The following is a 144,179-nucleotide window of genomic DNA, read 5'->3' on the forward strand; positions in this document are numbered from 1 at the left end:
TACATGTTTTCAAGGAAAGTCTGCATGGTGTAGTGGTTAAGATCATGAGCTACGAAGCCATGCTACTTGGTTTTCAACCTTGTTACAAGTCATAAGACCTTGGGAAGTTAACCTAATATCTCTGTGTGCTTTTGTATTCTCATCTGCAAAGTAGGAATAATAATCTGAAACGCTATCTCCTAGAATCTTCATGAAGATTTACCAAGTTAATACATGTAATGCACTTTAGAATAACACTGGTAAATCACAAGTGCCTAATAAGAATTAGTTCTTATTTTACACTCTGCTCAAGTTTCATTTAAATGTAATGGGACAGGGTTGTAGCTTGGCCATAGGAATGAAATGCAAAGATTATCATGAAGAGGGAGGTCAAGAACATATCCAGGAATGAGACTGTAATGACCAATTTAGGACAAGTAACTCCTTTAGGCAGGAAGACATCCCTGCCATGAGCTGTGAGGCTGAGGAGCTGTGTACCTGGTAGAAGCCATCAAGCTGGGTGGGGATCAAAGTGTCTCTCTTGGTGGTGAAGCAGCTTGCTTCTCGCAGTCTTTTTTGTAAGTATGGTCAAGTTGTAGGAAAAATTCTATCATAAAAAAAGCATTTCATGTCCACTGAGTTATTTTTCCTATTAAGAATATTTGTGAGCAACTTGGTATTCTAAACTATACTATGGCTTTAATTTTTCTTATATGTATATAAATTTTTACAAGACATAGTGATAATGTGGGGTAGTTTTAACAGAGGATTTAAATATCAGTGATATAAAAAGGCACTTCTCTTAATAATAGAGACATATATTCTTTTAGTGGACTTCAGGACTTTTACTTTCTTGGAAAGCAGAGACTTGCACATTTAACTAGGTATAAAGTTAACAATGTTAGACAAGGAGAACAATTATTACTAAAGTAAAACATAATGAGGCTAATAACGATAGTAGGCACATCATAACAAACATTCACTTGTGAGGAAAAATGATTAATCAGGCACTGGAAGTAATGATTTATAAAGGTAATTATGGATGGTCTGGGAATAAGTGTTTTGGGATAAGCATATTTTGTTTGATTCATGTCTGTCAGTCTTTCTCACTTCATGTGTGTCTTTGAGAACCACCTTAGTGCAACATAGGTGAGGGTCAGAGTAACCAAGAAGGGTTATAGTTTTCCAGTAGAAGACAAAAATATAATACCAACCTTCCCTCCATGCATTGTCAAAATTCCTCCTGTTTAAGGATCTCAGAATCCTTTAGTTAGCTACGAGGATCTGTTGACTTTATCAGAGTACTGTAACATGAAACCTTGCAAAGTGAAGCAATACGATTTTAAAAAAAAAAAATCTTCCTTATGTGGCTAGTTCCCAAGTATTTTTATAGCAGTACAGCTATAAACACTTGAAAATTGAAAAGTAATTTTTATTTTGCATTTATTTATTTATTTAACTAAAGTTTATTGGGGTGACAATGGTAGTAAAGTTACATAGGTTTCAAGTGTACAATTCTGTATTACATCATCTATATATCACGTTGTGTGTTCACCACCCAGAGTCTGTTCTCCATCATGGTGTATTTGATCCCGTTTACCCTCATCTACCACCCTCTTCCCCCCTTATATTTTCCCTGTATTAAACTATTCTATAGCTGGGTTCTTATTGTAGGTTACCTCAATGTTAGTTAAGATGGTCAGAATTTACATTATCCTTACATTTTTTTCTAGAGATTTTATTTTCCAGCAGAAAGCCAAATTGGATGTTCTTTCATAACCGTGGTTTAATAATGAATGCAAACAAAAATACTGTATTCTCAATATAATTTTTCTACTTTTCTGCTGATTAACAGTCTGGCCTTAGTATCTCAGTTTCTGCTTATAAATTGGTTTAAGGATATCATACTTAACTCACAAAGTTGCTAGAAGGATACAATCCTATGGTAGATACCAATAACTTAGCAGTAGAAGTGTTTGTTAAATGCTTGGCGTTCTTATTATTAGCAATACAATGTTTTACATTCTTATTAGTAGTTTGTTATCATCAGTTATAGAATATTGTGGTTAACATTCTGTAAAGATCAGAGGATATTCAAATTTTATTACATGCTTGGTGAAAAATTAAAGAACACATTGTTTTGGTGTTACCATAGTTTTGGAGGGGGGCGTGTCCTATGCCTTAAACTAATAATCATCTTCCCTATCACCTTCTATGGGTACATACCCCGTTTCCCTGAAAATAAGACCTAGCCAGACAATGAGCTCTAATGCGTCTTTTGGAGCAAAATTAATATAAGACCGGGTTTTATGTAATATAATATTATATTGTATAAGAGCGGGTCTTATATAAGACCCGGTCTTGTTATAGTAAAATAAGATCGGGGTTTTATAGTAATTTTGCTCCAAGAGACGCATTAGAGCTCATTGTCTGGCTAGGTTTTATTTTCGGGGAAACATGGTAGAAGTAATTTCCTTACTACAGTTGAGGGTAAGGAATTGCTCCCAAAACTGATCATAGAAAATTCATTTATTCTTTCTTGTAATCAGGGTGAAGTTGCATTATGCCCCAAACTTTGTTATGTTAGGTTGATTCTGGTTTTGAATTGTATGAAATGACTACATTTCTCATTATTCTGCTTGAAAAATGTAATTCAAATTTTGTAGGAATGAGACTCCACAGTGAATCCCCACAGTAAGGAAAATGGCCCGCTTATTTTTAAATGGAAATCCCCAATTGTCACACCACATCAATCATGGGACTTATAATCTGACTTCTATTGAGCGGGAATGTTCTTTAAAGGGCAGGTCTCCTGATGAAGAATTTTAGCTTAGTGCGTTATGCAGCAAAAATGCCTAAATCCAGAGCACTGTTTTGGTGTTGGCAGAAATAGCTGCTCTTCTAATAGCAGAGGGGAGGAAAGAATGGAAGATTTTTAAGCTCTAAGTCTTTTGCCTAAGCACATTTCCCAATGTTTCTGCCTGTATCTCATTAAAAACTTGGACAAAGAAGTGGGGGGCAGGGATAGAACCACAATTATCTACTTTCATAGGTGTATACTGGAGTCCTGCAGGCACAATTTATTTGACCTACATTTTAAAAATTTGGGAAACGCCTTATTATAAAAAATTTCAGATTTCTGTCTTAAGAAACTGGAACCTCTGGCCACAGTGGTCCTGTATTCATACAGGGGAAAAGCAGGCTGGAGCTGAAAATCGGCTGCTCTCTTTATACATGCTCTCCCAGATAACTAATTTGCCATCCCTTACCCTCTGGGACGGCTCTTACATCCTTGTTCATTTTGTCTGCTTCACACCGCAGGCATCCAGATTCCCGCGGTTTAGGAAATGGACGCAACTTTTTTTTAAGGGTAAATCTCTTTGTTAAGAGGTGAGGGGGAGAACCCAATGGCTGGTTTGCTCCTAACAGTCCTAAATCTCCCATTTTTCAGAATGGCCTAAAGCAGGGACCCATGTGTGGAAGTTTGGACCTTGTAATCTCAGCTCTACCACAAGCCAGCTGTGTGACCTTGCACAAGTCCATTAAGCTCTCTTGATCAAAGGCAATGAATGGTCTGTAAACGGACCTGCTCTGAATACCTCACAGGGCTGAAGCACAGCATATAACAGATTTTGAAAGTACTCCTAGTCTATAAACCGCAAAACGTTTCCCAGCACAAGCGTCTGTTAGAGTACGACACCGTGGCTTTAGAAGTTGGTTACTGGAATCCGTGCGGCTCCCACCTCCCACGCGCAGGGTGGGCGAGCGGAAGAGGATTCTCAAGGGAGAAAGTCTGGAAAACGGGCTTACAGATGCAGCAAGAAGTTCCTTTGCGGGGATGAAGTTGTTGGCGGCATTTTTTAGCCCCCAGAGTGACATACAAACTCCTAGCAGAGATGACAGACACCGCCGGATGGCCAGCGCGGGAACCAGTTCCTGGGCCACCTCCCTGCTCACAACCAGGGCTCCACAGGCCTGGCCTGAACCCTCCCGACTAGGACCCCAGACCCAGAACCCTGGGCCTCTCCCTCGTTTTCAACCCCCACAATCACTCCCCCAGCCCCCTCCACGTGACAAGGGCCGGAACCGTCACTTCCGGCGGCGCGGGCAGCGCGCCTGCGCCGGGCGCCCAGCCTCAGTGAACGGTTGGCGACGGCGCCGCGCCGCCAACGGCCGCGAGTCGCGGGCGGCGCGGGTCCGGCTCGGGTGGCGGAGGCGCCGCGGGCTGCGGTGCTGAGGGTGTGCGGCCCGAGAGGTCCAGCCCACTGCCCGGAGGGCCGATCGCCCCGCCTCCTTCCCCATCTTCCTCCCGCGTGCCCTCCTCCCGCGCTCGCGCACCCGGCGCTGGGGAGGCGGGGGCGACGGGGCAGTGGCGGAGGCGGCGGCGTCGCTCCGCACTCGGGCCCGCCCCCTCGTGCCCCGCCCCGTCCCCGCCCTCCCCACCGCCCTCTGCGGGAGCCGGGCAGCTGCAGCGGAGCCGCGGAGCGGGCGGCAGGGCCGGGGCAGTGCGCTGTGGGCGCGCGGAATGTGAGGCCTCGGCGGGCCGCAGCGCGCACGGACGCTCGGACCGGCGAGGGGCTACGACCCCTCGCGGACGCCCAGCCGCGCGTCGGGCCGGGGACTCGTCCTCTCGTTTGCCCTTGTGCGTGCCCCGCGCCCTCCAGCGCGCCGGCGGGACCATGAAGAAGTTCTCTCGAATGCCCAAGTCCGAGGGCGGCGGCGGCGGAGCGGCGGGTGGCGGGGCCGGCGGAGTCGGGCCGGCTCTGGCTCGGTAGCTCGTCCGTGGGGGTCCGGGTGTTCGCGGTCGGCCGCTACCAGGTCACTCTGGAGGAATCGCTGGCCGAAGGTACGGGCGCCCGGGAGGCTGGCAGTCAGGTGAGGGAGGGCTGGGGTGTGGCGGTCGCTTCTCCCGGTCCTCACCCCGCTTCTCTCCTCGTTCTCTCGTTTTATTTCTTCCCTCTTTTGCTTCTACTCGGACAGCGAGGGCTCTGAGAGAAGCTTGGGCTTTCTCTCTTAAGCCGGCTTTCTCGCCGCTAGCAGCTCTGACCGGTGCACAGCGCTGTATTACGAGTTTAAGTCATTTTCAGTCCTTGAAGCGAGGAGATAAATGGAAAACGTTCTCACGAGTGATGTGGGGTTATGATTGGTCCAGTGACTCATTAGAGGTTCACATCGAGCAGGATTGAGACTCTGCTCTGCCAGCTGTGGCTCAGGCGGGTGTTATGCGTTGGCCTCTTCTTCCGAGTCTCCATCCGCGCTGCAGGGCGCAGGACCTTGTAGCCCCTGGTGTTGAACCTGGTTTTGCTCCTGCCTCAGTATCAGTAGAAAACAGTGTATTTCTGTGTGTGCACGTGTAGCAGGTTATGATTTGCCCCCAATTTACTTAGGTGGCTTTGGGGTTGCAGGTAAACTTGAAGGCCATTTATCTTCGTTATTCGAATCTCTCCTATCAGACAAGGTGCTATTCATCCCCTTTCATTGTGTCTCGTTGGTAGTACTTTAAAAGGTGATGTGGAAAGCAGGTTCACTTTCACTTACGAAGTTTTGTGTTCGGTCCTTTATTATGTTTACCAGGCGAAGTCAGCCGTTGCAAGTAGGCATACACAAAAGTTTACTCCCTTAAAAAAAAAGATTCTCCACTTCAGTTTTTTATTTCTTGTATAATTGGCTTGTAGAAAATACTTTTCTCTGATTTATTACATACTTCATTGATCTCTGAGTTTTTAAGCGCAGAATATTACAATAAATACTTTCAAAAATTCATAAGATAATTTTTTAAAAGTGGGCCTTTTAAGTTCCAAGGTGAATAGAAGACATTGAAGAGAGTAGTTTTGGTTACTGAAAGATGTTGAAGAAGTGGTTTTGAAGACAGTGGGCTGAGATTCCACTTGTGTTTTTTGAAATACCGTAAAACAGTAGTAAATTAGTGCAAGAAAAAAATCTGAAGGCTTTTGTCTATAAAATATTCTAAAGAGAAAGACATCTTGAATTAATTAAGGATGGATGTCATTGTTTTGCAAGCCATTGCCCCTAATAATGAGCCTAGCTGAACCTTGGAGAGGTGGAAGGAGGATCCTTAGCTGCTCAAAACAATGAATATATGGTGATTGGTCTTGATAGATGGATTTACTATGATGTAAAATGTCCTACCTCTGTATTATAGATAAATTTCAAGTATTGTTTTAGATTGAGTTGTAGATTTTCAGAAGACATGGCTATTAACACTCATGTTGTATTTCTGTCTTTAAATTGTTGTAGTAACTGAAGTGTGGCTTGAGTAATATTGCACTCACTTCATTTTACTAAATCACAGATGGGTATTTTATTTAATAGAAAGAAAACATTGACATTTCATCAAACTAGACTGAATTTGTAGCTTCGATCACTGCTCTAAGCATATCCTGTCATTGTCCTAAGTAAGTCATTTTCAATAAAAATAAGTAATCCTAGAAAATAAAAATTTTAAAAATGGGAGTGGTCACTCAACTACTACAAAACTAAAAAAAAATTTTTTTTTTTTAAACACTAATGCTGCTACTGTTAGAGTGTTCCACTGATTTTTGCCATACATTTGCCCTTTCTCTTGGATAAATCTGTGATAAGTGCTAGGATGAAGCAGGGTTGAAGAAACCTTTTGGAAGATGGAACTTCCTCTACCCAACACCCCACCTCCTGTGACTAGGCTTTGGCTTTCCTTGGAGGGGACGCTGAGTCCTGGGCTTCTTCCTTGTGTATTTCTTCTCTCTTCAGGATACACACAACTGAAATAATGTTCATTTTACTTTTTGATTCTGACAATTTGTTCTTATTTCAGATGCTTAATATCCTCTCCTTATCAAGTAATACTACGTTTACACAAGATGTTTAGGCAAAAGTCTGGTTCACATTCAAGAATGATCATTAAATAATTGACAGATACATTTGCTGGATTATAAGATTAGGGCAAGTGCTTCTGAAAAGGCATGAGAATTGAAGAGTACCTGAATTGGGGAGAGATACACTATTGAGAGGGAAAACGGCTGGAAGCAAAGAGAGACCTAAAAACAAACTGGGTAGATTTTACATTTTTTGCTTTAAGTCAGTGTTGTTTAAACAGGGGCCAAGACCCTGTAGATGCTGGGCGCTGAGGTGTTTTTGCTACATTATTGTGAACATAGGATGATTGTTCAGAATAACCTCTGCAGTGTCTTCGAGTCTTCATAAAGTCTAGTGCATGCATGTGTGCGATCTCTCTCTCTCTCTCTCTCTCTCTCTCTCGTGTAGGTATGTATTTTATTGTCATTATTCTCAGTAGTTATGTTCTATAAAGTCACCATGAACAGTGATTTCATGACTACTGAACCATTGCTCCCAAGGGAAATACAGGGTGAGGGTACTGTAAGCCTCTGTTCACAACATTTTTTGTCAGCCAGTCAATATACAACCTTGTTTTGTGTTTTGTTTAAGGTGTTTAAAGACACCTTATTTAATATATATTGTTGATTCATTAACATTGAATTCATGGCCAACTCATGCCTAAATGAAGGTAATCTAATACATGTATTTTTCTCTCTAAGTGGCATCACAGCCTTCTTGCACTTAGAAACACTAGACAACACTTTGGCACTATGCTTGGGGGCCATTTAAAAAATAAAATTTCCAATAAAAAGCACAAAAATGAGAAAAACATGACGCTAAATAGACCTTGAAAAGGGCGCTCGTTTATAGTAGGAGAGCTGAAACCAGAAGGCACAGCCTCAACTTCTTGACTCCAGCTGGCCTACTCAAAGTTTTCACCACTATGAGCACGTGTGCAAATGACTGTGAAAGTGCTATTGTATTGATTTGTGGGTATTGATTTAGAGGATACAAATAAATTTTAGCAAGTAAGCTAATTTAGAAATATGGAATCCCCAAATAATGAGGAAAAACTAGTATTTATATGTGTATATACTGTATATACATGATTACATATTACATATTTAATTAAAAAATAAACATGCTCAGGGGTATGTATACTTATGTTGTATATTATAACTAAACTGTTGGAGTAGTTTCCTCTCTGAAATACTATATCCTTTGTATCATATGAGTTATTTCTTTCTAGTTAAATACATACATGTTTGAAAATGCTGACATCTTGTACCTTTTTAGGTCCTGTTCCAAGTTTAGAGGACTGATACCATAGTGGGGCATTTTCATGGTTTTTCTTCAGAACAGTTTCGTTTCAGGAGTGCATGCTAACAAAATTCTACTTTGGGCTGTAGAAATGGATTAGAGACATACGTAAATTTTAGCTTGAAAGTGTCAAATTGCACATGTAATTCAATGTAACCTTCCAAGTTTTTATTAAAACAAGACTGGCTTTCTGATCACATGCCTCCATAGGCCTTCAGTGCTAGTCAGAGGAATTTAATATTGCTTGATAACGGGAAGAAGTTGGTTCTCAAGTAGGGGACATTTTTTCCTAAATATCTTTGGTACAAAGTAGATTTAATTTGGTATTTTAGAGACTGGGACTCTGTCCATAATATTAATAGTTGAGATAATCTAATCACGAGGTAATGAGGGCTGGATGGGAATGGTCATTTTGCATATGATTGATTGAGGGGATAAGATTTTCTAACAGGAGCATGGGGGTGGGTGGCACTGTCAGTAATTGGAGGCCAGGAATTTACTATGGAGTTCTATAAAAGTAGCTCAGTAGCTCTGTCAGAGTTAACTTGCTTAGATTAGTGTGAGTGAATTTAGGCTAAGTTTTAATCAGTTCTCATTGTTAATTTTAGAGGGAAGTAGTAAAGGACATCTGATTTTGCAATATAAATCAGTAGGAAAATGATGGATTTAAGCATGATATCTCATTTGCAGAAAAGAATCGTGGTTAGCCAGTAACAACTTGTAAGTTCAAGTTCCCGAGAGAGGACAGAGAGAGCAGAATAAGGGGAGAACTTAACAAAAATATCGACAGCTGTTACTATTCTATAGTGGTTTGTTAAGTGCCTTTTAGTGCCATGCTCTGTATTAGGTGCTACTTATACAGTGGGAAACAAAACAGATATTTCTTTGGCTTTATGGAAATTACTTAATGTGGAAGATAATGTTAAACAGAAAAATCATCAAGTTAATGTAGTTAACAATTTTGGTGATTATATGAGAAGAACACAGGGTTTTATGAGAGAAAAACGGATTCAATTTATGTTAGAGGATAAAGGAGGTCTTTTAAAAATATTTTGGCAGAAATATGAAGTATAAGAAAAGTTAGGTAAAGGCAGAGGTTTGAAGGCAGGGGTGGTGTGAGTATTTCATGAAGAGAAAAGTCCCTATGTGGGAAAGAGTTTCCAGGAACTGAAATATGCCCAGAGCTGGGGGACCATGTAAATGACTCACATGGAAGAAGGACCCAAGATGGTGTTGGAGAGGTGCTCAGGATCCGGGTCTTTGTATGCCATGTTGAGGGTTATATTTTATCAAAAGTGCAGTAGGAAGCTACTGAACGGTGACATGCTGTGATTTGTAGTTTTACAAGATCATGGTGATTGCTATGTAGAGATTGGTTGAGACGTAGACCAATGAGCTGGGTAGGCAGTGGGGATGGAGAGGAATGTTACAGTGCTCGGATGGGAAGATGTGGTGGATTGAATGGGGGATGTTACAGGAAGTGCGCACAGTGACTTGCTTATGCAACTCTTGGATGGAGGTACCATTTGCTGAGATGGTAAAAAGTAGAGAAGGAACAGTTTTGGGGGGTTGGGAGGATATCCAGTAGTTTTGGACATGCTTAGTTATCTGGGAGGTAATGTCAAATGGGAAGTTGAGTGTGTATGGTCTGGTACTTGGCAAAGGTGTCTGGGTTTACAGACAGATACTTCTGATTAGTGAGCATTTATTGACTGTTACTTAAGCCCCAGGAGAGGATGGATGTAGGGAGTGAATGAAGAATGAGAAGGGGATGGCTCTCACTGAAGTACTCCTGTAGAACATTGGTCTTAAACATTAATTCATCAGAATCATTTGGAGGGCTTGGTAAACCACAGATTGCTGAGCCTGACCACCGATGTTTGATTTTTTTTTTTGTCTGGGTGGGGCCCATAATTTGCATTTCTACCAACTTCCTCCCTGATGCTGCTGGTCCAGGAACCACACATTGAGAACTAGTGGTTTAGAGGAGGTAAAGAAGTCTAAAAGCTGCTGCCAGAGAGGTCTGAGGAATCCCAGGAGAATCGGATGCCTTGAAACTTGAGAGTATTTCTTCAAGAAGGGGAGGGAGTCAACAGGTTTGTATTGCTGAAGAAGTTATTTTGCTTGATCACGTTTTTTTTTCTGCCAGGGATTTACGATTATCCATACTCAGCCCTTAACCTACCTTTTAAATTTTTCCTCTGGTTATTTCTTAACAATACTCTGCTCCAGCCACCATGTGCCCCACTTCCTGTTGTTCCCTGACTGAATCTTGTAATTGCCTATCACTCTGCCTTTGCCTGTGTAATCCTAGCTCCTAACTGCTGGTTATGGTCGCTCCCTTCATGTGGACATTTGTAGCTATTTGCTTTTTCCCCCTTATTACATTTGATCTTTTGTCTTGAGATACCATCTTGTAAGCACTTGGAAATACTAAGGTGGTTAATTATTGTTCCTGATTCACTTCGACTAGCAGATAGTAAAATTCTTGAGGCTAGAAGGACCCTGTACTAGTTGCTGGTGTATCACACAGATTGCCTTTGCCATATTACGGACATTCAAATATTTTCAAAGGAAATTATTATTAGTTTTTAAACCAGATGGAGTTCTTCAATAGAATTTAAGATCTAATTTTCAAATTGTAAAGCATTAATGGTGGGCTCTTTAGTTCTTGCCCCATCAAAGATCTGCTTAAGCTAGGGGACCCTGAATTTTCTGTTATACTTTAGTGAAGACAAAAGTTGTTTAGGTAAAGTGTCATTTCAACCAGCCTCCTTGAAATAGCAAAGAAAGAAAAACCTGGATGCCCTCTTACTCTATTGAGATTATATTTTTCTTTCTTTAGCAAAAGTGTCTATATTAAAAGAAGAGAAATATTATTACATACAATTATGAAATTGTTTTATATTCTGCAGTTGATTTTGAGAGCCTTTTGAATGGTGAGCTTTTTGAAGGCAGGGTCTTATTTATGTCTGTAACTTCAGTTTTTGCCCAGAAACTTTTTCAGTTGTTGAATTAAACTCACAGGAAACATTGTTTCTTTTTCTATAACATGGAGTTAATTTCCCTTATGAAGATTAAAAGGTAATGGGTGATAATAACAAGATAATGTGTGACAATACCTAACAGTGCATGCTAAATCTCTCAATAAGTATGGGTCAATTTTAGGTTCAGATTTGGTTATAAGCTTTCAATGAAATCTGATTCTGGAATCATAGTAACTTGCTTTTATATTAGGTAATACATTTATCCTGAATTAAGTATCACATTTATATTGTAAAAAATCTGAATCATTTTACTGTATCTAATAGGCTCCCATGTATAATGTGCACCCACATATTTGGCCAAAACTTTCAGGGAAAAAAATCTTTCATTTAATTTTTTAATTCAAATTTTTATTTTTTTTTACATTTAGGTACTTATTTTCTGAGTATAGAAGAATTTTAGTATTTATTTTTTAACATACAGTACAAGAATTTTATGTAACAATAATTACAAAACATAAGAACAGATACAATGTACAAGAAATTTTATGTACGGTAACAAATTTACAATATTTACGCATCACAGAGGCCAAGAACTCTTCATTGTTGCACATTTGTTGTATGTTCAACAAAACTGATTATCGTATTCCAGGGTATTACCTTCCATACAGATGTCGTTATTGATTTCTAGAGTTAAGACTTTTAACTCATAAGCATAAAGAAAACAATTAAAAACATTTATATAGATAAAGGCACATCCTTATTTTTCCCTCACAAATTTGAGCAAAAAAGGATGCGTTATAAACTGCAAAATATGGTAATTAGATAACTTATATGGCATACAGCCATATATAATTTTTAAGTTTCAATCAGCTTTGTAGAATTTTGACTTTTATAGCAGCACATGCTTTCACAATAAAATGAAAGATATTTGCAGCAAAGGACATTACAGAGAATCTACATTGTTCTCTTTTGGGTTGTTTATGTTATTATTGTGGGGATAGCTTTAAAATGTAATTTTGATCGTCCACTGCTATATTTTTATCCTACATGTGGCAGATGTATTCAAGGACAAGTTTAGTAACACTAAAACAATTCCCAATTTTGAATATTTCAGAAAATAAGAAGAAATATATATCTCTCCAATAAAGGTGCTAAATTGCACTAACATCAAATTACTTTTAGCTGTAGTGAACTTTGTGTGGTTAATACTGACATTTTTGTGCTGAGCAGATTGGAAAGGTTGTTTTTGGTTATTTTCAAAATTATGGAAATAATTTAATATTTGTTAGTATCTTTTTTCCCTCCCTCCCTACCGCTCTCCCTCGCTCCTTTCCTTCCTTCCTTGGCTTAGGTGTATTTTATTGGTTTTGTTAGTATCTTTCCATCATGGGGGCCACAGAAGGGAGCACTTGGAAAGGTCCTTGATGTTGTTAATATTAAATAACATACTAGAAGGTAGAGCTGATGTCGGTCCTTGCATTGATTTTGGGTCTTCTTGTTTAATGTTCTTTACTAATCTTGTACATTATTTTGGTTCTTTTTCACCTTTGCTCCCATTTTTTTTTTTTTTTAAATCAAAACTTTGAGAAGAAGCAAAACACATTTGGTAGCTATCAAAATGATTAAAACCTTGACTGGAATTCAGAAATGAAGAGCCTTGAATGGCAGTTTTAAAGATGCAGAAGGTTTCATCTGTAAAGGGTTGAGACTGCTTATTCCTTGGTTTTATCCTGCATCCATCTGGTAAACTCATCTACCCACAAGACTACTACTATTTTTAGAGGACTGAGTTGGGAAGTTGAGTGGTTAATGACTGAGCTGTTTTAAATAGTTGGGCACTTAGTTAATTTGGAGATTGCCTGTGTGTATAATCTTTACAAATGAGATCAGTCAGCACATTTCTGCTAGCAGTTCCCCTTCTCTCTGTAGGAAAAGTGGTTGTTGGGCCTTTCCACAGAGAGATTTTGTTTTTGGAATGTTTGGTTTGTCCTGGTTTTGTAGAATTCTAGTAATACTAAGGGCATAGTTTGGAATGTAACATTTAGGGAGTCATATTGCAGTGAATATTGTTTTAAAATATGAAACAGTTTTCACTACTAGTTTGCCTATTTTAATGTTTTATTAAATCTTTGAAATGGTACCTTCTTGGAGGGAACTTTTTAAAAGAAAAGGCAAAACTTGTTAGGCCAGCTGCTGATCCTACTCCCTGCCACTAACTTACATTGTGACATTTTGACCTTAGTTTCCTCAAGAAAAAAATGACTGTAACTTCCTTTCCCATTTTAGTGTTTCTGTTTCTATGTATGAAACTGATTCTCACTATTCCTTCTGATGAGAGAGGAGCACAGGGAAGGAGGGATGAAGATGAACAGTTTTAGGATTGAGACCATAATGACTGTGTTTGATTATCATGCATTTGAGTTCTTTGGGAAGCTTCCCTATAGATTAGCACTTTATTTTTTTTGTACCAGAGTATAAAATTAGTTCTTAATCACTGGGAAAAAGTCTTTTCTAAGAGTTTACTTATGTGGTAACTCTTTGAGATAAGGGGATGGGTACTCAAATAAAATTGTGTGCTATTTTAGAGTACTATTTAGTTTCAAAGGGTACGCCATCTTTATTGCTTCTTTTGCCACAATAATTTGTGTTTGCCAAATGACTCATTTGTAACATACGTAATTTGGAGGGTATCTGTAAGTAAAGACACTTTCTTGTTTTTCAAGTTTGTATTTGGAAATAATATATGAAGAAGAGTTATAGCAATATTTTCTCTTGAGTGAGTTTATGGATAGAAAGTTTACTCATAATATGTGTGAAGAATTAGTTACTTTTTGTTTCCAGTGTTACACACTCTAGATTGGATCTTGAACACCTCTCAGCTTATGTTCTCATGTGGACTGTTCTCCTGTTAGGCGTTTTACTCACCAAATCAACTTTTGTATTCCTTCCAGTTACTCTTTCTGAAATGGACTTGTGATATGTCACCCTCTTATTTGCCTATCCAAGTGAAGCACAAACTCATTTTCTGGACTTCAGGGCCCTCTGAAGTGTGACCCCAGCCCACCTCTCCAGCCTTAATTTCATACTCTAACCCTACATGTATATTGCTGCTCATGTACTTGGTATTTTCTGCACTTCTCTCACGTTTTCTCATTCCTGTTTTTCACTTTATGTTGTTACATTTGCTAGAATACAAACACCTGCCACCCCTTTTGTGTTGAAATTGGGTCTTGCAGAATATATTTAAAATATATAAAAGTTACTTTCTTGCAGTCTTCATTTTTTCCATGAAACCCTGTTAACAACCAAATGAGTGTAATTATGCCTTCCTTTGATGTCTTGGGTAGCAACTGTTGCTCATATTGCACTTATTTTACACAGCTTTGTTCTATTCCAGTAAAATGTGCAATAAAAAGTTTCCCCTACTGCAAGATTAAAGCTCCTTCAAGGTCTGGCATATACTCATCTTTTATTTTTTGAAGTGCTGTATTCGTGATAGGTATTCAGTACATTTGTAAGAGATTGAGTTTTGAATTGAAAAGTAGTCAAGAGATCCTGTAAAAATTTGCTATGAAACAACTGGATTCAACTATATTTGACATTTCCAACTGTTTAGTTGATATTTAGGAACAGGTTGGCCCTGTTTTTCAAGTTTAGTTTAGTTTATAGAAACTAGGCTTCCGGTCAAGGTGGTGGAGTAGGTAAATGCTGTGCTTGCATCCCCTCACGACCACATCAAAATTACAACTAAACTACCAAACAACCATCATTAACAACTTCCCTGAAGACTAGCTGACCAGAAGTCCTGTAACTAAGGACATACAGAAGAAGTCACATCGAGACTGGTAGGATAGACGGAGAAGCAAAAGGGGCTGGTCCCGCACCCATGTGTGGCGGTTAAAATGGGGAGGGCTGTCTCGGCTGCAGAGATCCTTTCAGAGGAGTGAGGGGTCCCAGCCCCATGCCAGGCTCCCCAGCCCAGGATTCCAGTGCCAGAGAGAGAAGTCCCCGTAACTTCTGGCTGTGAAACCAGCAGAGATAGTGGCTGAGTGAGACTGAGGACTAGTGGAGTCCCAGGAGTCCTCTTAAAGGAGGCCTCTTAAAGGGCTTGTGTACAGACTTACTTGCTGACGGACTCACTTGCTCTGAGCACCAAAGTTGGGGAAGTAGCTTGAAAGGTGCCAGGGACATAATGGGGAGGAACTGAATTGTCTGTCTCAGGGAGAGGGTTGGAGGTGCACCTCTGTTCGGGCAGGTGCCATTTTGTTCCTTTGTTGAGCTCTCCCCCCACCCAGTCTGCACCTGCAGGCACAGGTGGGCACCAAGTCTGAGTCTCCATCAACCTGGCTAACACTGCTCACCCCACCCTGGTGATTCCCTGAGACTCCGCCTCACCGAACTTTTGGGCTCATCCGAGCTGCTTTCAGCGACTTTTCCATACAAAAGGCCTGTCTCAGCTTATGCTTTGGAATTTCCTAAAATCTCCCAAAAGTTCACTAACCCCAAACAAGCAACGGTGGGCCTCAGCATATCCCGTACCTCTTGCTAAGCGGCCCTGAAGTCCGGCACTAGTAAAAGCTAACTTCATTTCGCAGCTTAGCCTCTCCTAAGTGCCTATAAGCCCAGCACAAGTGGCAGCCATTTGCAGAGCACTCTGTAGCTCATAACAGGTGGCCTTGGGCTGGGCACAGGCAGCAGCTGACCTTGGCCTGCACCAGAGCACCTCCCAAGAGGACTCAGAACCAGTACCTCTGGTGGCCAGTTTCAGACCCCACCAGAGCACCACCCAACCACCTCCACAAATGACATATCCGAAGGGCGATTTGGCAGGCACCAGAGGCCGCTAAAGTAAATCCTGCCCTGTGGGGTCATTCCCTGCACAACAGCTCCACTGTAGACACTGCCAGTCCTCATAGTCAATCAGCCTGAGGGGCAATCCCCCTTGACATACCAATAGCAGTCAAGCCTCAACAACAGGAGGACACACACAACCCATACATGGGCCACACCTGGAGTACTGGCTCAGGGAGGCTGCACCACTTGGTCCCACAGGACACCTACTGCATAAGGCCACTCTACCAAGACTGGGAGACATAGGAGCTCTACCTAGAAATAAATACAGGGTGTCAGCCAAAATGAGACAAAGCAGCATGTCCCAAATAAAAGAACAGTAAAAGAACTAAACAAAATGGAGAGAAGCAATCTACCACATGCAGAGTTCAAAACATAAGTTATATGGTTGCTAGATGATCTTAGGGGAAGAACAGATGAATTTAGTGAGAACTTTAACAAAGAGGTGCGAAACGTAAAAGTAGAGATAGAAGATACGAAAAAAGAACCAGTCAGAAATGAATGCAGTAACAAATAATACATTAAAGGGAACCAGCGGTAGTTACCCTGTTTCCCTGAAAATAAGACCTAGCCGGACAATCAACTCTAATGTGTCTTTTGGAGCAAAAATTAATATAAGACCCGGTATTATATCACATACCTGGTCTTTTTAAAAATAAGACTGGGTCTCATGTTAATTTTTGCTCCAAAAGATGCATTAGAGCTGATTGTCCGGCTAGGTCTTACTTTCAGGGAAACACGGTAAGATGAAGCAGAGGATAGAATCGGATTTGGAAGACAAGGTAGCAGAAAAATTTCCTAACGTGGTGAAGGAAATAGACATATGAGTTCAGGAAGCACAGAGAGTTCCAAACAAGATGAACCCAAAGAAACCCACACCAACACACATCATAATTAAAATACCCAATTTTAAAGACAAAGAGAGAATCTTAAAAGCAGCAAGAGAAAAGCAGTTAGTTAAAAGAGGACTCCCATAAGACTGTCAGCTAATTTCTCAATAGAAACATTACAGACCAGAAGGTATTAGCCAAAATATTCAAAGCGGTGAAAAGGAAGGGCCTATAAACTATACTCTATCCAGGAAGGCTATCATTTAGAATTGAAGGAGAGAGAAAGAGCTTCCTAGACAAGAAAACGATAAAGGAGTTCATCATCATCAAATTAGTATTACATGTTAAAGGAAATTCTTTCAAAAGAAGGGGCAAAACAAACAAAGATCAACAATATGAATAATAAAATGGCAATAACTATGTACCTATCAAAAATCGCTTTAAATATAAATGGATTAAATGCTCCCATCAAAAGACATAGGGTAGCAGAATGGATAAGAAGACAAGTCCCATGCATATGCTGTCTATAAGAGACCCACTTCTGATAGAAAGACACACAGACTGAAAGTAAAGGGATGGATTCCCTGAAAGTAAAGGGAAAAGATATTTCATGCAAATGGTGGGAAAAAAAAAGCTAGGGTAGCAATTCTTTCTTCAGACAACACAGACTTTAACATAAAGGTTATTTAGTAGGCAAAGAAGGACTCAGCAATTGCACCTCTGGTATTTATCCAAAAAACCCAAAACACTAATTCAAAAAGACATATACACCCCTATGTTCATTGCGGCATTATGTATACTAGTAGCCAAGATATTGAAGCAACCTTAGTGTCCATAGATAAACAAATGGATACACATGTGGTACATATATACAATGGAATATTACCCAGCCATAAAAAAGATCGAAATCTTCCCATTTGCGACAACATGGATGGACTTAGAAGGTATTATACTGAGTGAAACAAGTCAGTCAGCAAAAGGCAACTACAATATGATTTCATTTATATGCGGAATGTAAAAAAAATCAAAATAGAAGCAAACTCTATAGATACAGAGAACATGTCGACGGTTGTCAGATGGGGAGGATTGTGGGAATGGGTGAAAAAGGGGAAAGGACTGAGATGTGTAAATTACCAGTTATAAAAACGGTCATGGGGATGTACAGTGCGGCATAGGGAATATATTCAGTAATGTAATAACTATGTATGGTGTCACATGGCTTACTAGATTTATCGGAATCATCACTTCATAAGTTGTATAAATGTCTAATCACTATGCTGTACACCTGAAACCATTACAATATTGTATGTCAACTTATTGAAAAGTAAAATATATATATATTAAAAAATAGAAACTAAATACAGAGATAGAGATATTTGATGATAATGTAGGTGCATTATATTTACATGGTTGAAAAAAATACTAGAAATTATTTTTTGGCTCCTAGCCTGTTTTATTGCTGTTATGATTACAGAGATAGTAAATCTTTGTTTTGTGGGTACTGCATTGCTTGTCTTATTAGGTATGATTCTCAAAAATATTCTAGCCTGCGTTCCCTTGACCCCTGTCATGTTTAAAGAAAGTCCTGCTGTGGAACAGAGAGCAAGCTGAACAGGTGTCAACTGTGTGCTCTGAGTACCTAATTTTCAGAAAGTAACAATATTGCACATGGTCAACTTGCCATGGCTTTGTCTTGAGTAGCTGATGTAATAGTACCAAGTCTTAATGGGACAGCTGGTATCTGAGAGAATGCAAGATTAAGAAGAAGGAGATCTCATCTTCTTAATGTTCTGTGGGAAGGAAACACATGACCATTACTTTGCGGAACCCTTCCAACCAGTCTCTATAATATTGGAAGTGCTTATTTTCTAGGTAGTGAGACACTGGATTTTCTTTGAGATTAGGAAATTTGTAAACCTGGCGTAACATCAGAGGGTAGCAAACTAAGTCTTTGTGTAGTTTTGTTAATAATTAATCATTATCAACCTAAACATTCTTCTTTTCCTTCTTTGGTTTCCTGGAAGAGAGGTTTCCAATACACCACTTTCCCTGCCCAAATGCTGTGTTTACTTATTTTTCTTAATTTTTTTGTGGTTGCATCATTGTTAGGGCTGGCTGGAGCTTCTTACATACATAAGTATTCTCCTTTGAATGAGATTGTCAGTAGTTAGTCCAGATTTTTACTATTCATTCTGGAATCGTTAAGGTATTAATTAGTACTAATTAATTAATACATGTAGTACAGTAAAATATTTTACTTTAGTGAATATTGTCAGGACTGTTTTTCCAGGGAATGGGATTCTGCATCGCTGGCCATGACCCACTTCTTCATTCTCTGGCCTGCATAGCAGAATCTCTCCTGAATGTTAATGATCTATTCTTTGTATACCCCACCTCCCCCCAAAAAAGCTACTCACTCATGATCAGTAGGACTTACATTTTGAGTTATTTTTCCAGAAGTAGGATGTGTATATGCTCAGCTGTGCATAGGCTTTTAATAAGTGATCAATAACTGAAGCTGGTAAGATAGTTAATTGGTGATATATGCAGTAATGTAGATCTAAAGAGGTGTTCTTGTTTACTAACTAGCCCAGTTCAAATCCTAGTGAATAGTTAACTGGATTGTTAAATCTTTGTTAAGTTTTCATCTTTTAGAAAAGTTCTAAGGATCTCAGTCCAAATTGAGATACACACACACACACACACACACACACACACACACACCCCCCCCCCCCCCCCCCCCCCCCCCCCAGTGAAGCTAGCTGTTAGAGGTTTTGTTTTTCAGGTCATTGAAGTGGGTGGGGACTTAAATGTTGCAAATCCATCAATTTTTTTTAAAGTGTGTTTGTATATGGCATTTTGCTGTATGGCACCATGTCATAAGGAATGTTGGAATAGAATTTGCAAGGTGATGTATGAATCTATGGTGTCCAAAGTTGGATGTAACTAATTTAATGTCCCATGCATTTCTAGCGTGAAAAACTTCTGTTTACAGATTCAAGGTTCAAATTTGCTCTCACCTTAGAGAGGTGACCATCTGTCTTAATAAAGGATACATGTATTTTAAAAAGTTATGATGGGCTATTACTGATGTTGTGAGGTCAATACTATTGCTGTTTGTTGTTTAGAAGACTAAATATAGGGATGGGAGTGGTGGGTGGTGTATAACAATCTGAATTAAGAGTAAGACCATCTCAGCTTCCTTCAAAAAATATCCTAAATATTGTATTAATTGGAGTTGGTATTGTTGGAATAACAGTCTTTATATTAAAATGCTAGTGTGTCATTAAGTCTCCCATAAATGTAGCAATTTTCTAATTTTAGTTTCTTCATTTAACTATGAGAAAGTAGTGTGAGGGATGAATCCAAAGTCACGCTGTTAGTGTTGGTTGTGGAGGGCAGGATTTAGGTCCCATCTAGCGCTCTTTCCACCAATGGCTCCTGTGCACGTACAGACCTTTGATTGGAGTAGAGACTTCAAGCAAGGTTAAGGGACTAGGGGACTTCAATGTTGTGGAGGCAGCTGGAGTATTAATGGGTGCCTGAGAAGTTTGAGGTGGAAGGAGTATTCCTAAACAGTTATGAGGTAAAGCTTTCCTACTTTACTCTTTCCTAAGGCCATCAAATCAGTGTTACAGTTGTTTAAAATGTCAGGATTAACATTAAAAAATTTAAAATTGCAGTTTCCCCCAAATTAGTCTGTTGTCTCCGTCTAGAAAGGTCCAGTTCCAAATGAAATAATGTATTTGTGAACTGTAAAGTTAGTAACATAAAATAGAATTACTTTAGCTTCTTCCGTTGACTCTAGTGTAGAGATATCTGGGACCTCCTGTAGGGTGGAAGGAAAGTGAAAGGAAGAGAAACAGCTGAGTTCTTACTCCCACTTCCTTCTCTTCCTAGTTCCAGGTTATGAGAACTTTAAGGCCTGGAGTCTGATATGCTGTAATATCAAATCCCTTTTTCCATTTAATTTAACTAATTTGTGCTATGTTTATTCAAAATTAAAAGAAGAAACAAGGTTCTTTCAAATTTTTATTAGAACATAACAAATGAATTTGACTTTAACCTGGAATAATAAACTTCTGAGTCTTTGCAATGAAATAAATTCCTATGGCATCTTAAAAGAATTTTCTTAAAAATGACCTTATATGAGACTTCTAGGATACATGTGGCACATTTTTGTACACATGCTAGTAAAAAGTTAGATAGAATGGTGCTTGATCTATGATTTAAAAATATTAAAAGAGATAATTTCTTAGTATTTTTATCAAATGATGGAATTATTACTATCATTATCAAGAAGCATTTATTTCACCTGTATTTTTCTAAGTAGAGAGCTTTTTACAGAAATTGAGATGTTATTGACGTATTAATTTCTGATTTACAGCGTAATGATTCGATTTGATATTTGTATATATTATTAAATGATCACCACAGTAAGTCTAGTTATATCCATCACCACCCATGGTTACAGTTTTTTTTCTTGTGATGAGAACTTTTAAGATCTAGTCTCTTAGCAACTTTCAAAGACATAATACAGTCTTATTAACTGTAGTCACCGTGCTTGCTGTATACTACGTCCCCTGGAATTAGAGCTGTTTTGTAAGTGAAAGTGTAACCCTCACCACCAATCTACCTCTAATATCTGTCTCTCCTTTACTTCCAATTTTAGAGGCTATGCCCCTGATTATCTTGTTCGCATTCCTTTCTCTCAATTTATCTGATTTTTCTTCTATTTTCTATTTGTTCCTCAATACTTAACTGTATCTGATTCCTGCTCAGCATATAATCCTATTTATTTCTCTTAAAAGATAAAACAAAAGCAAAAAAAGAAAGTTCTGTGATCTTCTGTGTCTCTTTCCTTTTATTATTAGTTGACTTCTCAAAGAATAGGCTTCAATAATGATTCTCAAAGTGTGGGCCTCATGGGGAACGGTTCCCAAGACCTGTTGAGGGGCTCTATCAGGTCAATATTATTTTCACAATACTACTCAGACGTATTTGCCTTTTACACTATACTGGCATTTACACTGATGGTTCAAAAGCAGTCATTCAAACTGCTAGTATGTTAACACAAATCAAGACAGTTGGCACCAAACTCTATTAGTAGTTATTGTATTTGTTCTTTACTGTCATGTGCACTTTTTATTTTTTTAAAGCCAGTTTCCTTTAAGAATGTCCTTGATGAAGCAGTAAAAAGTCTTGTTATCAAGTTTGGCCCTTGAGTATATGTCTTTTTATTTTTATTTTTTGATTGTGGAAATATATGCATAACAATATTTACCAGTTTAACTTTTTAAATTTGTAGTTCAGTGGCATAAGTACATTCACATTGTTATGTAACCATCATCAGTATGCATCTCCAGATGCATAGTTTTTGTCTTCCCAACTTGAAACTCTGTACCCGTTAACCACTAACTCCCCAGTCCTCTCCCCAGCCGTCGGTAACCACTGTTCTACTTTCCGTCTCTGTAAATTTGACTATTCTAAGTACTTCGTATAAGTGGACTCATACAATATTAGTCCTTATGTGTCTGGCTTATTTCACTTAGCATGTCTTCAAGGTTTGTCCATGTAGTAGCATGTATCAGAATTTTCTTTTTAAGTCTGAATATTGTATGTAATATTGTATGTAAATGGAATACACAAATTCCATTTGTGTATATATCACAGTTTGTTTATTCCTCTTTAGTGGACACATTTGGGTTCCCAACTTTTGGCTATTGTGAATAATGCTGCTATGAACACGAGTGTACGAATATCTGCTCAAGTCCCTGCTTTCATTTCTTTTTGGTATATACCCAGAAGTGGGATTGCTGGATTATATGATACTTGTATGTTTAATTTATTGAAGAATTTTCATACTGTTTTTCATAGTTGCACTATTTTAAATTCTCACCAGTGATGTACAAGGTTCCAATTTCTCTACGTCCTCACCATCACTTGCTGTTTTCTTTTTTCCTTAAATTTTATAATAACCATCCTAATGGGTTTGAAGTGATTTATCATTATAGTTTTGATTGGCATTTTCCTAAAGATAAATGATGTTAAATATCTTTTCATATGCTTGTTATTGGCCATTTGTAAGTGCACATCTTTTGACTATGAAGAAATGGGAAGTATACATAAGACACTTGCTGCATAATGATTATGGTAGTATAATTGAGGAAAAGCACTTAGGCGAGTGTTTGAATTGTGTCCTGAAATAGCTGTTTTTTTCATGGAACATTTTTATTTGAAAGAGTGACTGACAAACTATGATTATTCATTTAGATCTGGGTATTTGACAGAGATTTTCTCAAATAATGAGGTGAGCCTGTCACTTCAAGGAAAACAACTGACAGGTGTTATTAATGATAGAATATGAGCTTTCAAAAGAAGATTAGAATTTTGGAAAACTTCTATCTACCATTCATTGTCAACTTGACAGCTTCTCATTACTTGAAGTTTTTTCTGAGGAGATAGGTGATAATATTAACAAATATGATTTTTAAAAATTGTGTAGTTGAAGATATCTTTAACGCAGTGGACTGTCATTTTCCAAATGCATGATGTTACAGATGCAAAGTACAAGGTTGACCATTGGATTTTAATGTAACAGTGCCAAAAATTCAGTGATGTGGTTTTAGAAACCGTATTACAACTAACCTTTAAGAAACTACTAATTGCCATGTTTTGCTGTAATAGAGAAGAATATCCATAGTTATCTGAAAAGACTATTAAAATATTCTTCATCTTTCCCTCTACATATTATGTGTAAGGCTAGGTTTTCCTCCTATGCTTTATTCAGCCAGAATAACGTGTCACAGGAGATTTACTGCAGAGCAGGTATGAGAATCCAGCAGTCTTCTATTAAGAGATTTGCAAAAATGTAAAACATTGCCATTCTCTCTTTATTTTTGTTTTGAGAAATAAAAGCTGTTGTTTATAAAGATGTTATTTATATCGACATGTAATGTGTTTATTATTTTAAATGAATTAATGAAGATTTAAAGTTCTTAATTTCTAATATGGTAAATATGGATTGATATAACTCACATAATCAAAAGCTTTCTGGGGTTTTTAATAATTTTTAAGACAGTACAGGGATCCTGAGCCCAAATGGCTTGAGAATAGCTGAGTGTGCACTGTGTAGTCCAGCAAACTGTCTACTGCAGTAGCCACTGGCCACATGTGGCTACTACTTAAAATATACTTGGGATTTCAAAGCCTTGACATGAAAAAAATAATGTAAAAGATCTCATTAATATTTTCATATGCTGATTACATGTTGAAATAATAGCATTTTGGATATATTGGGTTAATGTATTACTAAAATTTACTGTTTTTAATCTTCTGAATGTAGCTACTATACTGGAAAATGTAAAATTACATGAGTATGTGGCTCACAGTATATTGCACATATATTGGACAGTACTGGTCTGTAGTGTACAGTTTATTGTGCGGACCTACACTTTGCAGTTGGGATTGTTCACCTGGGGTTCATAGATATTTTATGTGTGTTTTTCTTAGGAAAGGGCTTATGACTTTTTAGCATATTTTCAAAGGGACACGTGAACAAAGAAGAGTTAGGAACTGCTGTAGAATGCATAGACCACCCACCTGAGTTGCTGCTTGTAGTTCCTTGGGCTTGGATCTGAGGAATCCCTTTCTCAGTCAGTTAGGCGGGGCAAAACCAGTGGCGCTCCTTGCAGCTTTATTTACGGTGGCCAAGACATGGAAACAACCGAAATGTCCTTCGATAGATGAATGGATAAAGAAGTTGTGGTATATATACACAATGGAATACTGTTCATCTAGTAAGAAAAGATGAAATAGGACCATTTGTGACAACATGGATGGATCTTGAGAATATGATGCTAAGCGAAATAAGTCAGACAGAAAAAGCAGAGAACCATATGATTTCACTGATATGTGGTTTATAAACTGAAAACAACAAAAGTACAAGACAAACAAATGAGAAACAAAATCTCATAGACACAGCAATAGATTATGGTTACCAGAGGGTAAGGGGGTAGGGGAGTGGTAGATGAGGGTAAAGGGGATCAAATATATGGTGATGGAAGGAGAACTGACTCTGGGTGGTGAACACACAATGGGATTTATAGATGATGTAATAAAGAATTGTACATCTGAAATCTATGTAACTTTAACAATTGTCACCCCAATAAACTTTCAAAAAAAAAAACAACTGATGGTGCTGGTGGTGTGGTGAGATGCGTCCTTGGACTTCTCAAGTTGGAACCCTGAATGAATGTTTCCACAGAAAGGTTTTTATAGAGAGGTAGGTAGTAGGTGTAACGGTTCTAATAGTCCTGCAGGTTGACCTGGGAACCCGATTATATCACATGCAGGATTATTTCTGTGGGAAAATACTCTGAATGCCAAAGATTAGACTTAAAAGCTGTCAGAACACAGTCCACTACTGAATCGGGGCTTTCATACACTTCATGCTGGGAACCTGATCAAATGAGTGAATTTTTTAATTTGAGTATTCACAGAGGTTGAAAATAAAATATTAAGCATGGGTTAAAGTGATAATAAATTCCAAAGATGAAGTTACGGATACTTGCTTTCTATTTATCCCTAATCATTAAGTGGGATTATATAAATAAACCACTGAATTGAGGGGTATGTGAATTAAGTGGTTGCATGTTTACTTTGAGTCAGGTCTGCCATGCTGTTTGGGTTATAGATTCTTGGCTTATGTTGTCAGTTCTCATCAAGAAAGGCTTTTAAAACAATGAAATTTCAGGGCCTGATTAAGTGAAGAGAGTGCTGGATTGAGGGTATTCCAAACATAATTATTTGGTTACAGCCCTTCTTACTTCGCATATTGCCCACAGGGTTCATCACAATGTGCCATAGTAACTTATTTTTGTCTCTCCCGAAATAGAACTGTAAACTCACATACTGCGTCTTACTTAAAATGTGTTTCAGAGGCTAGAACAGCCACTTATTTGTTGACTAAAAGAACATAGGAGGAGCCTCCATCTGATGGTTAGTTAATTAGTTTGGGTGAGATGCATGAGCATGGTAATTGGGTTCAGAGAGCATTCGAGGCAGCCTGAGAAAGCAGGTGACGGGATGTAGAGTTACAGAGGACAAGACGTTGTTGAGGGGAACTTGGAAAAGTTGAAGGTGTAGGTCTTTGTACTTAACAGTTGTAAGGCCATGCAGTCCAAGGAGAGGTTAGCATGATGCTGAAGTTGGGAAGAAAAGACAAATTTAACAGCAGTATATAAAATCTGCTAAAAATTGGCTAAATTGGCTAAAATCTGATGCTTTTGAAACCCAATAGATATTCTGGTGAGAAGGAAATTGTGAAATGGGTGAGAGATGATTGAGACTTAATACCCAGGCTTTGGGTTTAGGAATGGAGAAGTTTTGAGATGTAAGAAAGGGGGGAGAAAAGTAGTATTAGTCGACAACTAAGTTTATGTGTAGTCATTTGCAGTTCTGCCAAAAAACTACTACCAAAAACATTGATTCTAAAATCGGACTTCACTGCAGGAGGGAAAATGGGGAAGGGAAGAGACTGAAAATAAAGGAAAGTCAAAAACAGTGATTTTATTCCAGTCTTATGGATGGGATTTGTGATGAGGGGTCCCAGGGCCTGGGATAGAGCAGGGATGTTCAGGGGAATACGTGTGCCTCTGGACTTGAATAGCTGCTTTGTTTCACCTGTAGTATTGTTTTCAAACATAATTTTGGGAAGTCTTATTCTTTAACACACTGCTTCTCAAGCTGTAATAAGTATATGAATCTTACCTGGGGATTTATTAAAATAATTTCGGATTGAGTACATGTGGGTGGGATCTGAGGTTCTGCATTACCAGCAGGCTTCCAGGTGACGCCAGTGCTGCTGTTTCCACAGGTCACACTCACCTTTAGTCAGTTTCCAAGGATGGAGAGAAAAAAATACCCCAAAAAGTGATCAAAGTAGTTCAGGATGAATATCTGCTTACTCGTTAATGATCTTCAGATCCATCATTCATAGATAGCAGAGCTAATGCAAGGGTTCTTAAACTCCATCTGGGGTGCTTATTGAATAGACTTTTGGACTTAAATCCCAGAGATTTAATCCTAAATTTGGAGAATGGTACAGAAAACTGCAGGTTTAATAAGCACTCTGTAATTCTGCAGTGTTTGGATTTTGGTTGCATTACATGAAAACTATATTAACCTGGGATTGGCGGAGTTAGGGGAGGGATTAGCATATTGACAGTATTGAGTATTTCTTTCCAGGAACATAGCATGTCTTTCCGTTTCATTCAAATCTTTTATGTTTCTCTGAAGTTTTTATTCATTTGGGTCCTGCAACTTTATAAACTTAGTCCCATGTGTTTTATATTATATTGTAACTGGATTGACCTTTCCAGTAATGCAAAAAAAAAAAAAAATTTTTTTTGTTTATCATGACTTTGGGAGAAGATAATTTGCCTTTAATTAGGAATATATTCTTATTACCTTCTCACTTAAGGTTGAGGAATCAAAAGATAAAAAGACATAGATGATATCTGGGAAGGGCTTGCAATCTGGTGTTTTTAAATAACTACTTTCTCCAAATGCAGTAAGTCAGGTTAGTGGAGAACAACATTGAAGTCATGAATGTGAGAATTACAAGAAATCTTGTAAGATTTTGGTAGAAAGAAACAAAAGAAAAGAGGACATAGTATCTGCTGGGTGTCTGTGAGAAACTGAACTGTTTCAAAGGTTCCTTTATTACCTGACTCTTTAAAGTCTAAGGGGACAGTCTATAAAGTATTTTTCAGGTTATGGGAATAATTTTAGAAACATTGTTAACATATAGAGCCACATCGAAGGAGGAAAAAACTTTTTTTCCTTTTTTTTTGTTTTCTTTCTATTTAATTCCTGTGAATTATTTTACTCTGAAAACAATTTGTTCGTGAAGAAGTTATCATATTTTGATAGAGACTTGTAATTGTCTAGGGAACTTTCTCCTGAATTGCTAAATTTAATGTGTTCAACAGTTCTTAAGTAGACAGGGCAATAGCACCATTCCCGTTTTGTTATGGAGAAGGAATTTGAGGCCAACAGGGTCAGGTACCCTGAGAAGCCAGTTAACGCGGACAATTTCAGGAAGGGGATATAGAGGACCGGAATTTGGAAAAAGTTCTCTTTGTTGCATATTCCAATAAAAGTAATAAAAAAACCCATTTTTTTGGATTGTGTATTTCTTTGAGACTCTAATGAAAGTTATATAAACCATTTCCTCAGGAAAATGTACACATACACACATACTGCAGAAGATTTCTGACTGCATAAACATATACTTTGCCCTTAGACTCCATGACTTTCTGTGATCTTTACAATTAAAAAATGATATTCAAGGATGTGGATTTTAGTAACTTAGTAGTGACTCTAAGTACTTATACATGGAAACGTTGGGAAATGAAAGCGTGTAGAGAATTTATGTTTTTCACCTATATACAAATACTTGTTTCAATGGAGGAGATTCTGGTGCTGATTCAAATGTGTGTGTGTGTGTGTGTGTGTGTGTGTGTAGAGTTTTCTGTAGTTCTCAATATGATTTGCTTTTCTATCAGAAGTATATAAATGTTTGTAAGGCTGTGTCTCGTCTAATCTCTGAGTATCAGAAGAGGTTAACCAAATTCTTCTCTCCTATGCGCTGTGGTCATACCAGTAATGTCCCAAATATGTTACAGTTGTGCCCAGGCGATTCCCCCCTCAGTGCTCAAAGTGGCCTCGTGCTTGGACAATTCAGGCTGAAAGCAGACGCCATCATTAACCAGGGGGCTGGCCAAATAGTTGGATATCCTCAGTTGGATAATAATACTGAATGGTTTTCTATTAGTAGGCTAAACTATTTAGTCAATGGAATATGAAGCCCAGGAACGGTGGAGGTTGGTGAGAAGGATATGCTCTACTCTGCCTGACAGGCCTAATTCATCAAAATGGACTCGAGCTGTCTTTGAAAAGGAGGAATTACACAAGCTATTCTTTCCATTTGAGTCTTATTTGTGTTTAGTAACATCAAGATAAACCGATTTGAAACACTGTAAAGTGTGCTGTGCTTAGGCTTACACAGAATGTTTAAATATGTATCTGTTTTCTGAGCCAAGGTTTTGGTATCAGGCCTTGAAGTAATAGATACTGGTTTTCTGCTGATACTTTGGCTCTGTGCTGGGATTTTTCTCAGTAGTCCTCTCCTCCCCCTTCTGAAGTAATTACAGAAGGCGCTGTGTTTACTTGGCACACTTGAGATTGTTATACAAAGTGCATGCATAAGCATGGACATGTTAGGGCCAGTACAGTGATAAAGGATAGTGCCAGGAGGAGCTGACGTATCCCACTCAGTACACTGTATCTTCGGTGACTTAAAAAAAGGTTTATTTTACTTGGATTGATTGGATGGTGTAGAATTTCCATGCTTCCTAACTTCCTTATGTACATTTAGTAGTACAATTTTTAGTGGTTTTTGTTTGCTAATCACAGGTTGTTGTGTATGATTTTAATTCTACTTTAATGAACTAAACACCGGAATGTAGTAATGGGTGCAAGTTGTTTAGTTTCAAGTTAGTTAAATTTCCATGTGTTCTAAAACATGGAGTTTGCTTTCTCTGATAATTTCATGTTAATATTTTAAATGGCTTGAACTACAGATACCTTCAAAACTTTAAAATAGAGCTGATTTTATTTAATAAAAATGTAATTTGTATTATAAATATCTGAAATAAAAAATGCGAACAACTCATTTGTTAATGAACTTTAGATTGACTTCCCTTGCTTAAGAGTATATAAGAAATATCTAAATGTAATGCATATTAAAAGTATAAACAAGTTTTTGGAGGTTGAATATATTTTAAAAGCTTAGTAAACCTTTCAGTGTATTTCAAAATAGTTTCTAATAATGAATTTTCTTTTAATGTTTTATTTAATAGCAGTTGTCCAAAATATTTTAAGATGGAGTTAGAACATTCCATAGTGCTCGTTGAGCAGTTATTTCTTTGCCTAGTGTTGGTGTTTTACCCGTCCTTTATTCCCCCACACTCTCTCTATGTGATGGATCGATTTACAAACACAAATTCCCCAAATCTCTTCAATCCAGGCTTCCTTGCCTCTTTTGTAGACATATCAAACTATTAAAATATACTTCAAAACTTTTAAAAATCTGAACTTACCAAATCAATGACTTATCTGTTGTGGTTGAAAGAGGAGCCACACACAGTCACTCAAATGAGAAACTAGAGATTCATTTGTCATCTCTTTCCTATGAATAACTTTATTCCCTGGACTATTGAAGTAGGTACCGTGTTTCTCCAAAAATAAGACCTAGCCAGACCATCAGTTCTAATGCGTCTTGGAGCAAAAATTAATATAGGACCCGGTGCTATATTATATTATATTATAGTATATTACATTATATTATATTAAAATAAGACCTGGTCTTATATTAATTTTTGCTCCAAAAGATGCATTAGAGCTGATGGTCCGGCTAGGTCTTATTTTCGGGGAAACATGGTAGGGGCGTGTGTGTGTGTGTGTGTGTGTGTGTGTGTCAGTCACAAGTAATAAAGAAATAACTTTGTTATAATCCAACAGTATAGATGAAGCAAAAGTTCTTCACCCGTACCTACTCCCACTCTCTTATTTTAATGGTCCTCATGTATCCTTTTGAGACCTTTTTTTTTCCGTACAAAATACCTTTCTGTCTCCAGCTTTTGCCCTTGACTCCTTCAATCTCTTTAAACAATGTTTGCTAATTATTTTTTTTGGGGGGGAAAGGGGAACAGGACTTTATTGGAGAACAGTGTGTACTTCCAGGACTTTTTTCCAAGTCAAGTTGTTGTCCTTTCAGTCTTAGTTGTGGAGGGCGCAGCTCAGCCCCAGGTCCAGTTGCCCTTGCTAGTTGCAGGGGGCACTGCCCACCATCCCTTGCAGGAGTTGAGGAATCGAACTGGCAACCTTGTGGTTGAGAGGACGCGCTCCAACCAACTGAGCCATCCGGGAGGCAGCTCAGTTCAAGGTGCCGTGTTCAATCTTAGTTGCAGGGGGCGCTGCCCACCATCCCTTGCGGAACTCTAGGAGTTGAATCTGCAACCTGGTGGTTGAGAGCCCACTGGCCCATGTGGGAATCGAACCCGCAGCCTTCAGAGTTAGGAGCACGGAGCTCTAACTGCCTGAGCCAACCGGGCCGGCCCCCTTAATTATTTTTCATTTTAATTCTTTTCTTGCTTTGTTTGGACTGATGAAGGTTCTCATTCCTTCATTTCATTTTTTCCCTCCTATTAATTGGAAGTTATATTATTCCCTGTACTTTCAGTGGTTGTTTAACACAAGAATAAAGTTAATATCTATATGCCTCACAAATACTACAAGAAGCGTAGAATGCTCTACCTGCTATCACCATCATTCTCTTCTGATTTATGGTGATATTGTCTAGGATTTTGTATCTGCACTTTTGTTTGAGCCATAGATTAGACATTATGTTATTGTTTTACAAGTCAGTGTTTAATAGCGATTATCTTTGTTCAATTCATCATTCTTTCTCATATGTCAGACCTTTCATCTAGGCTCAGTTTTCTTCATTCTGACACCTTCCTTTCAAGTTCCTTTAGTGAAGGTCGTTTTGTTAGTCTGAAAAATCTTTATTTCATCCTCATTCTAGAGAGAGTTTTTCTTGATAGAGGATTCTAGGCAGATAGTTAATATGTTTCCATATTTTGAAGGTATTTCACTGCCTTCTTTTTACTGTTGAGAAGTTGGTAATCACTATAATTGCCTTTGTGGGTAATTTGCTCTTTCTCACTGGTGGCTTTGACGTCTTCTCTTTGGTGCTGTACTCTTTCACTGTGATGGTATAAATGTGGTTTTTCTCTTATTTTAGAATTCTTGGGTTTTCTGAATTTGGTGATTGGTGTTTTTCATTGGTTCTGGAGAATTCTCAACCATATCTATGCTAATAATCCCCCTTCCCAGTTCTCTTAGGTGAGAAATGTATATTGGATCTTCACACTGTATATTCCAAGTCTCGTAATCTCTCTTATTTTCCATCTTTAACCCTTTGTCCAACATTTTGGTATATATATCAGCATTCTGCTGCATTAAGATACGTGTATATTTTTCAGTTGTCTCTTCCTTCAGGTGTTCTTCAGTTGCTGTTTACCTTTTCAGTTATATTTTTCATATTAGAAATTCAATTTGTATTGCCAAAATGCTTGGCCTTTTTTGGGGGGGTGGTTCTTGTCAATTTTGATGACCTCTTAATTGCTTTTTATACTCTAATTTTCCTCTTTTGTTTCTTTAATTATGTGGAGCATTGTTGTCTTATATTCTGTGTTTGGTAATTTTAGTATATTTTAGTCTTTTCAAGTCTCATTGTGTAGTTGGTTGTTTGACTTTTGTTCTTGGTGGTTGGTTTCTTGAATACTCAGTGGTTTCCTTCCTTTTTAAATTTTTTGTTTATTCTGTGCTCACAATCCATAGAATCTCACTGGTTGGAGGTCTTGAGTGTATGAGGTGTGATCAAACAATATGGTGAATGTTTAAATAAAAAAAATTTATTACAGTAAAAGACACATTGCCATTAATCCCCCTCAAAGTACTCCTCCTCACTTCCAACACACTTACCCATCATTCTTTCCACTTTTTGAAGCAGTTCTGGAAGCCCTCTTTCATGAGTGTCTTTAGTTGCACTGTCGTGGCTGCCTCGATGTCCTGAATCATTTTGACTTTGGGGAAGAGCCAGAAGTCACATGGTGCCAGCTCTGGTGAATAAGGTGGATGAGGACACATCGTAATGTTTTTATTTGACAGAAATTGCCGTATACCAGAAGTGATATGTGACGCAGAGCATTGTCACGATGGAGGATGATTTATGGCTCACTTTAAAACACATCTTCTCTCAACCATAGCTCACATCCGACTGACTACACTGAACAAGTTGAAACTTGGCACACAGTGTTTGACGTGGCACTTCCCGTATTGAAGATCCCTGCCTTTCCTATTGGATGGCACTCGGCAGCAGCATTCACCATATTTGTTGATCACAACGGAAAGCCTTTGTGCCACACATCGCTTCTGGTATGGCAATTTCTGTCAAATAAAAACATTACAGGGTGTCCTCATCCACCTTATGCACTGGATCTGGCACCATGTGACTGCTGGCTCTACCTGAAAGTCAAAATGACCATGAATGGTAAATATTTTGAATCAATTCAGGGCATCGAGTCAGCCACGACAGCACAGCCAAAGACATTCACGAAAGAGGACTTCTAGAACTGCTTCAGAAAGTGGCAAGAACGATGGGATAAGTATGTTAGAAGCGAGAGGGAGTATTTTTAGGGAGATTAATAGCAATGTATCTTTTACTGTAATACATTTTTTTTTATTTAAACATTCACCATGTTTTGTGATCACACCTCGTATCTACCATACTCTTGGGTATACCAACCTGGGGCTACCTACTTTAAATTGTTGCCTTAAAATTTTCTTTTGGTCACACAGGTAGTTGCATTCCAAATCTTTGAGAATTAGGATCATGCTTAGAAAGTCTCAGGAGGCTTTCCCACTTCCTTCAGAGCCCAGGCCAAGGAATGTATCTTTTTGGTGTCATATGCAGGTGTATTGGTTTCTATTTCACACTGGGGGTGAAGTGTTTTGTGGGTCCAGGCTTTATGTGGTGGTCCCATTATGACCGTCCACCCTTCTGCAGTGTTGGCCTTTGGTTCTAGTGCAGTTTGTAAATTCATACTTCTTGTTTCTGGATGTAAGGAATTTTCTAGATCTGCCTCCTTCATTATTTTATCCAGCATTTTAAGGATTACTGAACCAGGAAGCTTTCTTTTTTTTCTTCCTGAATCTGTAGTCTGTCATGTTGCTAGAAACAGAAATTGTAATTTGAATTTTAGCATGATCAAATTTATTAGTTTCATCTTTTTGAGTTGTATTTTCTTATATCTAATGTAAGAAATTCTTTCCTACTTCAAAGTCATACATACATTTTCCTATTTTGTTTTAAAAGTTTTAATGTTTAATTTTTTTCATATTTATATCTTTAGACCGTCAGAGTTATGTTTAATGTCTTATGGGGTAAAGATCAAATTCCCTCATTCACCTCAGTTGTTCAAGCAAAATGTAATTGACTAATCTTTTTCCCAATGATGTGTAATGTCTCTGATGTCATTTATCAGTTTCTATAGTTCTCATATATAAATGTTTCTGAGTTTGCTCAAGTGGTCCTTTGTTTATCTCTATGCCATCACCATATAATCTTACTAGAGTTTATATGGATAATTGGTAAAGTGGCTAACCCTACTACATTTTATTCTTAATTCTTTGCACTTCTTTGTGTATCTTAGAATCAGTGTATCCAATTCTGTGGCGTCCAGCGCAACACAGGCAGTGAGCGAACGAGAAGGGGCGGCGAAGGGTTAAGAAAGTAAGATGCAGAAATCAAGAAAGTTATGAAACAGGGGCCAAGGGTCTCACAGCCTCAAAGGACTGAGAGCCCTGAATGGGGCCGTCCTGTGGCTTTTATTGATGCTCACACATGAAAGCAACATTGTTTTCTCCAAGGGCTATGAATCTCACACATTATACTAAGAAACTGATTTAACTAATTACCCCTGCCTGCAAGCAGCTGAACCTTTATGCTTAAACCTACTGAAATGGATAGATGGAGAACTGATGTTATCACACCATTGAATCTCTTCCCAAGCAGGTTGTGGGAAGGAATGCGGCCACAAAGGCATAAGCTCTCCTTAACGGGGGGAAGGTGGGGGTCAATGCCCACCTCTGTCAACCCTGTGGGTTCTCCTGCTGGTCCCCATTCGACTGTGCCTGGCTTGAATTGTCCCCCCACCCACCACCGGGCCAAAACAGGGAGACATAAGGTGTAAGCACAAAGGTGAAGTAAAGTCCCTGAAAGGATTAGTCTTACAGACTCTCTTCAGGGGCAGGTACGAGGGGACAGAGGGGTAGGCTGCTGCGTGGCAACACAATTCCATGAAAAACTACTAGGATTTTTATTTGAATTGCACTGAATTTATCAAATACTGTGTGAGAAATTCAAACTATATTATGGAGCCTACTTTTTCCATTAAACAAAAACAAACTCCACTTGTTTAATTTGTCTTTTATTAAAATTTTGTAATTTCCCTCCAAAAGCCCTTATGTATCTTCTATTGATTCATAAGGTGCTTTTATTTATTTTTTTATTGCTGTCATAAATGGTATTTTTCTTTTTTTCTCATTTTTCTCTTGATTGCTCTTGTATACCATGTTTCCCCGAAAATAAGACCTAGCCAGACAATCAGCTCTAATGCATCTCTTGGAGCAAAATATAAGACCTGGTTTTATTTAACTATAATATAAGACTGGGTATGATATAATATAATATAATACCCGGTCTTATTTTACTATAACATAAGACCGGGTCTTCATAATATAATATAATATAATATGATATAATAATGTAATAATATAATACCAGGTCTTATATTAATTTTTGCTCCAAAAGATGCATTAGAGCTGATTGTCCCGCTAGGTCTTATTTTCGGGGAAACACGGTAGGAATGTAATTACTAGAGAGTTACTTTCTAATGCAAATATTATGACTATAAACCTTTAATTAAAATCTTTCTATGGTTTCCTCATGTCCTACAGGACAAAGTTCAAACATCTTAGCACTGATCTTTCATGATTAGAACTCTATCTGACTTAACTATGCCTTATCTATTATTTCGTATTTTGGGACCTGTGCTTCAGCTATATGGAACTAGATGTTATTCCTTGGACATATTCTGATTTTTAAAATAAGAGCTTTATTAAGATTTAATTTGTTTTTCATAGGATTCAATTTAAAGTGTACAATTTAGTGATTTTTAGTATATTTAGTATATTGAACCACCACCAAGTCTAGAACATTTTCATGAACCCCCCCAAAAAGCCCTGCACTCATTAGTAGTCACTTCCCATTCCTCCTTTCTTGCCCCAAACCGTTGGAATCAGTAATCTGTTTCTTTCTCTTTTTGGATTTGCCTGTTCTGGGCATTTCATATAAATGGAATCGTATGATTATTTGACCTTTGTGTCTCGTTTTTTACATTTGGCATGTTTTCAAGTTTCATCCATGTTTTAACATGTATCCATATGTCATTGAATATGAATGAATCATATTCCATTATATGATTCCACATTTTGTTTATCCATTCATCAGTTGATTGACATGGATTTTCCCCCACTTTTTGGCTATTATGTATAATGCTATTATGAACATTTGTGTACGGATTTTTGTGTGAATCTTTTCAGTTCTTCTGGGAATATTTTTAGGAATAGAATTCCTGTCTATGACTTTTTGAGGAACTGCCAAAGTTTTCCCCAGTGGCTGCACCATTTTATATTCTCACCAGCAATTTCTGAGGGTTTCTAGTTGTCCACATCCTTGGCAACACGTTGACTATCTTTTTGATCACAGCGAGACTCTTGGGTATGAAGAGGTATCTCATGGTTTTGATTTGTATTTCCCTAGTGACTAATAATATTGAGCATCTTTTAATGTACTTATTGGTCATTTGTGTAACTCTTTGGAGAAATTTTTATTAAAATCTTTTGCCCTTTAAAAAGTTGGATAGTTTCTACTGTTCAATGGTATGAGTTCTTTTTGGGTTCTGGATACTAGATGTTTATCAGATAAAGGATTTGTGACTGTCTTCTCCCATTCATGGTATTGTCTTTTCACTTTCTTAATAATGTTCTTTGAAGCACAAACTTTCTGAATTTTGATGAATTCCAGTTTTTTTGGGTCACTTGGCTTTTGGTGTCAAGTCTATAAATCATTGCCTAATCCAGAGTCACAAAGATTTATACCTATGCTTTCTTCTAAGAATTGTATAATTTTAGCTTTTATGTTTAGGTCTTCATCCATTTTTAGTTAATTTTTGCATATGGTGTGAGGTAGAGGTCCAACTTCACTGATTTACATGTGAATATCCATATGTCCTGCACCATTTGTTGAAAAGACTGTTCATTCCTCATTGAATGGTGGTGTCATTCTTGTTGGAAATCAGTTGTCCATAGACGTATGGGCCTGTTTCTAGACTCTCAGTTCTTTTCCATTGATCTATGTCTGTCCACGTGCCAGTACCACACTGTCTTCATTGCTGTAGCTTTGCAGGTAGTTTCAAAATTGGGACGTGTAAGTTCTCTAACTTTGTTCTTTTTATGATTTTGGATTCCTTACATAGTAATATAAATTTTAGAAAGAGGATATAGTATTACAATTTTAATACAGTTTTTCCTTTCTTAAAATGTGTATGCATTTTTTTGGCACCCTCTTTATTTTTTTAGGCATGGTTTTCATAAGTTCTTTGAATATATTTCTAATAGATGATTTAATGTTTTTGTCTGTTATGTCCAACAATTGTGTTTCCTCAGAGACTTTTTCTCGACTGCTTCCCCCCCCCCCCATATAGGCCAGAATTTCCTATTTCTTTTCATGGCTCATAATTTTTTGTTGAAAACTGGCCTTTTTAAATAATGTGGCAACTCTGGGAATCAGATGTCTCCATCCTCCAGTATTTGTTTTTGTTGTTAATTTAGTGACTTTCCTGGACTGATTCTGTAAAGTCTGATTTTTTTTTTTTTTTTTTCCTGAGTTGCCACCGAAATCTCTGCTCAGGTAGGTTAGTGGTCAGCTAATAATAGCACAGGTTTTCCCTTAAACACTGGTAACCAATAAACCTTTCAGCTTTTGCTGAGGGGCTTTGTGTTTGTGTTGGCATGAATTCAGTGTTCTTTACAGCGCTGCTGTAGTCTTCACTTCCTTTTGTGCAGAGCCTCAGTATCAGCCGGAGGTGAGAGGCTGGGGTCTTCTCAGATGTCCCTTGAGCCCGCATAATGCCCTATAAGTATGCGTAGCCTTCTAGATTCCCAGGAATGTGTCAGCTTTTCAAAGCCCCCTACAGACATCTCATTTCCAATTTTTCTATGAAATTTTCTTGGTCAGCCTCTTATTATCCCCAACTTGTGTCACTGCCTTAAGACAGCTGCAGTGTTATACAACTGCTGCTGATGGTTTTCAACCAACTCTGTAGTAGTAGAGCTTTTGCACAGTGTGAGTTCAGAGTTAGGTCAAAGACAAAGTCTGACCATGAAGCTTTTCAGGGGAGTTGCCTGACAGGTGATGAGCCTTGGGCTCTTTGGTGAGTCCAAGTTTGTTTTGTTACCTCCAGTATTTGCTACGCTAGTAGTTTTTGCAGTTAGTGGTTATGAGCTGTGTCTTTTCAAGACCTGTTGGGCTGGGAGAGACTGATGGGAATAGGACGAGTTAAAATGTCAAAATGTCACGAATTTCACTCTTTTTACTGAGATTCAGTCATTTTTCTTGAATATGAGCTCCTCGCATTGTTGTAAGCTTTTGGGTAATTCCCTGAGTTGTGAAAAAATTGGTTTTGGCAGTTTTTCCTGGTGTTCCCATTGCTTTTATGGAAGAACAGATTTTTAGAGGTCATTAATTTTCTATTTTGGAAGTGCCGCCTTGCCCCCAATATTTTTACACCTGTTTCCCCCATGCTTTTTACTTAACCACTTTGAAAACTACAATACATTCTTGTAAGATTCAGCTCATATATTACTTCTTTAGTGATACCTTTTCTGATTTTCCTCCACATGCTACAACTTCTTTTTGTTTCCATGTGCCTTGAACATAACTTTTTTAGTCCATTTGTTATGATATAATTTATTTGTTTATCCATATCTCCTACTAGGTTGTGGGACATTTGAGACTACTTTTATCTCTAGCTGAGCGTTAAATAATCCCGGGAGATTATCTGTAGTTGTCAACATAATTTTACAAATGAGACTGAGTCCTCAAGGGAGTTAAGACAGTATATACTTGACTAAGTTTTTAGAGGCAGGTGGGTTTGTAAAAAGCACTTTCTACTAATTGTGCAGTACATAATCATTATGCCATTTAATTATTAATTTTATATATAATTGTAAATCTATGGTTATATGTGTTGCTAGATATTTGCAAGTGAAAAGAAATCTATCTTATTACAATTTCATATATACCTATATAATAAGATCAAGAGATTACAGATGCAAGGCTAGTTAATTTTAAACGTAGTAGGAACTTCTCCCTTTCTGAATTTTATAAAAATAGTTATAAAAATTGGTACGTAGGTGTGTAAAAGATAATGAATTTGATGTTCTGGTAAATATACAAATAAATGAGGGTTGTTTTACCAAGTAGTATCTATCAAGAAGCTCTCTTTTTGTCCATTGATAAAGACATTAATACTTATAACACGTTTTAGAAGTCATTTAAGGAATTTTAGATCCATTTTAAAAAATACACAGATTAATTTACTGATCTGTTATGTATGGCTTCCATACTTTTCCCCAAAAAAACTTTGAAACCCACCAAAAACTTTATCTCCCTTCATTTAGTTGACTTGGTTAGAGACAACTTATAACTGTTTTTGAAATTTTGTCTAGTCTCAAAAAATGGGAAATTTCCTACATTATAGTTATTGGAAGGATGGGTTCTGAAGTCTGTTTCAAACAGAATTGTTAGAGAATTGTGTTAAATTATGACAGTGATGTGGAAAATCAGTGCCAGTAACTTTGGTGACTATTCATATTTGAGTCTCTGGTTATATAATATCCATATATGCAATTATATTATTTGTTTACTACAAACTGGGTCCTAAAATGATGTTAAGTATTTAGGACATTGTCTATATGGTATTAGCTTACTTTGTCTTACTGTTTTGTTACCTAGTACCTAAAACCTAAGGGGATCGTAATGCTAATCATTGATTTTTGTTAGTAAACCCCGAGCTTGGAAACGTTTTTATGTGCAGTCATGAGCTGTTTATAGCCATGGGGATACATCTTGAGAAATGTGGCATTAGGTAATTTTGTAGTTGTGTGAATATCATAGATTGTACTTACACAAATCTGGATTTTGTAGCCTACTACTCACCTAGGCTCTATGGTACAGCCTATTGTTCTTAGGCTGCGAGCCTGTACAGCGTGTTATTGTACAAAACGACACGAGAATAAATCAAACGCAAAAGAATGATGCTATCAAGGGACATGGTAAACACAAGATGTGTGGGCTGCTGCAGGCGTAACATGGCATACCGTTTTACAGCAAACTTTTTTTATAAATACAGAGAGGACACTTTAAAATAACAATAACAAGTATAGCATAGTAAATATATAAACCAGTACAATAATCATTTATTATCATTATCAAGTATTATGTACTGTACAAAATTGTATGTGCTATGCTTTTTTTTTGATTTTCAAATTTTTTTTTTAAGTTTCAGGTGTGCAAAATAATGTAATAGTTAGACATTTATCATTTATATCCCGCACACAGTGATAACCCCCCTTCCCCCATCTGCCACCCCTCTGACGTCACACACAGCCATAACGTTTCCACTGTCTCTAGTTCTAATGCTGTACTCCACTTCTTGTAACTATATATGTATATATAAAATTGTAGTTGACATTCTTTATTGTTCAGCTTCAGCTTCAGGTGTACAGTGCAGTGATCAGGCATCTACATCTTCCCTGAGGTGGCCTCCCTAACGGGACAAGTGTCCATCGGATACCCTACAAAGTCTTTACAACATTACTGATTACATTCCCCTAATTGACTTTCGTATCCCTGTGGCCATCTTGTGGTTACTGACTGTGCTTTCTAATCCCCTCACCTTCCCTCTTATCCCCACCCCCTCCCATCTAGCACCCCTCAGTTTTTCCTCTGTGTCTCTGAGACTGTTTCTGATTAGTTCATTTATTCTTTTCTTTAGATTCCACACGTAAGTGAGATCATATGGTATTTGCCTCTCTCTGTCTGTGCTGTACTTTTATGTGAATGTCAGCGCAGTAGGTTTGTTACACCAGCGTCACCACAAATGTGGGTGTTGTGTTGCACTGTGATGTTACGACGGCTACAGTGTCACGAGGTGATTGATAGGACTTTTTCAGCTCCATTATCATCTTACGGAACCACCATTATATATGAGTATGAGGTCCGTTGTTGACCGAAACATGATTATGTGGTGCATGACTGTGCAGAGTTCTCAGTTCATGAGACATACATAACATTTGCGTGCCTATGGAAATAAGCTTACAAATGATGGCGAGCTTCCAGGGCCTGTTTAGGACTCTCTTAACTGCAAACAGAAGGAACCCATCTCAAATGAGTTTACCAAAAATGGAATTTCATTGGCTGAACATCAGAAACTTGGTGTCTTAAATTCAGCTGTACCTGAAGCCAGCTGAGGTTATTTTGTGTCTTGTTTAGTATGTGTTTATAGTTATATTAACATTTTGTGGATGCATTTTTACTGCACGCAAAGTGCTATCCTATGTGATGTTATTTAATAATTTTTATGTTGCTGGCAAAATAGGTTTACACATCTTCACTAATAATTTCCTTATGGTAGAATTCTATAAATAAAATTGAGACAAAGAATATGGAAAATTTTAAGGTATACAATGTATATATGGTATACAATCTTGATATATGCTTATGGTGGAAAAATTTTACTAATTGCCACATCTTCCAAGAGTGTATGAAAAGATGATTGATTCTAGAACATCTTTGCTAACAAACATAATGATGCTTTACTATTAAATAATGATTTTCTTTTGTGGAAAAGGTTTTTTTAGGATGTAAGAACACAACTGTTCCCTTCCTTGTGTCTATAAATGATAGATGATAAAAGATAACATATAAATGAGAATACCTCTTAAATGTATGTCCCTTGCTTTGATCTCTGTACCTTACACTTAGAAATCACATTGCCAATTCCATATTTCCAACTGGTTGTCTAATAGACATGTCTAACATGACATGTGCCCAGCTGTGCTCTTGCTCTTTTACCCCAAACCTTCCCTGTTGTCTGTCAAGAACTGTTAAGAGTTTGAGATTTTCCCCCTACTTGTAAGTTGACAAGGTAGCCTGCCCTTGTCTCATGGATGCTGGCAGAAGAGATGACGCAAAGGGTTTTATTACAGCCAATAGCTGTACCCGAGTGTCAGCATGGGCTCCAGTTCCCAGCGCTTTAGTTCCCACAGGGCTGTGTGAAAGGGCCCAGTGATACCTGCACATGCCTGCGGGAGAGGAGCCCTGAGCTTAGGGTACCAGAATCTTTTATAATGGGCAGCAAGTCAGCCCCAGGGATGGGGACTGGGCAGGGGGAAGGGGGTAAACTTCTGGTTAGTTTTGTCCTAGCACCTAACACCTTGAAAAGTGCTTGATACCTGTGAGCAGTTAATATATATTGTTGAATGAATGAATGAATGAATGAAACATGGCAAAGAGGTGAAATTCTATTTTCAGAATTTGTAGTGTATATTGGAAGTACTATAGTCAACACCAAGGGGAAATGATGAATTAGTGATTAATTGCTTTTTATTTACAGGAGATCAACGTAGAAATTGTAGTTTATCAATTAGAACTACTTCCAGTAGAACCGGTTTATCACTGTTAAGTCATTCAGATGTTTGAGTGCCAGGTGACGTGGTTGACATTGATGACGCTCTGATAAGTGAGGTGCACGTGGTCTCTGTCTTAGGGACCGTACAGCCCACTTGCGGAGAGAGGCCCTGAAGAAGTATAACGAGTGTAAATATTGTGGTGGAGAAATTTTTTGAAGTTCCTGTTGTAGGGGCTGCAAACTCGAATGCCCGCAGAGGCCAGGCAGGTAAAGGAGTGAAGTGAGCCGGCGAGTGCACTGCAGCAGTGGCGAGGACGGAGCTGTGATGCCCTGTGCAGAGGGGACAGCAGCTGACTGCCTCTGATTAATGTCGCATAGAATGAGTACCCACTGTTTCCTGAGTTCCAAGTTTTTCAAGAGAAACCAAAAAATCTAGATTGTCACCTGAAGTGTACTACAATCTTCTAAGGTGCTGTGCTGCCCAGATCAAATACAGCTTTGACCTACAGGCCCCTTCTCTGTAAAGAACACTGCCTGTGGAGTCAAGTTCTGTGGAGAAGAAAACTCTGGGTGTGGAAGGGCATTGTTCTCTCTTGATTACCCTATTTTCCTTTTGTTCCTCCTAAATGATAATGTTGTTCCCGGATCCTTTCGTTTGTGATTTATATGCCTCGATTTTTCTTCTGGCATAACTAGCAAGGACAGGTGTGGATATAAAAATCATTAGAACATGATATTTATAGGAGGAAAAATAAGATACCTGATTCCATCTTATCAGCTTTGTGGTATTGGACCAGCTGCTTATCTTCTTTCTCAGTTCTTGGTTTATTCCTCATTTACAGAATGGGAATAACAGTTAAATTACCTCATGGTGTTACGAGAGTTAAATAAATAAATAAATTCTTGGAAATGCTTTGTATGTTGTCAATGCTGTATGCATGTTGTGCTCTTTTCTCCGCTTTCTAGCTCCTCTTCCTCCCATTCCCTGCCCAATCAGATGGACCTGACTCTTCCATTGCACTGTACTAGCTAGCACTTCCTGATATAATAACTTTGGCACAAATTTAAGTTAGTAACCCTCTTTAGGGATACTTCTACTTTTAAAAGAAACTCCTGGAGTCATTGCCTTACCCTAAGGTTGTGAAACTCAGATGTACCACAGGCCGGTGGTCATTAGGTAGGCAAATCTTTCCTCTGGTTCAAATCCCACTGCCAAATAAATGCGTGTTCCACTTATCTTGAAGGCAGTTTTCAAAAGACATTATTTTCTTTGGCAGTGGTTGAAATCAGAAGTTGCTGACAGCTTGGTATTTCCTCTCTCTTGTTGATTTGCGTGATGTCTGATGATATATACAATACAGAAAAACCACGTGTAATTTTATCCACTCCCTTCTTCCATTCCCTAGGAAAACAAACTTGATAGTAGTAAACAATGCTAAAGCCCAGTCGTTCCTAAACAGGAAGTGCTTGTGTGTGTGGGGCGGTTGGAACTGGAGGTATCCAGGATACCATAAACATTTTCCGTGGCAGAGACTTACGGTGCCTCTGGGGAAGTTGTGAGTGGATAACCAGTAGCAGTGTCTCGTAAAATAGTAATTCTCAGTGGTGGTGGCCAGGCAGAGAGGAATTACCTGAGGAAAAGCGTCCTGTGCATCTCTTGTTCTTTTTTTCCAACTTTAATATGAAAAATTTCAAAATATACAGACAACTTGAAAGAGTAGTACAGTGAATAACCACATGCTCCTCATGTAGATTCAACTACTAATATTTTACCATATTTTTCTGTGTGTGTTTTTTGAAACACATGGGTAATTTTGCAAAAGGACTATGCATTAGAAGAATTATTGTTCATTTCCTTAGGTGGGACAGAGGTACTGTGGTTATATAGGATAATATATCCATTTTGAGAATGTGCATGTGCTTTAAGTACCCATTAAGTATCAATGAGTAAAATAACGTGGTATCTACCACTGTTTTCAAACAGTTCACCACTAACAAAAACATATTTTGTAATTTCTTTCAAAATTGAGTTTAATCAAGGATTACATGTGCGTAGTGCATTTTATTTTAATGTCTTTTAAAGTCTACAATAACTCTAACCCCCTCATTTTTTCACTCCACATGTGGAACAGTGTACAAGACAATCACCCAAGCATCAATATCTCAGACTTCGTCTGATTGTTCTTTGTGTTACTATTTTCCTTCTAGCCCCTGTTTTCTAAACTGTAGGGTAGGCCTTAAAATTTATTAGGTTAAAGGTTTTTAGCAGAGGTACTTCATAGGTGATGGTGTTTGTTTCATATTGCATCACATTAGGAAAGCGCATAATGGCAATATTAATGCCAATATTAGCCATGCCAAGATTTCTTCCTTGTAAAGAAATGCCCCAGTTATATTGCTTAACGCCTAGTGGAAGAGGCACATTGATAAACAGGATTAGGTATGGATAGGAAGCTGCAAGAGTTTTAAAGAAGTGCTTTGCAGACCTGTAAGGAAGTCTACTTATATGAACAAACAAATATTTTTTAAATACTTGTTAATTCAATATTGCATGTCTCCAAATTATCTGGTACTGACTCTGAGGCCCTTTTTGATCATTGCAGATCCATTCTGAATTATGGTTAGATTTAAAGTTTCTTAATTGTTGGTTGGGCATACTTCTCTTTCTAAGCAGAAGATAAAATACATCTGTAACTACTACTACTAGATAAGTAGTTGCCTTCCAGCAACAGTTCTCTGACACCAACTGGGTGTCCGGCAGTTCAATTCAATAATTCTGACACAACTCAGAGTAGTTTAAAGTAGTGCTTTGTTAGTACTACTAATTTGTTAATATTTGCATATGAAATTAATGCTAAGTGAGCTTCTTGGAAAGAACTGCCCTGCAGTTCTTACTTAAAGTACCTTTCCCAAACATCTTTTTCCTCTCTTGGTTAATTTGATTTCTCCTACATTATATACGTAGAAATCCAAATCTACAAGAAGGTAGTTTGTGAAGTTTTCTTCTAACTACAGTTGGAGGATTTGGCAAATCTGAAATGAATCTAGACTGATTCAGGAGTGTCCTAAGAGCTCTTTCCCCCTATTATTTATCCCCAGTTAACTTCTCGTTTGACTGCTTTGACTTATAACATTGCTCTGGATGCTGCTTTATAAGGGCTATCAAATTGATAAAAATAGTACACTATTTTTTGTTTTAAACCATAATTAAACTACAAATATCCTATAACAAGATGTACTTTTAAAACTCCAGGAGGAAATCTTTGTTTAGATGTGTGAGCAGTAATTTTTCTTTAGAATACCTCGCTATGTATTTCAGATATGGAACTTTGTCAGGTGCAGTTAACAGATTGTCCAAATAACTGTGGCATAAATTCTAGGAGGACATTTATCATCTACGTAAGCGTTCTGGAAGGAGGTGGTTCCAGAGTTGTCTCATTCAGTATTCTAAGTCAGTGTTCTAGGTTATTTTCTCTCTCATTCTTTTTTCCCATCATGGCCACAGATGGCTGCCATTGGTCTAAACATCATATTCTTTATACAATGAAATCCAAAAGTTAGAAGGATGAGCAGGACCTTCTTCTCAAATCTCTCTTTTTTTTTGGGTGGAAAATCTTTCTCTGCAAGCCCCACCAGACTTTCCCTTATGTTCCATTACCCAAAACTGGTTACATACCTAATCTTAAGTCAGTTACTGACAAGAAGAAATGGGATTCCCATTATCACCTTAGAACAATATTGGTTCGTCCCTTGGAACTGGAGGAGGGATCCATCCAGTTGATCCCATTGATGTCTCATATTAAATAACATCTGTGTTTTGTCATCACAGAAGAGGCAGAGGCTCCTGGGTAGGCAATCACTAGTATATGCCAAACTATAGTAATATAGTTATTTTAGACATTTTCCAAATACTACATAAGAGTTATTACTATGCAAAATAAAATTTTGGCATTTTAACCTTAAGACAGAAGCATATTCATTTGAGAAGCATGTTATCCTCTATGCAACTTCCATGATTGGCGTAGGCAAACCAATGTCATGGCTTTTAATCTAATATACAGAGGGTGCCCCAAAAATGTATACACATTTTAAGAAAGGAATAAACTATTAAAATCATGTATGTACATTTTTTGGAACCCCTGGTATTAGTTGCTTACTGTTCTTGTGTTTGTCTTGGGTACAGTCAGTTTATTTTCCTCTGAGATTAAGCTCCTCTTTTAAATGACATGATTTTGGCAGTAGTTTCTGATTCTTTTTAATAACCTGGTACTTGTTCTTCTAGGTGGATTCTCCACAGTTTTCCTGGTGCGGACCCATGGTGGAATCCGCCATGCATTGAAGCGAATGTATGTCAATAACTTGCCAGACCTCAACATTTGTAAAAGGGAAATTACAATTATGGTAAGTGAAAGAGTAATTCCATTTAAAAAATTGGTGTGTTTTCTTTGGGTTTTGCACTATACCATTAACCAACTTTTAAGGAAGCTGCTTATTAGTTTATGCACATGAGTAAAACTTTTGAAGATCATTAAATTAACTTGGAAAATTAGCTGGGAATTTGTAGTACGTTTCTTAACAGCCAATGCTTAGGGCTAAATATAGGCAACTGCTACCTGTCCTCTTTCTTCCCTTCCCTACTGTAGTTCAAGGGGCAAGCTACTCTGCTTTTTATTTTAAAATACATTTTAATTATGGATAATTTTGAGGATAGAACAATTTAGAGAATTGTGTAATAAACACCCGTTTGCTCACCACCCAGCTGAAGAATGGAAACCGTACAGAGACAGTTGAATCCTTCAGTGTATGCCACCCCAAACATATCCATGTCCTGTTCTCACCCAAAAAGGAACCACTGTTCTGAATTTGGTGTTTACCATTCCCATAGGTTTTCAGTACATTCACTATATGTGTTTGTATTCACAGACAATTAGTTTTTGCTTTTTGTTTTTAAAATCATGCTATAACGTTGTTTGGTTTTTTTGATGCACTCTGCAATATATAAGGTATCCTTCAGCAAGAGAAAACATTTTTTTAAATATAAGGAAAAGTGAAAAGTATTTTAATAGGATATTGAAGAAAAGTTCAGTAACTCAGTTAACTAGTCTAAACAGTAAAAAAAACAAAATTACAAAAACAAAAATTTCCTTTTTTTTCTCGGGTTTATTATTCTAAATACTCTGGATGGCTTCTTTTTCTGCTGCTCTTCCTGTTCTTTCCCCCTTTTCTTCTGTTCTCTTCTTCTTCCTCAGCCACTGTTTACCAAGTGCTAATGTGTATAATTTTTTTTAATTCAAGTGAAATTATCATAATATAAAATTAACAATTTTAAGGTAAACCAGTTCATTGACATTGTACATTCACAATGTCGTGCAACCACCACCTTGATCTAGTTCTAAAACCTTTTTTGTCACTCCAAGAGGAAATCCCCTGCCCCTTAAGCAGTTGTTCCCCATCTCCCCATGTTTCAGCCACTGGCAGCCACCTGTCTGTGTGATGTCTCTATGGATTTATCTGTTCTGAATATTTCATCTAAATGGAGTCATGCACTATGTGATCTTTTGTGTCTGGCTTCTTTCAGTTAGCATGTGTTTGAGAATTCCACATTGTAGCATGTATCAGTACTTCATTCTTTTTTATGGCTATTAAATAATATTCTATTTTTTGTATGTGTGTATATATGTGTATCATGGTTTATCTGTTCATTTGTTGTTGGACTTGAAAGAAAACATTGATGGACATTGGGCCGTTTCCCCCTTTTGGCTGGATATGTGTGTGTGTGTATTTGTTTGAGTACCTGTTTTCAGTTCTTTTGGGTATATATCTGGGAGTGATATTGCTGCGTTACATATGGTCATTCTGTGTTTAACTTTTTTTAAGAACCACTAAACTGTTTTCCACAGCAGTTGAACCATTTTATGTTCATACCAGCAGTGTAATGTTCCTGTTTTTCTTTTTTTAATTTAAAAAATTTTTCAATTACAGTTGACATTCAATATTAGTTTCAGTTGTACAACGTAGTGGTTAGACATTTATATATGGATGTTTCAGTTTTTCCACATCCTTGTAAATACTTGTTATTAATGTCAGTCCTACTTAACCAACAGCTAAGAGGGATTTCTTATTTGTATCAACACATAGTTTGATGTCTTTTGTTTGAAAACAGCCACATTTATATAATCTGATTTATCTGAATTCTGCTTTTACTTGTCCTTATTCTTTAGCTAGTCTAGAGTTGATTATGCTTTGAGACTTGCTTTTTTAAAGGTAAGGCTATGAGCCAAAAGAGTGAAAAGATTTACCCCAAGATAATGGGGGAATCTTAGACTAAGTTCTCTAATTTGCGCCCAGATATGATAATATTGTGCCATAATTCTTCCTTTCAATAGAATATGTATAATTTTGAGACCTAAAAGTATAGTTGCCAGCAACAGTAGCAACACTCAAATCCTATGCTTTTGTACAAGATATTTTAGGGAGATTAGCTCTTTAGAGCAGTGGTCTTCCAACTTCTTTTTGATGACCCTTCCTGCATCATGTATATTTATTTATGAATTATTCACATGTGTGCTGCCATTAGCCAGTATCTCAGATTGCATCACACATTTAAAACTAGGTTTATTATTAATGATAGTGGATTTAAATTGATTTAAAATAGTATTCTTGGTAATTGTTTTGCAATTTCCAGAGTGCGTTAATCATATCATGATTATTTTTAACCTCAATATATTCTGATGGGTGTCTTATATTAGGAGCCAAAATGGTCAGATTTGCCATTTTCTTCTTATTTCCGTGTACTTGTACTTTTCGTGTTATCTTTATGGTTTCTTTACAGAAATCTCTTTTAGCCTCTTGTTCATTTTTTAGGTTATTTAGTTAAAAATACATACATTCAGAAATCCACTTAATTAACATTACATTACATTAACTGCAATATGTTGCATGCAAAACAATTAAATAAGAATGCAAGTGTTCATAAATACTAGAACATAATTTTTTTTTTTTTTTTTTGATAAAAGTAAGAATACATAAAACTTCTGATTTTTTATTTTGAGTCCGTAAGGACTAGCTTGCACACTCATTTTTGGAGACTGTTACTTTTGAGTGAGCCATCTTTTTTCTTGACTGAATTTAAAAATAAGTATTCACTGAATATTTGCCTGTCAGAAATTGACAGTTACATGTAAATACTATTCCATTGGGACCGTAGAAACCTTTTTGATATATGTCAGATTCCATACTGATGCTTAATTCTTACTTCTGGAAATTCTCTAAATACATTAATGTAGACTTCAAACCCTTGTTAATGATAGAGCTTTAAAATGTATGTTTTTAGATTCTTAAAAGTTTGTGTTTTTTTTTCCTCAGAAAGAGCTGTCTGGTCACAAAAATATCGTGGGTTATTTGGACTGTGCTATTAATTCAGTTAGTGATAATGTATGGGAAGTGCTTATCTTAATGGAATATTGTCGAGGTAAGTGTTTTTCTGTGTTTGTTTTATACCAAAAAAAAAAGGCTTTAAAATGGGTTACTAGGTAGGTGTCTTGATTTCTCCCAGGGCATCTGTCACCTTATTCTAGACACTTTTTGCAATCTTAGCTTTAATTATCTGTCTAATTAAGGAATACTGTTAAAAATATTTAAAACCTAGTCATAGTTGCTACAGTAATGATATGAGCAAGTAAATGGACAAAGAAAAATGCTGTTGGGTTTAAAACAGGAAATCTAAGCAAGAAAAGAGCAGTTACACTTCATGTGCTCCTTATACATTACTTTTATAATCCAAACAAGAAGAGCTTAATGTATCAGTATTAGTGTTAAAAGATTTTTTCCAGCACTCTACTATGTTATCTTTCAACATATTAAATATAATTAATTTAGAGGATGTAGTTTGAACTATAATTTTTATAAACTTGTATCATTTGGTATTTTGGGGGTCTTTTGCGAATATCAGAAGATAGAAGAAACACGTTTAATTTGGACCTAATGTAGTATTTTTAGACAAATAATTACTTATATAGTATGTAATAATAATAATAATAATGATAATAACTTTTAAAAAATCCCTGAAATTTTTTTTTTTACTTTCATGTATGAAGGGAGCAATTAATCCATTTCCTGCAAACTTGCTCTGTTTTTTTATTTTTAGTGTTTTAAACCAGACTATATCTGGTAATTGGGCTCTAGAAAGTCCTGGTTTATATTTAGATTCTCTTAAGACAGTTGTGATTGTTAATTATAGCAGGAAGTCGTCTCATTTCCTGAATGTTGGAGGACGAGGATGATGGTAGTGGTGATGGCGAAACTATGTTCTCATTTCCTCCAGTCTTGTGAGGAGGGAAGGACAGGGGAAAAGGAAGTTAATTAATATTATAATATCTACTGTGATGCGTATTTGTAACTTATTCCCATATGTAATATAAAGAGTTAGATTGTTTATTTATGCCTCATCTTTTCTACTGGAAAGCATTGTGATGATCTCTTTAAGGAGAAGATACTGATTTTCTCTACCTCAGTTTCCCGAATTCTAGCATTTATGGTGCTGATTCTTAGCTGGATTATAGTTGATTAATAGCCCTTGGCTACTTGTAACTTTTTAACGATAATTGAATTGGACATAATTATAACCCAGGATGAGTTTAATTAATTGTCATCCAGAAGACATTTTAAAAGGGGAACCAAATGAATTTCCAATTTTAGGGGACAAATTGTTTGTTTGCGGAAGACATTCTTTTGCTTTTTAAAAATTAATTTTTTAAAAATCTGGTTTGAATCAGCAAGTTTTGTGTCACATGAAAAGTTTGTTTTTATCAAAATTATGAATAATTGGACTATATTTTTAAAAGTCCAATAGCAGATCTGTTAAGCTATGACTAAGTCAATATCCTCCTGCGCCATCCCTCTCCTTGGAGGCATTCACTTTAAAATTCTTGAGATGTTTTTCTTCTCATATTTACTTCCATATTTCTCGACTGCATTATGTAGAGGAGAATCTGTAGTTTCAGTGAAATTCTTCGAATGTGAAAGAAAAGGAACTTAGAAAATCTGGGGAAGTATGTGTGATTCTGGGCTTTTGAAAGTTTGCTAGTGCTGATTTTCTGTTTTTGATTGTATCTCCAAGAAGAAAATGAGGATTTTACTGTCAGTGTTGAGGATTTTGCTGTCAGTGTAATATATTCTCAGTTTTTAGATTAAATTAATAATCAGTGTTTAAATTATTTTGTTTGCCATTAAATTGTGACATGTAATTATCTGTAATTGCATTTTCTTTTTTATGCTTTTCATTTTTCCTAGAATTAATAATTATCCCAATTTTCATTTGCCTGATTTCCTTCATGCATATTAGTATTTTAGCCCCGCATTCCCCAATGGAAGTGTAAATCATTATGCAGTATGTTTAAACATTTTAATATTTGTGTCAGTTTCATCTCCCCCCCTTAGAAATATCCTTTCAGGAGACCAGTTCAGCTTATTGTGAACAGCATTTTGCTATTGTTCTGGGATTTCCCTTTGCCTGTCAGACTCCCCTATGCTCAGGCACTTGCCTTTGGGAGAGTACAGTTTTCAGTAGCTTTCTGATAATGGATTTATGGAAGGAAATGTTTTTGAAATCTTACATATATAAAAATATTTTGTTAATTTGGCTGGATAAAGATTTGTCGGTTAGATATAATTTTTATCTACAATTTTGAAGGCATAAGTTCATTTTTTTCCTGGTGTTAATTATGGAGAAGTTGGATGCATTGTGATTCCTCGGTTTTCTGATGTGACCTGTTTTTTCCATGGATACTTTTCGACACTTTTCTCTTTCATTTTCTCCGTTCTCTGTTTTTTTGGACTTCTCATTTTTAGGATATTAGTATTCCTAGATTGATCAGTTCTCTGATTTTCTTTCTTTTGTTTTTCTTCTCTTTTTATTCTACTTGTGTTGGGAACATTTCTTCAATGTACCTGTTAGCTTCTCTATAGGTTTTGTATTTTTCTGCCATATTGCTTTTAATTTCCAAGAACTCTTTTGTTTTCTCAGTGTTGTTCTTTGTTAAAATACACCTTACTTTTGTTTTAGGTGCATATCTTTTGTTGTCTGCAGATATTAATTACAGCTTTTAAAAAGATTTTTCTTCTATTGCTTGTGTTTATGATTTTTCTGAATTTTTTTCTTTTTGTTATTATATCTTCTCTGTTATATTAGGAGTTTTCTTTAAATGTTTAAATGTTTTATCAGATAAGCTTACCATATTTACTACAGATCAGAATGTACCCTCTGAGAGGGCAATTATATCTTAAGAAAAGGAATCCAGAGGGTCTGACTAGAGCATGCTCAGTTCCCTTTCTCAGATGACTCAATAAGTTCCTTTTTCTCTCATGGGGGTGGAGTGAGTTGGAAGGATAGAAAATGGGCAAATAAATGCTCTCCCCTTACTTCCTCTATAAAAGCTAATTGTACTCGTATTACTAAAATTGTTTAAGAATGAAGGTACATTAGTGAAGAATCAATGTGAGGTATATAGTTAATGTACACTGGTTTTGATTATATAGAGATAAAACTGTATAGAAAGTAGAAGAATGTATTAAATAGCTGATAATGCCCCCCATGGTTTCAAGTATCAAGTGTTTACAATCCTTTTTTGTCAAATGTTAGATCTCTGCAGATTCATGGTGTTAGATCTCTGCAGATTAAGGTGACTACCTTAATTTGCTAATGTTCTGATGTACAGGTTAAAGAAAGATTGTCGGCTTTAGGTACCAAACTTTCAGAAATCAGAGTTGGTATTTTGAGTATATTTCTATTTTATGAAAAGAGCTTTTATTTCTAGGAGGTGTTCTACAGAAATTCCCATGGATAATAATATATTTGTTACTTTTGCTTAATAACAAAACATTCCAAAACTCAGTAGCATAAAACAAGTTACTTATTATTGCTTGTGTTATCAGTGGGCCAGCTGTTCTAGACTGAGCTTGGTAGGGTGACATGACTCCTTTTGTCAGGGCTTGATCACATGCCAGTGGGTTTGCTGGGACTTGTCTCACATATTCCTCACCCTCTGTCTGGCACTAGCAAGCTATCCTGGGGAGGTTTTCCTCATGGAGATGGTGGAAATACAAGGGGGCAAGTGGAGGCTGTGAGGGCCCTTAACGCCTCGGCTTGGGACTGGTACTTCTGCCTTACTGTGTTGTATAATGAGAGAGACAGAGATTGGTGGGTGACTGACTACCGTAAGAGGTTAGGAAAATGTGACTTTTTTATTTTAGTGATGAAATTGGGCAGAGTATAAAAGCTTTTGTTTAGGAAATGATACCTATTTGAAAAATACAGAAAGATTTGAGAGCTGTTTGTATCTTGTTTTAAAAGACCTTCAGTGTGCAGTGCTTGATTTTTGAATCTCATTTTTCATTAGAATAATCTTATTATAATTTTCAGAAGAGTTTGATTTTGAATAATGAAATCTTATTTATGTCTACATTTGAAATGCAGCTCAAATACAGCTTTTAGCTTTTTAGGGGGTGCGGGGAACACTTGGATTTTGTGATTCAAGGTTTCCAGCCCAAAGATGTCTGAATGGAAAAAGGAGGACTAACATTTGTTTAAAATTCATTCTACTTATTCCAGCATTGAGCGTTTAGAAGAGGTGGAATGAGTTGAAGGTTTTTATTTCTTTAGCTATGAAATGGTTATTTCAAGAATGTGAATGAACACCAAGAAAACATTTTTCATCCTGTTTAATTTTTGGTTAAATCAAGTCAGGTTGTCTGACAAGAGGATGAAGGAAATGGCTGCCTGGTCAGGTGCCTCACTCTTAGGAGGTGCCCTGAACAAATTACAACCAAATATACCTGAGTTTTCTCAAAGTTAGAGAATGATAGGTAAAAGTTAATGTTGTTTCTTCTTGAACATTCTACGGAAAAAGCAGCCATTTCAGAAAATACATGAGAATGCTGTTTAGACAGTAATAATAAATGGATCAGGTGTGTATGCACCTTCTTACAGATTACAAAGTAGCCAACATTCATTTATCCAACCTTGTTAAAGGAAAGTTTCAAATTAGCATAAATTTACCTTTTTTAATTCCCAAACTTGATTTTTAGCGAATGCTTTCTGAATGAATCACATATTTACTTGTGTTCTTAAAATATAATAATAGTTAACTTCTTAAGAATTAAGAATTGTCATTAGTAGACTGTCAATTATTGTAATGTATTGTAATATAATCCTCTCAGGGCTCAAGTGTGGCTATTATATGGTTTTAGTAAGTTGCTCTGCCCATTATCTCTTACCTGATTTAGAGCGTTAGCCTCTTAATCCAGCTCTCTGTTTCTGCTCTTGTGATTCCGTTATCCCGCAATCCAGGCGCTCCTTTAAAAAATCAGATCAGGAAGAATCCTTAGTTCTTAAGTTAAGATCTAAAATATTGCTGACTGCTGTCTGCTATGTCAGCCTCATCTTACCTTACTCCCTTCTCTGCTTCCTGGACCATAGCCACACTGGCTTTAAGTTATTCAAAATCATTAAGCTCTTCCCCAAACCGGAGGCCTTTGTACATGCCACTCATTATTGCTAGCATGCTCTTGTCCCAAGTCTCTGCCTGGTTAATTCTTCCCTATCCTTCGTTCTCAACATAAATCTCATTTCCTTAAACAGGCTTTATCTGATAGCCTCTCCTCCCTATCCACCTCACCAGTTTAAATTTGTTTCTCTCATATTATTCTTATTGTATATAATTATGATGCGTATTTATTTGTGTGATTGTTTCGTGTTTATCTCTACCTTTAGACTATAAATTGCACGGTAATAGAAACTTTATTTTTGTTTCCCATTGTTTACTTAAAAATTAGTACTGCGTGGAATAACTTTTTTCAAATCTGTGATGCTGTCCAATTATAAGGTACACCTTGATTTCAGAGATGAAAACTTTTAAAACATGGCCAATCGTATTAGCAGGACATCATCTATTTAAGATGTTCTTATCTTAGAGATGTGAAATGTGAAAAAAATGTATTTCATTGAATAAATACATTACGGTATACTAAGCATCCTTATATGAGAATTATGAAAAAGCCAATTCCCCAGTACCCAAGACCATAAAGGCATTTCTTTATTTCATTGATAGGCTGCATTTCTTAAAAATATGTCCTCTCAAAATTACTTTTTTGGTTAGCTGGGCAGGTAGTGAATCAGATGAATAAGAAGCTGCAGACAGGTTTTACGGAACCAGAAGTGTTACAGATATTCTGTGATACCTGTGAAGCTGTTGCAAGGTTGCATCAGTGTAAGACTCCAATAATTCACCGGGATCTGAAGGTATGAACTTTAGAATACTTACGGATTAACACATTTTAAACTTTCAAGTTAAAGTATTCTTAAACTGTCTTCATTTAAACCAGTTTTTATTACCAGCTCTGGGATTGGTCTCTGTCCCCTGTTACATTTCCTGAGGCCATCGAAAGACTGACTGTAGAATTTGGTGGTGATTGTATTTAAGGTCACTTGATCTTACCTATTGTGGGCTGTGACCTCTTGTATATGGTACCCACTTGTTACATTGGAAAAAGTCCCCAAAGGGGATTGAACATTCCTAGTATCATATTGCTAGAGATATCAGTACATATATCTTGTAGAACCACAGGTGTCTTCTTTGATACCCACAAGCACTGAAAATACAAAAATTCCTCTTCCTGAAATTCTTTATGCCCAGATGTTCCATGGCTAACTTTTACCCCCTTCAAGTTTGCTAAGATTTATCTTGTCAGTGAGTTCTATCTTGCATAACCTTACTTATAATTACAACCTAAAATTCCTGCTCTCCACCTGCTCTACCTTTTATTATCACTTGTCACCTTCTAAGATACTGTATAGTTTGCTTATATATTATGCCTGAATTGTTTATTTTCTGTGCTCTCTCATGAGAATGTAAGCTCCATGTGGGCAGGGATTTTTCTCTTTTGTAGTGATTTATCCAAGCATTTAGAGTGGTGCCTGGCACGTAGCTGGATCTCAATAATTAATATTTAACAAATGGATGAATCCCAATTCTGACTGATTATACAAAATTTATGAAAGGTGATAATAAAATGCTCTTAAGATACAAGAGAATAGAAGCTGTCACTTGAAATACAGGTTGTTAACCATGAAAACATCATCTAGGGAAACCTATGGTAAAAGGATATAAGTTCAGCCAAGATTGAAATGCATGATTACAGACCTCTGTCCCTTAATTTGGATAACCAGTATAGTTCATTTCAGTTCTTTTGAATATGCAACTTTTGCATTTTCCCTAATAATTTGGTATGACTTTTTTACATTATTCAAAATTATTAAAGCTCATTAACTTTTTTCATATAGATATTTTCAGCTGAGTCTTCTTGATTTAAAACCAGAAAAGACGTAGAACAGCATAGTGTTTTACAGGCCATATTTCATATGATTAGTTGTTTTTACATATATAAATTTTTGGAAACCTACATTTTTTTAAGTAGATTTGTTGAACAAATCTTTATTGTGTGCACATCTGTTAACAAGTAAACTAAAATGAAATACAGAACAAAAATTATAATGAAAAAGTAATGGGAGTATTTTGATTGAGGGAGAGAAATTGAATTACTTATCTAAGACTATCATAAAAATAAAAAATATTGTGGGGAAAGGTAATAAAAATAGTATCATTTATTGAGTGCTTACCTTATTCCAGTCACCATCCTAAGCACTCTACATGTTTTAATTCATTTAAGTTTTACAACAATCTCATGTTATAAAAGCTATAACATACATAAAACCTATAGATATTCTCTGCCCCATTTTAAAAATATGAAAACTAAAGCACAGAATGGTTAAGCAAATTGTCCAAGGATACACAGGCTACTAGTGAGTAGCAAATTTGGGCTGTGAACCCACACTCTCTTGTTCTAGAAACTGTGTATGTAATGTGTTTATTTAAGTTACTACAACTCTGATCTCCAAATTAAGGCATAAAGTCGAGTCTTCATTTTTCAGTGTAGTATGTGAGATAAAAATGGTATTTGGAATCAATCAGAGGTCAGTGCTTTTTGTTACTGCTTATCTATAGATAAGCTGAAGGGTCAGAAATGGAGAAAAATGGAGGTAAAGTATAGACTCTGACTGTCACTGGTTCTTCTCTTTCATTGAAGCAGTTTTTGAGAGGATTTAGGGTTTCTTGGCTCCTGCAAAAATATCCTGGGATGGGAGAAGCACTTCTCTTTTCTGAAGAGAAGCAGTAGACATAGTATATTTTTGGTCTGATTTATTTGTCTTTTCTCATAATTTGAGGTTACACACACACACACACTATATATATATAATATATATATATATATAAATATATATATTATATATATATATTTATAAATATATATATATATAAATAAAACAAACCCTTCAATGTTTATTGTGTAAAATCATGGTTGTAAAAATATAATTTTCATTTTGAAAATACTAATTATTGATTTTCTTTTCTTAAGGTAGAAAATATTTTGTTGAATGATGGTGGAAACTATGTACTTTGTGACTTTGGCAGTGCCACTAATAAGTTTCTTAATCCTCAAAAAGATGGAGTTAATATAGTAGAAGAAGAAATTAAAAAGTAAGTTTCTATTTGTATTGTGTTTTGTGTCATGGGAATTTTAGTTAACTTCGGTCTGTGAGCAGCTCTGCTCGTACAAATTTTAGATATTCCATTTATAGATTTCTTCAAAATTTTTCTATGCCATAGACATTGACTAATTTATGCCTGATGTAGCTCAATTATGAAAACATCTTACTGTGGATACAAGGTTTTCATCTACTTTGTAAACTACTTTATCAAGAAAGTTGTTAAATAAGCTATAGTAATTAGTGGAAGTATTAAAGGGAGTTTTAAGTGATTGTTGAGTTCAGTTAAACATCTTTGGTTTTACTAATACTGAAGATTTGTTGTTAGGAAAAAAATAAATTAGTTGAGGACATTTAAGCTTTTATTTCTTATTTACTATTTTGTTTTGTTTTAAAGATTTTATTGGGGAAGGGGAACAGGACTTTATTGGGGAACAGTGTGTACTTCCAGGACTTTTTTCCAAGTCAAGTTGTTGTCCTTTCAATCTTAGTTGTGGAGGGTGCCGTTCAGCTTCAAGTTGTCCTTTCAGTCTTAGTTGTGGAGGGCACAGCTCAGCTCCAGTTGCCCGTTGCTAGTTGCAGGGGGCGCAGCCCACCATCCCTTGTGGGAGTAGAACAGGCAACCTTGTGGTTGAGAGGACGCGCTCCCACCAACTGAGCCATGCGGGAGGCAGCTCAGCTCAAGGTGCCGTGTTCAATCTTAGTTGCAGGGGGCGGAGCCCACCATCCCTTGCAGGACTCAAGGAATTGAACTGGCAGCCTTGTGGTTGAGAGCCCACTGGCCCATGTGGGAATCGAACCGGCAGCCTTCGGAGTTAGGAGCATGGAGCTCTAACCGCCTGAGCCACCGGGCCGGCCCCTTATTTACTATTAATGAGATTGACTCTGTAAGTCATTGAAAACTATGGGGTAAACATGTAACTTTGTAATAGTGTATTGGAAAGCTCTCTGGTAGAAAAATAAGTCACACTGTTTTATGTTTTCTTATTCTTGTACTTTTTATGGTTGCTAGACTACCATACAGATGTCTCCCTGTTTTGCTTTCTAGTTTTAGAATATGGAACTGTTTGTAAATCTTAGATCACCTTAATAAAATAATAGACTGCAAAAAGATCTGTCAGAATAGGAATTTTAAGTAGTTACCTTTCTTAAGTTGCCCTCCTCACTTCTTCATAAATTTTCAATTGTTTAAGACTATCTAGGAGCTAATATTTGAATTGCAATATATGTTTTGAAATAGCTCAAGTAGAGCTGATATTAGTCTGGCCCATTTATATAACACTATGGATTTCTAGACTCCGTATTTCTACTCAGAAAACTTAGCCTGTGAAGATAGTTAGATTTCACGAAAACATACTTCTTAGTAAACATGTAAATGTCCTGAAGAACTCAAGAACAATAAACTATTGGATTGGATTCTTGGGAATATAATTTTTAAAAGACTAGATTGTGGTATATAATGGCTGCTATAGGATTCTGTTCAAGCATCTCTGACTTACTGGAAGTTTTATTTCTTGCTGTTGAGATCTGAAGTGTAGTTACGGTTCAGTAGAATTTTGTATCAGTGATAAATGCAAATTATGAGGGGTTCTTTGCCCTGTGGCTCAGTTGAGGAGTTAATGAACTAACCGTTTATTCAGTAAACAGGTATTTATTTAGGGCCTACAATGTAGTGGACACTGTTTTTGGAGCTTAGTGTAGCAGTGAACAAAAGTCTTGCCCTCATGCAGTTCAGGTACTGGTTTCTTAGGTTGCTGCTCTGTAGTAGTATCATTCAGTATGTCCCATCCATCAGGGTAATGAGGAAAAGTAGGAGGGTTTAAGATACTTCCTGTAATATAAAATGTATAAACACTCAATATGAATTTTAAATTATGCCGTAATATGGGAAGTCCTTTCATAATTCTGATCATCTCTGCCATGAAATTGAGCACTACTTCATTAAAGTATTCTGTTCATAATGTATTTGGCGTTTCTATATTGGTGAATTTTCACAGTATTTTGTAATTCAAAATAGCTTATGAAGACAGTCAGTATTAGAAGTGTATTTAATTAGTGTAGTTAGAATTATGTAGTTACAATTATTTTTAAAACAAGTTACAAAAATAAACCTAAAGGAGATTGACTACCATGTACAAAGGAAATATGTTAGAGTCCATAAAAACAAACTGCTCAATAAACATATAAGTTAATTTTTTGAGAGAATGGAAGTTTTAAATAGACTAAAATATTTTGACAAGGATATTTTTATAGTCAAAGTATATTATTTCCAATAAGAAATTCAAGGAAAACTATATTTCTAATATATTGTCTTTAAGATTTTTCTATTAAAGAAAATTAAGTTTTTTGTCATCAGAGATGGCTATTGCTCTTGTTGAATAAAAATGTGTATATATGCTTTGTTTAATCCTTGGTGTACTTTTAATGAGCTTTTAAAAATAGTACTTTTTTAATGATATTGAACGGAAAAGTTTTTTTTATAGTATTTTATGTAGAAACAATGAAGTATCTGTCATTTTTTTTTTATATCTCCACTCCATTTCACTTATTTACTGCCAGGTATACAACTCTGTCATACAGAGCTCCTGAAATGATCAACCTTTATGGAGGGAAACCCATCACCACCAAGGCTGATATCTGGGTAAGACCAAGAAAGGTTGACATTTTCTCTAACCAAATTGAAAAAAAATTGATTTCAGTTGATTATATTACCTCGGCCTCCCAAAAGGCATTTCCTAATAAGTAGAAGAGTAGTGTAGAGTAGAGCTGCTTATTCAGGAGATGAAAAATATTAGAACATTTTTATCTTCTTAATCCTGAGATGGAAAGCTTAGGTATAAAAATAAATAAACGACTTCTATATGATGTAACTTTTTACCACAGTATTTTTTAGAGTTTAGATTATATATGAGTATTAACATTTTTTTTTTAATAAAGTAGAATTTTCATTGATCACTATGGAAAAGCTGGATGTAACACTGATAATTTTCTGGAGGTATTGTAGGATCTTTTTAATGGAAATTTGCATAAGTAAAACTTTTTTCTAATTATAAACATGCCATTGACTAACTTGTATATATTGAAGTTCTTTATCATTTAGCATATATATCTGGATTGAATTTTTGAGATAGATCGTGTTTCTCTATAGTTGAACTTTGTGTTAGAGTGTCAATACCTCTAAGAACTTATTTCATAAGTATTAATAGAATGTTTTGGCTATGTTTAATAAACTATTAGGAAAGTCAATTTTAAATGTGAATTCATTTAAATCCAACCAGTATTTAGCTGTATCTACCACTAGCAATCATATTAGGGATGGAGGGAAAAAAAAACCCTTTGGGAATACTTCTAGAGTTTACAAGAAAAGCCATGTTTATTTTGTTTTTTAAACATAACGTTCAGAAAGTAGTCGAGCTTAATGTGTGAAACCCAAACCCTGGTTCTCTTTTCTTGGCCTCTTCCTGTAGGGGTTGGGATACCCAAATAAATACTCTTGCAAGGTAATGAAAAATAATATCTTTGATATCTTTTCATCTGTCTATATAATATACACTTTTCCACAAAACAGTGGTTCTTAAATCTCATAGTGGTTGAATTTTTTAATCATGTACATAATTGAATCAAACCATGAATAAGCTTGATTTAATTTGATATTGCTTATAGACCACCATCTTGTGTAACTCAAATTCAGTTTGCTTTTCTCAGCATTAACGTTTTACTCATTAAGTGGCTAAAGTATAACGTAGAAAGCAATTGGATCTCAATTGATAAAATAAAGGTATTAGGAGGCGTGATTGTGGAAGTCTTTTCTGGCCTAATTTTGTAACTGCTGTTGAAATCCGTATCACCTAAAAGAGTATTTCAACAGCAGAGGAAACAACAGATGTCACAGCTCAATTACCGTTTTGAAATCATCAAGGGTTGACTAAAAAAAAAAAAAAATTATTCTAAGCACACAATTGTTACCCAGTATCTTAATAAAAAGGAGAGGGGAGACATTTTTTTTATCATTCATTTTTCATCAGATTTATCACACATCAGTATGTGTGCCAAGCAGTATAGTAAGTTGTCAGTGATAACTTTAAAATTTATACCATTTGTAGATTACTATATGGGGTAGTGTTTCTGTAAAGGATAACTGGGTATAGCTGTGGGATTATACATAGATACTCAAAGATAGAAAAGAAGCAAGAAAAATAATCAGAAATCAGAATCTGTGTTTATATGCATGACAGAGATACAACTTTATAATTTCCATGATGTCATTTTTATGCTTAGCTTAGGTGAAACAAGTATGCTGTAACATTTCAGGTATCAATTCCAGAATATGTAGTAAAATATATTAATTCATATTGGTGAGGAATCATATTTCTGATCTAATTTCAGGACAATACTGATTCAGAGAGTTATGATACTGAGGTTATCATAATACTGAGGTTAAAGTATTCATTTAGCTTTGTATTTGGGGAAATTTTTTTTTTGCCAGGGAGTTTCCATTGTAGGTTATTTTTATCCTGAGATCTAGGATGCTGATTTTATTAAGCATTAGAAAATTCAGTGAGGGATGCTTCATGTTAATGAGGAAAAGGGAAGATGATTGCCTTCAAAATCAGGTCATTTGTTTCCTCCTGTTTTTGAACAATTCTCATTGTATCAAATGGATAAAGAGGGAAATACCTTTGGGATGAAAAAATTAGGACACTTCATTATGTTCATACATGTGAAGAAGAGTATTTTAGATTTATGTTTTTTAAGTATACTGACATTGCTGTCTAAAATTGTTATATGGGAACTCCCACAACGTTTAGTCTAACACAAGACACATTACTAAAGGTTTAATTGACAAGATAAAATGGGCTAAAATGCAGATCTCTTTTGCCTAGACTGTCATCTGGGTAGGAAAAAGGTTTAATTTAATGTAGAGATTACACCATTAATAGTATTTCTTTAGTGTTGTTAAGGGAGCTTTATGTTCAGTTTGCTGCCTGCATGCTAAAAATAGTTTCCTTACAGAGCAAAGCATCATAAGTTTTTGTTTTTTTTACATTGTTTTAATTAAAATTTATTGGGGTGACAATGGTTAGTAAAGTACGTAGGTTTCAGGTGTACAATTCTATAATACATCATCTATAAATCCCATTGTGTGTTCACCACCCAGAGTCAGTTCTCCTTCCATCACCGTATAGTTGATCCCCTTTACCCTCATCTACCACTCCTCTCCCCTCTTACCCTCTGGTAAGCATCATAAGTTTTTTTAAGCCACATTGAACTAGTTATTTCTATTCAGAATCTTTACAATTTTGTTAGTCATATAATAAGTAACCCAGTAATAACTTGGAAAGAATATATTGAAATTCCTACAGCCTTTAAATTTTTTTCATTGGAAGACTGTTATAATATTGAAAATAACAAATAACTGAACTCACACAACTGTTTCTGTATATTGTGATCTTTATAGTATTTATAAAACTTAGTATATTTGTTAGTTACATTTGCTAAGTTGATATGTGGAGAAAATGCAATACGGGAAAGCCAATTGCTAATTTTTAGAAATGTGGTAAGACCACATTTCAGTATTGCTGATATAATTGTGTACTATTGGATAATTTTATACAATCTGTTTAGAAACAGAAATGCCTGTGATACTATTAAGGCTTTTAGGTGACACTTCTTGTGACAAGATAATGATTTCTTGAGCTAAAAATCACATTTTATTACTGCTTCTCAGGTTTGAGCTATTAGTTTAGCTAGCAAATGTGTTTTAGGGTGTTCTGTCTTCATTGTTAGTTTGCAAGTAGATTTATTGGTGCTGTGATGTCTATTAAGCTATACAAGTGAAACAGACAGAGCCTTTCCTTTTTTGAATTTTAATATAATTACCCAGGCAACAAACATTAATATAATAGAGAACAAAATCATAGGATTCTATACAGGAATAGAGAACTAATTTTTATTATATGAAATAATGGCACATGCTTAGTGAATAACCAATACAAATGTATTAATGGTTGTCTGATGAATTTAGCTGTGCTGGCTAATTCATATTTGGAATCCCAGGATTTTAAACCATGTTTTATAGTGAATTTTTAAAAATTGCTGCTAGAAGGAGCTTTGTGCTTGCTTGCTTTGCTGGTTATATGCTAGTTATATACTAAATATATGTTTTTCTTGTGGAAGAAATAAAAGCATAATTTTTTTCCCAAAAGGGACCAACCACTTCTAATTGTAGTTATTCATGATCTAGAGTTACATGATACCATGTTTCCCCGAAAATAAGACGTAGCTGGACCATCAGCTCTAATGCGTCTTTTGGAGCAAAAATTAATATGAGACCCGGTCTGATTATATTATATTATATTGTATTATATTATGCCCAGTCTTACATTATATTAAAATAAGACTGCGTCTTATTAATTTTTGTTCCAAAAGATGCATTAGAGCTGACGGTCCAGCTATGTCTTATTTTCAGGGAAACATGGAGGCATTAATTCAGCCAAGTTGCCACGTGTGATAGAAAAATATGGAAGTGATACAGTTAAATGTCTTCTCAAAAATTAAGCACATTAATTTGTTGAAGCAGTAATTTTAAAAAAGATTGATTCAGTATAGAAGCATTAGGCTTTTTTCAAATTTTTAATAATGTATTTAGGTTTTGGTTTCCTGCTATTTTTATATCTTGTGGTTAAGTTGATTACTTGAGCTCTGACGATATTCATGCTTCTTTGTTTTGCAGGCACTGGGCTGTTTACTATATAAGCTTTGTTTCTTCACTCTTCCTTTTGGTGAGAGTCAGGTTGCTATTTGTGATGGCAGCTTCACCATCCCAGACAACTCTCGTTACTCCCACAACATACATTGCTTAATAAGTAAGTACTTGGAAAATTTATGAGAAAGTTGTAAGATACTGTACTTAGAGCGCACTATTTACGAGTGTATCCTATTACCTAAATCTAGTCTTTTAATTTCATTTATTATAAGTCTATGAAGCTATAGTAAACAAAAACATTAAAAAGAGATGTTTGTACACTCTTATGGGAATGAAAGCAGCCTAATTCCTGATTAGTACATGGATATTTTTAAGCCCCTAGATAAGCTTTTGTAGAACACACAGATTATGTAATTAAGGAAACTGGAATTTCTGGAAAAACTTACAGCATAACATTTTTCAGCTTTGATCTTTTGAAATCCAAATATCCTGATCTGTTGCTTCTTTGGATAAAAGTTATGCTAATTTTAACTTGTAGCTTATTTGGCCACCGTTTTTAATATCTATTTTTTATTGATTATAAAATGGTTATCGGAAAGCAACCTAAGTATAGTATCAGAATGGGTAGGCCTGTGGGCCCTTGATTCCAAAAGAATACCTGACTTTTCTATCCAGCCTTCTCTAAGATTTTTTTCTTCTTTTGGATACTGGAATTTAATTTTTTATATATGTACATGGTAAAATTTCTGGATAAGATGATTTGGGGGAGGGCGAGGACCATCAGATACTAAAATATATTAAGAAGATGCAGTATTTAAACACACCTGTTAGCACTGTTTTAATTAAAGTGTTTCTAGTATTCTTCTCCATTTTCTGCATTTTAAGTGTTCAACTCAGTGGAGAAAAATAGATGGGAATACAAAAATTTGTTAGCAATTTGTAGACAAAAAAAATCAGGCTGGATCTCTACCTTAAACTTTATGCTAAAATTTTTGATAAATCAGACTTGAATGTAAGAATAAAACAAATGTACTTGAAAATAGGTGTGAACTTATTTATAACACTGGAATGGATAAGCTATAAGCTAGGCATTAAATCTCAGGAATTAGGAAAAAAAAATCAATCCATTAACATATAAAATTTAGCCATTAAAACTCCTCCCAAACTCATGAACCCCAGCATAAAGTTAAAATGATCGATTCGAAAAAAAAATTTTTGTTACACATTTGACAAATGGCTAACTCTTGTAATTTACGAGGCTCGTGTAAATCAAAAAGAAAAGGGAGGCATTCCAAAAGAAAGAAGGTCCAAAAAAAAAAAGGAGCATGAAAGGATACCTAGCGTCATTTTGCAAAATTATCTTGTAAAGAACAATCTTTTTATTTCTATAACGTGGATTTGTTCACACTGTTAGAAATTGGAGAATTATGTCAGTTGAACACAAAAATTACGTTGCTTCATGTGGGCTATTTTTCCTGGGCAAGGGGGACCAGAGCATCGGGAGGGAGGAGGTGGTGTTTAACTTACAGGGCGAAGGAAATAGCCTGAGCTTGGCTCCTGAACTTCCAGTATGAACACTTTGAGCTCTTACTGGAGAACAATAAGTATGAGTGCTTGTACCTGGGGTTTTCTTCCCACAGAGATTTGCCTCTCAGTTTTGTGTGACTCTCTACTAATGGTGGCCCCCTGAATAGCAGCTTCTCTGGCCCAGAGTTCTACTTTTATCTTGTTGATTGAGCACCTCCCAGCCTTATTTTGATGTGTTTTTATATCCTTGTGGCAACCTCCAGCCAAGTTAAGTTACCTGCCTGGGCAGTCCAAGTTACCTTCCAGGTACCAATTAATGTTTTTGTCAATGCTCTGGTGACAAATTCGTATAGTTTTTCAATGGTCGGTTCCAAATCTAGTTTTCCCATTAGCCTTGTTATTTTTAGCCTGCCATTTTGCAGAATGTGAATTTTACAAAGAGCAAACATATCCTTAGAGTACATTTGAATAAGTATTAGACCCCTAACGCACCCGATCTTATCCAGTTGCTTTCCTCCTTCATTGTCCAAAAATTAGGACATCAAAATCATGAACTCTGATTAATTGGAATGCTCAAAGAATGGATGGAGGAATTTACTTTGGATGTTGCATGTTCTGGCTAATTGAAGTTTAAATCTTTTATTGAAGCCCTTGTTGTAAGTCCTTGTAACTGGGACACTGTTTCATTGCTAAGTAATAAACTTTTAATCACAGTTGAACTGAGGATTTCTTTGGGGATCTTGCAATGTCTTAGAAACTCTGAATATTCTCATTGGACAATACTATATGAGAGACTGGACAATACATACCCTGATTCATGATTTAGTTTGCTTAAAGTAGTAAGATCTTATTTTCTTACATTACGTTTTTTTCCCTTCTCTGTGTATGCGTATGTGTGTTTATGTGTGTGTAATGGCAAGGTTGAGAAGCTGAACACCTACTGATAATTTTAGGATCTAATTGGGCTCTAGTTAATTGATGCTTTATTGTGCCACATATGCTTCCTTTATTTGTCAATAAATGTACAGATTTTAGTTTTTTCGATGTTAGTATAAATTTGATCATTTATCATTGTTTTCGAACTTATTTCAGAGATCAAGGCAGAAATTTTAAAAAATACTGAAATAAAAGTATTGAAGTAAATGTTGGTATTTTATCTCTTGTCAAAGGGTTTTTATGGACTTTACTTTTTAAATATTGTCTTCAGTAGTAAAAGCTTAACAAAGAGAGATTTTTTTGAAACCACGTCATAATTATTGATAATGTGTAATTTTTTTAGAAAATATTTAGATTGTTTGCAATTCTGTTATTTATATTTTTCACATGTGACCTTACATGTTTTTCACCATATTATTTAGGTTTCTCTGTCTGCTTTTGTAATATGTAATTAGTGATTTACATTTTTTTGAAATAAATCCTATATTCAGAAGACCGGAATTGCCTAGCTATGCTCATAGTTTTTGCAAGTGAAACTTTTTATTGCCATTTGTCTATCTATGCAGTATAGTTGATCCCACATAAGATAAAGTATTAAAAAGACGTATATCTTTTTAGTTTTCACAGTTTTACTAATTTTAGTTGCATTTCTTTTATATGATTAGGATATTTGAAAATGAAATAGCCATGCCTAATCTTTGTTAAACTGTACAGTTTGTGGTTACATAAGTATTAAATATACTTTTGTTCATCACTATTTGGTCAAGGGTAATTATTATTACCTACTGTCCATAAACCTCTTTAACTATTTTCATTATACTTCGCTGCAGACTTTTCTTCTTAAAAGTAGCTGAGTCAATTATTTAGAATTTTTCTCCTTAGCTCCTGTAAACTTTTCCAATAGACAAGTAATAGAGATGGATTGGGGGGTGAGAAGAGAAGCACTTTCCATTCATGAACCTAAGAGTTGAAAAGGACTTAGAACATTTGGAGGAGAATGAGAAGCAAAACTAACAGGATTACCAAATAGTTATGACGAGTGAACAGAAGGCTGGTTGCCTCACCTTTGTTTTAGCTTCTGTTAAGGTTGTTAAGGAAGTACCTGGTGGAAATGAAGATCAAGACCTCTGGAGCCAAAGCACCTGGCCTTCCATCTTCTCTGTCACTTATTTGGTATGAAATATTGGGCACCTCCATTTATTTCCATCTCATTTCTAAAATGAGCATATTAAAAGTACCTACCTCTTAAGGTTATTGTGAAAATTGAATTATAAAAAGTGCTTCTTAGCATGTGGAAGTACTCAGTAAGAGATGGCCTTTAATGTTGTCATCATTACTGTTGTGATAACTACCACTACCACAAGTACTGATATCTACTGTAATTCTTCCTGAGCTAACCTGATTTCTGATTTTCTGGGTAAGGACCAGGGCATCTGCTGTCAGATAACTCATTAGGATGTACCTTCCCTGCAGATACTTCTTTGGATGCTTTGAAGCAGAACTTGGTTTTGCAGGTTTAATGATGCATCTACAAAGGCTTAATCATAAGTTATCCTACATTACAGAATATACTGTTAAATGTAACTATTTTTCTCAGCCCTTTGGGCAGTGATGTAGTGAATCATAATGAAGAGCAGGGAAAGCTTTGTTTTCTCTAGTTTTTGCGTCTGCTCACTTATGGTTGCGTTATGGTTCTGTATCTTAGCTCTTACTCTTTTAGCAGCTATCTATCAGGTTTAAATTTATTTATTTTTCAAATTGAAATATAATTGACATAGTATATTAGTTCCAGGTATACAACAAATGATTTGATGTATTATGTATATATTGTGAAATGATCACCACAATAAGTCTAACATCCTTCATCTCCTGTAGTTACACATTTTTTTCCTTATGAGGAGACCATTTGAGATCTACTCTCTTAGCAACGTTCAAATATACAATATGGTATTGTTAACTATAGTCACCATACTATACATTATATCACCAGGACTTAATTTATTTTATAACTGGAAGTTTGTACCTTCAATTAGAGTGGGTGTTACTCTTTTCAGGTAACTCTTCAGGTTACTCTTTTCTTCCAGTTTACTTACAAGTGGAAGTCTGTGGCAGAGAAAAAGTGTCTTTTTTGGAAGGAAAAAAATTAAATTTTATGCAGGAACATTCTTTTGAGACTTGTACCCAAAAGTATTTTCCTATTAAATTTACTGAGCTGTTAGATTAAAGATGCTGGTTTAACTTTTACTTCTTAGGCCCAGGCATGGATCCATTGTTTTACGTGACTGAATGGGAATTCCTTTATTTGATTTTTGGTTTGAGTCCTTTATTAAATCATGATTTAATTTGGCCACTGCTATAGCAGCAATAGCAGCTCTTTCACATGCTTTTTTTGTTGGAATATGCATGGATGTTGTACTTTCCTATGTAAAATGAGTACAAACATAATTAATTCAGCTGCCTCACATAAGTGTTTTTTAATCAGATATGTCCTATACATCAGTTGGAACTATTGTGGTTTAATCATACACCAACTTGAATGCTGAGACTATTTTGTGTTCTCAGGTTGTATTAGTGGTGTTTGTGTCACTAGAAAGACTCACCTAATTAAGAGTAGCAGAGAAATACCCTTTCATATCTATGTGGATAACTTTTTTAAAAGTGATTTTATATTCGCAGTTGAATCAGGGATGGTGAGACTGGTCCCAGGATGGTTCACATGATCATTTTAAGCTGAGTAAACAAGGGTGTATTCTAGCTTCTCTGCTTTTATTTTTATTTTTTTAACTTAATGTCTTAGATGAACTGGACAGATAGATGTATTCCTTAATTCACTCCTTCCCCTCAAGAGCGTATTTTTGTAGATGATACAGTTTTATTGCCATGAAGTAGGAGTTAATAAAATACTAGAATTGAGGTTTAATTATTGTGAAAATGGCTTTGGATCAACTACTTAAAAACTGAAGTTGTCATTCTTGGTAGATGTGCCTCAGTGTTTAGCTGGCTTAAAGCTGATACCTTTACCCTTCAGATTCTATCATTCAGCAGTCTAGGAGCATGTTTTGCCACCCATTCTTTTGGACAGTTTGAGAAATCATATTGTTTAACTTAAATGCTTAAAGATGCCTTACTGAGTTTATTTCCTTTTTCTTTTTTAATGACTGATAATATCCAGTATAAAAATATTCAGAGATAAAAATGTAGTCATATTCTTTCTACCCGTGGGTTTCAGCCTCTTCATACTTTGAATTTAGAGCCAAATCAGAGATGGGTTACAGGAGCTCATCAGATAAAACTGTCAACTGATAAAGTAGATTGCAAAATGAAATTTAGATCTGATGCCAGATAGATCTGTTATTCTGTATTCAGTCCCCAAATTTACTCACATCTTGTCATAGGTAGTACTGAAATACCTTAGACTTCTTCCAGAGAAGTAAGCCACTTGCAAAACATGGTTTCACAGAGAACATACATGTCCTAAGAATAAACTGTCCTGAAAGAAAGAGTAGTAGAGATGGACGTGGGCATATGTAGGGGCCTGTTTCTTTCTTCTTCTTCTTTTTTTCCTCTAGTCTAACAATTGAACAAATAGGTGTCTTTCCCTTAGAGGGGAATGAGTTATGTTATAGTAATAGAGAGAGATCACAGCACATTGGTTTTCAAACTGTTCGACTGAGATACACAGTAATAAATACATTTTAATTATCACCTGGTATACACACACACACACACACACAAACATATGTGCACATGAACAACTTTCATGACATTGCTTATGCTTACCACATTAATGCACTCAAACATATTCTGTTTTACTTTATTAAAACCAGTGCTAGTCATGACCTTTTAAACTGATTTTATGTCACATAAATGGGATCCATACAGTTAGACAAACTAAACTGGCTCTTGCAGATGTATTCCCACATGGAAACATGAGCCAGGGGAGTTAAGAGTTCCTTTTGTTTGCTTATAAAGTGATATCATTTCTACCCACAGCCTGGCTACCTAATCATTAGAGGATGTCATGCTATCTTAACTTGAGAGGTGGAATTACCTATACAGATATTGGATGGAGAACATAAAATCTCAAATGTATTTATTTCCCCTCAGTGCTTCTCATCTACTATGAAAGAAGAGAAATACACGTAGGATTGCCTGAAGGGTCATTCTGTTCCTCTCTAGATGCTTAAAAAGCTTTTCCTCCTAGATTAAGCCAGTCCAGAGAAGTGTATTCTCATACTGTACAGTTCTCTACCCCTATAGAATACCTTCTACTGAACTGCATTTAGGTGTTATGTCACTGGTCCACATAGAAGGAGTGTATAAGACATTACCCTATGTTACTCAATGCAATTCTTTTTTTCATTGCAATTCTTTAAGGGTAGTATCCACACAGTGTGAGCCATCTTTAGAAAGACTCAAAGGAGAACTTACTCTTTATTTTTGGTATCAGGTGCGGTGCTTTTTCATAGCACCTGGTTTATTTTTGTATTAGACATAGTGATTCACGTAATGGATCATGTTGCCCTAATTGTGTCAACAGCTAGAAAGCAGAGAGCTAAATTTGCAGCCTACATATATAAGACCAAATCATACACAATTTCTTTACTGATATCATCATCTTGGGGTTTTTTTTTGGCCTCTCAGCCAAAAAAATTTTTTCCATAAGTCCTAATGTTCTCATATATTTAAAAAATTTTATAGTTTGTATGCTACTTCAAGTCCTTTATAGGAATGAATATTTGTAATTAGCTACTGCTGAAATTAGGTTTTAAAAGACAAATAAACTGAATTGTTAGAATAGAAAAATAGAAGTTTGTGAATTTGATAAGTTTCTTGATTTGTTTGGTTTAAAAAAATTATTTGAGTAAGCATTTATTGTTAAAAATCTATTTAAATTTATCCCCATATCATGGACAAATGTTACTTTTAAAACATTTAATAACTGTTGGTATTAAGATAAAACATGATTTTGGAGGATAAAATAAACCTTGTAGATTACTCAAATCTTTTGTGGAATGAGGTTGAATATAAGGTAATAAATATTAGAATTACATTTCCATCTAACAATGGTAATAAAATAATAAATTCTGTAAGTTGTATGTTATCCTTTTTAAGTGCATAAAATCATGTTACATACAGAATACTTTAAAAACTGAGTTTACAATTTCCTAAATAAATTTCTGCTAAGTTTATTCTATCACTTGCCAAGCACTGTGTTTTTAACCAAAATAAGTTTATCACGCTGTTGGAGATATATTGTACATTGTTTAACAGTTACTTACATTTGAAAAGAGGATTTAATTAATTTTGATTTATAATTTTAATTTAGCCATTTATATACGTTGATTTCTATAGTTTTATTAGCAAATTTCAGGATATTGTCTAATGCTGTAAACCTTACCTTCCAAATAGGTTTCAAAATGATTTGAACATTATAAGAACTTAGAGTTAATGAATGAATCAGTGAGAACATGGAAATATCTTAACAAAATATGAATTTTTCAATTACAGAATTGAGTATAAATGTCGGCCTTTTTCTGAAATTGTAAATTAACAAATCACCCAAGAAATAGGCAAATGGTATTGGTCATTGAGGTTAGGAAAAAGGTCAGGCATTTCAAGTAGTGTTGTAAGGTTGGTGTGAAATCTGTTCATCATAGAGCCGTAAAACTCAGCTCATACTTCTGAACATGATATGTATAAATACAGAACTGTGGTGAATACTGTTAGCATTAGTATGGGAAGAAAGCGTGTTTTTGGAAAACTAGACTGTTAACCCTGTACGACTTTTATTAAATAGATTATAATGCACACAATTTAGTCTTTTCTCAGTGATTCAGGATCACTTAAAAAGTAGAAGTATTAGATAATAACGAAATTAAGGACCCCTATTATGTATGGCCCTGGAACTTTCATGAATAATTCCCCAGTGTTCACTGAATTCATTTTTTGTTTTGTGTTACTTTCTCAGAAGAATAATTATATTTGTTAAACATCCTTCTGGTACAGAGCTGTTCTGTGACAGGTTTGTCTTTAGCTTGGCATAATGCTTTAAGTTCATGTATAAGTAATGATTTCTATATTTTCTATAAACATTAACAAAATTTGTTAGAATCATCACTGATCTTAGAATGGAAATATATATAATGCTTTGAATGTGCCCTTAAAAAGCGTCTGTGTTCAGTGAAACTCAACGTTTTGATCTATTCTTGCAGGGTTCATGCTTGAACCAGATCCAGAGCGTAGACCTGATATATTTCAAGTGTCCTATTTTGCATTTAAATTTGCCAAAAAGGATTGTCCAGTCTCCAATATTAATGTAAGTAGTTTTTAAAGTGGGATGCGATTTTAAAATCCATTTTAAACACACACACATACACACTTTTCAGAGTTATTTGTTTCATGACAAGTAGTCTAATAGTGTGTTTGTGATTAGTGTTTTTGATATAAAACAACAGCTGCCAAATTGTATACTGAAGTGCTCTGGGGAGCTACAGTAGACTTGGGGGCAGTACATGATATTTTATATATTTGAGAGAAACACAGTGACATCTGTCTGATACAGCACAAACAACACATTGTTTGGGCCAACCTATTAAAAAAAAGAAGACTTATATTTTTTGGGGGGGGGGCAGGATCTAGGAGTGTCATGAAAAATTACTGAGACACTAAGCACTCTGTACACTGAGAAAGTTTGGTTACGTTTCGTGTAAAGAGCATTGGCATTGTAAATGGAGAGACCTGGACTCAATTATGTCTTTATCAGTGACTAATTTTATATACAGTCATCCCTCAGTATCACCTAGGGATTGGTTCCAGGATGCCCCCAGATACCAAAATCTGCGGATGCTCAAGTCCATTATATAAGTGGCGTGGTATTGTCATATAACCTGTGTGATCTTCCCGTATACTTTAAATCATCTCTAGATTACATACACTCAGTCATACAATGTAAAAAGTTTTTATATTGTTTAGGAAATAATAACATGAAAAAAAAGTCTGTACATGCTCAGTACAGATACAACCATCAAAGGCCTAACTACACTGTACACATCAGCAACAACATAACATTTTTTTCCCCCGAATATTTTCGATCTGAGGTTCATTCAGTCCGCGGATGTGGAACTCACGGATATGGAGGGCCGACTGTATTTTGGGACGTTTCTGAATATTTGTTTGTTTTTCTGTAAAACAGGGATAGTAATTATGAGGACTTCAAATAATGTAAAACCGAGTGCCTAGTCTACGGAAAGTGCCGAGCCGGTAATAGCTAGTATCACTCAAAGGCTTTGAATTCTATTCAGTGTCTGTCTACACGCTGTACTTAGTCACATCAGAGTCACCGGGTATGGCGTGTCTCTGCTAATTTTGATAAAGGTCCAGAATCATCGCTGATTTTAAGCCGTTCTCAACTTCCTAAAGATCACTCTGGCCTCACTCGCTCTTACAGATTTTCCTTTGAATGTAGTGCAATCCACGCCTCTAAAAAAAAGAAGGATTCTGGTACCACGTTTTTGTGTTTTTTGAAGACCTACTATGTCTGTGTAATACATTCCTTGTTGAAGCGGAAAGTTACATGGTTCTAACATTCTAGTAATGAAAGTGGCCTTATTTGACATTTGGCTGGAGATTCTCAGCTTTTCATTCAGCCAGCATTTATTGAGTACCTGCTGTAAGCCAAACATTATATAGAGCATATACAAATGCGTAAATAATACCTCTGTTCTTGTTTTCTAGACTTTACCAGCGGTGTTATGAAAATTATTTGCAATATGTAGAAACAACACTTTTTCCATATGCTTGGTGTTTGCTGCTTTTTCTAAAGTGTGAAAAAGTCATTGACTACAAGTATTAATATAATCTTTCTTTTTTAGCCAAGATTGGTGTGTTTGTAAAGTGGATATAATGATGATGTTCTGTTCATTTTTGAAGGGTTTCTGTAGCACATGAATATGAAAGTGACATTTGTGTAACATGCATATGTTTGTAGATTAGATCTGGCAAATATGTGTGAACAATTTTTAGGTATCTGAGGTGAAAGTAATATATGAGTGTCTCACAGACAGTACTTTTAAAGTTTAAGCATATACCATAGCATTTAAATAAAGTTTTCTGCAATACAGTAAAAACTAAAATGACAAGTTTTATTTTTTTCTGCCCAGAATTCTTCTATTCCTTCAGCTCTTCCTGAACCGATGACTGCTAGTGAAGCAGCTTCTAGGAAAAGCCAAATAAAAGCCAGGTAGGCAAAGCTATGGTGAAATTTGAAAAGGGATTTTTAAAAAGGGAGCTCGTTCTCATTTTTCATCCTAGCACATGTAATTAATTAAATATCATCTACATCCCACAAAAAATGTTGTGTTCCTTCTTGCATATGGTGTAGAGTTTAAATAGCAAGTACAAAATAAGCATTTTTATATTAGAGAAAAGGTTTGATACCAGTCACACTTGAACTGCTCACTCTCAGCAATAAAGAAGTGATTATGTAACTGATGATGTTACATTGGGTCATTTTGGGGGCGTGTTGTCATTACTCATCACATGACAAATCTAATTTATGAAATGTTATGTTTTGAGTTTATAGCCAGTGTGATTTTTTTTTAATTTAAGGCAAGAAAAAATAGCTCTTATAGACAACTATTAAGCACATTTCTAAATTCATAAACTATTTCATGTTTTCTAATACATATTTACAATGTATAAATGTGTATTACTATGTATAACTTATAATACTTTTAAGGCGGGTAAAGAAATATGTTTTAAATCATTTTTCATAGTTATTTACTGCATTAATAAGTTTAATTATGTAGGTTAAGACCTGAAGCTGATTAATGATTGAATTAATGATTAATTATTTTTCTTATGCTTTTTTTGAGTTTATTAGTTAATAAGCAGGACTATATTTTAGATAATCATATTATATATTATTATGTAACATCAGGTATAATGTTAAATTTAGTGAGATTTCTTGGTCACGACTTTTTTGTATTGTGTTTTACCTATACGAATTATTTTATTTGACATAAAAGATATTTGTCATGTACCAGTTATATGCAAGATATAGATACTGGAAATGCAAACAAAAAGAATCAGTGTTTATTCCCAAGGAGTTCACATTCTAATGAAGATAGACAAGTAGAGAATTCCAACCTGACAGATAGATATCAGGCAACTCAGAGTGGAGGAAGGAAAAGACCTGGAGCAGAGAAGACAGGAGCATAGAAAGAATCCTTTCCCTGGGCGTGGGGTGATGAGCTGTTGCTTGAAGGATAATAGTCCATCACCGGGAATGGTGGGAGTGACATTACAGCAGGCAGGCACTTCAGGCAAGAAGAATGGCCTTTGTAAAACTGCAAGGCTGCAGCACAGGGGACACATGGGAGAGGTGGGAAGTGAAGCTGAAGAAGTAGGTAAGTAAATCAGGAGCAACTTTGTTTATGTGTCAAGCTGAGAAATTTGGCCTTTGGCCTTTAGGCCAGTGAATTTGCAACCTTGCGGTCAGTGTTCAGTTCTATATGGGACCTAGTTGTAACGTGTTATCAATATATTATTTATAAATTGTTAAAATACCATTTGGGAATGACTTAGTTTTTAAGAACATATGGCACCACTCTGAAAATATTGTATTCATTCACTGGAATTTCAAAATATTTTTGAGTAAGAGATGAAAGAGTGAAATTACATCTAACTTGCAGGAATCCAGCCTGACAAACTGTGTGTCCTATCTGTGACCTACCTGTAGTTGGCAACTGTTGTAGAGTTGAGTGGTAATTATGAAGTATTGTAGAATTGTCAGCTGAATTTTATTGTAACTTGTGTTTTTCTAATAATTATTTTGTCAATGAATAAATCTTTAACAAAGTAGATAGATTTTAAAAAACGTGAGTCAGCTGAATAAAAATAATGATGCTTTGTTTTCACCATGACACAAGTTATAGCTATACAGTTATAAGCAAGTGAAATAGTTAACACAGCTGAAATTCAGTACTATTCATAGTATGTTAAAATCTATACATTACATATCTTAAAAAAAAAAATTCATTGGTCAATAATACCGGGGGTGCCAAAACAAATATACAAGTGGACACTTTGGTCAACGTTGCTCAAGCAGTAGTTCGCCATAATCAGAAGTGTCTGGACACTGATGGTAACCACTTTGAGCACCTCTTCTAATTGCAGAAGTCAAACATGACTTGTATTTATCTTTTGTGATCGGTATATATTGAGTATTACAATTTTAATACAGTTTTCCTTTCTTAAAATGTGTACACATTTTTTTGGCACCCTCTGTATAAATTAGGATTTCCAAGTGGGAATTCCCACCCATTCTCAGGAATTTTTTTCGCTTTCCCATTCCCGAATCCCAAGGAAAGTTGGTCGGGAAATCGGGAAAATCGGCTCCTTGAACCCAGGAGGTTGGTAGTATCGGCCGTCACTTTGTGGAAACGATTCATCGTGGAGAACAGAAAACAGGATTCGGGAACAGGAAAGTGAAAAAAATTCCTGAGAATGGGCGAGAATTCCCACCTGGAAACCTTAGTATAAATACTATATTGATAGTGTCAGTAAAGAACTTGAAAAAAATTTAAATGTATATAAAACCTAATAAAAAAATAAGTCTTTTTTCCATTAAAAGGCGTATTTCCATGGGGATGGTGGGAAGTGAGAAATCTTTAAATACCTATTATCATTATTGGCATGTTTTAAAGCTTTTATGAATATTATCCATCTGCCCTGCCTTCAATCTGTGACATTGTTTGCTTTACTTCTTAAAAGCCCTATTCCGCCCCTAAAAATCTGCATCTGCTCGTGAGACTGTTAAACACATGAAACGTATGTGACATATCTGAAAGGTGGAGCGGTTGAGAGTCACTGTACTGGCAGATGGAAACACTGAAGGATTTTAAGAGAAGAGAGAGTGTCTGCATTTTAGGAAGATTGCTCAGGTGGTAGGAGAAAAGAAAAGAAGGGAAGCAGAGAGAACAGTTGTGTGTCTCTGTTGTACAGTGCAGACGAGGCCGTGCAGCAACGTGATACTAGTAATTATTCAGCCTTTCATTTCAGTCAAGTTTGTATCTTCACTTTGCCTAATCTGTCCAGGCATTTTCTTCCCATTTCTTCATACAGAATGTTCAGTTTCTTTTCACTGTCTAATGAAAGCATATTTATTTTTCGTCTCCAGTTCCTACCTGAAACTTTCTCTGGCCAGTTTAGGGTAAAGGTAGAATTAATTATTCATTCATGAACCTTGGCAGTACTTGCTTGGCACTGATTATTTTTATTGTGTTAAATTTTATTATATTTTCATGAACACATGCCATACCTCTGTAGGTATACTGTAAATTCTTTGAAGACAAGGTATTGATTGTGCTGTGTTTGCTGGCTATCAGTAATTGTATATTAGATATTGATACATTGGTAAAATGAATTAGGAAACACTAGACTAATCAAAGTCTGCAGAACTTCAATATGCTTTTCAGAGATTTATTATACTTGTGTGTTGTGAATCTCTATGGAGCGATTTAGAATAGGATCGAGACAGGGTGAGAGACCTGGCCTATACTGCCCACTTAAGAAAGAATGGATAGACAAATAGAAAGATAGTATACAATATTTCCTCCGAGTTTCTTGAATGTAGGGAGTACAACGTTGGTTTTAGTGCCACATCCATAGTTTGAATTCAGTAAATATTTCACTATCATTAAAATGAGATCTTTTATTGCCGTTTAGTTCAATTCTAATATGACTTGTACCATCCCCATCCCAGCTAAAACATAAATGTTATATTTAGAATGTATTTCTACAATTTTCTAAAATCTGTCGATTCAATTTCACTTTCTTAGAAAGATAGTTGTGAACAGGGCTCCCTCTTGTGGTACATACAGATATAAGCGAGAACTGTAGGTCTGTGCAGTTACGGTACACACAGGACTTTCTCCAGAGGCAGCAGACGTGCACTTAATAAATCATGTATGCCAAAAATTTAAGTATTAAATCACTTGAAAATATGCTCAGGGAACTTGGTAAAGACATTTTATTGCAATCCTGTTGAAAAGTGAACATATGACTATTAAAAATTATTTGAGTTTTTGTACTGAATTTATAGAAAGCAAAAGTTAGTAAATATGCAAGTTAAAGATTTTTCCTGGGTTTTCTAGAAAGAGAAGAGCAAATATCTATATCTTCTCAAATTACATTTAGTGTCTCTTGCTTTCCAAATTATGCTTACCATTTGACCGTCCAGGTCTGTAGCCTAAACTAAGTCCTAGTGGGAAATTTTTATATAATTTCTACTCAGTGTTTTAAGTAAAGCAAAGTTAAATATTTCAGAAGTTGAATGGGAGCAGGTAGTTCCACTTGTTAAAAGTTTTGGCTTTTTTTGTTTTATATGTCTGAGGGCGCAGTCTTTTCTGTTTTCTTTTGTTAAGCCTAGAGTCCCAGCTAAGGAAGACTGTTAATTTGTTGTTTCTTATTTTTATTTCTCTGACTGGTTCAGAGAGTTGGCTATTGGTTTTGTCCAAAACCTTATGATAAGGTTTCTGTTTGTTTCCTTTATTTCATCTCTTTAAGAGCAATCTTACACTCTTTCTGCCAGCTTCAGTGGCAGACTGAATGATAGCATACTGGTTTAAAGAAAATGGCTAGATTTATTTATTTTCCTATCTTCGTTAAGTATTTAATACTTGAGAATGCGACTTAGGAAGGAGCCGAGAAGTCAAACATCCTCATAATGATTAAAATGTGTCTGTTGAAATAGATGCTTTATAGAACCAAGAATAAATTAGAAATAATCCCAATATTGAATGAAATGTATTCTTCTGTTGCAGAATAACAGATAACATTGGACCAACAGAAACCTCAATTGCACCAAGACAAAGACCAAAGGCCAACTCCACTACTGCCACTCCCAGAGTGCTGACCATTCAAAGTTCAGCAACACCTGTTAAAGTCCCTGCTCCCGGTGAATTTGGTAACCACAGACCAAAAGGTAATATAGTCCTGCCAATTACTAGCAAGCTTACTGTTGTGAAATAGATAACATAATGCTTCAGGAAACTTACTGCTGATGTCTAATCAGCTCAGCTAATTGTTTTCCTGACGTTGTAGGCAAAGGTAAGTTACTGGCATATAAGAATATGGCATACAAAGCTCATCATTTCCTTATCTGTAGAGTCATCAACTAGTAGGGTTTGTGGTTGATAATAAAGTTCAAGAATATAGCAAATTCTGTATTGTGTTGGAAAGGGAAAAGAAACTCTAGCCTTTCAAAGTTCTGTGCCTTTGCACTGAATCTAGAATCTTGGCAAAGGAGACTGTCTTGGGCCATGTGGACATTACAGTATAGAAATTTGTGTTCTCATCTCATTTTGAGAAAAATTGTTTTTCTAATCTAAAATATCTCCTAAGCGTTATAATATAGTGTGGAACCTAAAAAAAAAAATTTCCCCAAGGAAATATTCCTAATATCAGAGAGTAAGTAAACTTGTTCTCTCAAGGGTTGGGGGACATACATAACCTGAAGGCTCACCTCAAGAAAACCCTGTTTGGCACTTTATTTCATGATATCTGTTTTATTTTAATGTTAAAATATTTCCAATTAAATTGTTTTAAATCAGGATACTCTAAATGGTTACAATTCCACACTTTGAGGCTTATAAACCTGGATTTGAGTCCTGTTTCTTCCATTTTTTAGTAATATATGTTAAGAAAATGCTAATACCTACCTTATAGGATTGTTGTGTAAGGATTAAATGACTGCTTAATAGAATGCCTGCCACATAATATTTCCTTAAGAAATGTTAACTATTAACTACCATTATTGCTATGAAGTAAAGTATGTGCTCAGGTTAGATAATGTTTATGTTACCTGAAGTATTGTGGCATACCTCTGTGGTGATCAGGTATACCAGATGGATGAGTATTCCGTGGAAAAGGGGAAAATAAGGGAATTTGAAATCTCTTGTGTCCAATTCTCATTTTACCATTTCTTAGCCTCTTTTATAAAATGGGAATAACAGCTACTTTTCCTGTTAAAAGGAGTAAATAACAAGGTGTGTAGTATCGAGGAAAATTCTGTTTCATAGTAAGCATTCAACGTTAGTTTCTCTTTTTTCTCCCTTTTTGGTTTTGGAGATGCTATTAGTCTATTGTGTATCAATGCCCTTCAGCCAAAGACCACCAGAAACAAACTTGTAGTTGAACAAAAGGGTTTTATTACTCGCGTGCCTTAGGAATCTGTGGGAGTGTCTCAGTAAGATGGTGTTCGAAAAACCTTATTAAGGGATTTGGGCTTGTTTGAAGCAGCTTTGGGGAGACTTTATGGAAGTAGGGCTTTGCTCTGGATTGGAAGCTGTCATGAAGCTAGGATATGCTATAATTAGGTATCTTAAATTTTATCTGGAAGGAGGGAAGCCAAAGCCTCAGTTGGTAAAGAAGCATCAGTCAGTCACCTTAGACAGGACAGGGAGAGGTTTGGTCACTTTTGTGGTTTGGACATGTTCTTGTTTTTGTCAGTGTTAGGACATGACTGTGGAGTGATCTTGTCCTGATCCTTCTGTCACAGAGCGGCTTTGTCTGATGTTGGTGTTCTGCGAAATTGTTTGTGTTCATCTGGAGTACAGCACGGCCCAGCTATGAGTGTCAGGCCTGTTCCCCAAGGCAGGGGCAGCGCTTCTCTTTCTTACATGCTTCCAGCTTAAGGTGGAAAAATACTCTTTTCCCACATATATTCATCTTTTACATTTGTCCCCCCATTAAATATTATACAGAAAGTAACATATGAAATGAATATATTCTTTGAAAATATTTAGGCAATCCAGAAATACTCAGAGAAGAATCACTTTTTCTTCCCAGGGCAACCTGGCAGCAGTTTAGTGTGCATCCTCCCCGTCCCTTTATGTTCCTGCGTGTGCACAATCAGGCAGACATTTTTCATGTTGTTTTATGTACATACAGGCACACATAATTCATGTTGTTTTATGTACATATAGACACACATAATTCATGTGGGTTTTGGATACAGTATGAATACATGGATTCATCCTATACATAGTTTTCTGCAATTTGATTTTTTTAACTTAATGTATTTTGGAGCGCTTTTCACAATCAGTGCATATAGCTCTACCATGTAGTATAATAGGGATGATATTTCATAGTATTAATATACCATAGCTTATTTAGCCATTTAGCTTGTTTCCAATATTTGCTACTATTAATAGTATTGTGGTGCGCATTCTTATAAAAGACTTTTGATTTTCATGTGAGAGCATTTTTCTGAGGAAGATATTAAAAAGCATACTTACTTAAAATTTTTTAGATACTGCTAAATTGCTATCTAAAAGGACTTCAGAAATTTATATTACCATCAACAGTGTGAGTGCCCTTTCATTCCTTTCTTTGTCAACACTTGATAGTGTCGGGTTTTTTAAAATGTTTGCCTATTGATAGGTGAAACTGTTTTGTTTATATTTTAATATTCCTGATTAATAGTACTATTTCATATGATTACTGGCCATTTGTTTTCTTCTGTGAATTAGCTTTTGCAATTTTTTATGAGATTTGTCTTTATTTTTTATTGCTCTGAAGGTTTTATTTTTATGTATTTTGAATATTAGATTTGCCAAATAATTATTTTCTTCCTGTTTATCATTTGTCTTTTAACTTTGTGAACTCATTTAACTTCTCTGAGCCTTCAGTTTCATCATTTGCAAAATGGGAAATAATAGTAGGAGGATTTAATGATGTACATACTTTGAAACATGTTTTCATGTGGGATTCTTGTGATGTTGTTTCGGAGTTCTCTGGTGCTCTGTGGCCTTGGCTTGAGAACCAAGGAGCTCTGTTCAGCTTGAATGATGCTAAAGAAAAGTCACAGTTTGTGAGATGAGAGGTGAGCCTCATGAGTTATTGCATGATGATCATTGGTTTGTGTTTGGGCTTCACCCCCAGCCATGAGTGTTTTCCAGCTAGACATCAGGGCCCTAAAAGAAGAATGGATAGCTAAGGAGTGTAACTTTTTAAAACTCTTTCCAATTAGAAAGAAATAACACTTAAAAGGCTAATGGTGGTTATGTCTGTGAGGTGGAATTATAGTTTTAATTTTCTTCCGTATGCTTTCATAAATATTTTCAGGAGTAATTAAAATGAACAAGCATTTTCTTATAATTGGAAGAATTAGAAATAGTTATAAAACTATTATCATAGAGTGTTGTACTTAAGGTCCGGGGAGGTATGAAGATGTTAACATTGATGTAAAAGAATCCTTCTCTTCCTCCTTCTATTCTCCCTCCTTTTGTTCCCCTAGGATTAAATAGTTGCATTCTAATTTACGGTTACTCATTGGAAGAAAATACAGAAATTACAGTGTATTTCATTTCTTCTTTTGCTGTTGTGTGTATCTTATTTTTCATTAATTTCAAAAGTTTATTCATAGGATTTTCCTAGGGTAAAATTTATGAAGCTTGTAAGTAAATATCCATTTAGGAGACAATGTTAATAGATTAATTGCAGTAGCATTTATTGAACATCTATTATATAAAAGGTTCCTTGGGGTGCTAAGTGATAGATAAGTCAGCACTCCATCCCTCAGGGGTCCTAGTTAAGAAATAGTCATGTAAGCAATTAATATGTGCAAGGCAGCATGAAATGTTACAAACTGAGTGGAAGTGTTAGATGAAGGAACAAGGACGAGAGATTTGAGCTAAACTTGAAAGGATAAGAAGAATTACAGTAGTTGGAAAGTGGCATTCTAGATGGAGAGAATCATTTTGACAGAGACAGACTCATAACAGTGCATGTTATAGTTGAGAAATGTGGAACAAACTGACAGGGCTGGTGTGTTCGTGGACAGATGAAGCGTGAAAGATGAGGCGTTTCTAAGACATTGACTTGTTTAGAGTTGTAGCTGACAAAATTAACTTTCACGGATACTTAGAAGTGTAGTAAATAACCCTTGGGATTCTGCTTATTGAAGTTACTATATTAGGATTTGCCTTGGTTAAATGATTATTGAAATATGGATGTTTTGAAATCCAGCCATTTTATTGAAATCCACGAGTCTGTTAATGACAGTGTTTGGGAAACCTTTAGGAGCCCTGAGACCTGGCAGCGGCCCTGAGATTTCCTTAGGGCAAGGGCCCCCTCAGCAGCCTCCACAGCAGCACCGAGTTCTGCAGCAGCTGCAGCAAGGAGACTGGAGACTGCAGCAGCTCCACCTACAGCACCGCCATCCTCACCAGCAGCCACAGCAGCATCAGGATGCTTACGTGCAGCAGGTAATCCTTCTGGTACTTCACATACGGAAGTCAGGAGCGTGGTGGGAGATTCATGCAGCTTTCGAATATCACTGTATTCCCTTCCGTGCCATTGGCGCCTTGAACTCTAGATCCAAGTAAACAGATTGCTCAGTTTTCTGATTGTTAAAGGATATGTATTTTATTTGCATTCTGTGAGATACTTAAGAATACTCTGTTGACTGTTGACATAGGTTGCATCATGGCTGTATGAAGCAAAGAAGGTTCATCTAGTCATTAGGCATCATGAATAAGCACTGCGATTTATGATGGATATTATCCTTTTTAGGTTACATTTTGAGTTCAGATGCATAGACTAATTACATTATTGTTGGAAAGGTTTCAGAAGTAACATTGTCTTAGGTTTTGTTTTTTTTGCCTGGGTTGGTGTATATGTGTATGGTGGAGGGTGGCAGTTAGAGTTGGAAGGCGCATAGGCAAAAATGACCTTAACTTCTCTCCTGTCCTTTGCCTCATCGGAACCTGCAAATTTCTAGTTTCACTAAATTATTTTAAATTTAATGACCGTCACCATCATTCTTTCATCATTTCCTGAAATATTTTTGAGCCACTTACGTGCATGACACTTTCATGGATGTCTCCCTCCTTTGGTCTTGACTGAAGGGCCCAGAGTGGAGGGTAGTTAAGTAGGTGTTGCCATTGGGTGACCAGAAGACACCATGGCGGGGGAGAGAGAGGAGGGTGGGAAATGACTGGCATGAGTCCTGGACACAGGTGACTTCGGGGTCTTCCTCAGTTGGTAAATGTGTTTAGGTTTAGGCTTTCCCCAACCTCCTTAACTGTGCTGGAAAGGGTTTGAGTGGAATCTGTTATGTTTCAGTAGTAATTCTGAAACCGTTTCCAGTAAGCACATATAAGTGATAGTCACTTACTGGCAATAGCTCCTTTCATTGGTATTTGGACTACTGAGTACCCAAATCGCTGTCATGGTAAAACCTGTACTTAAAAACAAAAGACTATGGTACAAAAAAGGCATGAGTAATGTTGATGAAATTGTTTATTTTTCTCATTGTAGTATCAACATGCAATGCAGCAGCAACAGATACTTCAACAACAGTTTTTAATGCAGTCTGTGTATCAGCCGCAGACTTCTGCATCACAGTATCCTACAGTGGTACGTATTACATAATTTCTAGAGATTTCTCTGAGTATACTATTGGGATTCACAGGGTAAGTGGTATTATTCAGAATTTAATAATTCAGAATCAATCCAAGTTAGTTAATTAAACATTTTATCAAAGCCAGTCATGTATTCTTAAGCAGGTTTAAATGGGGCTGAACTTTGGCACATTGTAACTGACTAATAGTATTTTTTCCCCCTTCTTCCCCCTCGCCCTCCCGCCCCCCTCCCCCCGACACACACGGGTTCACTCCGTTGCTTCTCAGTCTAGTTGTGTAGGACACAGCTCCCTGGCCCCTGCTGGTGTTATGTGACTTGCGCTCCTCCCCTCCCCCCACTGAGGCAGTCGTTCGCTGGTCATAGGTCACCCACTCACAGCAGCTCTCACCGGCTGCCGCCCATTCACACTGGCCACTGGCCGCTCATGGTGGCACACAGTAGCCCATGGCAGCACACAGCAGCCAACGGCCACTCATGCTGGCCACCGGCCACTCCTGGCAGCACAGGGTAGCCCATGGTAACACAGCAGCCCGCAGCAGCCCACAACGACCTCTGGCAGCCCCAGCAGCCCAGCTCCAGGGAGAGCCGTTGTTCACAGTCTTAGCTGTAGAGGGCGCAGCTCACTGACCCATGTGGTCGAATCGGCGATCTTGGCGTTAGGAGATGGCACTCCAACCACCTGACCCACCGGGGCGGCCCTGATAGTATTTTCTTATTATCTCATAGTATAAGGGAAATGATCTATTACCCAGGCTCTTTTGTCATATGTTCCTTTCATTTGGCAAATGTCGACTGAAGAAAAATAAACCCAAAGGGAAATTGCATTTGCTTCAGAGAATAGTTTGACCTTTTTAATAGAAACCACTACACTAGACACTTACTACTCTATTGTCTTTTTCTTAAAGTATTTAAAAGATAATTTGTGAATCCTGCCTAGTGAGCCTCGCTTCAGATTTAGATTTATTTCATCTTGCTGTAGTTTTCTAGTAGGGAGCTGCTCCTTCAGATATAAATTGTTTTTCAAGTTTCTGATTTTGTTGCCAGTGTGAAAAGAAGGAACATAGATAGATGTGAGGCTGACAGTGCTTTAGTGACTTTGAGCATTGTTTTACGTAATGACATTTCTTGTTTCAGGTGCAGCAGTATCAGCAGGCTTTCATGCAGCAGCAAATGCTAGCTCACCATCAGCAGTCTCAACAACAGGCATCACCTGAATATCTTACCTCCCCTCAAGAGTTCTCACCAGCCTTAGTTTCCTACACTTCATCACTTCCAGCTCAGGTTGGAACCATAATGGACTCCTCTCATAGTGCCAATAGGCAAGTATTTTTCTAGTGAATGCAAAGGAAATTACTGTGAAAGAAGTGTGACTGTGAAGTGGAGGTACTAGAGTTCCCCCTTTTCTCTTACGAGTCCTTTCTTCTGTTCCCTGTGCATCCCCATCCTTCCATGCATTTCCATTAGTTACTTCTGCTAACTGCTATTTGCAGATAAGGCTTAGTAACATCCAGCAGCATTTAAGGCGAAGGAAATTATTCACTTATATATTAAGGTATTCTTTGTAATTTAAGTGGAAACAAAACCATAAGCTACTTTCGTAGTTAAAAAAATAATCCTTGTAGATAAGTTAATTCAACTTTTTCAACTTACATGTTATTATTTTCAGTTAGTTTGATAGTATTTACTCATAAAATTGTCAAATTTGGTTTAATTTAAACAGGTAACAAAAATTTTTAATGTGTCATTTGTTTCTTTTTGAAGGTGATACAGCAAGCTTATTGTTAGCATAACAGTTGGGAAACAGTATCTTTTGGTTATTCAGATACGTTGGTTTGTAGAGTTATTTTTCATAGATAATTTATATTGAAAGCATTATAATAAAGAACTGTGATACAAATTTTCTCAAACTTAGATTTGATACAGGGAATGTTTCAGGATTATGTAATTAAGAATCTATTAACTATTATAAGTACTTCCTAATATGTTTAGATATGTAGGAGGAAATAGCTGTTAGAGCTTTGGTTACTGGAACACCAAAGAAGTTCTCATACAACACTGTTTCAGAGTGTGAAACAGCTGGGAAAAGGTGTCTACAAGCTTTGGCCAGGAATGGGGCATGAGAAACAGTAACATCAGTAGCATACTTGTTCACTGAGCATGTCAAGAGAGGGTTAAAGCACACGGTTTGCTATAGCACACCTCCCAGCCTCTGTGTGTGTGTGTGGGCGGCGGGGGGGAGTGAGGGAGGACAAAAAAATCGAACTGATTTTTTGAATTGAATTAGGACAAGTGCGTCTAAGTGAAGAGGTGGGCATATGATGAAAGGCTAGTTTAAAGATCCAGATCAGTATTTGTGAAACTCTTTGTCATTTGCCTACTCTAGTTACAATTTTTTGATTTACCCACATAGTACTTTTTTGTTTAATAAATTAATAGCATTGTTATAAATAATAAAATGAAAACAAATAACATTATACATTATAAATAAATTAAAGCCACTAAAGTATAATCTATGAAATATAAGTAGCAATCTAATAAATTTACAAAAAAGACATACCTGAAAAAAGTCCCCTAGGGATAAGAATGGCATAGTTTTATTCATTAAAAGTGGGATATTCTGCTTGATATTGTTTAGTTTAAGGTGAGGCTGTTCTATTAATTAAATGATTGGTTTTTTTACTTTTGATGTGAACTATCAGCATCAAAAATGTTGGCTCTTATCTAGTTCATGTGTTTGGAAAATGCAAAAATATTAAACTGTCACCTCTGATACACCATATAATACTTACTTATGTATGACTTCATAGTCTAAAGGATTACTGACTGACCTCTGGAAATAATAAAAGTTGTGTCAGTGATGAGAATGGAGCCAGGAATTGGAAATCCTGAATGAGAGAATTCATGTTAGTGTTCCATAGCACATGTACTATCTAAGTGTCTGATTAGTTATAAAGAAAGAAGAGTATTAAAGATTTGAGGCACACGTAAGCATGCAAGGTGCTGATACCCCAAACTCACGTGAACTGCCGTAACAGCTGTCTACTTAAATCTGATCTCTAGTGATAACTGTTCATAAAATCACAGTGTGATATGTTAGAGAAGTATTTTTTCTAATTCCTGTATAGTTTTAAAATTTAAAACAAAGGTTTATCATCAGAATTCTTGCATACCCCAGTTTAGGAAATATTGGCCTGGGTATCTGTGAAAGTGTGTAAGACGTCTTTTACTCCACTCCTGTGATATATTATATATGGAGGGAGACGGGAGGATGGAGCAGGAAGGGGGTAATGGTTAGATGGGTTGAAACAGTTATATACGTGGCAAATAGATCTTAGGAACACAGAACTTCCCACAGGAACACTGCCCCTGCCACGCTCGGTGCCTCAATGCTACTTCACTATTACTATCCCTATTTAATATCTATCGTTATACAGAGGATTATATGTTGAATAACTATCTTCTGTAACAATTTAAAAGGTGATTTGTAAGCATCTATACCTGCTTATGACTAAGTCAGTGGAAGGTGAAAATTGGGGTTAAATGTTGGCTCTAAGCACATAAGGGACATTTGAATGAAGATGAGAAAGCAAGTGGTTCCTTGGAACATGGGGAAAGGGTCACTATCTTGGTTGGCATGATTATTTCCTACTCAATATTCTGCTAAAATTTCTACCCTCCACTGTATTATTGTATCTGTAGTATAAATATTGGAAAATATTATCATGTTGTATCCAAATAATAGTTACATAAACAAACATCTATGCATATATTGTCTTCTTATGATATAAATCACCCTGTTGTGTTAGTTATTTGTTGCTGCATAATAAACTACCCTAAAACTTAGTGACTTAAAACGGTGATAAACATTATCTGACACATTTTCTTTGGATCAGGAATTTAGGAGTGGCTTATCTCTATATTTATGACCAGGGAAGGTCTGTCATGAGGTTACAGTAAGATGTTGGGTATACCTGCAGGTTAAGGCTTAGCTGGTGCTGGAGGATCTGTTTATAAGATGGCTCATTCATGGCTTTGGGCAGGAGGCCTCAGTTCTCTGCCATGTGGATCTCTCCAAAAGACTGCTTGAATATTCTCTTTGGCAAAGAGAAAGACTGTTTTGAATAGGGAATCATTTATTCTGGTTTCTCCCAGAACGAATAGTACAAAAGAAAGGGCAAGAAGTAACCTGTGATGCCTTTTATGATCTAGTCTTAGAAGTCACACACTGGCACTTCTGCCATATTCCATTTGTTAGAATCTAATTCATATTTAAGGAAGATCTAATTCATATTTAAGGAAAGGGAATTAGGTTTTTCCCTTTGAAGGGTGGAGTGTCAGAACTTGTAGGCATATTTCAACACCTGTTTAAATTGTAGGTTAATGTAACCTCCCCCCGCCCCCCCAATTGAATTACAGTCTACCTAGAAGAATCCATTAATTCATCCCAGGAATAAGAGGAGGATGATTCAGATAGGCAATCAGAAAGTTCTGAAAGGGATCTTTGACAGGCAGAAGGGGGAATGCCCGTCTTTCTTAGTTTTGAAAATCCTTGAAGATAGTTTTGAAATTAAAGATGGGATTCTGTCAGGGATGCAGGCTTAGATTTTAGCAGTTGATGCATTCCCAGAGGGAGTTCTAAACTGAATTATATTTATTATTAAGATACCTAAGCTATGTTTACTAAGAAGACTATCTCCTTATTGAGCAATTATTCTGTTTCTTTTTCTTTAGCTTTCAATAAGTATTTAAACATTCCATTCTTGGCTCAGCTATACTGAGGGGGCTTTGACTCGGGGATTAAATGGGCAACTTTTGCCCTCTCTTCCCATTTAAGATCTGTATGGTGGCAATGGCAGTGAGCTCCCAAGGAGAAGGTGAATTTGAGGGGATGAGTCAAGGCTTGCAGAACTGAGATACTTTTTTAGAAATACATGGAAATTGTGCCTCCATTACCAATGTTAGAAGATCTGGATCTGAATTATGAAATGTACTTGACAACTGTGTTACGTTGCCTCATGCCTGTGCTCTATTTGCCAGCTGGATTGAAGGAGAGGTACCCAGGGACTCTCAGGTTAAGAGGTCTTTAGACTCTCATCTTCTCCTAAAAACCAAGAAGCCTTTTAGACAACTTTCCTAGAACCAGTGGTCCCAGGCCCCAGACTATAGATACTTTAAACACCATGAAAGATTTATTACATAGAAAATAACCTCATCTACTTTTAGCTAATTCATAAACCAGTCCTAGCAGTTAATCATTTGTTAGTAGCTCTATAGAGAATGCCTTTGTCAAAAGGAAAGGTATTGTGGTGTCTCGATAACCAGGACATAAGATCACCTTATTCAGTAGTGATTTGAGAGTAATACTGTTGGATATGGCAACCTGTGTTCATTTTAAGGCTTATTCACTATAATAGTAGTTCCAACTTACTGAGTGCTTGCTAGTAATATGTTTTTTACCAGACACTGTTCCCTTTGCTTTATGTGTATTAAATCATGTACTCTTAGTGTTGCTATGAGGTAGATACTGTTGCTGCTGTTTTAGTATGAGGAGGCTGAGACAGAGAGAGGCTAAAGTAGTTGAAGGGTACACAGCTAGTGACCTTATGGAGGCTGTTCAGATCCCAGGAGGCCCTCGTCTTAATCCATGCCCTTATCTGCCATCTCCATCATAATACAGTGACCTGCTTTTCTAAGCATTTATAAAGTATGAACCAGGGCATTTAAAAATTTCATTTCTAACGTTTTTTTCCTTCTTTTTCCTCCCTTAATTGTTACTATAGGTCAATTGCTGATAAAGAGGCAGTTGCAAATACTACACATCAAAAGAACATCAGTAACCCACCTGATATGTCGGGATGGAATCCTTTCGGAGAGGATAATTTTTCCAAGTTAACAGAAGAAGAGCTGTTGGACAGAGAGTTTGACCTTCTCAGATCAAGTAAGGGACACTTGAAGGCTTATTTTGCTTCACAGTAAAATAACAGCTCTATAATTATTCAGCAAGGCCAAAGACTGTTTTAAGGGGGTAAATAGAAAATTCTTTTTGTGCATTTGAGGGCAAAAATCAGGCCATCTTCTTTTACACATACTATCAAACTATGTTGTGTGCATTAGAACTTCATTGCTTGGTAGTAGCTATTAAACCCAAGATTGCTGATAATACGTTGATTCCTAACACTTAAATACTGCATATATTTGAATGTTAAATTCAGACTATCTCCAAAGCATGAAAGATTAATGTTGAAATAAAAAGGGAGACATTAGTATCTTGCCTTACGAATCATTTTGCAGCTCAGTTTTCTTGCACACTCAAAAGAAGATATTGTGGGTCTGAGACGCCCTTTGAAAGTGCCTGAAAGAAAACATGGCTACTACATTATGTTAATGTTTTGTAATGCCCTTTTAATGAGTGGTGACATAAAAGGGCTGCTTTGTTGTCCTGATGTGGCAAAAGTTAAATAAATTCTTTACCACTTGAAATCAGATATCTCAATGTTTTTACTTGAAATCATTGCCTTTTCTTAAACGACCTAATATATATGTCAAGCCTTGTCATATGTATTTTAGAAAAGTTCTTTTTTAGAAAAGGGATGTGTGGAGTGTTTTGAGGGGATTGCCAAATAGGAGCAAAAAGCTTGCTTCTGGAGTATGTAGATAGTTTTCAGGGTTCTGAGGGGTGTGTGTGTGTGTGTGTGTGTGTGTGTGTGTGTGCACATGTGCATGCATGTATACTCACATCCAAGTGTGTTTTCCCATTTTTGCATGTGAAAAGAAGGTCTTAATGATTCCTAGTTATAGTTCCTAGTTTCTATTTTATTTTAGGTAACTGGCTTTATGAGAACATTTATTAGATGAATGCTTTATTCCAAGTTGGTATATACTGGGGGTGTCAAAAAAATGTATACAAGTGGACACTTTGGTCAGCGCTGCTCAAGCAGTAGTTTGCTATAATCAGAAGTGTCTGGGTGCTGATGGTAACCACTTTGAGCACCTCTTGTAATTGCAGAAGTCAAACGTGACTTGTATTCATCTTTTGTTATCGGTATATTTTGAGTATTACCATTTTAGTACAGTTTTATTTTCTTACAATGTGTATACATTTTTTTTAATCACCCTCTGTATTTTCTGTAAAGTTTTAAATTCACTGAGTTAATGTAAGAATAGTTGGTTGGGATTTAAATTTGTATTTTACGTATCGGTTATATGATTATGAAAAATTAAATTGGTGATTAAATGCAGATCTAAAAATGAGTTTTGAACCTTTAATAAAGGTTTGTTAACTTTGGTAAAACCAATCATTTTTTTATTAAAAAAATCTTTTTTAACCACAACTTTTTTGTTTGACATTTTTCCTATAATTTATGTTGAGTGGCCCCAAAAGTAAGCTTTTTTTTTAAAAAAAGAAGTATCTCTTTTGGGGGGGTGGCAAGGAGACAAAGGGGCAACCAAATCATTGTAATTCATAGGATTATTTTTAAAGTAAAAGGTAAAATTAAAATATTCATTTTAATATTTTAAAATGTTCTGCCCATAGCAGTAATCAGGGGTTTGCTAAATCAGTATTTTCTACTCCTTGAATAAGAAAACTCCTCCTTTTTTAAAAAAAATCAGTTTATGGAGTGGGTAAAGTATTCACATACTGTGACCTTATAAAAATATGTTATTCTAAGCTCCCAAGAATTCGTAACAACACTTATTTTATTTAGGCAAGAATGGCATGTAAATATTTATGTATGCGTAACTTCATAAAACTTGGATTTAGTGTGTAAAATTCTTAACCGGCTATTTGCTTTTAAACTTCAAGGTCAGATAACATATGTAATTTGTGTGTGTATTTGTGCACACATATGTATGCGAAAGAGAGTTCAGACTTCATTGCAGTGTTTAATTATGGAAAGATGTTAAGTTCCAAATGAAAGTCCAGGAGGAATTTTATCTGAAGGTCTGACTTGGAACAACTCATCCATTTGGAAAACCGCCTAGATGGTCCCTGAGCTATCAAAATCACTGTCCCAGGCTGATGCACTTAAATTGGCACATAGCACCAGAAAAGATGAATTCTGACCCCTGGCAATGGCATTTAAGGAGGTTGTAATCTCAGTAAAGTCACTTAACTGCTGTCGCACTTCCTCATTTAAAAAGTGGGTATAATGATGCTTTCCTCACAGTGTTGTCAAGAAAGTGAAATGAAATAATTTCTTTAAAGAGTCTTGACACTCAATTAAATGCCAATTTCCCTTTTCTCACCTTCTGTATAAGTCTTTAGGCTCCAGTTTATGAAGTTATTGCCCTTTAACCAACTATATTTAAACTATCAGGTTTCTCAGCTGGCAATTAAAAAACAAATAAGAAGGGGCTTTGTGGGCAAACACATCAACAGCAAGATAACAGCAAGGAAGGAGATGGAAGAATGTCTATTTTTGTCTTACTAATTGGTAGTCAAAATGAATTCAAGAAAGGTGGAAGATCTTTAATAAAGTATATAAAGAAATCAATAAAGCAGAGGATATAATTTAGAATGTCTTCAAAAGTTTTGCTGAACTACAATATTCAGTCATCTCTAGTACCTCTTTCACTCACAAGCAGTAAGGTATCTAATATTTGATCTAGTTTAGTGATCAGGTTTAAATTACACTGATGGGCAAAAGACCTCTCCCAGAAACTTAAGCGTTTCAGTAGAAAACTAACAGTGTAATCAGAATTGATTTTTGGTCATTACTGGTTGGCTCCTCTGTCCTGAACAACTTTCCCAAAAATGAATGAATAAATAATTGATGCATTTGAAATGTCAAATTCATATTTTTCCCCAGGGCACCTATTTATCAACAGTTTTCAAAGTCCTTTCTAACGTAATTTATATTTGGTTTATGAGATGCTTTCCAGTGACAAATTTGAATACCTTTATGTGTGATCCTTAAAAATATAGCCATTGCCCATGTAACGATTGTTTAGAATTATACATTCCCATTTCAGGCTTGTTTTTGAAATGGTACATTTATTAAAAGAGAAAAAAAGGATATGATGTCTAGGAAATATTTTATTTGTGTGTATTGTCCCCAAGGTAATTTTAAAATCATGTATTTTGAGATACTAAAATTCCAAATTATTAGTGATTGGTAACAAAAACTGTTTTTTACTGATTCTTTAATAATACAGTTGATTCCACATACCTGGTAGCAAAGGGATTTAACATATAAAATAAACCAGATTCTTCTTGCTTTTGCTTTCGGTGTAACTGAGTATTATTTATGGTTCAGAATTTTTTTTTTACCTGTTCCTATTTAAGACCAAACCATTAATCAAAATTAAGCATTACTAATAAAGCTGGTCTCAGTGACATTTTTAAAAATTTAAGTTTGTATTTTTCATTGTCTATTGTGCCAAAACATCCAGATTAGTATATAAACTTCAGAAATCTAATTGTCATACTATTTAATACATTAAACACTAATTAGAATACAGGTGTTTTCTTTGGGAAAATTTTTAACTTCCATTTGTTAAAATAGTTGTGTAGCTCTACATGTTAAGAGTAATATTAATGGAATGGAATATTATTTTTTTGTTGATGATGGATTTATTGTTCCTTTTTAAAATTGAATCAAAATAACTAAAAGGAAGGACAGAAGAAACTAAAGACCGGCTGCTTTACAAATTCTACTGAATGTGGTGGTGGTGTTGTTTTCCTATGAAGCCACAGAATAAAATAGATATAAACATCTGTATATGTAATTAGTTTGTTTCAAAACATTCTCTCACCATTTTAAGCTAATTCAGACTTACTACTACTGTTCCTTACTACTAGTGTTCCTACTATTCAGTACAGAATATCAGAAATTTTAAGTATGTTAGAACAGTTTCAAAAGTATCAGATGAAGACCGTACTTTTAAACCTTATTTATTAACCTTCTGGCCATTATTCATATAAACTGCTGAATTAGCTTTTTAGAATAATTATTTTTTTTCTGATATCATAGAATGTACTTTGGTTCTAGGATTTTTAAATTCTGTATTTTTGTCATCTGTATCAATTAAAATTGTTGCAATGATACTGTCTTTATTTACCAACACAAGTCTTTGGGAAGGCAGGAGGAGGTAAGTTTCTTATATTGGACAAATCAAACTCAAGTTTTGCTCCGATGTAAAGACAACCAGTTATTTGAAAATGGAACTGAAATACATTTTAGGGGTGACTATGTATTTGAAAAGTCACTCTGCATACCATTTCATTAGTTTTATTTATAAGTAATTGATAGTTTGTAATATTAATACATGTATTTATTTTGTCTTTTGTGCGCTGGGACCCAGATTATCATGTGAACTTTGGAAATCTAAATGATTTTTTAAAAATCCTCCATGGAAAAATTGATTGTGTATTTTGTGGAACAATGAGAACATGATTCATTTTATAGTGAGTTTATCCTAATTCCTGTTTTGAAATAATTGGATAAATGAACTTTGTATAGAACAGTGTCTCCATATTTTTGATTATGGGCACCCTGTATACAAAAGTACCAGTTTGGTCCTAAATGATAATGTTTGTACTCTTGTCATAACTACATGGTTCTATTTATATATTTACCAAGAATTCACCCACCATAGGTTGATTGGAGAAAATATACCAGTGCATGAGGATTCAAAGACCCTTTAGTGGTAACTTTGTATCTTTTTATATTTTGAGAACCACTGGTATAGTAGTTTATAAACCAGGAGAGTATGTTAAAATGTAGATTCCCAAGCCCCTACCCAGATAATCTGATTCATTCTGTTTTATACAGGAATACTGGCAATTTTGATGCAGATGTTTTAGGAAGGACGTCTGGTGCTAATTTAGATGGAAGTACCTATATGTACTCTGTCGTGCTTTTCAAGAACGAGGGCTCTTGCATATTGATATGCTGTGGCTTTCACTCTGAGAACAGTCTGTCCATTTGTCTTATCCCATTCCCTCTTTCCTTTGTCTTCATTCTTTTGTGCACCAGAATTTGGGAGATGAAGTAAGAATGGAGGAATCTAGGAGGACTGTGCTACAAGGAACAATCCTAGGTTTTAAAGTTACTCTGTAAATATTAGGTGGGTGCAAAAGTAATTGTGTTTTAAAAGGTTAACAATTGCAAAAACCACAGTTACTTTTGCACCAACCTAATACATTGGAGGCCTGATAACATTGGTAACCACAGATACTCTCTCTAACTCAGTGATTCTTAGGCCTCTCCTTAAGGTTTGATTATGACTTCCCACCACAATCAATTAAAGATCCTTGGTTATATATTCTCCAACGTTATTTTTTTCAGAATGATGCTGAGACTAACTTCTCTTTAATAGGTATTAAACAAAATATAAAAAAAAATTTCATGGTACAATCAGCATTTGTTACTAGTTTTCTGAGTCAAGTAATACAGTTAATATATTGAAAAAGAACACCTAAAATTAATTTTCATTGTTATCCATTGCAGTTTTCGATTAGAAAGGTAGCTCTTAAGTTTTGGAAGTTTTATTTGTGCATATATCGGCTGTCAGATGTGTTTCCTTAACAAAAATATTTATTAGTCCTTCAACAAAATTTTAAGTAAAAATTTAAACAACCTAAAGTTTCGTGTGGATTTTGCAGAGTTAGTTTTAGCCATAAAAGCTGATAATTGTATCTAATATCATAGAGGTTTTTAAAGAATTAATTGTCCACAGCAGTAATTAAGTATATTCATTGTAGACGAGGGTTTTGCCTTAAAGTGAGTTCCTGGACCAGTGCTGTCACGTCACCTGGGGACTTGTTGAAGTGCAGAATCTTAGGACCCATCCCAGAACCATCTCTTCAGAATCTCCGTATTCTTTTTATCCAACACTACAATTTTCTCTATAGCTTTATTGGTTTTGAACATACTGCACATATACTTTTCATTAGCTCATTATTTGTTTTTCTGTGCCAGCATATAAACTCCATGAGGGCAAGAATCTTTGTTTTGTTTTGGTGTTGCATGCCCATTGCTTAGAACAGTGTCTGTATCTAAATAGAATATAGATGCTCAAATATTTGTTGGATGAATAAATAAACTGTGTCATTAAGGCATTTAATTTAATAGATACCTACATGTTTGTGTCTGTGTATATGTGAATGGTTTAAAAATTACAAATAATATGAGAAATGAACAATGAAGTAAAATATAATGAATTACTTTTTATTGCTATTGAGAAATAGGATTTATTTATTTTATGAGTGAGAGACCATTTGCAGTATTTTTTCCATATCTATTTATGGAGAAAGTTGGCAAATATGTCTCTGTTTAGAAAGCTGAGTCTAAATTCAGGTCCATTATGTTACAAGTTGAAGGCAACTTCTATTTAAATAAACCAAACCAAGTTATTTATTAAGTGAATTGTATTTAGTGAAATCTAGCCCTGAGATTATATTGTTAAGCTGGCCTTTGTAGCAGCAAATGCATATTAAACTCAGGGTTACCCCCTAATACTTAGAAAAATGAACTCTGAGTCTAATTATTTTTTCAAAAGGTTGTTCCTTTGTTTAACTTTCACTTTTATTTATACTGTAAATCACTTTTTGAAAAAAAAAATTAAAGACCGTTTTGTTTTTATTTTATTTTTTGTTTTGTTTCATCTTATTTTTGCAGACAGGCTCGAAGAGAGAGCATCCTCAGATAAGAATGTAGACCCACTTTCTGCTCCACATAACCAACCTCCAGAAGATCCTTTTGGTTCTGTTCCTTTCATTTTTCACTCAGGCAAGTTACATATGTAACATCATCACTACCATTAAAAAAATACACAAAAGAACAAGATTAAGAACAAAAATCCTTCTTCATATAAAGCAAAAGAGAGAATCAGGTGTTAGTTACATAAATAGAAAACTATTTTAACCTTTAGCCATCCTAGTCTTCCTAATGTTCTTTCCATTGGGTTATTCAGTTGTATCTTTTGCAAACGTAGACAAATGCTGATTTACATACTAGAACCAAAACTGTTTCTTTTCATCTTTATTATTGGATACTGTTGAAAGAAAATCTGTGCATGAAAATCTCTATTGATAAATTTAAAATAAAAGATATTTTATGCTTAGCTTTTGCTTAAAAATCCTGTTTTGCTAGTTTATATATGCTCTCTTGTAGCTGCATTTTAAAAATATTTGTCACAATCATGTTGTGACAAATTGCCTACTTTTTTTCTCACATCCTTGTTTTGATTTCAGTCCAGAATGTAAATATTATTATTCACCATTTAAAAATATTTGTTGTAATATTTTCAAGGTGATTACCCAGTAAACAGTGTTGAGGTTACTAGTGTGGAGTAGCATCCCACTTTGGCATAAATGAATGTGTGTGTGTGTGTGTGTGTGTGTGTGTGTGTGTGTGTGTGTGCATGGTTATAATGGAAGAAATGAGTTTAATCTTAGAAAAGAGAAATATATTGGAAGAAATAATGTTTTGTTAGAAGGTAAAGGTTTTGTTTAATACATTCAAGGTAACTGAGCCATGCTCTTTGGTTCTGCTGTTGCTTTTGTTTCTCACTCAGGCAAGTTACATATGTAACATCATCACTACCAGTAAAAAAAAAAAAAAAAAAAAAGAGAGAGAGAACAACAACAAAAGGAAAGCTTATGAATGTAAAGCCAAAATAAGAAATAAGTGTTCAGGATTTCTGATGAATGCATTGAGGCAATGTTACAGCTTTTCAACATTGAGATTTGGTTATCCAGAACATACTGTTTAGTAAAGAGAGTGTTTCTAAATACCTGGATGTTCCATGGTTTACTCTTTGCCACTTATTGAAGAGTCCATGTTCTTGCCATTTTCTTCTTTCCTCCTTCATATTATCTTTTCCATGAATGACATGACATTAACTGGGGAAGACAGTTTACTGTGTCTATTTAATCTGCGTAGATGTGCTCACTGGCACCTTCCAACAGGTTATTCAAATGTTACTTGTTTTTTCAATGATAATATCTCAAAATGGCCTTTATAAGCTCTCAGAATGTAGTGACTTCAAATATTGATCTATTTGTGGCAGAAAGTGGTTTTATTGGTTTTTTTTTCATACTCTAGAAGGAGTTGCGTAATACTTCTCAGGTTTGCATTTATCTAGGGAATTTCTCTGTTCTTGAACAGCTTCTGAAAGAACCCTGGGGAAATGAATAGTAGAATCAGAAACTAGAGCAAGTTTCAATGATTTGCCATTTCCCTGAACACCCTTATTTTGGGGTTGGCCTAGGATTTTTGTAGTTAGAAATATGCTCACAGATTTGAGCTTGCTTGCTGCTGTTATTACTCTTTTTATTTTAGGTGTTTAACTTTTCTCTGTTGATTTTAACCTTATTGAGGGTTGAAAAGATGAATTGTCTGTCTTTGAATCCTGCCCACTAATTACCTCATAATACTCATTGGATGTATGAAAACATTTGACTATACTTAAAAATTCATACTCCTTAGTGTTAGGACAGTGACCTTAAAAAATGCCCTTTGTTATAAATGCTTCCCCTTCAAAATAGTTTTTTAGATTTATTGTGAACATGAACTTTGGAATAGCTTGGTTATGAACAATTGAGTACAAAGACTGGAATAAAGGAGGGAATGTCATACGAGAAATGTGCCTCTAGAGACTCTCGAGAAGAAAGGGTGATCTATTGGCTATGATAGCATTGTTAATTTGTACTTAAAAGATCTAAAATACATAATTAAAATTAAAAAATCTAAAAATAACTGACCTCATTATCAAGCTTAGAAATACTTTGTTATATATAATTTTTCAATAAAAGTAAAGTATTTGGAGGCACAGTAAAATAATTGAATCTGCTGAAACAAAAATTAACTTCTCCATAAGCTTTAGGAAGAAATTAGAAAAAGAAAAAGGTATACTATCCAATGAAATTATACTCCACCTAGCATTGTGAGCATCCAGAGATTTGTTGGATTAGAACAGAAGAAAGACAAGAACAGCGATATGGATATGTGATAAGCCATCCTATTTGAATCTGAGAGTTGACACTTACTGAACATAATTTTAGGTAAGCCATATAGAGAATGTTACTTGAGAGAATAAAATGAATTCAGTCGTGAGGCAGAGAGTTATACAATTTAGCAGGTTTTAAGTCTCCTTGTAAAATACATTTCAGGAGAAGGCCCACTGTTCTCGGTGTCCTTACACACTGGTTTTATTAGGAATTGTGCTTTTTATTTCTAAAGAAAAATTCTAACCTTAACTTTGAAATTGTAATGGATTAGTTTTATTTGTTTTTTCTCCATTTATCCGAGTTTAGCAAAATTATTTTTAAACTAAAATTTAAAACCTAAAATATGTATGCACTTTAAAAAGTCAGATTTAGCAAGGTTTGAAATGACAAAAATCGCTTCTTTGCCTGCTACCTCCCTGTCCACTTTCCTCGTCAAACTCCCGATAGGTAATTTTTTACTTCTGGTATTTTAGTATATCATGCTTACTCTGTTATTTCTTACTTTTCTTTTTTCAATTTTAGATAATATCTGTGGACTTCCTATTATACAAAATGAGGATTTATATTAGTTAAAATTAGCACGCGTGCGCACACCTACACACGTGGCCTTTCCCTCTATCCTCCCAGTAGAGTTTTGACACAATTATTGGTTGTCAGTGTTCAATGTGTACATTTTTTGGATATGTAAATATTTGTTACCATTGAGGTTTAGCATACTATGATTACATTTCCTTTTTTTTCTATAGGGTTTTATTTTTCTTGGCGTTAGTTATAATTATGTTTATAAAAATGACTATGTTTTTGTTACCTTAGTTTTTTTTTTTATGTACCCTGTTATTGATCTCCATTTAGAAGTGTAAATTTCCTCCCAATTAAAGGTGGCTATCATTTTCATTTTTACTTGGTTACATCTCTCATGGAGTCTAATTGGTCTGCAGTCTAAATTGGTTGCGTTCTATGCCTGCCACACACTTATCTTAGTATTTTCTTTTATCCATCAGTCTTCCTGGGAATTCCTGGATCTCCTCTCTTTCTCTTTTTTTTGTTGAGAGAGCAACTCTAATAGTTCTTGAGAAAATATGTGTGGGAGGAAACGTTTTAAACTTGACTGTTGATTGATAATTTGGCTGGGTAAATAATTCTATTTATGTAATTTGTCTTGTAAATTTTTGAGGCACTACTTCATTGTATTCCAGCTTAAAAAAAAAAAGCCTCAACTAGGGGAATAGCTGCTCCTATTCATAACCGTAGCTGACATTTCCTTTAACATTTAACGGCCAAAATACCTTTGTCTTCTGTCTCTTTAATAGCTGCATGTACTGCACATCAGGTATAGTTAGCTGGCATACCTACCTTTGTCCACATAGATGGCTCTTTCTGATTTGTTTGGTGCCTCAGCTTATATTACTTTCAGACTTTTAGAAAGCTCACCTGAAGATAACATTTTGGTAGACCATGTCTTAAAATGAATCAAATGTAGCTTTTCCTCTTCCTATTTTTAAACATTTCTTTATGGGCAAAATTTAAATTTGTAATTATCCATTTTTGCATAAATCAAATAATTACATCAAGCTTCTGTTTGGTGCTATATGTGAAGGTAATACCTTATTCCGTAAGTTGATATTGTAATTATTATGGAATTATGTTTACCTTGTATGTCAGGTTACTAACTGATATTAGTAGTGTGGTCCAGCCTAAAGAACATAGACTTTGGAATTATAAAGCTCTGGTTATAAATCTTAGTTCTTTCACAAATTAACCAGGTAATATTGGATGTTGCCTAATTTCTTGAAGGGTTTCTTTATCTTAAATTGGGAATAATATTGTCTACTTGAGAATATTGAAAGGATTAAATGAGGGAATGTTACTCAAACCATATATATCCTCACGGAAACACGGTTGCTACCGTGTTTCCCTGAAAATAAGACCTAACCGGAACATCAGCCCTAGCATGATTTTTCAGGCTGACATCCCCTGAACATAAGTCCTAATGCGTCTTTTGGAGCAAAAATTAATATAAGACCCGGTCTTATTTTCTGGAAGACACGATATTGTTGCTACTCTTGTTGGTAATATTATTTAAATAGTACTTTTACTACTTAGTACTAAATTTCAAAATCTTAGTAAATAAGTTTTGTAGCTTCCGTCCAGCTAGTCGTAGTACCAAGTTCCAGTAATAATGAGCTAGTATTCTCTTAACTACGGAATGATACCTTTAGATAAAGTGTAGAACCTATTTATGAAGCTTTTCACTACCAAGAACTGTTCTAATAGTGCCATTTCTGTTTTTACTAAAGCATTCACTACCAGTATTCACATAAAAATCATATTAAAAGCATGGTATTCATCCCGTCCTGAAACCCACACACCCTTCCTTCTCTCCGAGGCATCGTTTTAGTTATTACAGTTTGTATACTAGCATAGGATGTATAGCTTTGTGAATTATAGTGTGGACTCTGATTTTAATAAACACACTTCTGAAACATACAGTATTTGAAGAATTTTGTTGACATATAGGCCGTATTAATTGGGTCACTGAAGTATTAGGTTTCTTATATTGCATTTAATTTTTAATTAGGTTGGGTGAACTTCCCCTTCTTTCCCCAAACCCTAGGCGCACCTCATGGGTCTCATTATCTAAAAAGTTAAACTGAGTTTAGGATTGGGAAAGGTCACATTATATATAGCAAATATTTGTTGGAACGTAAATTATTATAGATTGTCAGTCCAAATGATGGGTCATTCTATAAGCCATGCGGAGGTGCATAGTTTATACCTTTAGATTCTAGTATATAATTCTTGAATATCAAGAATTTTTCTATCCTAGGATGTTAACAATAATGGTTACCATTTATTGAATTCTACTGTATACATACAGCGGAAACTGAGGCTCAGAGAGGGGTCAGTAACTTGCGTAAGGTCAGGTAGTGAGTGAATAAGTAGGAATCCAGCTCTGATTTATCAACTCTGTTCTGCAAAGCAAAAGTATTTAGTGGTCTGTTTTAAATAAAAGTCTACAATAATATGAGTAACACTGGAAATGTCAGTTTTACAGCATTTTTAATCTGGCTGGCAAATACTGTTCACAACCGAGTATAATTCTCTTCTTATACTCGGCCTTGTCACTTGGCCTGTCTTCAGAGAAATAGTACAGATTTTGATAAAACCCTCTCCTAATCCTCTGATCCTTCGGCCTGGCTGGTAAATTGCTGGGAAATGATGGCAGGCAGTATGCTCCCAATTCAAAATGAGCTTTGAAGTCTTAAACAGCCACAGCCCCTCCCTTATACCGTAAATGATGAGACAACAGGAGGCATGTAATTACAATAGCAGTGTTAAGCAATTTAGCCTCTATAATCTGATAGCAAAGAAAAGAACATCAAAACAAAATTTCTTTGAAACTGGAAGCTTCTTATGTGATTAACACTGTACCACCTATTTTATAACTAAATGAACTGTCAGAAGATGGAAAACGCATTAGAAGAGTGGTAATATGAACAGTATGGTGCAAACATGCCACTGTCCCCATAGTTTTTTGACATTTTATAAATATATTGGATTTTTCGATATAGTTTATGAAGTTTCATTTATTGACTTAAGAATACACTTGCAATATTTATTCAAGGCATTAAGAAGTACAAATTGGTAGTGACAAGATAGTCATGGGGATGTAAAGCATAGGGAATATAGTCAGTGATATGGCAATAGCTATGGTGCTAGATGGGTACTAGACTAGTCTTATGTAAATGTCTAACCACGATGCTGTATACCTGAAATTAACACATAATACTGAAGAAAAAAATAGTGTGCCATTAACTAGGATCTAATTTTTTTCATGAAGTATTTGTTTAAAAGAATACTATAATAAATATATGAAAATTGACAACAAATTTTAGCTTTTGAGTGTGGAATCCTCGAACTGTGCAAGACTATAAGGTTTGAAATTTAGTTAACATCTAGAAATTTCCTTTTATGAAAACAAGCATGGAAGGGATGAATTTATGTTCTTATATTCATTTGGCAGATTTATGTTCTTAAATTCATTTGGTTAGGTAAGCTTGTTCTTCAGAACCTCCCAGTTGTTTTTCTACCTTTGGTTAGTCATTTTTTAGATCACTAGAATCAGGATTAGTATGTGGATTTCACAAGTGTTAAAGTGAATGATAACCTTCTTGAAGTCAAGACTTGTCTTGTCTTTGTATACCACATGGTACCCTGATGAATGAATTCATTATCAAAGTATGCTTTGGTAATCTAATATAATCTCTTTCTCTCACACACACACTAATATTTAATGAGCTTTTAGTAAATAAGATGAATGTTATTTAATGTTTAGCTCTATCAGATAAGTGCCATTTGTTGTCCGTATTTTATAGATGAGGTAACTGAAGTTATTTGGATGTTTACCTTCTGTGGATTTTGTAAAGTTGAGTATTCTTTCATCTTTTGATAAATCTGACAGTATTTCTAGAACTTAACCCTGTAAACTACTCAACACAAGATCTTTTTCGTACAATAAAACACTATTTGCTGAAATAGAAACAATACAGTGCTCATTCTATTAGATTTTCTTTTTAACACTTTTCAGGCATAGTTTTGTAGAGGGGATAAAAAGAAATATAAGACAAGTCTGAAGTTGTGTTTTTTAGGGGTTGATGATAAGCTATATTGAATGTTTGCTGGTGATGGTATTCTACTTGTAGTTTAATTGTGGAATTTACAGATGAGGGTTTTAAACTTGTAGCATCAGCAGAGAAGTCACTGTGGCCTTGATATATGGCCTTAAACTTGGGCAAGTCATTTTCCCTAGTTTCACATCTTTTATGTGTAAAAGACTGGACTATATCTCTAAAATTTGCTTTTGTTTTTTGCTTTCAAGATATAGTTGAAGCTATGAAATAGGATTTTAAGGCCACTAAAAGAAAAGAAGTGACAAGGAAAAGAGGAAGCTGAAGAATGAGCATTGGTTGGTAACTGCATGTCTTTGAAGTGTAGGCAGTCATGACAGTGATCTGACATGGAAAGGACGGGGGAACATTTATGAAGTTGCAGTTGATAAAATTGAAAAGGAAAGATCATGGCAAACCTTATAGAGCATTTTTACCCTAATGTGTGGGAGCCTAAGAGTAGGGAGTTAAGAGATAATGTATGAGAAACCGTCGGCACTGTATTCACTTAACTATATTAGTTCACTTGACAATATTAGTTACTATCCTCTGTGATTCGTTTCTCAGCACCATAAAAGCATACACCATGTTTCCCCGAAAATAAAACCTAGCCAGACCATCAGCTCTAATGCGTCTTGGAGCAAAAATTAATATAAGATCCGGTTTTATTTTGCTATAAGACTGGGTCTTATATAATATGATATGATCTATGATATGATATAATTACAATATAATATAATGTAATACTGGGTCTTATATTAAATTTTGCTCCAAAAGACACATTAGAACTGATTGTCCGGCTAGGTCTTATTTTTGGGGAAACATGGTAGTAGTTACTCCCATTAATAATCATGAAATGATGGTATAATACATTAGCAATAACAATAATAGAGCCTTTTAATGAGTACCTGCAAAATGCCAACACTGTTGTAAGGAGTTGATGTGTATTCTCACTTTGATCCCTGCTACAACTCTCCAGACAAAGAGGCAGATACAGACAAAGAAAGTGAAAGTCTGGTAATGTATGATTCCAAATGAGAACAGGTCATCAAAGGAGACTTTCATTTAGTCTCCTTTGCTAATGAAGGAAGGGATGTATGCTATATATTTTTTATACATACTGTTATCAAATGCTTAATTTGGTATTTAATCTATTTAGTAAATGCTTGTTATTTTACTTACAGTACTGAATAATTGATGCACTATTTTAGTTTTGAACTCTTCTCTTAAAATTGTACATATGAGTTATATTAAGCCATAAAACAAGGAGAATAAGTACTAGTTCTCTTGACGCTTTGGTGACTTCCATTGCTGTAATTTTTTTTCAATACTTAACTTGGAATTTCCCTGAGAAACAGTTCACGTGTCACACAAGAGAATTAGACATTTGTTTGCCTGAAATACTCCTTTTTTTTTTTTTTACATTTTCACTTTTTTTCAAACAATTAAAAAAATTTTTTTCAATTACAGTTGACATGCAATATTATTAGTTTCTACTGTACAAACATAGTGACCTGAACTACTCTTGAATTAGCCACAGAATTGCACCTCCTCTCTCATTTCTCCCTACTCCTCTATCTCATTTATATTTGTCTTCAACCATTGAGTCCAGAAAAGGTGCTAGAATGTTAGAGTATGATGGAAGAGATAACTGAGTTTGGCCTTGCCCTGGGGATGATGACGATAGTTAACTTTATCGAGTGTTTATTATGTGTCAGGCACTATTTTAAGTCCTTTCTTTACAACAATCCTATAAAGTAGAACCTGTTATTGTATTATGCCCTCATAATATGATAATGTATATCATCCCTCATGTATGAGGGAGCAAACAGCATTCAGCTATGATCTTGTCAGAAATTGTTACTGGGTTAACTTTATGTATTAATTATATAAGGAGGGAATAACCGCAAATTGATAAAGTGAAATCGATAAAGGGAAATTGATATTTAAAAAGGAGAGTTTTAATTTTTCCCCCCAAGGAAAAAGTGCACGATCATGATTTTATTTAAAATGGTGAAAAACTAGAAACAACCTAGAGGTTCTATAGGTAAACAATTAACTGTTAAATACTTGGATACAGTGTTTTATCACGTTTCTATTGGAATTAATAATGGACTGTATTGATGCTTGTAAAGATGCATTAAAAATAGTGAAAAAAACACACAAATTTATGTCCACTGACAATTAAAAAGTAGATTTGCATGGCACTTTACAACAAAGAAATACATATTTCTATTAGTAAACTTTGAGAAACTGACAAAGGGTAGGCAGAATGAGAAGTAGAAGGTGACAAATATGTTTGGGAAGCAGTGTTGGCCAATCATTTAGAAGACTGAGATTAAAATGTAAGAATCACAGAAAGAAGGTCAATTGAAGGACTCTGTCCGATGTTACATTTTCCTAAGACTGTTAGGCACAAAACTCCTGTGCCCTAGAAATGGAAATTTTTCCAGAGAAGTTGTAGAGCAGCGTTTTCCCAAAGTGCTTTTAGCAAGATTGTTTATAAGATTAATAGGTGTTACATGTCAATAAAAGTGTAGTGAAGCAAATTTGGAAAATTCTGGGTTTCATAATATTAAAGATTCTTTTATACAGGACTTGTCAACACCTTAAATATGTATAAAGAGCATTTTCCAGGTGAGTAAGGGTGGAACACATTATGTAGTGCAGCATTTCATGAACTCAGCCGTCTGAGACCATAAACCAGTTTGGTTTTCTTTACGGGAAGAGCATTCTGCCCAGTGCACTTGGCAGACATCCATGAGCGGGCCTGAGCACTGCATGCTGTGGCTCTCTGTGGGTGGGTCAGTAGCTTGAGGAGGTTAGAAGCTAAAATGTCCCTTAGAGGAAATGTCCCAAAGTTAGGGATGATTGCATGTCTTTGCCATTACCTACTTTTGCTTTTGAATAAAAAAGTTCATGAAAATAAATTTGTAGCTAATCTAAAAGTAATCTTTGTTTTTTAATATCAGAAGTATGCTGTATGGAGAAGTCAAACTGGAGAATCTACATTTGATTTGGTTTTAATCTGTTTGGATTGAAGATAAGCCTATTATAAATTTGTAAAGATACAGCATATAGCTCTTAGCTAGTTTAAAGGAACTGGCAGGTGAATCATAGATGGAGATTATATTTGTATTTAAGGGTAACCTCGGGGTCGTCTCCCCGTCTCCTCTCCCCCTCACGCCTCCGCCCCCCTAGATTTCCTGCCCACTCCTCACTTCACGTTGCCAACAAACTGCACGAGCTGACCAGAGCCAGTGGCCGTTTTCTGTCCCCAGTTCCTCGGAGTTCTTTGCGTCAGCCAGCTCAGTCGTCAACTCCATCCCCTGGAAACACTCTCCTCTCTGGCTTCCATAACATTGCACTCACCTGGTTGTGGTCTTCTCTTCTGGCACTTTTCAGTGTGCTGTGCAGGTTCCTCTGCTGACTTCTAAGTGTTCTGTACCTGAGGGTTCAGTATTGGATCCCCCGTTCCTTTTCTGTATTCTCTTCCCTAGGTGATTTCCTTCAGACTTGTGCCTCTCTCTACATGTCCTCTGTATGGTGATGACTCCCGAATCTATTTTCTCCAGCTGAAAACTAACCGTTGTGCTCAAGCCTGCTTGCACTTATATACCTGCTAGCGCTTAAATGTCTCACAGATACCTCATGCTTTGTGCCCAAACCCGTTACTGATAATCTCCTCTACTTCTCAATTTATTCTTTACTCACCCTTTTCTGTCTATGTTAATGGCACTACCCATCCATCCAGAGTTTACCTCTTCAGTCTCTCATTCTTCCACTTCTTTTTTACCCTGCCGACCACCATCGTCCAGGCCACCATAATCTCTGACTTGAATGATGACAATTTCCTCTTCCCTGATCTCCCACTTTGCACCCTCTCTACAGTTAGTCATCTTTTTGAAATGTAAATCTGATCATGATGCCCATTTTAAATAAAGCCTTGTCATGGCTTCCCAATATATGCTGAATTTAGAACAAAATCCACTCTCCTTATCATGGCCGTAAAGGGACGTTGGCCCTTTCTTTCCTGCCTGACATTGTACAATGTTCCCTTGCTCACTGTGCGCCAGGCACAGTGGAGCCTGTTTTCAGTCCCTCACATATGCCAGCCTCCTGAATTGGCCTTGACGTGATGCTCTTGTACCTGTAGCAGCTTCCTGCCTGTCCTCTGCATGGCTGGCACCTCCTCCCTGCCCGGTCATCTCCTCAGGAAGGCCTTTGCTGACTGTCCGGAGTAGACCTGTGCCTTCCTGGCCCTGGGACTTGCACCACTGCTGTGTTCTTTCAGCGCACCAGTCACATTCTATGTTTGCTTACACACTCTGTCTCCACACTTACTGTAAACTGGAGGCAGAGACCATGTTTATTTTATTCACCAATGTATGATCAGGGTGTAGTAAAGTACCCTATAAAATGTTTTGTTGAATCAAATAAAAAATGTGAGTGACTAAATTCTGAGTTTAAATCATCTCCAAATGTAAAGGGTTTATTTTTCTATGTTACTTTCTTTATCGTGTTCTGAATATGTTGAATATGTACGTGAGCTCAGATTTGTCACTTACTGTTTCATTCAACAAATACTGATTGAGCACAGTGCTAGGGTAGAAATGAATAATACCCAAGGTGCATGATAAATAGGCCACTAAGAGCTCATAATCAAGTAAGGGAAACAAGTAAGCAGATAATTATAGTAGGTGCTACAATGACGGCTGGTACTAAGTTCATCAGAAGCACCAACTATAGGAATTTTTTAAGAGGTCCCCCCAAAGGGGCTGGGTCTTGAAATATAGGCAGGTCGGGTGGGAGTGGAAATGCTAGAAAGACATTCATACTGAGGTACGGTATTAAATGGTAAAGAGATGTTAAAATAGCAGAGTGCCCCTGGATACCCAAACTTACTAAGTTCCTCAGTGTCTGATAGCAAATACTAACAGGTTGGATAGCAAGATAGTTGAAAACAAACAAACAAACAAAAACCAACCCAAACTACCCAAATCTATTCAGTTCCGAGTTTGAGTTGGGAGAATTCTGGTGTGGATATAATGAAGAATACCCATGGGAGACATCGGGGTCTGCGGCTAACGATGGGGTAGGACAGATCCGGACAGAGAAGAGCACCCTGTGTGGACCTAAGAGAGCCACTAAAAGGTTTTAAGCAGTAGCCACATGATTAGTGTTTCAGAAATACATTCTGGTGATCGTGTAGAGCGGTTTGAGCGATATGAGATGAGGCCGGCAGGCAAGTTTAGAGGCCAAAGAGGAGAGAATGAAATAGACAACTGGCAGAGGGAGAGGAGGGAGCAGATTCAAGAGATATTAAAAACTATTTGGTGGGAAGAGGGGAAATAACTTCTGAATTTCTGCTGGTTTGTAGAACTAGGTAGACGGAAATACTGTTCACTAATTTAGAGGGAACTGGTGAGAAGCCCAGTGTAAGAGGAAAGATGATTTCTTTTGAAATTAAGTTTGAAAGAATGGTAGGATATGTATTTATGATAAGTAATAGACAAATAAAATAATTAAATATTCATGGTGAGTATTAGAGATTCAATCATTTTGGTGTATTGGCAATTAACATAGTAGTTAAGACCCAGAGAAGGACAACCAAGGATAGAACCCGGGAGGCATACGTGTTTAAGGAGAGGTCACTGAAAGAAAAATCTCTGCAAATACGACCAAGAAGGAACAGAGGTGGGAAGACAATGGTGCTGATTGTCAAAGAGAAGGAAGTAATTCAGAGGTGTCATTGCCACAAGGAGCACCATATTACTACTGGGAAAGTAGTGGCCCTTCCATCATCAGCTAATTAGTTTTCATGACTACAGGCTATACTTCCAACCCTAGCTAACTATTTTGAAAATATGTGATCTTGGGCCAGCCTGGTGGTCAGGTGGTTGGAGCGCTGTGTTCCTAACGCTGAGGTCACCAGTTCGCTTCCCACAAGGGCCAGTGAGCTGTGCCCTCTAAACTTGTGAACAACGGCTCTCCCTGGAGCTGGGCTGCCGTGAACAGCTGGAGGTCGGCATGAGTGGTCGGCAGCCAGCGAAAGCTGCCATGAGCTGCTGTGAGCAGCTGACCGACGACCGGCGACCAACTGCCTCAGCCAGGGGCGGGGGGAGTGCAAGGCTCATAATACCAGTATGAGCCAGGGAACTGTGTCCTACACAACTAGACTGAGAAACAAGGGCTTGAACCGGAGTGGGGTGGGAAGGGCAGAAGAAGGTGGGGGAAGAAAATATGTAATCTCAGTCTAAGGAGGGGAAGGGATGAATGGATATGTGGTTGGATCAATGCAAATTGATCCCTACCTCTGGAAAATCAATTCAGTACACCCATGTATGGGAGGGCAGACTACTTTCATGTAAACTAACATATACTATATTATATACCATACAGTGGAACTGTATAGCTGTATATTTGTTTGATGCAATTTTATTACCTATCATCCAGTGAATATACTGATGATTTTTTTGAAGGTAGCGTGATTTTTAGTGTAATGTCTAGTAGTATAGATATGATAGTTAAAAGAAGATGTGTCATCTACAGAAGGCAGGTGTCCTTGGCACAGTCTCAGTTCAGTACCTGGTCCTTAGCTTTGATGAGGCTATGGGGATGCATTTATGGTGACTCAATTAATCAGATACTACCGTGTTGCCCCGAAAATAAGACCTAACCCAAAAATAAGCCCTAGCATGATTTTTCAGGATGACATCCTCTGAACATAAGCCCTAATGCATCTTTAGGAACAAAAATTAATATAAGACCCAGTCTTATTTTGGGGGAAACACGATAGTTTACAAAAAGCCAGAATTCCAATTAAAATTGTGAAATATTTAAGTAGACAAGCTATTCATGCTTGTTGATATCTGTGGGAAAACTTTGTAATAGATTTGAAATATAAGCAGAACGTTGTTTGATAAATATGGTATTTAGCTGAATAATCTTATTTTGAAGGTAGAAGAAGGAAATTTGCTTGTGTAGTATATTCAGAGTCCTATTCCTGTGTATTGTAAATAAAACTTAGCTGTAGGTGAGAGCCTAGGTGATGTGTAGGGTACAAAGACAAGTAAGTCTGTGCACTAAAGGACCATCTAGTTGAGTACAAGTGTCTAAAGACAAAGAATTGACATTATTTCTTACTCTAAGGGAAATGGTATGAGGGATTTGTACTGCTTTGTGTTAGTTAATACTGTTTAGTGCACATGGTTTTTGCAATGCATTAGAATGCTATAATAATTTTTCTTTAAAACTGCAGGTTCTCCTGAAAAGAAAACTGAACATTCATCCATGAATCAAGAAAATAACTCTGCAAACCCTATCAAGAATAGGAAGGCAAGTCCAGTATCTAAAGACCACCGGCCCGGAAAGAAAACATCAGAGAATTCATCAGTACCGGGTCAAGTGCAGAAGGGGAATGATGAATCTGAAAGTGATTTTGAATCAGATCCCCCCTCTCCTAAGAGCAGTGAGGAGGAAGAACAAGAGGATGAAGACGTTCTTCAGGGAGAACAAGTTGATTTCAATGATGATGACACTGAACCGGAAAATCTGGGTCATAGGCCTCTCCTCATGGATTCTGAAGATGAGGAAGAAGAAGAGAAACCTAGCTCTGATTCTGATTATGAGCAGGCCAAAGCCAAGTACAGTGATGTGAGCCCTGCCTTCAGAGACAAATCTGGCAGTGGGCCAACCCAAGATCCTAATGGAACACTCCTCAGCCCAACCCAGTTACTCCCTGCTGTTGGGGTGGAGACTCCCAAGCAGGAGTTTGATGTGTTTGGCGCTGTCCCTTTCTTTGCAGTGCGTGGGCAACAGCCCCAACAAGGGGAGAATGAAAAGAACTTCTCTCAGCAGACCCATTTTCCTGCTGTGGGACTAGAGCAAGAGGAATTTGATGTCTTTACAAAGGCACCCTTTAGCAAGAAGGTGAACGTACAAGATGACCGTACGGTGGGGCCCGAAGTGCAGACTCTCCCTGGTTGTCCCAAAAGTGTAGATGTATTTGGCTCCACTCCATTTCAGCCCTTCCCCACATCCACAAGTAAAAGTGACAGCCACGAAGACCTTTTCGGGCTTGTGCCCTTTGAGGAAATAACTGGGAGCCAGCAGCAAAAAGTCAAACAGCGTAGCTTACAGAAATTGTCTTCTCGCCAAAGGCGCACAAAGCAGGATCTGTCCAAAAGTAACGGGAAGCGGCACCATGGTACGCCGACCAGCGCCAAGAAAACTGTGAAGCCAACTTACCGCACTCCAGAGAGGGCCCGCAGACACAAAAAGGTGGGCCGCCGAGACTCTCAAAGCAGCAACGAGTTTTTAACCATCTCAGACTCCAAGGAGAACATTAGCATTGCGCTGACTGACGGGAAAGACAGAGGGAATGTCCTGCCTCCCGAGGAGAGTCTGTTGGACCCCTTTGGGGCCAAGCCCTTCCACCCCCCAGACCTGCCCTGGCACCCTTCACATCAGGGCTTGAGCGACATCCGTGCTGATCACAATCCTGTGCTGCCTGGGCGGCCAAGACCGAATTCACTCCATGGGTCATTCCATAGTGCAGATGCGCTGAAAATGGATGATTTTGGTGCCGTGCCCTTTACAGAACTTGTGGTGCAAAGCATCACTTCACGTCAGCCCCAACAATCCCAGTCAGTCGAATTAGACCCATTTGGTGCTGCTCCATTTCCTTCGAAACAGTAGATACTTCTGACGGACTGTTGGCATTAACCCGTTTCTAAAAAGTATGAATAGTTTTATGAATTTGAAAGAAAGTTTATTTGTATAGCTCTTTATAGCACTCATTCTTACAGGTCAATCAGAATAGGTAATTTTTAAATAAACCAAATAGGAAAAGGAAGTATCTCCACAGGGTAGTGACTTGGTGTCTCTTCCACGCAGGAGAAAAGGGAGCTAAATTGGAAGCTCTAACCCAGGGTTTCAGCTACTGACACAACAGCACAGAAATCCAGGGAAAGCACGTGGCAGCTTTCCAGTTGTGTAGCCACTGAAAAGGGACTGGAAAGCTGTGTTATTATTTTTGTAACCGAATGTCACTTTGTGTGCATATCCGGGGCTCATTCCAGAATCCGACGTTTAAAACTAAGGTTATTTGTACATACACAGGTTGCATTTGTGGATTTTTTAAAGGTCTCTTCTAATTTCCACATGGTAAAAAAGAATCTAGTTCTTGTAAAGAATTAAAGTTATTGTCTGGAAGAGTGCAGAGATTTTATTCCTTAACACCTTTCTCTACAAAGCAGAGCCAGAAGTAACTGACTTTTGTGCCTAAAACTTTCATTTTTTAAAACAAGTGCCATTAACGTGGAATATCTACATAGAAGCCTCGAACAAAAACTAAAGAGCGATATCTGACATGTGGAAAATGTAAAAGAAAAAATGATACAGAAGAGAAAAAACAGTACTCCAGGAACATTTTATGTACTGCTTTTGAATCGCGTCTTGCTCAAAACTTTTATTGTCATGTCCCTAATAAAGGAGAAGATTAGAAAAACTGGGAGTGAGGACAAGGGTTATATAGACATTTTATTTCGAGACAAAAATACGTAGCTGAAACCCTGAGTTTTTAAGACGTTTACAATGCAGAATCATGTTACATTTAATGATGTACTTTATTAAATTACCACCTTCACCCAGTATTCCCCAAGTCATGAGCAACGATTGTTTAGTTAGGTTTGGGGGTGGCGTAGTTTTAATAAAGTGCATAGAACAGCGAAAGCCACAAAGCCTTATAGGCAGGACTCGCGCATCCTGCGGCAAGTACCTCTGCACTGATACACACGATCTGAAAATGGCTGTGAGGTATTAGAGGATGAGGGACTAGCGTCTTAACTCTGCTAGTTGATTGACGTGTCTTTAGTGAAAAGAACCCAGCTACCAAATTGCCTTTTTTTTACACCACAATTCCTAATTAGAAACTTGAGATTTTATAGAAATTGTTTTAATAAGATACATATTACGTATATGAATTAATGTGAATACAGTATCTGTGCTGCTTGTGTCTCCAAGTATTTTTAAGTTATAATTAACTGTCCTTCCCTATCAAATTAATTTTTAGAAGTTTCTAGAACTGTTAAAGCTATTTACAAAAAGGGGTGGAAACTTGTCACCTGGCCCTCCTTGACTGCTATATTTTAAATTAACTCTCTTTGAACCCAATAAAAGTGTATTGTATGAGTAATCTTACTAGAATCTCTTACTTACAGTGTCCCAGTTGGGAGGAGCTGTTTGCCTGTTTTCAGTTCTAAACTTGGAAAGAAGCAAAGTATATATAACTACACCGTATATTCATTTTTTTTGTTGCTTCTCTCTTATATTTTAAAATAGAAACCAATTTGTGGACAAGCCGGGAAGTAGTGCTTGTATGTGAATCACAGTTAGCAGAGGCAGACCAAGCATTAGATTACTGTTAAGAGTCGTACTTGTAGAGCCCGACTGCACCAATTACTTGTCTTGTGCCAAAGGCAAATATTACGTTTGCACCTTTTTTTTCTGATTCTCAGGTTGATTAATACTGCTAATGCAAATGCGTAAATAGATGTTCTTTAAAATTTAACAAAGTAGAATCAAGTGATACTTTCTTTTAAAAGTGAAGAGTTGATGATTACACATAGTAAATTCATGAACTACAGTAGGTTTGTATCAAACAAGACTTTTTTTTTTTTTGAATATGTTGGTTGATGTGTACACGGTATGCTTTTTTGACTATTGTAGTCCTTGGTCTTGGTCTGTCCTAGACCTCATGAGTTTTGTAATTTACAAGGGGTAGTGGATGAATTAGTGGGGTCCCTATGGGATGTAAACATGAAATACCTAGAGTCTCTGATACCAAGGCCTTCCTTACACTTGCTTTTCAATACACTGAATAATTTTAAATGATTCGGACACTGATATAGACCCTTCGGCTTACAGCATTGGATAAATTCTAAGGAAAGAACTTTGACCTTGTTTAAAATATTTATTCTTATGTTTCTTATTTCATCACAGCCCCGTGACTTTCCTCTGACTTTCCTAAGAGCTCAGAGGAAGCTCTTAGGATTCACAGGGGACCCAATGGGATAGAAATGGGGAGATTCCGTTCTGTTCAGGTAGAGGTATTTCCCCAAGGAGCACAGGATTAGAGTTGCTTTCCATTTCCCATCATCTCCCACCACTCCTAGGATGGAGGTCACTCCATACAGCTGATGCTCCGGTCAGTCCCTATGAGAATTAGGAGAATACAGCTTCCAAGGCATGTGAAAAAGCTTAACACGTATTTGGCACACAGCACTCAGTAGAAGTTTGGCTCTATAGTGGGATGGTCCAATTCTTGTTTAAGGAAGGAAAGTTGACAAGAAATGATTTTCCTATTATTAACCACATGTCCTCTGGGCTTTAGCATGCTAAATAGTCAGAACTCTAAACCTGTAATACTTGAACATCACTAAGGGAAGTAAAACATTATGAAGCTAGCAAAAATCTGAGGCCAAAGTTACTCCTGTCCTAACAGCTTTAATCATGCTTGTTGATTTTAAATAATCTTTTAAAAAGTGGACCATTTGCTTAATGATTTTAATTTTATCACTTCAGCAAGATGTTAGTGTTTAAAAGATTAGCTTTTATGGCATTGAATGTATCTGCTAAGACACAAAAGTTGCTTGGTATATATATTATCTGGAGGAGGAAAGGTGGTAGGCTGGATGAAAATTTAACTGACTAGACTATTTATTCAGAAGTTTCGATTGGGGTAATTGTATAATTGTTCCAATGACCTGCCCGTGTGCGTGTGTGCGTGTGTGCGTGTGTGCGTGTGTGTGTGTGTGTGTGTGTGTGTAGTTAGGACATTGTTTGGAATAGTAGATAAATGCACCTTTTGACCCTACCTTGTTTATTGTTTAACATTGATAGATTGTTGTCATCTTGCTGGTGGAAGAAAATACTAAGGTGAGCCTACTCTTCTGCTCTGATGTTCATCAGGCAGAGCAGTTTTCTCACTATTCAGCTATTCTGCTTGGTGTATTTTAGGTTTTGATACTTCATATAAGCATTGCTGGAAGGTACACAAGTATCAATATCACTAGTCCTGAGGAGTTTGTGTACATTCGCTTTAACGTTATGTAGAATGTGCAGTAAACTTTTTATTTTTCTTTTTAGCAAAATGACTCATCATTTTAGGTTCAATATTGAGCTGGCAGATCTACTGTGAGAATGAGATAACATATTTACTGTGAGAATAACATAAATGATAGTTTATTTGAAAACTTTTATGCACACTGGTGTTTATATATAAAGATAAATATATAAACACACACATGCATGTACATGTCACATCTCTTCTGTGGAGTTAATGTGAATTTTTAAATTTCAAATGGAATTGCAACCACAATCATTAGTAAAAGAACATTCACTCCTATTGAGGGTTTATGAAAGCCACTAAAAGACTAAGATAGACATGAAAATGCAAAGCATCATCATTTGGGGTTATTTTTATTTAAAAATGTATTGTGCTACTTTTGAAAGAATTGTTTTTATTGCTACATTCTTTTTTGTGATTGAAAAGTCATCTAATAGTAAGCAGTATAGTAATAGTAAATTACTTTTTAATTGCTGGCAAACAGCTTTAAGTGCACTTTCTTTGATTACACTTCCATTTTTTGTTAAACTTGAATTTTCTGAAGCCTTTTATGTACCACTAAAAGCAAATAAGTTTAACTTTTAATAAACCTGATTTACATCTTTATTATATTTCTAATTGTTACAAAACTGACTTTCTAAAGTAATTTCAATCCTCACATATAGCTGGGAAACTGTTAGGAGATAGAACCAGTGGCTTTTTTTTTTTCTTCCTATAATTAAGCACTAACTGATTTTACTATTTTACTGTCTTGACATTGCTTATTATTATTGACTGAATTCTGTCCCCTGTTCACTTTGTTTTGTTTGAAATTTAAAGTTATTTTCTTACTGTATTTATCATGCCTGTTTTAATAAACTGCTTTCTTTAAATGCAATAAATTCTAAAAGGAGTGCATATTTTTTTGAAAGATTTTTATGTAAAATATAGCTAATATACAATATTATATTAGTTTCAGGGGCACACCATAGTTATTCAACATTTATATACCTAAAGAAGTGATCACCATGGTAAGTCCAGCAACCATCTGACACTGTACCATGCTATCACAGTATTATTGACTATATTCCCTATGCTGTACATTACATTCCCGTGACTTATTTGTTTTATACCTGGAAATTTGGACCTATTATTCCCCTTCCCTTTTTTCACCCTTTTAAAATTTATCAGTTACAGTTGACATTCAATATTATTTTATATTAATTTCAGGTGTACAGCATAGTGGTTAGACATTTATATAATTTAAGAAGTGATCCCCCTGACTAGTCTAGTACCCACCTGGCACCATACATAGTTATTACCATATCATTGACTATATTCCCTAAGCTTTACATCTCCATGACTATTTTGTAACTACCAATTTGTATTTTTTAATTCCTTCACCTTTTCCAACCTGCTCCCCAACCCCCTCCCATCTATCACCCCAATAAATCTAGTACCCATCTGACACCATACACGGTTATTACAATATTATTGACTAGATCCCTTATGCTAAACCCTATATCCTGTTAACTTCCTTATAACAACTAATTTGTACTTAATCCCTTCCCCTTCTTTCGCCCATTTCCCCAACCCCTATCCCATATGGCAATTATCAAAATGTTCTCTGTAACTGTGAGTCTTGTTTCTGTTTTATTTTGTTCCTTAGGTTCCACATATAAGTAAAATCACATTGCAACTGTCTTTCTCTGTCTGACACATTCCACTCAGCACAACACCCTCCACGTCCATCTGTGCCGCCTCAGATGGCAAGAACCCATTCCCTTCCATGACCAAGTGATATTCCACTGTATATATGCATTACCTCCTCTTCTTTATCCATTATTCCATCGACAGACACCCAGGCTGCCTCCACATCTTGGTCATTGTAAACAACACTGCAATGAACATATGGATGCACACATCCCCTTGAAGTAGTGTTTTGGGTTTCTTTGGATAAATACCCAGAAATGGGATTACTGGGTCCTTCATTGTCTCGTTATAGCCTTTGTTTTAAAGTCTTTGTCTGTGATAAGTATTGCTACCCCAGCTTTTTTTGTTGTTTTTTTTCATTTCCATTTTCATGAAATATCTTTTTCCATCTGTTTACTTTCTATCTGTGTGTGTCTTTTAATCTAAAGTGAGTCTCTTATAGGCAGCATATGTAAGAATATTGTTTTCTTATCCATTCGGTCCTCTTAAGTCTTGATTGGAGCGTTTAATCCATTTACATTAAAAGTAAATGTTGATAAATATATAGCTATTGCCATTTCTTACTTCTGACTTTTTTTTTTCTTTCCTTAAAGAAGTCCCTCTAACATTCCTTGTAATACTGGTTTGGTGGTGATGAACTCCTTTAGCTTTTTCTTGTTTGGGAAGATTTCTATCTGTCCTTTGATTTTAAATGATAGCTTTGCTGGGTAGAATAGTCTTTGTTGTAGGACCTTGCTTTTCATCACATTGAATATTTCCTGCCAATCCTTTCTGGCCTGCAAAATTTCTGTTGAGAGGTTAGCTGACAGTCGTATGGGAGCTCCCTTATAAGTTACTAGTTGCCTTTCTCTTGCTGCTTTTAGGATTCTCTCTGTCTTTAACCTTTGCCATTTTAATTATAATGTGTCTAGGTGTAGGCTTGTTTGGGTTCATTCTGTTTGGGACTCTGTGCTACCTGGACTTGTATGTCTATTTCCTTCACCAGATTAGGAAAGTTTTCAGTCATTATTTCTTCAAATAGGTTCTCAATTCCTTGCTTTCTCTCTTCTCCTTCTGGTACCCCTATGATGCGAATGTTGTTTTGCTTGATGTTGTCCCAGAGGTCTCTTAAACTATCCTCATTTTTAAAAATTATTTTTTCTTTTTGCGTTCCAATTGGTGTTCATGCTACCTTGTCTTCCAAATTGCTTATTTGATCCTCTGCTTCATGTAGTCTGCTGGTGATTCCTTCTAGTGCATTCTTCATTTCAGTTACTGTATTTTTCACTTCTGACTGGTTCTTTTTTATGTCCTTTTTTTCTGCAACAAACTTCTTTGTTGAAGTTCTCACTAAGTTCCTTGACCATCCTTATAACCATTGTTTTGAACTCTGTGTCTGGTAGGTTGCTTGCCTCCATTTTGTTTAGTTCTTTTTTTGTATTTTTCTCCTGTTCTTTCATTTAGGATGCATTTCTTTGTTTCTTCATTTTGGCTGCGTCTCTGTGTTTGTTTCTGTGTAATAGGTAGATCTGCTATGTCTCCTAGTTTTGGCCATGTGGCCTTATGTAGTAGGGGTCCTGTGGGGGATGGCAGCACAGTCTCTGGTCACCTGAGCAGGTTGCTCCAGGAGTGTCCCTTGTATGGATTGTGTGTGCCCTCCTGTTGTAATTGAGCCTTGATTGCTATTGGCACATCAGTAGGTGGGATTGCCCCTCAGGCTGACTGGCTGTGGGGTTTGGCCACAGCTTATGGGCTGCTGTGCTGAAGTCTTACCCCACTGAGTGGGATTTGCCCCAGTGGGCTCTGGTGTTGTTGAGACCACCCTTTGTGTGTGCCACTTATGTGGCTAATTGGGCAGTGCTCTGCTGTGGTCTGAAGCCAATCTCCAGGTATGTTGGTTCTGGGGACTCTTGCAAGGGGTTCTGGTACAGGTCCAGGTAAGCCACTGCCTGTCACTGGCTGGGGACTACCTGGTAGTAGCTACAAAGAGATCCACAGTTGTTTGCTGCCTGTGCTAAAGGTGCATGGGAGAGACCACACTGCAAACTGAGGATGGCTGCCACCAGTACTAAGCCTAGGGGAACTGCAGAAAGCCAGGACACCTGGAGGCCTGCTGCCACCTGCCGGCTCCCTTAAGGTTCAGCCACTGATAAAGTGTTGTGCTTTATGTGAGTTGGGTGAGGCAGCGTCTCAGGAGTCACTAGAGTGGGAAGAATTGTCACCAGGTTAATGTAGACTCTGGTTTGGTGCCAGTGCTGAGCCTGGAGTGACTCAGCAAAAGTCTCAGAGCACACTGAGGCCAGTTGCTGACCCTCCAGTACCCATGGATGCTGGTAGTTTTCCAGGAAAGAATGCAATGTGGGAGGGGCTGGCTGCTTGTGGTGAAAGTATCTCCAGCAGTATGCAAGTTGGGTGAGGTGGGTTCTCAGCTGAGTCAGCAGGGTGGAGCATCAGAGCTCACCAGGCCAATCAGCTTCAGATTTGGCTTGTGGGGGTGGGCTTAACATAGGAAAGATGGTACCCTCCCTCCTGCCGGCTACACGGGAGGAGAATCTCGCACCGAGAAAATGCCGACTGTCCTCCAGTCCTCCCTCTGCAGCCCACAAACCTTAATCTGCCTCCCCCGCCTCCCCCCATATGTCTCTGGGCCTCCTGAGTCAACATATCCTCTGCTGGAGTCCAAGGTGAGTGCCTGTAAGTGAATGAGTGAATCTAAGCGTGGGCCATTTAAGAGGACGTCTGGGTTTCCCCGCAGCCTTCTGTCCCACCTGAATGATCAGAAGCCCCATTGTTTCTCACAGCCAGATGTTTTTGGGCTCCCTCTCCCAGCACCCGTACTCTGGGGCCCCTCACTTCTTTTGGGGGGAAAGTCCACGGCCGAGATATCCCTTTTGATTCTCGATCACCACAGGAAGGTTTGGGGCCATTCCATGTCTCTGCTTCTCCTATCAGTCTCGACATGGCTTCTTTATTTTTAGTTACAGGACTTCTGTTTGGCTAGAGGTCAGACGGTTCTCCAGGTTGAATGTTCTGTAATTTAGTTGTAATTTTAATGTGTTCATGAAAGGAAGCAGGCACGGTGTTTTCTATTCCGCCATCTTGGATCACTCCCTGGAGTGCAATATTCTTTGTATCAGTGACTGTCATGCGGGGCGTCCGGCGGGGTCTCTGGTCCCGCTCCCCACATAAGAACGCAGGACATGGTGAAGCCAAAAAGGAACACCCACGGAGCCATAGGTAGGGGAGTCACACCACTATACTCTCGATGGCGGCTGGGTTGGAGACACAGGAACCAGGAGCCACACAATTCTCAACCCTCACTGCGCCGCTTGCAGGCTCAGCCACCATCTTCCTGCTAGCCCCCATTTTCTGCTAGCATAGCCATGGCAGTTATATTAGTGGCCAATGGCTTACTGGTTACAGCTGACGGCCAACTAGCCACAGCTGATGGCCATCTAATCACAATTGATGGCCATTTACTAGCTGAGCCAGCACCTTTCTATATGAGGCTGAGAGCCTGGAAACTGCTTTCTGGGGCTCTGTCTCCACAGTGACTTTGGAGTTTCTTTTTGTTTTTGTTTTTTTTCCCCCTCCTTCCACTTTCCTCCGCCCCACTCCGGTTAAAGCCGTTGTTTCTCAGTCTAGTTGTGTAAGACACAGCTCCCTGGCCCATGCTGGTATTATGAGCCTTGCACCCTCCTGGGCTGAGGCAGTCAGTCGGCCGCTCACAGCAGCTCATGGTAGCTCTCGCCGGCTGCCGGCCGCTCACGATGGCTGCCAGACACTCACGCTGGCCACTGGCCACTCATGGTGGCACATGGTAGCCCACAGCAGCCCATAGTGGCTGCTGGCCATTCATGCTGGCTGCTGGCCACCAGTCGCTCATGGCAGCACACAGCAGCCGGTGGCAGCCCATGACAACTCATGCTGACCCCTGGCTGCTCATGGAAGTTCAGCTCTAGGGAGAGCCATTGTTCACAATCTTAGCTGTAGAAGGCACAGCTCACTGGCCCATGTGGGAATTGAATCGGTGACCTCTGCGTTATGAGCACGGGGCTCCTGAGCCACTGGGCCGGCCCAGGAGTTTTTTATTATTGTATCTCATTAAAATTTTTGGATGTAAACTTCTACTCAGTTTTTTCATCATACCACAGACAGTAAGGACCTATTATATACCAGCTAGTGGGATAGAAAAATGAATAGGATTAGATCTCTGTTCTTAAGGATCTTACAGTTTAGAATTTAAGAAAACTGATTTTGACCTACAGTTTTGCAACAAAAACACTTAATAGCACAAATTGTTCAGGTACTACAATTAGTGATACTTATGATGAAGGTAAAACAAAAACATAAGACTTTGAAGTACCTTTTGAATGTTAGGCATACTTTTTGCATTATGTATAATTTATTAAACTCTTTAAAAACAGATAACATATATAACTTAACATTTGCTTAAATAAAATATTATAATCCTTAATTGTGTCACAAAAGAGGCTTTGGCAAGTTAAAGAGAAAACCTATTTATTGGCTTAATGGACTGTTTAGTGTCAAGATCGAAACATGTATTATCTTATGTATTATTCCACAAACTGGAGTCTTTAGATTTCTGGCTTGTGGAAAGATGCATCTTATTTGTTATGAAAGAATTTTTTTTTTTTTAATAGTAGTAACATTTGTCTAAAGTTACGTGGACAAACAGGGGCTTTGTGTCTTTTTAACAAAGGATCAAAATATCACAAATTAGAAGAGTTATATAAAAACAGATCAATATGGAATGCACCACTGTTCAAATTCAGTTAACTTCTTTAGAGATGAATACACGCTGCAATTAGAGTTCTTTACTTTGAATACCTCATGTCTTTTTAAGGAAGTCTAGTTCCAGCATCCTATGTTAAGATGTAGCTAATATTCTCAATATTGAAGTTATGAGTTTTTGAAGTTGTATTTTTTGCACATATAAACACTTTCGTTTCAGATGTTTGGTACTATTGAAATTACATTATGTTTTCTGTAGTGTTTTTGATTTCAGATTTATAGAGCAGTTCTGAATTCTTGGTGGCTATCATTCCTGCCCTCTAAAGAATGCTTTTTACAGGAGATCCCCGCTGTTCCTTCTCCCTTCTGAAAATGTTTTCTCAAAAGTAGTTTCAGTTTTGGATCATTATCTCCCTACCCTACTCAGGATATGGTACAGAATTTCACGGGATGTTGGTACTCAATAGTGTCTGTGCCTCTTTTCAATATAAAGTAGGTAGGTACCTGCCAAATAGAGAGTGGTACAGCTTTATGTCAGTCAATCAGTTTTCAAATAGGTTACTTTGTCCAGGTAGGATGACATAAAATGTGACAGATAGTCCCTGAAACTTTATTCCTGATTCTAAAGTATGATTCTGAAGCTGTTATGCATTATAAAGAATAATGAGCAGCACTTAATATATTTAGTAAACCCAGTTTATTTACATAATACATATTTCGCCATGCAGCTTGCAAATTGCTCTCTGTAATAAAGACAAGCACTATCTTGCTATTTAAAAATGCCTTTATATAGAAAGATAATTGTCTCTTAAATGAGTTAACTACAACCTTATAAATCACTATAGACAATTTAAAACAGTCATGGATCATTTTAAAATGTAAAGTCCGTTGGTAAAGAGCTTGTATAGTTCACATGTTGGTAAAATTAAAACCAGTCTTTTTAGTACTGTAGCCAAATAGTGTACTTTTAATCTTATTTTAACTGTACAAAACCAAAAATAAATATACATTACAAGGCTCAGATTTGTAGGCAATTTTTAAATAGTTATTCTTTAATGTTAACAATGTCTTAAAAATTTTGCCAGTAGTGATGTGCACACAGTAGGTGGTCAATAAATGCTGATATACAGAACTGTTTAAAGTTGACAGCAATCCACATTCATTCATTCCCTAGATTATAATAAATACATCATAGTAAAGTTAAGAATGAGAAAGGATAGCTTTTTTTTTTACAATATTTAACACTTTCATAAAAAGACGAAATGTTTACATAGTGTAATTCTCCTATACAGTCAAGACCTTTTAAATTCAGAAAACAGTCTTCAACACATTCTGCTCTTTTCATCTATTCAGATGCCAAGTATTAAATAATTCATATACTATAACAAAAATCCAGGACTATTTTTAAAAAATTAAGTGAAAATAAAATTTAAGGTTCTATATATTTTTTGAGAAGATTTTATAACAAAAATTGTACCAGACCTAAAATAACTAGACTTCTTCATTTTTAAATTAATTATAAATATTCAATGTATTTCGTTTGGCCACGACAAAATATCTATTTAAAAGCAATATCATATATGCCAATAAGGATATTTTTAGGGAAAATATATCCTATTATCATTACACCAAAATAGGAGATAAAACAGCCATTTTCAAAGTAGTGTTCCATCATAATAATGGGTACAAAACAGTGTGCCGTTAGCCCACTGGGGAAAATTCTCCTTGCTGAAGTACAGCACGGGAAATTTATATTCCGAAAACACTACACTAAAAAAAATACAAAATTTTACTGATGCATAAACCGAGGCATATTAAAGTAACATTCCTAATGTCAGATATACAAATGGCATTTGGGAAATAAGCTTCACCATCCGTTAACACTCTGGTACTTAGTAATTCCAAGGTTCTGAAGAGATACCAGTATTTACAGAAGCTCATGTCAACCCAGTAAGAATCTTGGGTAGTATTTCATATTCCAATAAACAATATGTTTTTATGAATGACTGATTTAAGGGAATTAATTTATGCATATGAAAAAGACCGAAGAACAAGTATTAACTGTTGTATGATAGGGCATTGAGATTTATTTGTTAACTATATACAAGAAAAAGCCAATTCAATGTTTCAGGCCCAAATATTAGATAGTATATATCAATACTTTTGACTTATCAACACATGCATACACAGAGAAATACTAGAGCACAGGTGAATAATCCGTCATCAAATGGGGCATCTGCATGACTTTGTTCTAAGGCTTAAGGTAACATTTCAGGGTCAAGACTGGGCCATCTGGATTCTATGGCCTTGAAAGTAGCACCCATATAGCTGGGAACCCCCATCATCAGGAAATTTAGGACTGCAAATTCAGAGATGAAAGCTCTTCTGGTGTAGGAATTTTGGAACCAAAAATCTGCAATACACTGGCAAGCGTTAATTATATGGACTTAAATAATATCTGAAATTAAAAAGCTTAACTGGTTGGTTATTAACTGCTTGGTTATTAGACGACAGAATTTGTCACCTGATCACACAATCAGGTTTTCATATGATTCTTATCTGATGGGAAATGACAATGCAAGTTCTTTTCCTCTTCTCAATGCTTCTCTCAACTTAAAGGAGAAGAGCCTTAAAGTTTTTGTTCCAGCGAACTTAAAAAATCCAATGTTCCTAGGGAGAAGAAAACCTACAGCTAAAGGAAATATTTTATATGCCAGTTTCTCACAGACCATGTATTTAAATGCTAGTGATGATTCGAAATCGCTCTCCTAACTTGTGTTAAGCATAGGCTATCGCAACCCTTGCCTTGATTAGGCACTTGATCATCTACTGTAAATACTTTCTATCAAAGTAATCACATAGGATGGCTCCATTTTATAATGGAGGTGAGCCCTTCCTAAGGAAATGAAGCTGGTGTTAAGTTAAATGAATACGATTTCTACACCAGTTATTTACATTCATTGTTATTCAGATGTTTCTTCTGAATGCCAACTAATTTTCACTTTGTGTACAAGCAGCAAATTAGTAGTTTTAAGGGCCTGTAAAACAGTTACAGTTACAGGTCCCCAAGTATATTTTTATAAAGTATTACTCATGATATATTAAAGAAGAGGAAAAAGGAAAAACTAATGGGAATCTTAGAAATACTGGGGTATACAACTCCCCGTTATATATTGCTTAACAACTGAATATACCAGGTGGCCATACCTGAATTCACAAATGTGAAACATAGTCAGGACAAGGCTTGCTATGTCTGTACTGCATAACATACACTGTTGACTGATGCCACCAATATAACATCACTACTGCAAGGATATGCCATATTTGGTGGCTTGATCCGAGGTAGTTTAGTTGTCCTGGAAAGGAAGGTAGAGAGAAAAGAATATTGATTATTAATATTTTGACATTAAAATAAAAATACATTTCTATCTCTGGTCTTGGAAATATGGCTCAGCAGCAAAAAGATCTAGGCAGTCTCAAAGCACCTGGAGACTGACTCAAGATTAATTCAGACACAATTGTTTTTTTTAAAAAAGGATTAATTCATATTTGAGTCTAATTTTAAGGTTTTAGTCATAGAGTACACTGGTGAATTTTAGAAATACTGTTCCAAATGTGTTTTCAAAATCTAACTTGGTTAATTTCAGGAATTTGACCTTTAGTCACCCATTTCTCAATTTATATATTTGGTGAAGAAAAGACATTCCATGAGAGAAGCAAAGGAAATTAGTGCTACAAATACGAGAGTGAGAGATAAGAAGCAGATACACTGTTGTTTCGATGTAAGTCTGCTTGAAGCACTTTTTATTTTATTTATTTGGATGTAAGTCTGCTTGAAGCACTTATAAGCAGGTGTGTAAGGAGAAAGTTCAGACCTGAATCTTGTGCCATCAGACTAAGGAATAACCTGCAAAATGTAATTAGTAATGGGTTAATTAAGGTTGATTAGTTTGTATACAACTTAGGAGAACTATTTAATTTCTCTGTGGTTAAAGGTTAAATTCCAAGGAGATTAAATAATTAACATGGGGGAAGCCTTTTGAAAAATAAAATAAATGACAAAATACAGAGCTATAGAAATTTAAATGTAAGTAATTTACTCATGGTGCTTCTATGGTCATGTTATGTAAATATCTCTAACTTTGTCTATTTTCTTACCAAGAATAATACTCAGTATAGTATGTAGATTTTAAAGTGTAAATCAACAGAATTCTTACTGTATGGGTTCTTAGCCCTTTTATTGGGCCCCTTTGACAGTCTAGTGAAACCCACAGACTCATTTTTAAAAACCTAAAATACAGAGGATTACAAAGAAAATTGATTATATTGTAATAGGAGTATCACAGATCCACTTAATTCTGTCCATGGACTAACTTATTTAGCTCACAGACCGGGGAGGGTCCTTGGACTCATCAAATACCACTGTGATGTTTATGTATTTTTAAACATTTAATGGGAGCTTAAAGTAAGTTCTTAGCTTTAAGTTTTTTTGATTTTACAGTACTTACCACCATTTCACCATGGCTATATATGTTTATCTTTACAGCCAGATCATAAACGAAGACTGGCTAGAAGGTTTTTAAGCCATTCGTTCATGAACATCTGAGACTCTCCCTTTCATCTGTAAAGACTTCACTTTTCATGGTTTCCATGTCTATACTGCTCAAAAGTACCTGTACTCCACCACACATTCAGCTACATGCGGCACATTTTATGTCAAGTTCATCTTGCAGAAGTTATATAACACTTGACCTTTTATCGGTGTTCTACATTAGACAAGTAGAAACTCTGCATTTGAATAAGGCCTAAAAGCACTAGAGAACTTTCATGGTTCAATTTTCTACACATGTCTGTTGACACAGAGGAAACAATTCTTAAAAGAATTATTGATAAAGTGATAGAAAAATTTATTTTACTAGAACCTGTTTTCTGAGGAAAATTTTGGCCCTGCCTGGAGGATGGGTGATCTTCAATTCAGGGACATGTCCAAGTTAGGTTCCTGAATCCTAATGTTTACACGCAGGTTCTTCTTTGTATTCCATTCTTATTAAAACTCAGTGGAGAAAAACCAAGTACAAAAAGGAATGCCTGAGGTTCTGTGGTCTATTCATTCTCTAGATCAGGGTTTGTCATCCTTTCTGCTTCCCCAACCTATGACGAGTGGCACAATCCTATCTTCCATTCACTGCGGAAGGGATTCTTAACCCAGGAGAAAGGGGGTACAAGTTTACAGTCTGAATTTAAACTACTCCCCTACTTCTAGTCCCACAAATTGAAAAATCACTGCTTTATGTACTCTGTCATTCTCAGCTCACGCCGAAGCTTACCCGGACGTCCACATCCTGTCCCTTACTAATCAGATGTTTCATCTGTGGGGCTGGGGCCGAGGGACACCATTTTAATAATAACTGCTAACATTATTACTGAGTGCTTACTACTTGTGGGGAACTGTGAGAAATGCTTCATGGGCATCCTTTCATGTAATCCTCATATGAAGTCCATGAGAGCGAGTACAACCTCCAAGCTGAGGAAACGAGCTGAGAAAGCTTAACTAACTTATTTAGCTCATACAGCTATTAAGTGTCCGGTGTGGGATCTGAATCCAAGCAGCCTGACTCCAGAGCTGAAGCTCCTAAACAAGTACATGTTCTGGAGAACGCTGTTCACTCTACCCAGTGTCCTCTTTGTTATTTTCTATCAGAAATTTTTTCTCTGGACTAAAGAGCCAGGGAAATCTGAGCGACTAGCTTGTGTGTATCTTGTGGACAGGAAAACCCTTTGCTTTCATTATTTTCCTCTAGTGCTGGGTGCCAGGAAGCTGAAAGCCAGATTGATGGCCTTCATCTGTTTTGCAGAACCTGACGGTGGATATGTTGTGCAGTGATCCTAAACCTGGCTTCTTTTTATTATCCTCTTACTTTCCTTGTTTTGTTATTCTTGTTACTTTATATACGTCTTCATATAAATTAATTTTTCAGAACAAGTTGGTACATAAATAGGTAAATGGTAATTGATAATTAGTGTACCACAAAAAACTGGCTGGGAGTTCAGAAGACTTTGTCACTAGGTCACAACTGTGAAATGGTGGTAACTCCACCTACTGGACTCAATTCATATTGTGAGGATAAAAGAAAAGTCTGTGAAACTTCTTGAAAGTTAAAGTCTTAGATAACATTTGCGAATAGGTGAGCCATTCTCTAATCAATAATACTGAAAAATAAATCTAAGTTTTGATGCTCTGAAGCATATACCTCAACCACATATTTAGAAAAAAGTTACAGAATCGTTCTAAGAGCAGCACCTACCTGGAAAGTACCGTTCTGGAACTTTGGAAATGTAGAATAGGAAAGCAAGAAGAGCAATCACATACATCACAACTACACGGGGTGCAAAGTCCTGTAAAGCAAAACATATATATATATATATTTTTTACAGGTCTTCCTACTGTGACTGGATTCCCAATGTATTATAAATCTAATTCATAGGAGAGGTAGAATTCATAGGTGGAATTTAAGTGTCTTAAATCTGAATTGCTGTTGCAGACAGTCTCAAATAATAGAAACTGTGCTCTCAATACTGCAGGAAGCAGTCCACAAGAAAGGGCATAGGCAGTGCCCTAAAGGTTAGGGCACTAAAGCTTTAATGGGACTGAAGGCCCTACAATCTACAACCCCATGTACAATATAGGTACATGGGTGGTACGCATATGGGAATGGAGTTAACCAGATGAATAAGCAAAGAGACTAAGGACCAGGGATTTGTGGCTGGAAAGACCAAAGAGGTTTGGCCCAATAATAAAATCTGTTCCACCATCCCAGAAAAATAGTCCTCTGGAATACTACTATATGAAGTAATCCTCTCATAGCTCTAGTGAAAAGATTTTCCTTGCCCTAAGAAAATCCGTGAGCTATAATTTATACATACTATTCCTAATTCTGGTTATAAACCTAATTTACCAAGAAACCATTTAAGAAATAGACAAATTACTTTTCTTCCAACTCTTCAAGTATTTGGGAATTATCATAGCTCGACTTAAATCCTATATTCTCAGATTAATCAACCTCAGATTTCTCAAACATTCTAGAACATAACTCTACCCTACGTTGCTTAAGTGCCGTTCTTGCCCTTTTTTTTTTTTTTTTTTTTTTAAGGAGGGCGCAGCTCACAGCGACCCATTCAGGGATCGAACCGGCAACCTTGGTGTTATCAGAACCATACTCTAACTGGCCATCCCGTTCTTGCCATCTTTTAAAAATTAGAGCTTATCGGAGAATTTCTCCAGAAGTCTCCCTTTGTTGCTCCACTGAAATTATCTGTGAGCGTGTTAGATTTCCATCTTTGAGAAACACTGTTTTCCTAAGCCATATTTCATTAAGATTGTTGAATATGGGAAAGTTCCATTTTTTTTTTTCCTTCTGAATTGCTCTAAAATCTTCTGCCTTAATGGGTCTGGTTCCCTTTCTTTGTTATTATAGAGATGTATCACCTCATCCCAAAATTTCATTTCTGGTTAGAATGAAATCTAGAATGACAGTTCCCTATTCTATCTTTTTTTAAAATGTATTTTTAGGGAATCACAACTGTCAGAAAATGATGTTTTCACAGATATCAAGATAACCACTACTGCTCACCTTTCTCCCAATTTCTTAACCTTAGGAAGGAAACATCACCCTTGTCCTCAAGTGGCCAGACAGATCCCATCACTCAATTCACTAGATCACAGAGCTTCCTCTTTTCAGTTTTATACCTAAGTGTTTCCCACCACGCAAGATACATGTAAACCTAGTATTACTCCCCCTTCTAAAAAAAAATCTGATTCTTTTTAATACAACCTGCATTTACATCCCCATATGCCAGATGGAGTTCCCATTGCAACAAGTGGATGTGATTTCTGCTAGATTTTCGGGGCATGTTTACTTACACGTTCTGACAATTAAGTTCGTGAATTTGTTACAATGATGTTGCTAACATTTTTTGATGTCAGAGGGATTATTCATTATGAATTTGTACCAGCTGGACAGTTAACCAGGTTTACTATTTGGAAGTGCTAAAAAGGCTGCTTGAAAAAGTTAGACAACCTGAACTTTTCGCCAACAATTCATGGCTCTTGCATCACGACAATGCACCAGCTCACACAGCACTGTCTGTGAGGCAGTTTTTAGCCAGGAAACAAATAACTGTATCGGACCCACCCTACTCACCTGATCTGGCCCCCAACAACTTTCTTTACCCGAAGATAAAGGAAATATTGAAAGGAAGACATTTTGAAGACATTCAGGACATCAAGGGTAATCTGAAGACAGCTCTGATGGCCATTCCAGAAAAAGACTTCCAAAATTGCTTTGAAGGGTGGACTAGGCACTGGAGTCAGTGCATAGCTTCCCAAGGGGAGTACTTCAAAGGTGACTGTAGTGATATTCAGCAATGAGGTAGAGCACATTTTCTAGGATGAGTTCAAAACTTAAATGTCCAACCTCGTATGTTAAAAATTCTCAACTTTACTCTCTAGTGCATACTTAAAGCCTTTTTATACGAATCTCTAAGAACCTTAAGTCATATTTATAATCCTCTGCTCAAAAATACTAAGGAGTTCTCCCTGATGCACTCCAACTATTCTCCTGCAGTACCTAACTCTAAGAGCTCTTATTTCTCAATGTAGTTTCCTCCATGGGTGAAATATGCTTCCATGGCTCTAGCTACCAATATAAAAATGATTTTCAAATCTTCATCATTAGTCCCAGGCTCTAAGCTAAATTCCATCTCCACTTTTACATTCCACAGGTACCTCCAACTCCACAGGTCCAAGAAAAATTCCTTCCCAACCCCTCCTCTCCACACACACACAAAACCCAACTGCTCCGACTTCTGTATTTGCATTATCCCTGCCTCCGCTGACAAAGCTAGAAAAGTGTGAGTCCTCCTCAACAGGTAAAAACTAGGGGGTACTTACAAACTAAGGGTAAGAGAAAGAGAATTATGACTATTATTTCACAGAAAGCCATCTCAGAAAAAAATGGTAGTTAGACTTCTATTCCTGCAAAGCATGCTCATTTAAATGGGTGCGAAAATTATGGCATCAATATGCAATTCTAACTATGCTCTCAAATGACTAAGACCCACCCACTTGGCCTGATTACACTACTTTACCCAACAGGAATTAAACTGAAAGGACACAGAATATGGGAAAAATATGGACTACACTCTACCTACCTGTACAATAGGAGCACTGATGCCTCCATTGAGCCAAACCCAGTGAAGAGTAGGAATCACTCCATAGCCCGTAACAGAACAAAAGATGACAGAGCGGAGCCTCTGCCACTGCTGAGTGAGGTAATTGGGATGGATTTGCGCAAAGAACACGGCCAGGATCATAGCCAGCACTGTGACCAGGTACACCTGACGCCAATACTAGGATGAAAGGAAGTCAGATGGTGATTGTTAACGACAGGGAAGGGGAAATGTAATCTTGGCTTCTGGATTACACATTCCAAACTCTACTGACTTGGTATTTTCATTTCTAAACATGATTATCTTCCTTTCTTAAAAAAAAAAAAAATGCATGTTCCATACAACTTTTAGGTTTCTCAGGATGACAAACCAAATTCCCAAGTGAGCGGGTAAGAAATCACATTTATAAAAAGCGTTTTCTGAGTACAGTTGAAGTCCTGTAGAAACAAAGATGACTGTGCCACGGACCTGCCCAGTGGGTGAGTTCACAGGTGGGAGGGGCAGACAGGTAAACAAATGATTAGAATCTGACTGTAAGGTACTGTAAGGTAGGTACTGTAACTGCGTTATCAACAGAATGTTGTAGAACCACAGAAGAGGGAGTAATTAATGTTACCTGAAGTAGCTAACACGTGTTTGGCAGAGGAGATGACATCTAGGCTGGGTCTTTAGGAATATGGAAGATTTTGTGGGAGAGGGAGCTCTCAAGGCAAAACAAACAGCACATGCAACAGGGAAGTTGTGAGAAGGGAGGCTGAAAGCCAGTGCACTGTCGGGCTACGTATGTGGGACTTTACCACTCTGGTACTGGGGGAACAGCAGAGTTCCTTAAGAATGGGACGACATGGGTGTTTCTCAAACAACCTTTTTCAGGAAGATAACTCAAACATCAATGTAGAAAAGAAGGAAGTGACAGGAAGATAGCTAGAAAACATTAGAATCATTGATTCAAGAAGGGAATTAGGGCTTGGATTCTTGTTGAACTAGGAAGATGTGAACAATAGATTCAGGAAGCATTTTTGAAAGAAACTAAAGTCTTAACGGCTGACTGGATGTGTGAGAGGGCAGCAGAGGATGGCTTGACTGTTTCTAGTATAAAAGGCCAGGACACACATGGTTCTATTAATGGAACAAATAAGTGAAGATGATCCAAGTGTGTGTGTGTGTGTGTGTGTGTGTGTGTTTGGGGGAAGGTGGAGGGCATAAAGAATTGCATTTTAAAATACATCAGGTTGGAAGGGCTTACAGAATATTTAGGTATCTAAGTGAGCAGTTGAAAAGCTGGTCTTAAAGCTCAAAGGTGTGCATCACAGAAGACAGACTTCTGTGGGGCTATCAGCTTCCTGAAATCACATGTCAAGTTGTTTGGTTAGTTTGTGCCCAAATGTACATTCTCCCAAATGGAGGGTCTGTAGTTTGCAATCTCATCTCAAAGCAGCCTGTGTTCATTAAAAGGTAAAGAGCTACTACAGCAATTGAATATTTGGAAATGATTAGACACCAGAGGGAAGAAAACAATTTTTCCTTTAAATGATCATGGACTGTATTAGCTTCAGCAGTTCTTTTCTCTTTAATCTATCCTGGACTTCTAGTTTTTCTGAAGAGATTTACAAGAAGTGTTTGACTCATCTCTTTGATTACCTGATATATTTAGAAAGAAGTAAACAGAAAACAGGTTTCAGAGAAATACAGAATAAGATAAGCAAAACAATTCAAATATTACATGACTGTACATCACTAAGCTCCTAGTTATCAGCACTCCCTGCCTAATTTTTTAAAAAGACATAAACAGTTTCACACAAAACGAGCAAGTTGTGAAAGCTAGGCAGACATGAATAGATTTCGCTACAAAAATCAAATTAATTTATAACAAATTAATTGCAAACATATTTAATTATGTGCTTATGTTCTAAACCAATTAGGCCGAAAAAGCAAATGGCTCATGTGTAAGTGGCTAGAATATATGCTCTTACATTCAAACCAAATTTATGATTTTTCTCTTTGTTAGTTTTACACTGCAGCTATGTTGACAGTTTTCTGTTATTGTGTAGAGATAAAAGTCTACACAAAACTCATCTGTTTTTTTCTATAAGTTAATTATGTGCTTATTCAGAAGTTCAAAGGAAGCATGGCCAGAAAACACAACACCTATATGAAAGGTAGAATGAAAATGTTTGAAGTTACTTACATTATTACAATAAAATGCATAAAATACTCCAGAGACATAGCAGCCCAGTATTCCAACAGAAATTCCTGCATAATCTAATGCCATCCATCTTCGACAGGTTTTTTCTGATCGATGGCAGGAAAAAAGATGATAGCCCACAGAGCAGAGCATACAGACCTATGGGAAATAAAAGGCAAAAGTGATAGTGAAACAAAAAGAAAGTGAAACTCATGGTGATGCTGAGGGAAGTGGTGGGTCAAGCCCAGGCTTTCCAGTCAAACAGACGTGGGCTTGGATTTTAGTTCTGTGCCTTATTGTTAGGCAAGCGATCTCATTTCTCTAAGCCTCCTCATGAGTGATTTCCTTATGGATAAAATGGGGATAACAACCATAGAAAGAAAGAAAATTAAAATGACAGCTATTTTATAATGTAAAAATTTAAAATGAATAGCATGAGAGTAGGAAAATTACACAATACAAATGTTTTAAAAATATCAACTGAGGCTTATTTTGATCTATGAATGAGTTTCTTTTTAAAAAGTATTTACTATATAAGTAATACATGTCTTTAAAAAAAAAATCAAAGATCATAGAATTGCACAATGTAAAAAAATAAGCCCCTCTCAACTCAAATCTATTCCCCGAAGACAGCTACTGATAACATTTATGTCCTTTCAGATATTTCCAGTGAATATCAAATATCAATGATATAGAAGTCTACACACAGAACACATACATACTTCTTTAATCAAATGGAATCACATTATACATTCTGTTCTGCAATTTGCTTTTTTCACTTAATTTAAGATTTTTCATATCTGTATGAGATTTCATTGTATACAGTTTACTTTGAAGTTATCAGTTAAACATGACTTTGTTGTGTATAAGAAAAAATAATTATGACTTATGCTGACTTTATATGGTTGTCAAATTGAGAGCAAAGCTAGTCTGATTCAATCAGTTGCTCTGAAAATTGAGAAGGTTTCTGTGGCTGAATTCCCTCAGCCATTAAATACCTGCTGTGTGCCATGCACTGGAGATACAAAGATGATGAAACCTCTACTTTCAGAGAGGCTTTTCTGAATCAAGTGAACAAATGGTGATGTAAGAAGTCCTATGGAAAAGTCAGAGCGGAGCACAGTGAGAAAATAGAGGAGGGAGGGTACTAGCTCTGTGGGTGGGTGTGTATATGTGCATTTGTAGGGTGGGAGTTGTGGGAGAAAAAGAGCTTCATAGAAGGGCTGCCACCTAAGCTGGATTTTCAAAGGTTGATTTGGCATTTATCAAGGAAATAAAGATATTAGTGGTCCACAGGAAAAGCAGCATATTGAGAAACAGAACCATTAAGGAGTGCCATGTGGCCTTCTTTATGACCCAATTATAAATCCTATACATCAAGGAGTTTTCACTTCAGTATCATGGACAAATGTTAAAGGACTGAAGATCTGAAGTGTGCTCTTCCAGACAGGCTGTGAAAGGAGGTTACAGGTGTAGCCCTGGGGAGCAATGACAAGAGCCTGTACTAGATCAGCGACAATGGGGGTGGACAAAACAGGACAAACAATATAAAGTAGGTCAAATTGATAAGCATTTTGTAAGTGACTGCTAAGGCAGATAAATGGTCATCGAGTTATTCTGTAGTCTGGTCATTAAACAAACCTAATCAGTCTCCACAGCCTCAATATCAATATTCAAAACACTGTACCTGGCCACAGTCTCATTTCTTCGCCCACTGTCTAAAATCCTTATTGGTCTATGGCTTTGGCTACCCATCTACAAGTCAGTTTATTGACCCAATTACACATAATTTTAAGAAGCTTTGTTATTTGTTTTCTCAGATTATCCTTGAGATTCAACATAGTAAATCCAGAAAATATGAAGGTGTTTATTTTCATTGACAGGAAAAGGTCTCAGTGTCACAATGTTGAGTGACAGAACAGCAAGCAGAGATGATCCGAGCTTGGAAGTAGGCAGATAGGTAGGCAGGTAGGCAGGTGTGAGGCAGCTGTGCGTACACAAACGTAGGGAGGAATTTTAACCCAAGTGTCAAATGTGGTTACCTTGGAAGTAGAATTTCAAGTTGACTTTTACTTTCTTCCATATACTTTTGTGTTTGCTTGAATTTGTCCATAAGGGTATCTTATAGTGATAATAACCAACAATAGTAAAGCTAATTTCTTTGTGAAAAGGAAAATAAAAGAGGAAAGAGAAAAACTATGGTAATCAAAAGGAAACTACAATATGCAGTGTTAATAGAGAGCCCTGAGTTTCAAAAAATTAACCTAAACTTAGTATGTCCTATTTTAAAAGGGATGTTTTATTGTTAACTTCCTTAAAAAAGCTGACTGAAAATCACCTGGAAAATTGGCTGTTTCAGTTTTCTGGAGTTTCCCTTTGTGGGACATGTCACTCCAACAAGGTAGACAGATAATTAATTAATTTTTACATCTAAGCTACTTGGCTTGATAACCACATACCTCAGGATCTGGCTCCTGCCTATCCTTCCAGCCTCATCTTTCTCCATTCTCCTAGGATCTAACCATAAAGACAAAAACCGGCAAGTCCAGAAAGTGCTGAGCTGTCTTTTGCTTCTGGGCCTTTATAAAAACAATCTGTTGTTGTTGTTTAAATGCCCTGCCGCACTGTCCCTTCTGCCCTCCTATCTGAGTGACCTGATCTTTATACAGATTGGTTTTGTTCAGCACTATGTGCCCTGTGCTTAGCTTAATGCCTGGATGTAGATAGGAGGCATTTCAAAACTATTTGCTGGACTAAATGGAAATGAACTGAACATAGGGAAAGGCATTCTTAGATTCTCACCTTCTCTAAGACATAAAGACCTCTCTGGGAAAGTTCAAAGCCCCTGAAATCGCATTCTATTATTCAGAATGTAATCTATTAATCTGGTTGGGAAGAAAGCACTGAGCATATAAAATGGGTAGAAGTGAAATGAGAAAAAAATGTTATGTGCTTTAAAAATTAAATGTAAATCAATTATTAATACATATATTTATTATTTACCATGCTGCCTGCTGATTTTAAGAATTTGGGAAAATTGGGTGAACAAGTTATAGATACAATTTCATAAAAATAACAGAAATGATATTTTTCAAGTAGGGAAGATGTGCTCATTTGTCTTTAGTTGTACATTGTGTAACAGAAAGACCATTGCACTACCAGTCAGGAGAACAGGATTTTACTGTTCTGCTGAATGACCCAAGGCAGGTCACTGTAACATGCTGAGTGTTTCCTCATTGGCAGTTGCTATAATTATTTTGTCTTTATAGTTTTGCAATGCATTGTGTTTTTAGGCCAATATGAAAATTAATGCATCTACTCTGAACTAACATCAGCTGTGGCTGGGTGATGAAGGCCGGCCTAGGGGGAAAGGAAAACATGGTGGGATTCTGAAAGTAGATAATATCCATATAACTAACAGGACAGTAAAAACCGGTTTTGCTTATTAATGATAATTAAGAGCATCTTAGTCTGATAAGATACAACTGACATTTTAACTATAAAAAAATTGATTCATTTTCATCTTAAAACTAGAGATGGATTCTACGGTATGTTTAGGCTCCAGTCAGGACAAAAATTAAACCTGAGAAAAAGTATACTTTAAAAAATACTTAGAGAAAAAGTGATTTTCTAATAATAACAACACAAAAATAAGAGTATTCTTTCTCTCAAAGAAATTTAAAATATTATTCCAGAAACTAGAATTTTAAAAAAAGCAGGAGGGTTGGGGGGGGGAGGGGAAGAGGTGTTCCTGGTATATTTCTCCATCATTTAAGTCTGAAGTTTTAACTTGAGTCAAATGATGAAAATCATAATGAAAGCAACATCTGTGCAGCTGGCTTATAGATTCATCTTTCAGGCAGAGTAGCAGCAGGTTAACTACAGGGAGTACTGGTTGTGGTTGGAGGAGGTGAGATGACAGCTTTTTCTTTTCATTTTTATGTTTTCCTGTACTTTCTGCATTTTTTTTTTTTAAACTTAAAAAATGTCAACAGGATTTTGGTCATTTGTTTTCTTCTTTAGAATTATCTGTTTACAAAAGTATTAAATGTAACTTTTGAAGGTACTATACAGATTCTTGAAGAAAAATTAAAGTGCTAAGGAACTAACAAATACAAAAGGTAGAGAGGAGGAGAAACTGAAAGTATTTGAAGCTAGGCAAGTGTAAAAGGACCAAAGGAAATGAACAGTAAGGCGGTAGAAAAGATCAATACCAGCAAAACAAGACATTAAAATTAAGATGGTATGGAAACAACAAATACAAAACTCAAAGACATATAAATAAGGAAAAAGATGAGAAGTTTTCCCAAAGTTTTAGCAGACACTAGTATTCTTCAACCAGAAAATATAGTATAATCAGATTCCTATCCCTGTATTCATCTTAAAGCAGAGATGTCTAAAAACGGAAAGAGAAAAGGAAACAAAGAAATGTTCTCAATCTTTAAAACTTATTGGATTTAAAATATAATCTAATAATAATATCCAAATACACTTCTGTAAAACATACTTTTGGTGCTTGTACTATGAAAGTGAACAAGCTAACCTTATATGCTATTTTAGGGCTCTTTAAACCAAGTGTTAGGTGTGAAGTAAGGTCACCTACCCAAGCTTTTCTGACTAAAGTTCTCTTTACCAATAACAGTGTTTGTGAAATGACTTACCTGGAAGCAGAAAAGACAAATAGAACAAATTACAAAATCTTCTCTGGATGCACTTGCTGAAGGTAGCACAGATGTCATGTCATATATTCCCAGTGTAAAGAAGAGAAAGAAACCCAGCAAATGACTCCAGATGTTTACTGTCTCATTAGATAAAATAAACAAACTGGAAAACAAAACAAAACAAAAAACCATGCAGCTCAGATGCATAGTGGCTCGCTCACTCTCAGCATTTAAAAGGTTAGGGATAATTTTTCTGTTAAAGTAACACCTGCTACTTTAACCCCTGCACCCCATCTTCGCCTTTCTAAATTTGATATATCATTTAGTTTAATTAATCTTTCTTCAAGTTTTTCAACAACCAATCCTGGGATCTAAGCGCTTTTTTGGTGCTCACCTGTATTATCACATTTACCATTTTCTTCCTTTAAGGATTAGAATTATTTATGTATAAATTCCACCTTATTCTCCAGCCTATCAACTCCCTGATCGCTGGCACCATTCATGTTTATGACACTACTGTGCCACGTACAGTGTCTTGCTCAGATTAGATGCCAAAAGTCTACAGAACTGAATGTGCAGATTAAAACCGGATGTTAGCTACTTTGATGTTCAATAATAGGTATCTGAAAACCGGCTAAGTGTTAGGATGGGCACAAACTTAGGCTACCTTTTTAGTCTTCATTAAGTGCAAATGCGAAGTTCGATGGACTTGAGAGCAGAATAAATACAAATTGATCCACTGGAAATGTCCTTTAAGATAGGCATGCTGCGGTTGTTTTGAAACCAAACTAGATTCCAGGTGGCACGAGTTTATCCTTGTTAGGAATAACAGGTTACTTTTAAGATCAGTACTTTTTGCTCTTTTTCAAAATACTGACTGACTGGTTGTAGTTTAAGTAGTTTTGGCAGCACAAGTTGGTGTAGTGTGTACCACGCCGACCACGACCGAGGCTCACTGTCCCTTCAGCCCACCCTCTGCAACAAACTAGCTCTGTGATCATGAGCAAGTCATTAACCTCTCTGGCTTCAGGTTATCTATAAAACAAGGGAGCTGGGTTAGATGCTGCCGCAAGTCCCCTTCAGCTCCTTCCTTAATTTTGTTAAATGTTTCCCCAGCTGTGGATAAGAGCTCATCTGATTACTTATCGAAAGGAGACATCACGACTAAAGATTAAAATATTCTTGCAAAATCTAATCTTTCTAAACTAAGGTCTTTGACCTTCACTGATTCAGAATCCTTATTACCGTGTTTCCCCGAAAGTAAGACCTAACTGGACAACCAGCTCTAATGTGACTTTTGGAGCAAAAATTAATATAAGACCGGGTTATTTTACTATAAGACCGGGTCTTATATACGTAATATAATATAAGACCAGCTCTTACATTAATTTTTGCTCCAAGAGACGCATTAGAGTTGATTGTCCAGCTAAGTCTTATTTTCGGGGAAACGCGGCAATAAGCATTAACATATAATTCTAACCTACTGAATTTGCACTGTCACCATGGTTCTCATTTTCTCAAGTCATAAACATAGCAGGTCTCACACTATCAAACAATCATCAAGAATAAAGTGAATCTTGCATCATGAATTTCAGGCTTTATCCTTTACACACATCAAGTATACAGACTACTTATATGGGGGAGGGGTGATTAGGATATAGGAATGTGAGGGAACATATCTAACTATTGGACTGTTTTGACAACACTACTATGCTCTGCTTATTACCTCAGAACTTTTCATTTTGTGAAACTCAGTATAAGCTGATGAACTGATCCGAGAGGCACAATCTTGGCATGTTCCAACTAACAAAGGATTTGGCAGAATAGTTGTGATATACAAAACCTCTCCTTATCTCCAAAATCTGCCCTTTTTACTCCTGACAGGTAAAAGAATACAGGGCAAAAGCTGACACTGGAAAAGACCAGGCTGGTGGGAAGACTACTTGGAAGGATATCCCCAGTAGAAGATCTACTCTTATTCTATGAGAAGTTAGACCCATACTCTCTTCAGCTTCCAAATCAATAATCATCTCCATCATCGTCGTCTGCTTAGCTTTGAAATCAGTGGTCACGATGACAAGTCACCATTCATTGTGTGTTTAGGGCCTGTGTAGCGTTTTACATACACAATTTCATTTAAACCTTATTACTTTCTGAAGTGGCTATTGTGATCACCCTCAGTTTTAAAGGAGGCTCAGAGAGGTTAACTCTTGTTCAAGGTCGCACGAGCTGTAAAGTGACTGATCTGGATACCCAAGTTTTTTTTTTTTTGATGCAACAGCCCCAAATCGAAAGCACTAGATTTCATTTCTCAACGCATAAGATGTGGACTAACATCAGAATGCACAGCACCACTGCTAGGTGGGTATAAAATATTTAAGGTAATTCACTACCTGTCCTATCCTGCGGAACTTCACATCCACAACAGGGCCCAGCTCTGATTTCTGGTGTAATAACTTATGCACAGGAAGCATTAGGGAGGAAAAGAATACTTAGGATTCAAACTGTGAAGTCCTGTGGGCCATCCATTAAAGCCAAGAAGGGATGGACAGTGATGTCACCTGTGACTGTGAGTCACAGAAACACTGTGACTCAGGGCCAGGACAAAGGAACTGGGGAAAGACCATGCCGAAAAGACCAAGAATCAGACACGTGGTTGCTGCTTGTGCAATTCAACAGCCCACATTACAGCACTGGGGTCTGTCACCATAGTGGCCTGGATGGAGCTAACCAACGTCTGTATCTTAATTCTCTTACAGTGGAATCCTGTACTTAAATGTGTGCAGTGAGTTTTAACAGAAAGGTATTCTAAGAATCAGAACATTAATTTTTCAATTTTGTTTTTTTAAAGCCAGGCTTTCAAGGGACTCTTGGTTTTACAGGTGTGGATGACGACGGAATCCCCCTCATAGAGATACTTCTGTAGTGCTCTAGGGTAGGGTGGTGCCCGTTATAGGCTCTCTTTGCTATAGTGCTTTCCATACACAGCATTTTTCACAATGGTTATTATGTAATAGTGCAATTATCTCTTTAATGTGTGTCACCCAGGCTTGACCTTAGCATCCTCATGAGACTGAGGGCCATGTCTGATGTTCTCTGCACGACCTGGTATAGTGCCGGAGGGCTGGGGCTCCATAGTACCTGCTGAATGAACGAACCAGGGGTTTCTAAGTATATTTGGCAATGTGAACTTGTTTCCTACTATACAGACATTTGTCTGGCCCCAAACATCTCAATTTCCATGGGGATACTCTACAGTTTAAATAAACAAAACGGAGGTAACACACACACAGGGGCAAGTATGGCTCAACCATTGTCAGTGGGATCGATTCCAACCTGTATCCCAATAAGCACCAACGGGAATAAAGGATATAAAAACCTTTGTGAACAGCAAAGCCTCCATAGGAGAGTTGGTGATTAGGATCATTGTTACTATCGTTATTATTCCGTGGATCAAGTACCCCGGCGGAGGAGGGCAGATAACGAGAGAGGACAGGTGGCAGAAAGGGATGAAAAGAATGGGACAGCTAGAAATGATGGGGACGGGAGAAACGGGGAAAGCACCGGGGCGAGCAGACAAAAAGGCTGTAGGTGAGGAGGCGGGGCGGCGGCGTGTCCCCCAGGCGCGCCCAGCGGAGGCAAACAGACTGTACCTTTTGATACACAGCCTGGAGGGCAGGTAGGCCCGGTAGCCGTCGGTGATATACGGGTTATCCTTCAGGGACACGGGGATCTGCTCGTAGGTGTAGAGGCGGATGCCGCGGGGTACCAGAACCGGCCAGTACTGGTAGCTGCCCAGCTCGATGTAATGCGCGCTCTTCAGCAGCTTCTGATGCATCCTTCCCGGCCGCCGCCGCTCCCCGACCGGGAGGCTCGCCCAGGCCCCGCCTCCCCGGGGAGGGGGCTTCGCCGCCGCCGCCCCCGCCCCGGAGCCCGCGGACGCTGTGCGAGGTCCTGCGGCGCCGCCGCTGCCCAGGCCCGGATCCGAACACTCACTGGCCACCGCCGTCAGCGCCGCGGCGGCCCGGCGGCGTCGCAGCCCTCTCTGACGTCAGCACGCCGCGGCGGGCCCCGCCTCGGCCGGGGCGGCGGCGCGGAAGTGTGGCCGGGCGCGCGGTTCGCGTGCGGGGCGCCGGGGTCGCTGGAGCACCAGGGTCGCTGGAGCACCGCGCCTCGGCGGCGGTCTGCGTGTCGGTGAGAAGAGCACAGAACTGTACAGGCGAATACAAGCGGTTTTTCCTTTTTCTGTTTTTAATTGAAAGCAATAGTTGTTAAATTTTAAAAAATCAAGGGGAAAATTCACTGGAAGAAAAACAAGAGCTAGAGCTAACTCTTCTCCGGTTATGCGTAGACTCTTTCACACGTAATATCAGAAGGACACTTAAAGTTTTCTAAGCTAAGGCCAGCCCTCTGCAGTAGTTAGAAATAGAGGAAACCTGATGCACAAGAACATTTACCAAATCGAGTATCGA

General features: G+C 36.7%; 2 protein-coding genes across 2 annotated transcripts; one reads left to right on the plus strand and one right to left on the minus strand.

Moving 5' to 3' along the window:
* Positions 1–4,514: 4,514 nt before the first annotated feature.
* Positions 4,515–118,049, plus strand: BMP2K (BMP2 inducible kinase). The gene is given in 17 exon segments (XM_033105809.1): positions 4,515–4,747; positions 4,749–4,825; positions 46,535–46,653; positions 49,618–49,723; positions 55,407–55,549; positions 57,724–57,845; positions 60,413–60,494; positions 64,587–64,719; positions 73,238–73,341; positions 75,185–75,264; positions 79,850–80,010; positions 84,111–84,295; positions 85,350–85,448; positions 86,589–86,773; positions 91,235–91,392; positions 98,078–98,188; positions 112,339–118,049. Coding segments are annotated over 17 exon segments (3,393 nt in total). The 5' UTR covers positions 4,515–4,658; the 3' UTR covers positions 113,778–118,049.
* Positions 118,050–125,690: 7,641 nt separating this feature from the next.
* PAQR3 (progestin and adipoQ receptor family member 3) lies at positions 125,691–143,719 on the minus strand. Its single transcript, XM_033106642.1, has 6 exons — positions 143,361–143,719; positions 139,708–139,870; positions 135,050–135,205; positions 132,844–133,041; positions 129,939–130,029; positions 125,691–126,989 (listed from the first exon to the last, which is right to left on the minus strand). The coding sequence occupies exons 1-6, from the start codon at positions 143,543–143,545 to the stop codon at positions 126,847–126,849; spliced, it is 936 nt and encodes a 311-aa protein (XP_032962533.1). The 5' UTR covers positions 143,546–143,719; the 3' UTR covers positions 125,691–126,846.
* Between the last annotated feature and the right edge of the window lie 460 nt (positions 143,720–144,179).

Source organism: Rhinolophus ferrumequinum, chromosome 5 (assembly GCF_004115265.2).
Source record: "Rhinolophus ferrumequinum isolate MPI-CBG mRhiFer1 chromosome 5, mRhiFer1_v1.p, whole genome shotgun sequence".
NCBI classification, from domain to species: Eukaryota; Metazoa; Chordata; class Mammalia; order Chiroptera; family Rhinolophidae; genus Rhinolophus; species Rhinolophus ferrumequinum.

Excerpts from the sequence above, each read along its gene's own strand:
- PAQR3 (XM_033106642.1), bottom strand. The coding sequence starts at position 143,545 with ATGCATCAGAAGCTGCTGAAGAGCGCGCATTACATCGAGCTGGGCAGC. Across the intron at positions 135,206-139,707 it reads TTTGTCTTTTCTGCTTCCAG|GTCTGTATGCTCTGCTCTGT; the intron begins GTAAGTCATTTC and ends TATTTCCCATAG. Across the intron at positions 126,990-129,938 it reads TCCAGAACGGTACTTTCCAG|GACAACTAAACTACCTCGGA; the intron begins GTAGGTGCTGCT and ends CTTCCTTTCCAG.